This window comes from Cydia strobilella, chromosome Z, assembly GCF_947568885.1.
Source record: "Cydia strobilella chromosome Z, ilCydStro3.1, whole genome shotgun sequence".
Classification (NCBI taxonomy): domain Eukaryota; kingdom Metazoa; phylum Arthropoda; class Insecta; order Lepidoptera; family Tortricidae; genus Cydia; species Cydia strobilella.
The window spans coordinates 60,956,351-61,079,376 of NC_086068.1; the positions used below are offsets into that span (position 1 = coordinate 60,956,351).

At 38.4% G+C, this 123,026-nt stretch overlaps 4 protein-coding genes across 4 annotated transcripts; 3 read left to right on the top strand and 1 right to left on the bottom strand.

The window, feature by feature from the left end:
• Positions 1 to 26,710: 26,710 nt before the first annotated feature.
• Positions 26,711 to 27,328, top strand: LOC134755027 (uncharacterized). Its single transcript, XM_063691506.1, has one exon. The coding sequence runs from the start codon at positions 26,711 to 26,713 to the stop codon at positions 27,326 to 27,328; it is 618 nt and encodes a 205-aa protein (XP_063547576.1).
• A 14,460-nt stretch (positions 27,329 to 41,788) lies between these two features.
• LOC134754741 (homeobox protein MSH-A) lies at positions 41,789 to 76,757 on the bottom strand. Its single transcript, XM_063691086.1, has 5 exons — positions 76,627 to 76,757; positions 46,015 to 46,237; positions 44,143 to 44,300; positions 43,372 to 43,561; positions 41,789 to 41,951 (listed from the first exon to the last, which is right to left on the bottom strand). The coding sequence occupies exons 1-5, from the start codon at positions 76,691 to 76,693 to the stop codon at positions 41,807 to 41,809; spliced, it is 783 nt and encodes a 260-aa protein (XP_063547156.1). The 5' UTR covers positions 76,694 to 76,757; the 3' UTR covers positions 41,789 to 41,806.
• Positions 76,758 to 92,148: 15,391 nt separating this feature from the next.
• Positions 92,149 to 93,454, top strand: LOC134755144 (protein roadkill-like). The gene is made up of 2 exons (XM_063691623.1): positions 92,149 to 92,247; positions 92,628 to 93,454. The coding sequence occupies exons 1-2, from the start codon at positions 92,234 to 92,236 to the stop codon at positions 93,451 to 93,453; spliced, it is 840 nt and encodes a 279-aa protein (XP_063547693.1). The 5' UTR covers positions 92,149 to 92,233; the 3' UTR covers position 93,454.
• A 5,914-nt stretch (positions 93,455 to 99,368) lies between these two features.
• Positions 99,369 to 116,836, top strand: LOC134753806 (zinc finger protein 11-like). Its single transcript, XM_063689748.1, has 17 exons — positions 99,369 to 99,503; positions 100,873 to 101,266; positions 102,571 to 102,736; positions 104,213 to 104,307; positions 107,793 to 108,053; positions 108,216 to 108,419; positions 108,582 to 108,785; positions 108,948 to 109,151; positions 109,314 to 109,517; positions 109,680 to 109,883; positions 110,046 to 110,249; positions 110,412 to 110,615; positions 110,778 to 110,981; positions 111,144 to 111,347; positions 111,510 to 111,713; positions 111,876 to 111,991; positions 114,524 to 116,836. The coding sequence occupies exons 1-17, from the start codon at positions 99,393 to 99,395 to the stop codon at positions 114,692 to 114,694; spliced, it is 3,354 nt and encodes a 1,117-aa protein (XP_063545818.1). The 5' UTR covers positions 99,369 to 99,392; the 3' UTR covers positions 114,695 to 116,836.
• The last annotated feature ends 6,190 nt before the right edge of the window (positions 116,837 to 123,026 follow it).

Here is a 123,026-nt window from a genome sequence, read left to right on the forward strand (position 1 = left end):
AATTTGACACGTAACAGGCGTTATCTGTGTGGAAATCTCTATCTTTATAGGTATAGGCCAAATCATACAGTAACTTATACTAGAGCGGTACTGTCATAGTAAATTTTGTAACCACAGTAAATTCACTGCCATCTATCGACACACTTTAAAATTAAAAACGAAGATTTATAAAAATACGATAAAATGTATTTAAATATGGATAAATGATTTTTTTTATTTGCATTAATTATTTTTATGATTTTGACCCATGTTCTTTCACTGATATGCGTAAAAATGGTTAAATAAACAAACGAAACCGTCAACGCCATCTATACGACAGTAGGCTAAAGCTAGTAGCGCCCTCTGATCGAGAGTCAAATTTTCTTGATTTTCGAGGCACGTTTTTTCCTTAGACTGTATCCATCTATTACGGAGTTATATCTATCTTTGGCCAAATGTATAGCGCCATCTTTTCGAGCGATGGCGCCATACCTTTGGCCATTACTCGTGTAGATGGCGACACCTTTTGATATTTAACAAATTTTACACATATCAGTGAAAGAACAAGGATCAAAGTCAAATTGTGTTCTTATTTTAATCCTGTGACGAAAGATGGCAGTACATATTTACTGTGACTTACAAAATTTACTTATACGCCTCTATTCTGAATTATCTTTGCCATAGCAGTATAATTTATAAAATAGCTGTATTGATATTAACAGAAGGATTTGATGAGCAAAATTTTAGACACATGTATATACCTAATTATTTTCAGAATAATATTATATGAAATAAAATTTAACGCGCTGGTGGCCTAGCGGTAAGAGCGTGGGACTTTCAATCCGGAATTCCGGAATAAGTCACGGGTTCAAAACCCGGCTCGTACCAATGAGTTTTTCGGAACTTACTGTACGAAATATCATTTTATATTTACCGTCGCTTTTCGCTGAAGGAAAAAATCGTGAGGAAACCGGACTAATCCCGATAAGGCCTAGTTTACCCTCTGGGTTGGGTCAGATGGCAGTCGTTTTCATAAAAACGAGTGCCTACGCCAATTCTCAGGATTAGTTGTCAAGCGGACCCCAGGCACCCATGAGCCGTGGCAAAAAAGGGACAACGCAAGAAAGATGATATGATACGCGTCGTGCCATATCTTTTGTTTCCTTCTAATTTGATGGCTTTACACCCCCTCTTAAAGAGTTAGTCAGAGCAAAGATAGATATAACTCCGTAATAGATGGATACAGTCTAAGGAAAAAACGTGCCTCGAAAATCAAGAAAATTTGATTCTCGTTCAGAGGGCGCCACTAGTTTTGGCCTACAGTCGAATAGATGGCGTTGACGGTTTCGTTTGTTATTTAACAATTTTAACGCATATCAGTAAAAGAACATGGGTCAAAATCATAAAAATAATCAATGCAAATAAAAAAAAATCATTTATCTATATTTAAATACATTCTATCGTATTTTTATAAATCTCCATTTTTAGTTTTAAAGTGTGTCGACAGATGGCAGTGAATTTACTGGGGTTACAAAATTTACTATGTCAGTACCGCTCTAGTATAAGTTACTTTATGGTCAGAGGCACTTTAAGTCCTGTCTAAAACCTGTATAAGTCATCATAAGCACACATAAAACGGATCAGTCGGGACTCGAAACTAAACCCCCAAATCTTAGAGCGAATTTTATTTCCATACATTTGCCGGCCATCACCTATTCATGTGGCCTTTATAATCTTTATATACTAGCTCCTGCCCGCGACTTTGTGCGTATAATGACTATGAAAACTTTCCCATGTCCTCCCCGGGACTTTAACTATACGTAATTACGTACCAAATTCCATCTAAGTCGGTAACGGAACGATAGAGCACATAGGAGGCCTATCTTAATTGACTTACACTTACACTTACAATATGGTTACAATTACCTTTTATCAGATGGCGCCACTAGTTTTGGCCTACTCTCGTATAGAGGGCGTTGACTGTTTCGTTTGTTATCTATAATTTTAACGCATACCAGTGAAAGAACATGGGTCAAAATCATATAAAAATAATTAATGCAAATAAAAAAATCATTTAACCATATACACTTTATCGTATTTTTATAAATCTTCATTTTTAGTTTTAAAGTGTGTCGATAGATGGCAGTGAATTTACTGGGGTTACAAAATTTACTATGACAGTACCGCCATAGAGTAACTTATACTAGAGCGGTTTATTTGCATTAATTATTTTTATGATTTTGACCCATGTTCTTTCACTGATATGCGTAAAAATTGTTAAATAACAAACGAAACGGTCAACGCCATCTATACGACAGTAGGCCAAAGCTAGTAGCGCCCTCTGATCGAGAGTCAAATTTTCATGATTTTCGAGGCACGTTTTTTCCTTAGACTGTATCCATCTATTACGGAGTTATATCTATCTTTGGTACCGCTCTATCTTATTATATCCTCATTGCTTTTATTAATAATAGACGCGTGACGTTCATAGTTGACAAAACTAAAATGCAGGCAATGTTTAGTAGATGATTGTGACAATCTTGACACATTGGCGACAGCCGTACGACTTACTCAATATAGGTTCCGGAACCTATATTTGATGGCTCACGATCGAGCGCCGGGGACCGGACAACCCTTTCCGCGATAAAACCCTTTCAATGGGTGACACTTAAACACGGCTAACACATTGAAAGACTTTCCCTTTTGAACTGCAAGCCCATTCATACCCTTACCTTTGACTAACCCTTACCGAAAAGCTAACCAAAAATAAGGCTAGCTCTTAATAAGGGTTACCCTTATCTTTAAGCGCTTTTTATAAAGGTTTCCCTTTGCGTGAAAGAGACAGGATTGGTATATATCTACGGTAGTGTATGAAAAGGAAAGAAAATACGTGCCTAGTCAAAGAACACCGCCGTCACCGCCGACGATCGCTCGGATTCGAAGTAATGTGTGCTTTATGAACAAGGTAGACGACTTAAATTAGCACGCTTATATGCTAAAAGGGAAGCCCTTTATAAGGCTAACCCTTATAAGCAATATGCAAGGTGTTGGTGAGCGGACGATAAGGGTTTTGTAAGGGTATTTGGGCTACCGATTACTCAAATGTGGTAGCTTTATATAAGGGTTTTTAAAAGCAAAACAAAGGGTTTCGTCTGGCAAAGGGTATGGTGAGTTAAGCCTTATGCAATACCATTATAAAACCCCGATAAGGGATAGCGGGCCTCCTCCCTTATCTACCTCCCTTTACTTACATCCATGGTTGCTTATGCTAATCATTAAGGGAATCCCATGCCCCAATGACCTTCGATTTGAATCCCTTAGTTTTCTAATGTTTTTTGTAGCTTATCATATTAACAGCAACGGATTTTAGCAATATAGTATCCCATATTTACTTCAAAGTTCATTGTTTTCGAAATATTTGGCATCAAAGTTGAACAATTTTAGGCCAAAAAACTGGTTTTCTGGCCATAACTTTTGTGTTAATTAGTTTAAAATTAAAACCTTAGACAAATTTTTAGAGACGTCTAAGACGAACCCAAATATATAGATTTCGTATCTTTCACAGCAATCGAGATACGAAAAAAGTGTTTTTTTTTTTGTTTAAAACAATCATAAATAAATAAGTATTCATTTTTTTCACAATCCGGTAGACATAAATGGAGATAAAAGATTGAAGAACCGATAGCCGCTTGTCTTATAATTCTATATGTAGTGCAAAAGTAGGAGCAAAGATAGATATAACTCCGTAATAGATGGATACAGTCTAAGGAAAAAACGTGCCTCGAAAATCAAGAAAATTTTTTGGCCTACAGTCGAATAGATGGCGTTGACGGTTTCGTTTGTTATTTAACAATTTTAACGCATATCAGTAAAAGAACATGGGTCAAAATCATAAAAATAATCAATGCAAATAAAAAAAATCATTTATCTATATTTAAATACATTCTATCGTATTTTTATAAATCTCCATTTTTAGTTTTAAAGTGTGTCGACAGATGGCAGTGAATTTACTGGGGTTACAAAATTTACTATGTCAGTACCGCTCTAGTATAAGTTACTTTATGGTAGGAGATACGATTAAAAACTTGTCAAAAATCGATGAAAACCTCAGGTAGCCCCTTAATTGTTTCTACTTATAGAAAAAAACGCATCCGTCACGGATATTATGTAGTACGCCAAAAATCCCAAATAATTCGTAGCATAACCACCTGCGAGGTTATTACCGTATTTGTTACGGTTTTTGAGATATTTAGATTTAATGTTCCGGCTCCATAATTAAAACAAAAAACTCAAATCGTCTGAAACGTTATAAGTTAGCATTACAACCCGGTCACAATATCTGTGCACCTCGCTGGAATGTGGCGCCTCTCCCGCTTCCCCTGTCACCTCTCCGCGCACTCCCCGGTGCGCCCGGTGCGGTGGGGTGCGGTGCGGTATGACGTCACGAGGTCAGGTGCACAGATATTGTGACCGGGTTGTACATACTGGGCAAAACCCATTTCAATCAAAAAAATACTGGTTTGTGTTTTTTTTTTTCATAGAAACAATTAATGATTTAAAAAAAACGCACCAGTGACCAGTGACGAATGTAGTATGCCAAAAAAATCACAAATAATTCATAGTAGGTATCCATCTGCGAGGATATTACGGTTCGTTTAGCGGTTCTCGAGTAATAATGATTTCTTGTTCCTGCTCCATAGATATAGTCCTCCTCAACGGTTTCGATGACGGCGATGGATTACGCCTATTATGGGCTCGAATGTGGCTGGCCAGGCCGAACTTGGTCTTAAAGACTATTGCAGGTGCTACAATAGAGTTGGCCAGACGCGTTATACGTAAACGCGTACGAGGGCTTGACATTACAATTGACAGTATAATGATAAACCCGTGCCAATAAACTATGGACGATGGATGGATGGATGGTGATATCTCTATGGTTTTAGTGTTCCGTTTGTCAAAACAAAGTTTTGCACGTATGGATGGTATAGCAAGGATGCCAATCTCTTATGGCAGAATTGTTGCAAAAGTGACCGCTTTGATGATTATTTGAGGAGAAATACGAGTAGGTTCTCGGTACTGCACGGACCAGAGCCTAACTAGCGCTGAAATTAAATAATAGTTCCTAATCTCTCCGGTGGCGCTAGTTAGGCTCTGGTCCGTGCAGTACCGAGAACCACTCGAATGCTCCTTTCATCTAGGGATCGCTTGATACGTTATAATAGTAAGATCTATGACGTTAGAGTGAGCTGTATTCACTGAAAAGTGTTGTTTTAGTGTCTTTAAGGAAATAAACATTTTACAAATATTTGTTTTTTTTTTATTCTTAATAGTTACCCTTAAATGATATGGCACTAGGTGACTAAATACATTCAAGTCTCAAAAGTTTTACTGTGGCTAAAAATGTATGTACAATCAGCAGTAGAAGTTGCTAAGAGGGCGAGGTGTTCAAAATTACCTTGACACGCTCTTATTCTCTTAACAATAAAGTCGCGTCAAGATCATTTTGAACACCTGGCCCGCTTAGCAACTTATGCTGCTGAAATGCCGCAAATGTGAAAAAATGGCTTAACAAACTAGTCCTAGGAGTCCTACCTCTATAAGAATACTTGCTTATACCCTTTGTAGGGTGCCATGTGATTCTGTTTTTATTGTAGCATAGGTGACTGGTGACTAAATACCTAGTTTATTAATTCGTGGCCGGCCCGCCGCCATTCTCCGATCCGTAACAGCGCCGACAGCACGCGTCGCTCTGTCGCGCGACCATACATTCAAGTAATGTCATTTAATCGCTACGATAATTAAAACGTTAAAAAATCCATCGAGTGTCGCATCATTTTTACAAGAACCTGCGTCAACACATATTATTTGAAAAATATAATTGATTTTCCTTTGTTTTACATTTTAAGTTAAAGAAAAAAGTTTCAGTGTAACCTCAACCTTTCATTCATAACTTGCTAAAAATGAAGGGGGCGCCACTATATATAGCACAAACTGTAAACAAACCGCCTCGATGCATCAATGTTATATTTATTCGTAACAAATAAGCTGTGAAAACTTGTCAAAAAACTGTTTAAGGAATTTTCTTGATGGAGTTTTCTAATACCACCTGGAGGGAAAGTAGGTACTCTAAATAATGGAGATAGCAAATTTCACTTAAAAGAAACATTCCTTTATTTTTGAAAAGAAACAAAACTGCATTCAAAGATTTTTAAAAATACGCTTCCCTCATCCAGTTCCAGAAATCGAATCGGCTTAAATAAAATAAAAAAACTTGCCAAGTGCGAGTCAGACTCGCGCACGAAGGGTTCCGTAACATTACACAAAAAACGGCAAAAAATCACGTTTGTTTTATGGCCCCACTTAAATATTGATTTTATCCTGTTTTTAGTATTTGTTGTTATAGCGGCCAGAAATACCTACATCATCTGTTTATCACGGTTCATGAGATACAGCCTGGTGATAGACGGACAGACAGACAGCGGAGTTTTAGTAATAGGATCCCGTTTTTACCCTTTGGTTACGGAACCCTAAAAAACAACATTTTTTAACTTTTATGGCACGAATCTATAAGGACTATGGATCGAATCACTAACTAACATGGTAAATGAAATAACAGGAAAAGCTTGAAAAATAACATAATGCAATTTTACTTATTATGCACAATTGCACACGCAGTTATATCGCATCTAAAATAGTCTGCATTAGAAAAAAACCGTACAAGTGCGAGTGCGAGTCGTACTCGCCCACCGAGGGTTCCGCTCTTTTTAGTGTTTGTTGTTATAGCGGAAACAGAAATACATCATCTGTGAAAATTTCAACTATCTAGCTATCACGGTTCATGAGGTACAGCCTGGTGACAGACAGACAGAACGACGGACAGACAGACGGACAACGGAGTCTTAGCATAGAGTAACTTATACTAGAGCGGTACTGTCATAGTAAATTTTGTAACCCCAGTAAATTCACTGCCATCTGTCGACACATTCTAAAACTAAAAATGAAGATTTATAAAAATACGATAAAATGTATTTAAATATGGATAAATGATTTTTTATATTTGCAATAATTATTTTTATGATTTTGACCCATGTTCTTTCACTGATATGCGTTAAAATTATAAATAACAAACGAAACCGTCAACGCCCTCTATACGAGTGTAGGCCAAAACTAGTGGCGCCCTCTGATCGAGAATCAAATTTTCGAGATTTTCGAGGCACGTTTTTTCCTTAGACTGTATCCATCTATTACGGAGTTATATCTATCTTTGATATAACGCTAGGTGACTCAAATACTACAACGATTTGTATTGAAGCCAAGCGTGCCGAATTTTTCATACAAAATTTACGCATTCAATAATTTTGAAATTACTTACCGGGACGGGAAAGAAATTGTCGAAAATCAACTCCCCGGCGCCCTTTGCAAGCAATTGTAATAACTCCGCGCTTAGCAATACCGCAATATTTTCCATTTGAAAACACATTCAAAACTATACCTTATTAGTGTACTATAAAGAGCATATTCTAACTAATTTCCCAAATGTACATACGGCGGATAAGTCAAAGCTTACGGTCAAGCTAATTTTGCAGGTATTCTTGCGGTAGTACCTATTTCGATACGGCACGATTGTATAGTGCGAGCTGTAATGTATTCGATTATAGATCGTATTTCGGGGGAGTAATTGCGAAATTGCTTTGGACAATCATAAGGTACAGACATCTCCAATATTATATTATTGCATAATGAAGCGCGCGAGATATCTTAGAATTCTTAGATATCTGAGATGATTACCCAATCAGCCAACACAATTAAAAAACATTCAACTTAAAAATAAATATCTACACACAACGTAAATTGATAGCCTATATCATAGAGTTACTTATACTAGAGCGGTACTGTCATAGTAAATTTTGTAACCCCAGTAAATTCACTGCCATCTGTCGACACACTTTAAAACTAAAAATTAAGATTTATAAAAATACGATAGAATGTATTTAAATATAGATAAATGATTTTTTTTTTATTTGCATTAATTCTTTTTATGATTTTGACCCATGTTCTTTCACTGATATGCGTTAAAATTGTTAAATAACAAACGAAACCGTCAACGCCATCTATACGACTGTAGGCCAAAACTAGTAGCGCCTTCTGAACGAGAATCAAGTTTTCTTGATTTTCGAGGCACGTTTTTTCCTTAGACTGTATCCATCTATTACGGAGTTATATCTATCTTTGCCTATATTAATCAATTAATTATTATTTTGTTAGGAATCGAATGGAAATCAATCGAAATCATACTTATGGGTTAATAATAATGGGTTATAAAGGGTGTTTATTGCTGTTACGTGCCTCGAGAAGTCACATGAGCTATAAAGTTACTTACTGCCCTATATTCTGATAAATAAGCCAGGTCGTCGGTCCATCTAGTTGGGGGCGTAAAAGCTACCATATACTACCATTAGCCACCATAATATATAGATGGTGTATTTAATATAGATACAAGCATACATATAATCACGCCTATTTCCCGGAGCGGTAGGCAGAGACCACGGATTTCCACTACCGTAGCACGTAGCAGATCGTAACGATTCTGACATACCTCTTTCGCTTCCTTCACTTTCATAACGTTCCTTATACACGCGCGCGCCGGTTTATGGTGCTCTTGACAGTTTGACTACCGACAACCCGCCTGGTAGGCACTCGTGAACTTTGCTCAGATGCCGGACAACCCGCCCAGCGGGTTGTTTTATACGCAGCGCAGCTATAGACGACCGGTTTCTGGCGTATTGTTCAAAATTTTGCCCGGTTGGCCTTTCTTCAGGATTTCCCCGATCTGATCAGAGAAAGTCCGCCGAGATCTGCCCCTTCCAACTCCCGTTTCTATCTCTCCCTTATACACTCTCTGTTAGCCTTCTTTCACTCATTCTTTCCACGTGCCCAAACCATCTCAACATACGTACCTTTCTCAATTTACTATATATAACAGTGTCGGAAAAAAGTATGGGCTTTTCAAAGTGCCTTAAGTTAAGTTAGCTCATTTTACTTACAGGTAACATTATTTTATTTTTAAAAAGAAACAAAACTGCATTCAAAGATTTTTTTAGATTATCGTGTCTCGCCCGGTAATGAAATGACAAAAAATTCCAAAAAAGATACATTTGCTATTTTATTCTACTAGTCGATAACTCGATACATTAATGATAACATTCTCCAGGAAAAAATTATGGTTGCCATTCGATTCATTACATTTTATAAAAAAAAAATAGTTATTTGTGCAACAAGAGAGGAAAGTTGGTTTTTCTTGCGAGTGTTTATTTTGAGTCCCGAGAAAGCGAAAGATTCTAAGGTAGAATCTTGAGCGTAGCGAGGGACTCAAAAACACGAGATGTAAAATAACTTTGCTCTCGTGTTGCATACATAATTTTTCACCTCAGTAGTGACTGACCGAACCGGACCGGACCGGACCGGACCGTACCGTACCGTACCATAAAAAAAATGTAATAAAAGTATGAAGTTCATGGCCTTCACTAAATTAAAAAGCTACATTGTTTCACTCCCTGGAGTGAGGAAAGTCGCACTTTCCTCACTCCAGGGAGTGACGAAAGTAGGCTTGTTCGAGCTGCTCAGGTGAAAAAATAATGGTACCATTCGATTCATTACATTTTATAAAAACACCGATACTATCGTAATATATGTCAGCATCATGTTTGATGTTAAAGAATTCGTTAAAAAGTGTCAGAGCTCTAGCAGTGGGAATACCCTAGTATGTGCAACTTGTGCAAGTGCGAACCCGGGACCGCTCACTGCCCAGGTAGCAAAATGACGTCAGCGACGTCGTAATGACGTCATTATTACGTCATAATGACGTCGCTGACGTCATAATGGATAAATGCTACTGGGGTGGCCAGGCGCCGCTAACCGGAACCACCGGAACCGTATATACGGATTAAAATGCTGACGGTATCTATCGGGGCGGTGATACATTAATGATAACATTCTCCAGGAAAAAATTATGGTTGCCATTCGATTCATTACATTTTATAAAAAAAAAATAGTTATTTGTGCAACAAGAGAGGAAAGTTGGTTTTTCTTGCGAGTGTTTATTTTGAGTCCCGAGAAAGCGAAAGATTCTAAGGTAGAATCTTGAGCGTAGCGAGGGACTCAAAAACACGAGATGTAAAATAACTTTGCTCTCGTGTTGCATACATAATTTTTCACCTCAGTAGTGACTGACCGAACCGGACCGGACCGGACCGGACCGTACCGTACCGTACCATAAAAAAAATGTAATAAAAGTATGAAGTTCATGGCCTTCACTAAATTAAAAAGCTACATTGTTTCACTCCCTGGAGTGAGGAAAGTCGCACTTTCCTCACTCCAGGGAGTGACGAAAGTAGGCTTGTTCGAGCTGCTCAGGTGAAAAAATAATGGTACCATTCGATTCATTACATTTTATAAAAAAATATAATATATTGTATGGCAACAATATACATACAATACAATACAAATCCTCTTTATTGCACAACCTCAGAATAAATGTATATGGAAACACAAATAATACATACTACACATACACTACATACATATACTTACATAAACGCAATATTTCACCGACAAAATCGCAATTACCTTGTTTTCCACGGTTTCTAAGCAATAGCGACGTTACATGCTGACGTCACCATGTAATGCCAATTTGTTAGAAGCGTTTCGTCAGTAAAGTGCGGGTGCCAGACTTTGACCATCATTTGTGACTTTTGTATTTCTTTAAGACAATGGGTCCCATACAGACATTTGATCCTCAAAGCAAACCTGATCGACTGACCATTAATAAAAAATTGTGGAATTTCCTTCTTTATTTATTTAGTCACATGCACAAACTTACAGCTAAGATGCCAAAACGCTTATGCGGTAGAGATATTAGATACAAAACAATCAGAATTAAACATATTCTATAAAATTAAAACATTAAAACAAAACAAAAACGATCAAATAAGTTCAGGTCAAATCAACAGACATCACACATAAATTAAATTAAATGAAACGGAGGAGAGAATGTCAAACTTAAACTTAAACACATACAAAAATGTCATTATTCATTCGTCAAATACACATTAACCCTTAAATGCATGATTTTTTGTATAACTTTTTAATAAATTGAAATAGATGTGTCATGTTGTATAGATTGAGGGAAAAATAAAGAAAAAAATCATAGTATTTTAAAAAACATATATAATATACGATGCATATATACATCATTATGCATTTAAGGGTTAATAAAATTTAAAAATTTCCTAGTAAAGACACCGATACTATCGTAATATATGTCAGCATCATGTTTGATGTTAAAGAATTCGTTAAAAAGTGTCAGAGCTCTAGCAGTGGGAATACCCTAGTATGTGCAACTTGTGCAAGTGCGAACCCGGGACCGCTCACTGCCCAGGTAGCAAAATGACGTCAGCGACGTCGTAATGACGTCATTATTACGTCATAATGACGTCGCTGACGTCATAATGGATAAATGCTACTGGGGTGGCCAGGCGCCGCTAACCGGAACCACCGGAACCGTATATACGGATTAAAATGCTGACGGTATCTATCGGGGCGGTGACCGCGAAATCGGGATCAGTACTGTACAGTTGGCAGCGAAACGGCGGATTAGCGATCAAATTGTTTTATTTGAATTATAAAATATCGGGTAAATTGAGAGAAAAGCTTGATAGGATTACTATATATACCATAGAGTAACTTATACTAGAGCGGTACTGTCATAGTAAATTTTGTAACCCCAGTAAATTCACTGCCATCTGTCGACACACTTTAAAACTAAAAATGAAGATTTATAAAAATACGATAGAATGTATTTAAATATAGATAAATGATTTTTTTTATTTGCATTAATTATTTTTATGATTTTGACCCATGTTCTTTCACTGATATGGGTTAAAATTGTTAAATAACAAACGAAACCGTCAACGCCATCTATACGACTGTAGGCCAAAACTAGTAGCGCCCTCTGAACGAGAATCAAATTTTCTTGATTTTCGAGGCACGTTTTTTCCTTAGACTGTATCCATCTATTACGGAGTTATATCTATCTTTGTATATACGTATCGATTTAACCCTTGGCCTTTTGGCATAAGTATACTTTAGTATTGTCACAGAATAAGTAATAGTATTATTATACAGAACGACCACGCACCGCCCCGCCCCGATTTGAATTACCTCGCCCCGCGACAGCAGATTGACGGCCGTTTGCCGACCGCTCAGTACTATTTTTAAGCAACTTACACTATGACGCACGAGTCGCACGACGCGTGTACAGATGTGCTGTTCACACATAGAAACGCAAGTGATTTTTGATGTATAGCGTGTCCGCCCTGTGGTATTGTCAAAGTATGTATAGTACCTAAGGCCGTTCCATCGGTTTGCCGCTGTCTCTGTCACATTTCGCAAGAAAGAACGGGAAAGAGCATGCGCGCCAAGTGTCCATTTTGATCGAATTTTGTCGATTTTTATTTATTTTAAAAACGTTACCCTACAATATCGAAATTCGAAAGCTATGAAATTACTATTTAAGTTAAGAACGTTTTTTCTTCTTTTTTTGTTTATAGTATCACATAATAAATAACCGAGTAAAGTTGGATTAAAAGTCCGAGTTAGAGGTTACTTTGGAAATTAATTGTATCGAGCAAAGTGTCCTAATTCGTGTATCGGAAGCTATGAAATTAAAGATAATATAGTCAAAAACTACATATATTTTTTCCACGTCTACGAATATCAACGCCTCTTAGAAAAACATGATCATATAATGAGATTTTTCGCCTTCTGGCTCAGGGAACCGCCTTTTTCTTTGTCTTGATCTATGCGTAGGGCTGAAGGCCCTTCATCCGACAGGGCCATCAGGTCCATGCTTTTTGCAACTTCCACAAACAAGTGCATATAACTTGTTTGCAGGGGCAGTTATCTCTGCAGCTTGTGAAGTGCTCACGGGGCTCGGATTTCTACAATTAGACACTTTATTGTTCTGTGTTTGAGCACTTTTGTGAGCTGGTTCGATTATAATACGGATTTTTATTACAAGCTTTTATTATGTAACTTATTTTTTTCAAATCTTGCAAACCATTTTTCAAACACTTTCTGCTGAAAGCTGAAATCTTGCATACATATGTAAATCGGATGACAATGCAATATTATGATGACATCGAGCTGATCTGATGATGGAGACAGGAGGTGGTCATGGGAACTCTGTGATAGATAAAACAACGCAACCAGGATCCCACTGACTATCAGTCCGCCGGACGATATCGGCCGGCGGACTAATAGTCAGTGGGCCCCTTAATTGTGTTTGGGGTTTTTAGAGTTGTCTTGATAAGTAGGTATTAGTTGCATGTAGAAAGAAAAATACAGTTAGCGATAATAGCTTGTACCAATAATGAAAGTTTTGCAAAAACTTATTTGTCAATTCAGTTAGTTTAGTAGTTTAGTAGCTTAGTTTATTTGGAGGGAAACAACGAGAGAGGAAAACCGAGGAAAAGGTGGATGGACTGTGTGAGAGATGATATGAAACGAATGCGAGTGAATGATGAGATGACGGGCGAGAGCACAGACCTGTCATTTTTATGCTTAGCGAGAGGTATGCACAGAAATAAATATATCATCATCATCATCATCACTTAAGAGCTTTGCTCTTGTCGGTGGAGTAATTGCCAGTCCTTTCTTTCCTGAGCCAGTCTTTTGATTTGCTCGAAAAAGAACTACTTAAGGCACGCATTTCCAAAAAAGCCAAGAAACTATTGATAAAAGTGTTTATCTGGAGCATTGCGTTGTATGCGAGTGAGACGTGGACACTGAGACAAAAAGACAGAAAAAGGTTGGAAGCTTTCGAAATGTGGTGTTGGCGGAGGTTGGAAAGGATTAGCTGGACTGAAAGAAAGACGAATGAAGAGGTTTTGAATATGGTAGGAGAAAGGTGAAGCTTATTAAATACCATAAGGAATAAGCGGGCATCCCGCTCGTTTCTTCCCAGAACGTGCAGAATGTGGAATGAGTTGCCTCCTGAGGTATTTCCTTTGTGCTACGACATGGGATTCTTCAAGAAGCGGGTATTTAGGGTTCTCAAGGGTCGGCAATGCTTAAGTGGCTCCTGTAATGTTGCTTACGTCCATGGGCGACGATGACTGCTTCCCATCAGGCGGCTCGTCTGCTCGTTTTCTGAATATCACATAAAAAATAAATAAAAAAAGGAGACGCAAGATGTTAGGACACCTAATACGAAACGGAAGGAAAAATTGAAAAGACGAAAGGCAGTGGAAAGCCTAGAATCACATACCTGAGCCAAGTAAAAGAGAAATATATCATAGAAGACGCAAATGCATCTACTTCGCGTGTCCGAACCCCGACCAAGCGTCGAGGTTGACCGTCGCTCTTTACAGTCCACGCGCGTTAGTTGTTGCAGCCGGATGTCCGTGAAAACTTAAAAAATACTTGCATGATAATTAACTGCAACAGCCCAAAAATTGCGAGCATCCAAAGGCAAGAACATATTTCCTATCACAGATAAGTAATTTTAAAATTATATTATGCGTAAATTTAGTATGGATAAGTCGGCACGATTGGTTTCAATACAAATCGTGGTATTTGCGTCATCAAGCGTATATATTAAATCTGTGGATGTATGAAATAAAATAAAACCGGCCAAGTGCGAGTCGGACTCGCGCACGAAGGGTTCTGTGCCATTACGGAAAAAAACAAGCAAAAAAATCACGTTTGTTGTATGGGAGCCCCATTTAAATATTTATATTATTCTGTTTTTAGTATTTGTTGTTATAGCGGCAACAGAAATACATCATCTGTGAAAATTTCAACTGTCTAGCTATCACGGTTCATGAGATACAGCCTGGTGACAGAAAGACGGACGGACAGACGGAAGGCGGAGTCTTAGTAATAGAGTCCCGTTTTTACCCTTTGGGTACGAAACCCTAAAAACATGCTGCGCCGACCCCAAATTAATGGGACAAGGGCAAACGAATGATGATCAGTTAGTTTATTTAAAGCTGAAGTACCCAAATCTAGCCGAACCTCTGTATAGTGGGGTACCTATAAATAATAGCAATAGAATTATAATAACGCTTGGCACACCGACGGCCGTTTGTGGCTCCTAAATAGAACACATCCGCACGCGGCGATGGTTAAAGATTTGATTGAGTTTATTTATATGTAACTAGCGACCCGCCCCGGCTTCGCACGGGTGCAATATGCTGATTATATATACGTTTAAACCTTCCTCTTTAATCACTCTATCTATTTAAACAAAACGCATCAAAATCCGTTGCGTAGTTTTAAAGATCTAAGCATACATAGGGGCAGACAGACAGCAGGAAGCGACTTTATTTTATCAAAGAGGATATAATATTATAGAGCGGTACTGTCATAGTAAATTTTGTAACCACAGTAAATTCAATGCCATCTATCGACACACTTTAAAACTAAAAATGAAGATTTTTAAAAATACGATAAAATGTATTTAAATATGGATAAATGATTTTTTTTATTTGCATTAATTATTTTTATTATTTTGACCCATGTTCTTTCACTGATATACATTAAAATTGTTAAATAACAAACGAAACCTTCAACGCCCTCTATACGAGAGTTGGCCAAAGGTAGTAGTGACATCTGATCGAGAATCAAATTTTCTTGATTTTCGAGGCTCGTTTTTTCCTTAGACTGTATCCATCGATTACGGAGTTATATCTGTCTTTGGTTTTATATTATATAGTGATAAACCCTCTTGAATCACTCTATTTATTAAAAAATATATTGAGCCTTAAATTGTTGCCAAAGACATCCTTTAAAATTTCGAGTTTACTTTATGCAACGATTTAAGAAACACTTATGTACTAGTTCATACAAAATAAAACGATTTTGTACTGGAAAACGATTTATGGATTTTTCTACGCTTGCCATTTGGTAAATAGGCAATGTACACGAATATTCTGCACATCATTTTGAAGCTCGATATGTCTGTTAAATTAAAAAAAGTAAACTGCACAATAAACTGTTACCCGACTGCGACTTAGCGGTAAAATTCTGTATTCCCTGATCAATATGACCTCGGTCTCTTTAAAACAAAAGTGAATAGGCTGTTACCATAGAGTAACTTATACTAGAGCGGTACTGTCATGGTAAATTTTGTAACCCCAGTAAATTCACTGCCATCTGTCGACAGTTCGACACACTTTAAAACTAAAAATAAATATTTATAAAAATACGATAAAATGTATTTAAATATGGATAAATAATTTTTTTTATTTGCATTAATTATTTTTATGATTTTGACCCATGTTCTTTCACTGATATGCGTTAAAATTATAAATAACAAACGAAACCGTCAACGCCCTCTATACGAGTGTAGCCCAAAACTAGTGGCGCCCTCTGATCGAGAATCAAATTTTCGTGATTTTCGAGGCACGTTTTTTTCCTTAGACTGTATCCATCTATTACGGAGTTATATCTATCTTTGCTGTTACTGAACCGGTGAGCTCCATCTTAGGCCCTGTCTTCACTTTCCATCAGGTGTGACTAGGGCCAATCGCCGATCAGTTTATATATATAAAAAAAAGACGATTTCGTATACAATTGTATGGGAAAAATTACGAGTGCCTAAATAGTTATGAGCGGTAGTGCGCATTTTTGTCATTGTTCCTGCAACCAGCTGCGATGCAGTGTTTACTTGCTTTAGACATATTTGTACACCAGATCTGGCGAATCATTCCACTGTTGAACTGATGTTGATGCCGAAACTGACAGTTGTGCATCACGAGTCGCGCAACGCGGAGTGACACACGCCTGACCAGTGTCGGCCCGAGTCCTTGATCAGGGTGGAGCGAAATTGGGTTTTGTGGCGCCCTTCGTTTTTTACCCAAAAGCAAAACCATAGAGTAACTTATACTAGAGCGGTACTGTCATAGTAAATTTTGTAACCCCAGTAAATTCACTGCCATCTGTCGACACACTTTCAAACTAAAAATGAAGATTTATAAAAATACGATAAAATGTATTTAAATATGGATAAATGATTTTTTTTATTTGCATTAATTATTTTTATGATTTTGACCCATGTTTTTTCACTGATATGCGTTAAAATTGTTAAATAACAAACGAAACCGTCAACGCCATCTATACGACAGTAGGCCAAAGCTAGTAGCGCCCTCTGATCGAGAGTTAAATTTTCCTGATTTTCGAGGCACGTTTTTTCCTTAGACTGTATCCATCTATTACGGAGTTATATCTGTCTTTGGCAAAACGAACCGTATTTTGGGCCCGCGTCACACTCGCGGCTTTTAAAACTTTTTTTTTCTCATTTGCCATTTTGGCGCCCCCCTTGTCATCCGGCGCCTAGAGCGGCCGCTCCACTCGCTCTAACCCTAGATCTGGCCCTGCCTGACCCGGTAAAAAACCAGCATCACCAGCGGATGTACGTAACCGAGTCCAGATTTACGTTACATTAAAACGTTCTTACGATCAACTACGCACACGTTACATTCATAACTACTTAACTACTATAGGTATCATAAACTGTGCCTACTGGAATACAATACAATACAATACAATACAATACAAGAGAGGTATGTCAGGATCGTAACAAGTGGAAATCCGTGGTCTCTGCCTACCCCTCCGGCATAGAGTAACTTATACTAGAGCGGTACTGTCATAGTAAATTTTGTAACCCCAGTAAATTCACTGCCATCTGTCGACACACTTTAAAACTAAAAATAAATATTTTTTAAAATACGATAAAATGTATTTAGATATGGATAAATGATTTTTTTTATTTTCATTAATTATGTTTATGATTTTGACCCATGTTCTTACACTGATATGCGTTAAAATTATTAAATAACAAACGAAACCGTCAACGCCATCTATACGACAGTTGGCCAAAGCTAGTAGCGCCCTCTGAACGAGAATCAAATTTTCTTGATTTTCGAGGCACGTTTTTTCCTAAGACTGTATCCATCTATTGCGGAGTTATATCTTTGCCCTCCGGGAAATAGGCGTGATTATATGTATCATATGTATGTATGTATGTACAATACAAATGTTATTTTTTGCTTACCAATATAAAAGATAGATATAACTCCGTAATAGATGGATACAGTCTGAGGAAAAAACGTGCCTCGAAAATGACGAAAATTTGATTCTCGATTAGATGTCGCTACTACCTATGGCCTACTTTCGTATAGAGGGCGTTGACGGTTTCGTTTGGTGAAAGAACATGGGTCAAAATAATAAAATAATTAATGCAAATAAAAAAAATCATTTATCCATATTTAAATACATTTTATCGTATTTTTATATATTCATTTTTAGTTTTAAAGTGTGTCGATAGATGGCAGTGAATTTACTGTGGTTACAAAATTTACTATGACAGTACCGCTCTAGTATAAGTTACTCTATGATAATATTATATCCACTTTGCCAATATGAAAAAGAACATGACATACAAATTAAGCACTTAGACTATGGTTGACAACAGGCGGTCTCTTATCGGTAAAAAAAGTGATGCCTCCAGATGATGTAATGAGTGATAGAAATTGAGAAATAATAATACACATATAAATAGCCGTGGGCCCGCCGCGGCGCTTCGCGTTCGCGTTTTATTCGCTTACCTACGTAAAGTGGCCCGCTGATTACCAGTCCACCGGACGATGTTCTGACAGGCTAATATCGTCCGGCGGACTGATAATCAGTGGGCCACTTAAGACGCTGCGCTACATTACGACTACAATTTTTTGCACTAAAGCTCGGGTTTCCTAGGATATACACCGGCCGTCTCCATACAAAATACTATAGGTACTACATCCATATGGCCGCTGACGGCCGCTATAATGACGGCACCACTATCCTAGGAAAACAGGAGCTTAGGGTACTATTTCTTTGTCTAAGCCTCTTTCATCTTTATCCTCATTTTACGTTACAAATGGCATTTGCCATTTTTCTGCAGCATTGCAGTAACCACTTGTTGCTATTATTGCCAGCAGCAGGGCCTGAGCAAATCGAGGAGTACCGTGAGAGCTTACCAGATGCACCAATCTTCGTAAACGCCCCATGCGAGTTTCAATCTTAAGGGGTATACTTAAAGTTGAGAATTGTGATTATTGCCGTTTGGAGTTACGTCTTTATGGTTATAAGCGGTTTTTACTCGTTATAGCTATAAAAGCGTAATCGTCAATGGTAGCTCATTGGAAATTGAACTCTAAGGCCTAGTTATTAGGTTTAAATTTGTAATAATTTTAGATTGTAGTTACAACGTTGTGGTAGTGAATGAAGTTTGAACTGAACTGATTATAGCCCGTGGCTGTCAGATTTATTTCTCGAAATTGCTTCGCCTTTGTAAGGTCTTATTTGGGTTGAATTTATGAAATGCTTTCAATTTGGTAAAAAAACGAATGAAAGTGTTAATAAATAAGTCCAAAAAAAAGTTATGCCTCTGCAAGTTGTGTACGGTTTACAAATAAAATTTAAGTGGGCAGGACTTCTTAGATTAGGTTATGTTTGCAAACCTTACGACATAATACGAATTTGTACAGAATATTACTCATTTTCTCAAGTAAATTGACCATAGACATAGACACAACCGAGCGACCAGGGGTAAGAGAAAGACATATTCATGTATTGACAGTTTCAAGTATGGCAGCATAATCCTTTTTCTTTTTAACTCTTATAAATTTCGGTATTTCGCCATCGCCTCCTTGCTATGATGCCATAACCCGACCATAAAAAAATGCCCGGTCGGTGATAAAGACAAAGCATGGCACTATTTTCTCTTTCCTCTTATAGGAATCGCAATCCATACTAATATTATAAATGCGAAAGTCTGTCTGTCTGTCTGTCTGTCTGTGTGTTCCCTCTTCACGCTTAAACCGCTGAATCGATTTAGATGAAATTTGGCATAGAAATAGGTTGAGTCCCTGAGAAGGACATAGGATAGTTTTTATCCCGAAAATCATCCCTTAAGAAAGTAAAAAGCGGGGTGAAATTGAGATAATTAATGAAGTGTCTGCTAATTTGTGTGCATAATATGCTCAAATTGAATAATTGCTATAAGACTTTCTCCAGGCGCTATTCTTACTCTAGCTGGGGTTACTAAATACTAAGTCCACACAGACGAAGTCGCGGGCAAAAGCTAGTAAGACTATCTTTCTCTATCAAAGAGTGTCAGGCCCTTGAAATTGACAGACACAAAGGCGGCAACAACGACGCCGTCTCCGTTTGAACGTTTTCATATTGTCCGATACGATATCGGATGTAGGATCCTAAATCCCCGTAGTCACGCCACGGTGGCGCGCCCGGGTGCCGTCTTTAGGCATTTGTTCGATCGATTGAATTTGTTGTTCCTACTTAACCGCAAAGATAGATATAACTCCGTAATAGATGGATACAGTCTAAGGAAAAAACGTGCCTCGAAAATCAAGAAAATTTGATTCTCGTTCAGAGGGCGCTACTAGTTTTGGCCTACAGTCGTATAGATGTCGTTGACGGTTTCGTTTGTTATTTAACAATTTTAACGCATATCAGTGAAAGAACATGGGTCAAAATCATAAAAATAATTATTGCAAATAAAAAAATCATTTATCTAAATTTAAATACATTCTATCGTATTTTTATAAATCTTCATTTTTAGTTTTTAAGTGTGTCGACAGATGGCAGTGAATTTACTGGGGTTACAAAATTTACTATGACAGTACCGCTCTAGTATAAGTTACTCTATGTTAACAGGCAGGGTTGGAGGGCCAGACGGCAAAAGAAGACACGGCAGACCAAACGCCAGATGGTCAGATGAACTCCGTGACATGGATAATGATATTAATGATTGGCCCAATACTGCGCAAGACAGGAAAAGATGGCAAGAGCTGGAGGAGGCCTTTACCCGTGAGGGGTCCTAACCAAATTATATAGGTATATATACATATATATAGTTATAGATATAGATACAAATAGTAGTTTAAGAGTACAAAATTAAACTCTAAAATAGTTATTTACGATACAAGTGCGGAAAAGAGGAAATTCGAAACGAGTGGCGATAAATTAAAACACGACCGCAGGGAGTATTATACAAATAAGCATAGAAGAATTTTGAGATCTGTTTTTCTGGACCTACAATCTACAGTGGCGCCAACTAGTGAGCACGAAAACGGTAGCCCTCATTATACAAAATCGCATGCCATTCGTTGCAACGTCTGGTAGAAGCAAGGGCCTGACACTCTTTGATAGAGAAAGATTATTATTGCGATTCCTATAAGAGGAAAGAGAAAATAGTGCCATGCTTTGTCCTTATCACCGACCGGGTGGCATCATAGGTAGGAGGCGATGGCGAAATACCGAAATGTATAAGAATGAAAGAGAAAAAATCCTATGCTGCCCAAATTTTATATGAATATTCTTTCTCTTACCCCCGGTCGCTCGGTGGCTCTATAACTACTTGTCTATACTATGTCTATGTGTAGAAGCCTCTTAGCTTAGTTAGACGGACTTTATCAACCCACCCTTTTGTTCGCAATCGGTTAAAAATGCATGCCACATGTTATGCAACAGTCGTCAGCTACCAGGGGCTTAGGACTACTGAGGAGATTACACGCAATCTTGTAAGGACGGCTTAGAAGCCTTACTAAGGTGGGAACATAGATGTTACATCCATGGGTGGGAATTGGAGTCTGTAGTTCAAACTGCGTTTTTAGTGCGTCATAGACATAGTAAATACAAGTACCTAGTTATAGACATGAAACCGAGCGACCAGGGGTAAGAGAAAGACATATTCATGTATTGACAGTTTCATGTATGCCAGCATAATCCTTTCACTCTTATAAATTTCGGTATTTCGCCATTTTCGCCATCGCCTCCTACCTATGCTGCCATAACCCGACCATAAAAAAATGCCCGGTCGGTGATAAAGACCACATAAAGACAAAGCATGGCACTATTTTCGGCGTTCGCGTTCGCAACGAGATCGCCCTCGTAGGACATAACACTTTTATAGGTATCAAAGGATTGATTGACCCCGCGCCGCGTCGCGCCGCTTCGCGTGGCGTGTTGTTCTCCTACGTAGTACGCTGCGTTATAGGTATACCAAAGGTTTTCCTATGTAATTATGTGGAAAAATAAAAGACACTTACCTAATATTTACCAAATAAACTTGGACCCGGGTATGTCCTTAAACTACGTCCAAAAGGACCCGGGTATGTCCTTAAACTACGTCTAAAAGGACCCGGGTATGTCCTTAAACTACGTCCAAAAGAGAGGTATGGGCACTGTGAATGACATCTCGCTTTGTGTGGTAGGGAACAGGACAGCGGATGTCATTCCAGATCTAGAGCAGAGCCCAACTGGGGAGGTACTCTCCACCTTACAGAAAACCGCAGCCAAATAACACTAGACCCTACTAATAGTGTTGTGTTCCTGCCGGTGAGTAAGGTTGCCAGAGCTCGAGGGAGAGGAGTGTTAGGGTCGGCAACGCGCATGTAACTCCTCTGGAGTTGCAGGCGTACATAGGCTATGGAGACTGCTTAACATCAGGCGGGCCGTATGCTTGTTTGCCACCGACGTAGTATAAGAAAAAAACATCTTGAGGAATCCGAACCAATCCCAATAAGGCCTATTTCTCATGTGGGTTGGAAGGTCAGATGGCAATGGCAGTCGCTTTCGTAAAAACAAGTGCCTACAACAACGGCCCGGCCACCACATCGTGCGGCGGCCCGATGTCGTGGCCGTTAGGTTGGAGCGAGACATAGCGATCGGACCTTTCGTTCCCACCTAATGGCCGCCGCGATGTCGTGGCCGGGCCGCAAAGGTGTTGAAGACGATACGATGAGTTAAGGATTTATCGTCTGAACACGTATATCGAGAATTTATCGAGATTTTTAAACGGAGAACTGGAGATGTGAGGGCTCCAAATAGGTACTGCAGTAGTCGGCAAAAATAGTAACCATAATGTAACTTATAAGTACTAGAGCGGTACTGTCATAGTAAATTTTGTAACCCCAGTAAATTCACTGCCATCTATCGACACACTTTAAAACTAAAAGTGAAGATTTATAAAAATACGATAAAATGTATTTAAATATGGATAAATGATTTTTTTTATTTGCATTAATTATTTTTATGATTTTGACCCATGTTCTTTCACTGATATGCGTTAAAATTGTTAAATAACAAACGAAACCGTCAACGCCCTCTATACGAGTGTAGGCCAAAACTAGTGGCGCCATCTGATCGAGAGTCAAATTTTCGTGATTTTCGAGGCACGTTTTTTCCTTAGACTGTATCCATCTATTACGGAGTTATATCTATCTTTGATAGTAACAAAGCCAACGATGTGTTCAAGAAGGCCTGGGGCTTTCGTTATTTGCCTAGAGAGGCAGATAATGCAATTTTGTTATTATGTTACTAGTAAACTTACGAACGTACGTAATATGTTTCGGTTTGGGCACCTTGCTTTCATGTCCGTCTATAGGGCCTTCCAAGGAAATCAAAATACGCTAAAATTCCTCGTTTGCTGCATGAAACTGTAAATCCGCTGAAAACAAAGAAAAATTAACGCGAACACGAGAATTAATAACAATAGCTGTCTTCTTTGAATGGCTAATTACCATATGCAAAGTTCAACTGTTTACTAAATGCATTTTCATACCATATAACAAAATGTATTTAACAACTGATCTACTTTAAACGAAAGCCAACTGAAATTTCTATTAATTTAGGGTATAACTTGCCTTAGCTTTGTCAATGTCATGATTAAAACAATTCGAAAATCGAAAATCAAACGCTGCAATCCAAATACCACTTTAAGTCCTTATTATAAAGTCGCAATTCAAACGCGTAACATTAACACAGCTTCATAGATCAACTCCAACTCGCACATCCCTTAAACAAACTGTACCTTCATACTTGTGAATAAGGTTGATTTTAGATTGTTTCGATAAACCGCAGTGATGGTTTAGTTTCCTGAAGCCCTGGTACGATGTGCCCTTTCGCGTGACGTCACCTAATGGCGTTATCTGACCGAAGAGTAGTGTAGTTTATGTTCATGACATCCTGGTGGCCGGACGGGAATGTTTCTTGCAAGTAAATAGGGTATTTGGATGTTTGTGGGAATCATAATAAAACCGGCCAAGTGCGAGTCGGACTCGCGCACGAAGGGTTCCGTACCATTACGAAAAAAACGGCAAAAAAATCACGTTTGTTGTATGGGAGCCCCCCTTAAGTATTCACTTTATTCTGTTTATAGTATTTGTTGTTATAGCGACAACAGAAATACACCATCTGGGAAAATTTCAACTGTCTAGATATCACGGTTCATGAGATACAGCCTGGTGACAGACGGACAGACGGACAGACAGACGGACAGCGGAGTCTTAGTAATAGGGTCCCGTTTTTACCCTTTAGGTACGGAACCCTAAAAATGGCGCTTCGGATGTGGAATGCGGACTAAAAATTGTATCAATAGAAGAAAAGGAAAAAACGGAACCCTTATAGGATCACGTGCGTCTGTCTGTCTGTCCGTCTGTCATAGCCTATTTTCTCCGAAACTACTGGACTAATTAAGTTGAAATTTTGTACACATATGTAAGTTTGTGACCCAAAGACGGACATGTCACTTAAACAAATGAATTTTAAATATGGATAAATGATTTTTTTTTATTTGCATTAATTATTTTTATTATTTTGATCCATGTTCTTTCACTGATATGCGTTAAAATTGTTAAATAACAAACGAAACCGTCAACGCCCTCTATACGAGAGTTGGCCAAAGCTAGTAGCGACATCTGATCGAGAATCAAATTTTCTTGATTTTCGAGGCACGTTTTTTCCTTAGACTGTATCCATCTATTAGGGAGTTATATCTATCTTTGGTATAAGTAAAAAGGCTACTGCTGCACTGGTGGCGAAACATTGCAGTAATATCCCCCATAAACAGGCAGCTCTCGTGCTGCCCCCTACAGTTTAAGCACGCTTCCTATTGCTCGGCTCTATTCGCGTGTCCTGAATACACTTGCTAGTCTTGCGACGCCATCTGTGTAAACCAAAAATTTCGCCCGTTGGTACGCTGCGCGGCTGCTCTGAGACTTCATTTCTTATACAACGCCATCTGTAAAAAGTTTTCCAATCTATTTAGGTTTTCACTCGCCCAATGCAATGTTCTCGCCGCAGCTTCTTTTGTTTCTCGTTGACAAAAAATTAAGAGATGGCGCTAATAGCGAGACGCTCTTCAATAAAATAAAATAAATATTATCAAAGATAGATAATAACTCCGTAATAGATGGATACAGTCTAAGGAAAACACGTGCCTCGAAAATCAAGAAAATTTGATTCTCGATCAGATGGCGCCACTAGTTTTGGCCTACTCTCGTATAGAGGGCGTTGACGGTTTCGTTTGTTATTTTTTTTTTTTTTTTTATGTGATGTTCAGCAAACGAGCAGACGAGCTGCCTGATGGGAAGCAGTCATCGTCGCCCATGGACGTAAGCAACATCACAGGAGCCACTTAAGCATTATTTATAATTTTAACGCATATCAGTGAAAGAACATGGGTCAAAATCATATAAAAATAATTAATGTAAATAAAAAAATCATTTATCCATATTTAAATACATTTTAACGTATTTTTATAAATCTTCATTTTTAGTTTTAAAGTATGTCGATAGATGGCAGTGAATTTATAGCGGTTACAAAATTTACTATGACAGTACCACTCTATCCTTTTATATCCTCTTTGATATTATACACCCCAGGCCAAAAGTATGCAAAACAAGCTTGTATTTCAATAGAAAAGTGTAATCTTTTAAGCGATGGATTTTATACTACTCATTGACAATTTGGTAAAAATAATAATAGAACATTTAAAAAGTAAATTACTCTGGCTGTGATAGTTGCCAATTCAACATTTTGTCATGTAATTAAAGGGTAGGTATAATTATGTAACTTTTTCCTACTTTATTTTTTTAGCTTTGTGACAATAATTTAGAATGTCTTGATATTAAGCGTGTATTTTTAATATTTTGGGTTCGCCTAATGTAAGTCTTAGTTTACAAATATATACAACAAAGATAGAAACATGAGATGTTAAAGAGATTTTTTTTCGAACAGCTGTTTGATATACAACAAACTGTGTCAAAATAGTTTCAATATATAATGTTAATATCCAGAGAGGAAAATGAGGACTACGTTAAACGTTATTGAAATGTAATTTTATATTATCAATAAATAAATAATAATAAAGATCTTCTTTTTTAAACTTGTATGGCGCTGTATATAGATTTTTACAATAAACATTTCTATTCTATTCTATAAATAGTATAATGATCGTGATCCTCCTCTTTTCGTTAGGCGGGTATAAATCATATTTCAGTTAAAAAACAATACCTAATTGCTTTTATAAACATGTTTAAAGCATGGCCAAGCGAAACAATAACATTCACAGATTTAATTAAACTTCAATCAAATCTTTTTCTTACTTTAACGAAATACACATGTACTAGTGTCACACTTTAACATGAATTTAATACTCAACTGTTTATATTTAGTGATATACGTATTTATACATGTAACCAATGAAGAAATTACAACCGAGACGGACACTTTAAACAAAGCTAAAATAACGGATACGAATAACAAAATAAATGATCCAAATTTAAAAGAAAATAATGAACATCAAACGGAATCGACACAATTTGATATGAAAAATGATCCAAATTTAAAAGAAAATAAAGAACATCAAACGGTATCAACACAATTTGATATGAAACACTTCAAAATCAATAAATTGAAAAGTCATCATTTTGAGGATGAAGATACTGCAGCTTGCTTAGCTAACGTAGATCCGGCGAAGATAGAAGCAGTTAAAAAGAGTATTAGGAACAACGACGGTAAAGATGAATACGTACCTGCTGATCCTCGACGCGTTAATGATGAAGATATTAAAATAGCCAATTGTCTTAAGAGTGAAGCTAAAGATAATGAAGAATCTAACGAAAATTCAGATAAAACCAAGTCAGTAATCGAAGCAAAAGAAGAAAAGATCAATAAAGAAGCTACAAATGCTACAGACAATAATATAAATTTAAATACAGTAGAAGAAGATACACTAAATCAAAAACCTGCTAGAAGAGATACAGAATACCAATTTGAACCGCTGGACTATTATGACGATGAAACGGTATTTGACAACACGACTTGCCCTGATAAGGTGGAGGTTATAGAACTACAACTGAGCGAAGTGAAGAGATATGACCTGGAGTGTAGTATGATCACGCATTGGACAGGTCTGTCTGATGCTGATCATATGTATCGATAGGTTTCGATCGACGTCAGCTCAACTGGCTTTCCATCCGTCGGCGTAGTTCCCTTAGAATCCTGAGTATATTATTTTCCATCTTGTTCGAGCCTTAAACACCAGGATATCTTAAATGTAAATTCATTTTTGTCGCCCCCCGTCCAGGCTGTGAACTGCGTTCCTCCCGCTCACTCAAACTCTCCATCCCTTCTCACCGTACTGGTTTTATGTCCAACTCTTTCGCCGTTGAGGCAACCCGTCTCTGGAATTCCCTCCCTCTCTCGATTCGACAAGCCCCAAGCAAACCTGTTTTTAAGCGTCTACTCCGCAAGCATCTTCTGTCAGAAGAATTTAAATAATGTTCTCCATCTTGTATGTACTAATATGTATTAGTTTATTTTTTGTATATCATATAAGTATTAGTATTTAATCATAATTTTGTTAGTTTACTTTATTATGTTTATCTATATATATATATATATATATATATATATATATACATAATATTTGACTTTTTTTTGGTTCTATTTCTCGTCATAATTCATGAATCTCACTGCACCAACATTTATGTCTCTGTTTGACCTAATGGTTGACTGGTAGAGAATGCCTTTTGGCATTAAGTCCGCCATTTGTACATTTTTCTTTGCTTGTGCAATAAAGTTTAAATAAATAAATAAAAATAGGTTAGAATTCCTGGCGTTATCTCGACTTTTAGTGATATATTTATGCTATTTTAAGTTTTTTAACCGACTTCAAGATTTCAAAAGAAGGAGCTTTTCAATTCGGTTGTGTTTTTTTTTATGTTTGTTACTCCATAACTCCGTCATTTCTTAACCAATTTTTAACTGCGATCAGAAAATTGGGTTAGGTTAGAACTGCGATCCTCACAGAAACGAAATACTATTAGAAAAGTGGGTGGTTTTACCTCCTTTTCTACATAATTAGGCAAAATATGCTGTCTTTTTCATTTCATTGAATGAAATCTAAGTGTATCATCAACGTAATCTTTCACCGGCATCCCCGATTGAAGTCGGTTTTTTTTTCCTTAAAAATTGTTGTTTATCCCATTGTATGTTGTCTGTGCTTTCTCCTCAATAATCCATACTAATATTATAAATGCGAAAGTCTGTCTGTCTGTCTGTCTGTGTGTTCCTTCTTCACGCTTAAACCGCTGAATTGATTTAGATGAAATTTGGCATAGAAATAGGTTGAGTCCCTGAGAAGGACATAGGATAGTTTTTATCCCGAAAATCATCCCTTAAGAAAGTAAAAAGCGGGGTGGAATTGAGATAATTAATGAAGTGTCTGCTAATTTGTGTGCATAATATGCTCAAATTGAATAATTGCTATAAGATTTTCTCCAGGCGAGGCGCTATTCTTACTCTAGCTGGGGTTACTAAGTCCACGCAGACGAAGTCGCGGGCAAAAGCTAGTAAATAAATAAAATACTGGTTTTCTGTGTCGGTTCCATACGTTAGTAATTATTGATCGATGCCTAACAACAGTAGATTGTGTTACAAGGGAGCAAAATGACATATTTACGGCGAGGGCGTACATTGAATCCTAAACGAAGCGAAGGATTCTATAATAGAATCCCGAGAGTAACGAGGGAGGGACTCAAGTGTGCTACGTCCAAGATGGAAATAATTTTAGCTACCATGTGACACATACTGCTTTTCACATCACCTATGAGGTAATTATGATGTTTAAGAATATTATTTAAGCTAAAAAAATAATGTGCAAAAAAATAAAAAAATAGTGTCCTAGAACAGAAGTGTTATTTTGATCCCTTCTAGCAGGGAAGAAAAGTGCCACTTTGATCCCTTCTAGCAGGGAAGAAAAACTCCTTTTTCGAATTGGTGATGTGAAAAATACATATCTGCTTCACGCATCCAAACCTTTCCATGTGTTTGCGTCTGTTGTACTACAAGTTTAGTTGCGTTTATAAAACATCAATACTTATATTAAAATTTAATAATTAAATAAGCCATCATTGTAATTCGATCAAATTATCCCCACGATGAATCCCTCCTTCAACTTTAAGAGGCCGTAGTCGATTTTGGAGCAAAAATGTAAAATTGATAGATTTAGTCGTTGAAATTATACACGTTTTGTTACGTAATATCTAAATAACAAGTATTGATTTCTATTAGCACGTCTTCTCATCTTGCCTTTTAATAATGAGGTCGCGAGCGTGCGTCACCGGTAATGCATGAAGAGAAGGGGCAGTTTTTAAAAATTCATCAAAAAATCATGGTGGTAAATTATACAAATTGATGTATAAGAATAGTTTCAGCAAATGTTGTAGATTGTTTACGTATCAAAATTACGTTGAAATTAAGTCGATTTTCAGAGAAATTGTCACTTGTTTTGAAGTAATTTCTGGAGAAAATTGATTTCGTCTAACTTTCATTTACACTACTTCCAAGTCATAATAATAAAAATGTAGTCTGATAAACGTCAAGTACAGGATATGTGTAATACAATATTACCATGTTTAGCAGTCCAAACTTTACGAAATTTACAAATAAGAGCGACAAATTCAGTGCTTTACGCGCGTTTACCTAAACGTCCATCAGAAAAGCAAACATTACTAATTTAGTGAGTCTGTTTTCAAAAAACTGATCTGATAAAAGGTAAGATAAGAAGACGTGCTAATAGATACCAGTACTCGTTATTTCAATTACGTAACAAAGTGTGTAAAATTTCACGGACTAAATCTACCAATTTTACATTCTTGCGACTAAAATCGACACTGGCCTCTTAAGGCGAGATACGCCGGGTGTATTTTGTATTTATGAAATTTCAATATTGTATAGGTATGTAATAAAGCCAATTCAAACTTACATTGTAACAACAATATGATGTCAGTCGCACGTGCATGTCGCTCGAGCCAATACATGTACGGACATGTAGGGTAAACTAGTATTATTTGGTGACACGCTGAATTCGGTGATACAAGTTTTGAAGCATGACACCCAGGAAAGCTTGTGAATTAGGGCTTTTAAATGGGCCTCACGGCAAAGCCGCCAAAGCCGTGAAGCCGTGAAGTCCCATTTAAAAGACCCTAATTCACTAGCTATGGATGGTATAAAAAGGATGCCAATCTCTTATGGCAGAATTGTTGCAAAAGTGACCGCTTTCAGCTTTAAATAATAGTTCCTAATCTCTCCGGTGGCGCTAGTTAGGCTCTGGGACATGAGTATAACATGAACCATATAAGGCAACAAATAACCCGACCAAATTACGTAGGTTGTTTTTGGTAGTATTTCGGTGTATGGTGGTGCCGCCTAATTACTGTTTTTTGGTGGACGCTTTTCATACATAGAGATTTGGCTCCTTTTTATAGTCTCCATGTCACTAGCTTTCCTGGGTGTCATGCTTCAAAACTTGTATCACCGAATGGCGTGTCATTAAATAATTCAAGTTTACCCTACAAGCGAAATGCACGCGCATGTGACAATTTGGGGCATTTTCTATGAAAAGGGACCTTATTGTCGATGGCGCTTACGCCGCACAGCACCGCGCGGCATGTTAATATCGGAGCATCGTTAATAATGGCGTAAGCGCCATCGACAATAAGGTCCCTTTTTATAGAAAATACCACATTTAAGTCCCAGTTCTAACATACTAATGCCCAAGAGTTAATGTACAAAAAAATAGTTTTAAATATATTATCAAAGATAGATATAACTCCGTAATAGATGGATACAGTCTAAGGAAAAAACGTACCTCGAAAATCAAGAAAATTTGATTCTCGTTCAGAGAGCGCTACTAGTTTTGGCCTACAGTCGTATAGATGGCGTTGACGGTTTCGTTTGTTATTTAACAATTTTAACGCATAACAGTGAAAGAACATGGGTCAAAATCATAAAAATAATTAATGCAAATAAAAAAAATCATTTATCTATATTTAAATACATTCTATCATATTTTTATAAATCTTCATTTTTAGTTTTAAAGTGTGTCGACAGACGGCAGTGAATTTACTGGGGTTACAAAATTTACTATGACAGTACCGCTCTAGTATAAGTTACTCTATGATATTATGTAGTACTAGCGATCCGTCCCGGCTTTGCACGGATTACACAAAATCTTTACAAATTATACACTAAAACCTTCCTCAAGAATTACTCTATTGACCGGTGAAAACCGCATCAAAATCCGTTGCGTAGTTTAAAAGATCTAAGCATACATAGGGACAGACAGACAGCGGAAAGTTTGTTTTATACTATGTAGTGATTCATAATACTAGAAACTTAACTCCCTAGGGAAAACGCTTTTTCTATAGTTCCCGCTAAGCCTGCGTGCAATTCCACATTTACTGTGATGATAAATAAAGAAAAACACACAAACACACCCTACACATACACACACATATTGGTATATATACATTGCGAGACTTTTATGAACGTATGTCGCCTTAAGTGCGGTTTTACAAAGGCATCTAATGGCTTTGATCAAGCTGGATGTCACAGATAATTATAATTATCTTATCACTTAACTAATCCATTCAAAACGTGTCTCTTGAGCTCCCCTCATAGTCTAATTCACAGACATTTTGTGGAATAGACGACGCATGTGCCGGAAGAAATAAAACCAGTCTGAGTGCTAAAGCAGAGACACTTTCCACATAGATTTTCGTACAGTGAATATATATATCAAAGATAGATATAACTCCGTAATAGATGGATACAGTCTAAGGAAAAAACGTGCCTCGAAAATCAAGAAAATTTAATTCTCGTTCAGAAGGCGCTACTAGTTTTGGCCTACAGTCGTATAGATGGCGTTGACGGTTTCATTTATTATTTAACAATTTTAACGCATATAAGTGAAAGAACATGGGTCAAAATCATAAAAATAATTAATGCAAATAAAAAAAGATCATTTATCTATATCTAAATACATTTTATCGTATTTTTATAAATCTTCATTTTTAGTTTTAAAGTGTGTCGACAGATGGCAGTGAAATTACTGGGGTTACAAAATTTACTATGACACTACGGCTCTAGTATAAGTTACTCTATGAATATATATACATTCCCAAAGTTTCAAATATATTTGTACGCTCTTATATACCTTAGAGTCCTTAGACAATAAAGACGTGTAAACATATTTTTGAGCCATTTGTCTGGATTGATATTTTTGCCTTCGACTGTACAATGACCCGCCTGTTGCTATCTCTATTGCACGCGCATAATTATATAGATGTCCCGCTCATGATGCCGGATGTCAATGTCACTGTCAACTTGGCAGCAATATAATTATGCGCGTGCAATAGAGATAGCAACTGCCGGGTCAATGTACGAAAATCTATGTGAAAAGCGTCTCCTTTACTGTGTCATGTCACGAATATTTTTAAAAAGTACCCTCCCATAGAAAATGGACCAGCTAAAATGTATGACAGCGAAATTTTTATTCGCGATTTCGGGGTTAGTCCCATAGTAAAAGATGCTCAGTATAATCACAAAACCTCCCTGGCAATGGGAATGCACTAATTTTTGAGCCACCGTGTATAGTGTTAATTACCACATAGAGTAACTTATACTAGAGCGGTACTGTCATAGTAAATTTTATAAACCCAGTAAATTCACTGCCATCTGTCGACACACTTTCAAACTAAAAATGAAGATTTATAAAAATACGATAGAATGTATTTAAATATGGATAAATGATTTTTTTATTTGCATTAATTATTTTTATGATTTTGACCCATGTTCTTTCACTGATATGCGTTAAAATTGTTAAATAACAAACGAAACCGTCAACGCCATCTATACGACAGTAGGCCAAAGCTAGTAGCGCCCTCTGAACAAGAATCAAATTTTCTTGATTTTCGAGGCACGTTTTTTCCTTAGACTGTATCCATCTATTACGGAGTTATATCTATCTTTGTTTACCATTAGGCGCGCTGGGTGATCTAATCAGAAATAAATGTCTGTATAATAACCTATCCAAATTACAACTTTATTTGTAGACGCAGCAATAAGTGATGAAAAGCAATTTTAAGTGATTCCGAATTAGTAATAATTAGGTATTGATTTCAGCTTAAATGACAAATCATACTTTTTCATTAACACAGCGCTTTTTGAGCAGTTCTGGCGACCTTAAAACTCATAGACCTAGTATAGTAGTTATAGACATGAAACCAAGCGACCAGGGGTAAGAGAAATACATATTCATGTATTGACAGGTCAATGTATGGCAGCATAATCCTTTTTCTCTTTCACTTATAAATTTCGGTATTTCGCCATCGCCTCCTATATGCTGCCATAACCCGACCATGAAAAACCCGGTCGGTGATAAGGATTAGCATGTGGCACTATATTCTCTTTCCTCTTATAGGAATCGCAATAAGACTATCTTTCTCTAAGAGTGTCAGGCCCTTTTTAAAACCTGAAACTAAATATACGCACAGAATAAGTAATAGTATACAGAACGGCCACGCACCGCCCCGCCCCGACTCGAATTACCTCGCCCCGCGACACCAGATTGACGGCCGTTTGCCGGCCGCTCAGTACTACTTTTAAGCAACTTACACAATGACGCATGCCGCGTGTACAGACGTGCCGTTCACACATAGAAACGCGTGATTTTTGACGTATAGCGTGTCCGCACTGTGATATAGGCATAGGCACCATTGGGTTATTATTGCTATAGAGACACCATACCAAACAATGACTTTGTCTCAATCACAACCTGTACCACGAGACCATAACGTCGTAAGCGCCGTAAAATTCATGGCGGTTACGCGTTTAGGTCGCGAGATTCACGCTCCGCTTCTATGGTTTGATGCCAAAACGGTAGCAACTCATGGCGCAAAATACTAGTTCTCTGTGCCGGTTCTATACGTTACTAATAAGTTCAATGATAGGCCCAGAACAAGTCATATTTTAAAATACAAAATGGCTACGAACCACCCTGCCCTAAATGGGGCACGTAGCACGCGCTCAGACACAATGGCACACATTGGCCGACCTCTCGAGAAACAATGACGTTTGTTTAACTGATTAAGGTCTTAGACGTAAAAATCATTTAAGAAGATTCATACTATACACGTTCTTCGGTTTTACACCAGGGATGTTGCGAATATTCGCATCCGCATCCGCAACCGCGGAACTTCAGCATTATTTTCAACATCCGCATCCGCATAAAATCGATGCGGAGCCTCATGCGGATGCGGATGTGGAACAGGTAGGTACAGGAACGTCTTAACGGCGCCGTAAGCGCTAGGTAATTTCGTCATTAGCCAATAGGAATCTCGTTTCGTTTTTGTGATTCGTCGATCGAGCACTTTATCCTATGACGGACAGCGACAAGAAGTAATTTTTTTCGTTTTATTTGGACTTTAGTACAGTAATTCGATTGTGGGGTACCTATCTATATTGTTGTTCAAATACTAATTTCGTATTTTTTTTTAATAAAAATTACTAAAGTGTAATATTTGACGTTGTTTTAAGTGCCTAATCTCGACATCCGCATCCGCGGATGTGAGCCTTTAAAAATCCGCATCCGCATGCGCGGATGTCAAAAAATCGGCATCCGCAACATCCCTGTTTTACACCAATAACTAGACATTCGCGATTCAAATTACTCCATTTTCAATGTGGAATTGATACCTTTTGTTTGCAAAAGGGAAACATTGAAATTTAAACAAGAGCTAAGGACCGCAATTTGCGTTCCATTCCAATCAGCGCGGGCATTAAGATTCGGAGGGCATTATGTAGATTCGTGGCATTTCGCCTCTCGCCCGCCGCTGGCGTTTGGATGTCAGACAAATAAGCGCTTTAAGCGCTGTATTACTCGTATTGTTATCAATTATCGTACCAAATGATAGGTGTAAGTATTCCCGTTTGTCCCCGCCGGGCACAGATGCAAAATAGGTGTTTTCATAAATCATTCCCATTCCTCCCGGATCATCGGTATGGCGGCGGTCACGTGCGGCGGCGACATGTGGAAATAAGTACCCTACACCCAAATGATATAGAGTTAGACCAAGAGAAGTCTGCAACGATTTTGATAGCACACGCAGTGCAAGTGTTATTTATACGTCATAATTTCATAGAAGTTTGACGTTTAAAATAACACTTGCACTGCGTGTACTATCAAAATCGTTGCAGACTTCTCTTGGTCTAACTCTAGTAATTAATTTTGTCATTCAATCAATATTTGCCCATTCCGAAATTAAATAATCAATATTGTTCAAATGTTTATTGTTCAAATCATAGAGTAACTTATACTAGAGCGGTACTGTCATAGTAAATTTTGTAACCCCAGTAAATTCACTGCCATCTGTCGACACACTTTCAAACTAAAAATGAAGATTTATAAAAATACGATAAAATGTATTTAAATATGGATAAATGATTTTTTTTATTTGCATTAATTATTTTTATGATTTTGACCCATGTTCTTTCACTGATATGCGTTAAAATTGTTAAATAACAAACGAAACCGCCAACGCCATCTATACGACAGTAGGCCAAAGCTAGTAGCGCCCTCTGAACGAGAATCAAATTTTCTTGATTTTCGAGGCACGTTTTTTCCTTAGACTGTATCCATCTATTACGGAGTTATATCTATCTTTGTTCAAATGATAACCGATATAACAAGTGCGAATCGGACTCGCCCACCGAGGGTTCCGTACTTTTTTAGTATTTATTATAGCGGCAACAGAAACACATAATTTGTGAAAATTTCAACTGTCTAGCTATCACGGTTCATGAGATATAGGTGTGACAGACAGACGGACAGTGGAGTCTTAGTAATATGGTCCCGTTTTTACTCCCTTATGGTCGTATCCGACATCCGATATCGGATTGGACAATGTGAACAGACTAAAGCGCTGTGCGCTGTAAGGGGTGACGGGGGCAACATTACCCACCAATCTGGCCCTAACCACCTTGTTTATTAAAGGCCTATAATTGCGCTGTTTTGAGCGGCTCCCCAATTGTCCCTGATTAGACATCAATGCGACAATACAAACGTTCGTGTTGTCGTCCTTTAAGTACATTTTGAAAAGGAAAATTATCCTTACGACGTAACGGCGACAACACTATTAGCTGGGAACATAGAGTAACTTATACTAAAGATAGATATAACTCCGCAATAGATGGATACAGTCTAAGGAAAAAACGTGCCTCGAAAATCAAGAAAATTTGATTCTCGTTCAGAGGGCGCTACTAGCTTTGGCCAACTGTCGTATAGATGGCGTTGACGGTTTCGTTTGTTATTTAACAATTTTAACGTATATCAGTGAAAGAACATGGGTCAAAATCATAAACATAATTAATGCAAATAAAATAAAAACATTTATCCATATTTAAATACATTTTATAGTATTTTTATAAATATTTATTTTTAGTTTTAAAGTGTGTCGACAGATGGCAGTGAATTTACTGGGATTACAAAATTTACTATGACAGTACCGCTCTAGTATAAGTTACTCTATGGTTCGTGTTATCGTCCTTTACGTACATTTTGAAAAGGAAAATAAAATAAAAATAAAATTTTGCTTACGACGTAACGGCGGCAACACTATTAGCTAGGGATATACAGGGTGGCTAAAAAATAAATGCATTCCCGTTGCCAGGGAGGTTTTGGGATTATACTGAGCAACTTTTACTATAACAGAACAGACACACAGACAGACAGATAGAGTTTTGGACAGAAACGGCTTTGGACAGAGTAGCATGGCGGTCTTTGGTGTCGGAGGCCAAGATCCACTTCGGGTCGTCGCGCCACAGCAGTAAAGGGGCCCACTGACTATCAGTCCGCCGGACGATATCGGCCTGTCAGTTGTTCGGAACTGTCAAATTTTTGTTCTAACTGACAGGCCGATATCGTCCGGCGGACTGATAGTCAGTGGGCCCCTTAAGTATGTAAGTAAGTAACTTTTACTATGGGACCAACACCGAAATCGCGAAAAAAAATTTGGCTGCTTCATCATACATTTTGGCTGGTCCTTTTTCTATGGGAGGGTAAATTTTTTTCCGCGATTTCGTCGGTCCCATGTCCCATAGTAAAAGTTGCTCAGTATAATCCCAAAACCTCCCTGGCAGCGGGAATGCACAAATTTTTTAGCCACCCTGTATATAATTATGTACAGACATCCGTCAGATACGTCTGGCAGAAGATGGCAAACCAATTTGTCAGCATAGAAATGCGCGTTATTCAAAACCAGCTTTTGCCCGCGACTTCGTCTGCGTAGAATTAGTATTTTGGGTAGCTTATTTTTTTATCTAATCTGCTTTTTATTGATTCCCTATAACTTCCTTATATTCTTATTTGAGAGACAATTCTAACCTCTAACGCCTTGATAAAATGTAAAGGCAATGATTCAATTTGAGCATAATACTTACATAATTGTCAGGCGATGCATCAACGCACTTTCGGAGTAGAAGTGAGAAAATTTTCACCCTCGGGATGATTTCCGGAAAAAAACTATCCTATGTCCTTCCCCGGGACTCAAACTATCTATGTCTAATTTCAACTGAATCAGTTCAGCGGTTTAAACGTGAAGAGGTAACACACAGACAGACCTTCGCATAATATTACTACTAGCTTGTGCCCGCGACTTCGTCTGCGTGGACTTAGTAACCCCAGCTAGAGTAAGAATAGCGCCTGGAGAAAATCTTATAGCAATTATTCAATTTGAGCATATTATGCACACAAATTAGCAGACACTTCATTAATTATCTCAATTCCACCCCGCTTTTTACTTTCTTAAAGGATGATTTTCGGGATAAAAACTATCCTATGTCCTTCTCAGGGACTCAACCTATCTCTAGGGTTATCCTAAGGTTTAAGCGTGAAGAGGGAACACACAGACAGACAGACTTTCGCATTTATAATATTAGTATGGATTCCTTAATGATGGTTCCTAAGACAGAATAGATCCTGCAAGACTCAGTGGTGGGCTTCATTAAAAAAATATTTTCTTATTTTCACTGTGGGTATATGTAAGGAAAACAACAATTATTAAAAACCATTTTTAATTATTTCTATTCCTATTTCTACAACTTTACAATGAGATACTACTTACAGTTTTCAAAAACGCTACTTACAACTAAGATAATAAATATTCTACAAATAAATACATAGTACAAAATCGACATAGGGCTTTATTCTGATTCTTATTTACACTTAATACTAATGAATCTCTTTTCATCCGTCACCTTTAGGGCCCAACACTCTGATCCATACACTCAGGATCAGAGTGTTGGGCCCTAAAGGTGACGGATGAAAAGAGATTGCATGTAGCGGAGATGAGAATGTTAAGGTGGATGTGTGGCGTGACGAGAATGGATAGGATAAGGAATGAGTATATAAGAGGAAGCCTGAAAGTTGCACCCATAACAGAAAAAGTAAGGGCAAATCGCCTAGCATGGTACGGGCATGTGATGCGGAGGGATGAAAGTCATGTGACGAGAAAGGTATTAAGAATGAATGTGGAGGGAAGTACGAGGAGAGGAAAACCGAGGAAAAGGTGGATGGACTGTGTGAAAGATGATATGAAACTCACGCAAGTGAATTATGAGATGACGGGTGACAGAGAGGTATGGAAGAAAAAGACATGCTGCGCCGACCCCAAGTGAATGGGACAAGGGCAAGCGAATGATAACTAATGAAAGTGGGTCACATTAAGACGTAATAATTTAATGTAATAATACGTAAACGTAATAATAAGGCATTACAAACAATATTTTGAATGGAGTTTCTTAATTATTACTGAAATAAAATAGTAAAACGAGGTGGCTTTGAAATGCCGGGGCGAATAAAATTTCAGCTTTTAAGTCATAATATATTTTTATGTGGAATTTTTTACACTAGGTGAATATCAATATGTACTCTAACTAATTCCATGAACAGTTTCAGTAAATAATGAATAATGGTCATTTTGTAGCCATTTTTAAACTATCAAAGTATCAAACTTTCCTAAGCCACCCCGTTTTACCGTATTTTAAAACAAATCTGTGCTATTTCTTTTGAACTCTCCTGTAAAACTATGTTACAAAGTTATAAAAACATAGTATAAAAAATAATAAAATTATAAACACTAATAAAAACAAGCGATTGTGGTTAAAATTATTATGGTCCATTTTAATAAGAATAGTAAAGTAAAATACTGAACTATTTTACTATCGATACTTTCAATGTTACTCGCAGCAATGAGGATATAATAAGATAGAGCGGTACTGTCATAGTAAATTTTGTAACCGCTGTAAATTCACTGCCATCTATCGACACACTTTAAAACTAAAAATGAAGATTTATAAAAATACGTTAAATGGTTAAAATGTATTTAAATATGGATAAATGATTTTTTATTTGCATTAATTATTTTTATATGATTTTGACCCATGTTCTTCAATTGATATGCGTTAAAATTATATATAACAAACAAAACCGTCAACGCCCTCTATACGAGACTAGGCCAAAACTAGTGGCGCCCTCTGATCGAGAATCAAATTTTCGTGATTTTAGAGGCACGTTTTTTCCTTAGACTGTATCCATCTATTACGGAGTTATATCTATCTTTGCTCGCAGCAACTCGAAGGTACAACTTTGTGAGATTACAAAGTAAGTGTAAGTATTATAATGTAATTATAATATATTTTAATAACAAAACTTCCGTGAGACAGACATATTAAATATATTAATAACGGGTCACTCACGTGTTTTAAGTCAAAAACGCTCGACATGTTTCCCAACAACGTCGCTCGACATGTTTCAATAGTCTGCGCCGGTCCGTCACCGTCGACCAAAGATGATATAATAAGATAGAACGGTACTGTCATAGTAAATTTTGTAACCACTGTAAATTCACTGCCATCTATCGACATACTTTAAAACTAAAAATGAAGATTTATAAAAATACGTTAAAATGTATTTAAATATGGATATATGATTTTTTTATTTGCATTAATTATTTTTATATGATTCTGACCCATGTTCTTTCACTGATATGCGTTAAAATTATAAATAACAAACGAAACCGTCAACGCCCTCTATACGAGAGTAGGCCAAAACTAGTGGCGCCATCTGATCGAGAATCAAATTTTCGTGATTTTCGGGGCACGTTTTTTCCTTAGACTGTATCCATCTATTACGGAGTTATATCTATCTTTGCCGTCGACGCAAGCTCCTGATGATCCTCGGTACGGAGTGAAACATGTCGAGCGTTTTCGACTTAAAACACGTGAGTGACCCTTTATTAATATATTTAATATAATTATAATATACATAATGTCAGGTACCTACAAGACTAGACTAGATATTAAATTAATACAAATAAGTATTGCACAGTAACCTACAAACTGAAATTACTCTATTTTAGGTAAAAACAAATACGTTATTACATAACTATAACAAAAGTGATTGCAATATTGTATTGTATGTGGACAACTTCGTAAGCGCAATAATTTTAACAGAAACTTGTTAATTTTTTTTAATAACCCCGACGTCATAGCTACCCCAATGAATGTTTTTCTGACGGTGAATTTTATGTTACAAATATTGTGGTTAAAATGTACAATAGTATCAACAATTTTCTTAATAACTATGAAACATAAATTCTTAATTATTGTAAACACTTTTTTTTTAAATCATGATGCCTGAAATCTGAATCTTAGAGGATATAACCAAACGGTAGTAGTAGCCTAAACAGGCGTTCCTCTGTCGAAAATAGTCGACCAATCTCTTCTTCTTCTTCTTTTAAAATTATGGCTTCTGTCCAGTGGGACTATTTTGCCAGTATCAAGGTATTAAGAGGTTTAAATACGACAAAAATTGTACGGTTGTACAAGACAGTGTACGGTGATTTGTTAGCGCTTGTAAATCGATAGCTAGACTTTACAAGAAGCACGTGGACTACCGACCGTTGACTCCAAAATGGTGGTTAAACGCGCTTCAAGATTAATTCTCCATTCACTGCACACTACCACATTAGGTTACTGTATAATAAGCTATCGATATTATTACACTTTAAACAATATTAATGAGCAAAAAACAAAGTAATTAATCACGAGACTATCAAGATGGCGCTCGAACCGGAAGTCTCAGTCGGCCAATGGTCATACACAATGTATGGACTGACGTTTATCTGACATGGCTATTTTTACGTTACGTAATACATTTGACGTTCCCCTCCACCAAAAATCTAGACTTTTTTGTACAGAAAATTACAGACATGGCGTCTCCGTTTGGTTATATCCTTAAGCTCTGAATAGATAAATCAGATTTAGTGTGTATATGGTTTATGGTGTAATATGGACCATGCTAATAATATTTCATAGCAGGTAGCATCGAAATTACTTAGACACACATATCAGCAGTATTTTCACCAGATATTTGATGAGTTTTGAAAAAATATTAATACCTATTTTAATAACCATTTTGAATAAAAAACATGCGTCGGTTGGTAAACTTTCTTTATGTAGTTGTTAAAATTTCACGGACCCATATTGCTATGGTACCAGGCTAACAGAAGTCCACAGCTCACATATGGCAGTGCATGTAGGCGGGGTAGGACGGGAGCAGCGCGCAAGAGAGAGGCAACGAGCGGACGTCTCGCTCGCCCCCGCCGGCCGCCTGCGCACGCAGTTGCTCTAATCGGAGCTGGTTCTGGCGCTTCCATTTTGTTCTAAAAGAGAAATACTGATTTTGGTCGATTGTAGCATTTTGTATGGAAAATCAGTGAATTATAGCAATTTTTCTACTCGTCGAGTATAATCTGTGTATTACAACTTCACATGCAACACTACAACCTTACTCTTTTCAACGTTGGATAGTCTATGGCACTTCCGAGCGTAAGCATAAATTTTAGGTCTGTGGTTTAGTCATAAAAAATTTGAAAATAGAACTTCATACATTTCGATAAAATATTTCTTAGTATACAATACTAATCAAGCTTTTCAATCTCGTACCTTACTTAAGCAACTCAGCAAGCTTCGTTGCTTAAACACGGTACTCAACTGAAAAGCTCTCTATTATATCACGATTGTATAAAATACTATTTTATGGCGCCTATGGACGCCTGCAACTGTCCAGTTTTATTCATAAAGGGACTGGTTCTGACGCTTATATTTGGTTCTAAAATGTGAAAATACTTGTTTTATATAAACTATGCCCGGCAGACAAGGACAGGCTCACCACTTTGGTGCCACGTTTTGACCTGCATTGCGTCTCGCTCATACTGACCGTAGCCGAGAAAAGAGAATAGACAACAGATAATAAAGAATTTATCAGTCAAGCCATTTCCGTCAGTAAAAAAATGGCGGCAAATATAAAAGAAAGTAGACGCGAAGGGTAATCGGCCCATAGAAAATTTGAACTTCGGGAGTTGTCTACTGACAAAGTTGATTGACCGGCTATATATACTTACCGTCTGTTCTGGTACCAGATTTTGACCCGCGATCGCGATCGCTCAGGTACTTTTGGCAACAGAATTTACGCTGGAGGTAAGCGAGCTGGGCGCCATAGAGAGGACCGATAAAGATATGTACCAGGCAGAGAAGGCCACTCACCGCCGGTTCTGGTACCAGGTTTTGACCTGCGTCTCGCTCAAGCTCAGGGCGTCAGCAACGTCCCCGCGGTCAGCGACGCTCAGGTACTTTTGACAGCGGAATTTACGCTCGAGGTAAGCGAGCTGGGCGCCAAAGAGAGGACCGATAAAGATATGTACCAGGCAGAGAAGACCACTCACCGCCGGTTCTGGTACCAGGATTTGACCTGCGTCTTGCTCAAGCTGAGAGCTTTAGCAAAGTACCCGCGGTCGGCGACGCTCAGGTACTTTTGGCAGCATAATTTACGCTCGAGGTAAGCGAGCTGGGCGCCATAGAGAGGATCGATAAAGATATATACCAGGCAGAGAAGGCCACTCACCGCCAGTTCTGGTACCAGGTTTTGACCTGCATCTCGCTCAAGCTCAGGGCGTCAGCAACGTCCCCGAAGTCGGTGACGCTCAGGTACTTTTGGCAGCATAATTTACGCTCGAGGTAAGCGAGCTGGGCGCCAAAGAGAGGACTGATAAAGATATGTACCAGGCAGAGAAGGCCACTTACCGCCGGTTCTGGTACCAGGTTTTGACCTGCGTCTCGCTCAAGCTCAGGGCGTCAGCAACGTCCCCGCGGTCGGCGACGCTCAGGTACTTTTGACAGCGGAACTTGCGCTCAAGGTAAGCGAGCTGGGCGTGGGTGAAGGCTGTGCGGCGGCGGCGGGGCTTGCGGGACGAGCTGGCTCGGGGTTGACGATCTAGGGAATAAGAGGAATTTTAGTATTTTCGTGGGTCGATTTCAAACCAATAAGCAATATCAAGAAACTACAGTTAAACCGATCTTTGAGGAAGCTTCTTGAAGAATCTGTCATAGAGGAAATGCGAGAGCTCTTCTTCTTCTTCGTCAGGCCTTATCCCATTTTTATTTGGGGTCGGCTTTCCTAATCAATTTTCTCCAGATCCATGTAAGTCGGGGTCGTCCACTCTTTTTCGGCTTTTTACATACTCTAGCACCTTCCTAGTCATGTGGTCCTCCGACCTTCTCATGACATGACCATACCATCGGAGTCGTGTTTCCGTTAGCTTGTCCTGTATTTGTCTTATTTTGAACGAGCCTCTTGAATGCGAGAGCTCATTCCACATAATGTTATTATAGGGAAAGACGCCCCAAATTGCGTGTATGTGGCAACGAGCAGGCAAGGAGATTTCTTCATCCTCGCTTACTAAGTACTAACTCATGGGTTTTTTCTTTCGAAATGGCAAATGAAAAGTAGGAAATGGAACCCTGTAAAGCTTAAGAGGAAAATTAGCGTTGTATTGTGAGTATTATGATACTCACCTGCTGACTCCTGAGTTTCCCTCTGAGAGCCGCCAGCCATGACGGACGCAAATCCAGCCAAGAGTTGACTTTGGAAGGAGCTCTTCGTCAAGTCCATGGACCTGCCGTAGATGCTGTCGGAGATCACGAAGTTTTCGTCCTCCTTGCCTGGCTCGGGCCTGCCGAAAACAATTTGTTTCGTGTCTTGCAGGTAACCACGTAGGTTTTAGGTGACTTTCAATACCTAAAATTTTGATAGCGTTTCGTGCAAAAATTTAAATATTTAAAATGTTGAAATTTTTTTTGCGGTTGAGACGCTCATAATTTTTGGTGCGAATTCGACAGAGCGTGATGACGTCACACGTTGGACGGTCCAACTGACGTTTGCTACTAATGACACTTATGTGAACTAAACTGACATCACGTGACGCTTCGCGCGTTTCGCTTTTCGCGGGCAAATTTTTGTAATTTTTAGGGTTCCGTACCCAAACGGGACCCTATTACTAAGACTCCGCTGTCCGTCTGTCACCAGGCTGTATCTCATGAACTGTGATTGACAGTTGAAATTTTCACAGATGGTGTATTTCTGTTGCCGCTATAACAACAAATACTAAAAACAGAATAAAATAAATATGTAAGGGGGGCTCCCATACAACAAACGTGATTTTTTTGCCGTTTTTTGCGTAATGGTACGGAACCCTTCGTGCGCGAGTCCGACTCGCACTTGGCCGGTTTTTATTTATTATTTTAAGCAATTAAATGATAATTTAATAACGGAAATGCATTTGTAACATGATATAACGGTGACAGACATCCGAATAAAATATATTTCGTTCAAATATAAACTTCATGCAATGAGGCTAATTGTGTTGCCCATAACATGTACAAACAGGACAGTTAACAGTATGAGCGATGGTACTGAGTGACTTCTTTCAACTTTAAAATTACATTTTCAGTCAAAAAATACCTATATGAAGGCCACCTAAATTTTTCCTAGTTTTTAGGGTTCCGTACCTCAAAAGGAAAAAACGAAACTCTTATAGGATCACTCGTGCGTCTGTCTGTCTGTTCGTCTGTCACAGCCTATTTTCTCCGAAACTAATGGGCCAATTTAGTTGAAATTAAGTTTGTGAACTTTGTGACCCAAACACAGACATGTAACGTAAACAAATTAATTTTAAACATGGGGGCCACTTTTGGGGGGTAAATGAGAAATTTAAAAAATAAAGTTTTTCAAACTACTTATATCGTGTTACATATCAAATGAAAGAGCTCATTGTGAGAATCTCAAATAATTTTTTTTTATAATTTCAGGATAAACAATTTAGAAGTTATTTAAGAAAATAGGCAAAAATGACCATTCCCCCCCTTTATCTCCGAAACTACTGTGTCTAAAATTTTGAAAAAAATACTCAAAATAGATCTTTACCTATAGATTACAAGAAGAGCTATTAGAAATTGCAGTCAAGCGTGAGTCGGACTTAATTACTTAGTTTTTGATCCGACCCCTACGGGTTTTTTAAACACATTTTTAGATTAGATTAGATTAGATGATTTATTTCATGAAAGACAATTTACATAATAAGTTTGCATTAATGTCAAAAATATAAGAATTTCTATCATGATCGTCAAAATAAAAATAAAAATGAAAATAATAACAATACTAATGAAAATAAAATTATAGCTCCAATAAGGATTGTCAACACAATTACAATAAGAGTAAGTAGATAAATACTTACAAATCCAAAATATAAGTAAATTTACAATGTCAAAACTTACACTAAAACTTTTACTCACGTTTCACATAAAAAATACATTGTATAAATTGTGTAATGTACGGAACCCTTGGAACGCGAGTCCGACTCGCGCTTGTGTTTTTTTTACCATTCTTACCTGTACATATGAAACAGGTCACCATTATACAACTTCAAACTCTCGTTCCTCTCAAACTCATTTTTGAAATACTCGGGCCGATTAAAGTCGTCGGGCGTGGACCTCGCCGTTTCGGCCTTGTCCTTGTCGTATTTAGACGACGCGTCGCTGCGGTTGTCGCCAACGGAGATGTCATCGTCGTTGTCGGAAGCTTGGCTGGTGTCCTGGTCTTCTGTGACGCCATCTAGGGGAGATATATTGAGTGAAATGACAAATAAATATTCGGGGACAATCTTACATAGATTCACCTAGCTCCAAACTACTGCCCGCGCGAATTCCGTGCACGGCCAGAACGGCCACGCACCGCCCCGCCCCGACTCGAGTTACCTCGCCCCGTGACACAAATCTGGCGGACTTCTGGCGTACTCTCAGTACTATTTTTAAGCAACTTACACTATGACCATAGAGTAACTTATAATAGAGCGGTACTGTCATAGTAAATTTTGTAACCCCAGTAAATTCACTGCTATCTGTCGACACACTTTAAAACTAAAAATGAAGATTTATAAAAATACGATAGAATGTATTTAAATATAGATAAATGATTATTTTTATTTGCATTAATTATTTTTATGATTATGACCCATGTTCTTTCACTGATATGCGTTAAAATTGTTAAATAACAAACGAAACCGTCAACGCCATCTATACGACTGTAGGCCAAAACTAGTAGCGCCCTCTGAACGAGAATAAAATTTTCTTGATTTTCGAGGCACGTTTTTTCCTTAGACTGTATCTATCTATTACGGAGTTATATCTATCTTTGCCTAGCTCCAAACTACTGCCCGCGCGCGAATTCCGTGCACGGCCAGAACGGCCACGCACCGCCCCGCCCCGACTCGAATTACCTCGCCCCGTGACACAAATCTGGCGGACTTCTGGCGTACTCTCAGTACTATTTTTAAGCAACTTACACTATGACGCATGACGCGTGCACAGACGTGCCGTTCACACATAGAAACGCAAGTGATTTTTGATGTATAGCGTGTCCGCCCTGTGACTATGGTACTGATAGGTACTAAAGCGACGATATACGTACATAATTACATTTACGATGGTCCGTGGGGCCCTGGCGCTCTGAATCCCTTTAAAGACCCGTTGAAGAGACTTAGAGACGCCGCAGACCGAAGAGCTGGCAGCTTCCTCGCTCAGCGTATTAGTTTAACAATCCAGCGAGGAAATGCTGCCAGCGTTTACGGTACTATGCTGCAGGGGCCCTTTTTAGATTTAATATAGTTTTATTTAGTCTTATTTTAATTTTAGTTTAGTTTTTAATAAATATATAAATACATATTTAAATAGATAACATTCATAACTGAGGAACAAATATTCATGATAAACTGGGACCTCCTGCTTTAGAGGGTAGGGTCCCTTCCGACTATTCTAGGCGGCCCTTATCAATTTATCATTATCGTATTACCTCAAAGACCACTTTTGGACACATTCCCCTAAAGTTCGTCCCTAAGACTGGACTAAAAATCGTACGCATTTTGAATAGATCATCATCATTCGCTTGCCCTTGTCCCATTCACTTGGGGTCGGCGCAGCGTGTCTTTTTCTTCCATACCTCTCTGTCACCCGTCATCTCATCATTCACTTGCGTTAGTTTCATATCATCTTTCACACAGTCCATCCACCTTTTCCTCGGTTTTCCTCTCCTCGTACTTCCCTCCACATTCATTCTTAATACCTTTCTCGTCACATGACTCATCCCTCCGCATCACATGCCCGTACCTTGCTAGGCGATTTGCCCTTACTTTTTCTGTATCATGCATGCATGTCTGCATTTTGAATAGATATATTATTGAATACGATTAGGTCATCTATTGACGAGACACTGAAGCAGATGTAAACATACTAATTTTCTTTTAATACTTTCATTACTTTCATATCATAAGTTTAATACTTTTCATCGTACCAACTAACTTATGCCTATGAACTTTACCACAAATACAAAAAAAAACCGGACAAGTGCGAGTCGGACTCGCCCACCGCGGGTTCCGTACATTTAGTGTTTGTTGTTATAGCGGCAACAGAAATACATCATCTGTGAAAATTTCACTCAGCTATCGCGGTTCATGAGATACAGCCTGGCGACAGACAGACGGACAGACGGACAGCGGAGTCTTAGTAATAGGGTCCCGTTTTTACCCTTTGGGTACGGAACCCTAAAAAGGGTTAACAAATTAAGAGAGCATAAAAAACAAAGTCACCGACGAAATGGGAATTTCTTTTTCGAAGTTAGTTAAAAGGAGAAAATAATATTAAAGCACATCAAACCACAGAAAACCTTTCCAAAAATCTAACCTCAAAACTGTTGTTAACCCTCATTACTTACCTAAACTCAAACGTACCCGCCCTCATTCACCATATTTACCACAGCGCCATCTCTCACAAAAGCGCGTAACAACAAAGAGCTGACACTCGAGCACAAAGGCGGGAATTTAAAAAAGGAACGACCATAGACACGGTCTCTCTTCTCTAATTAAGCCCGCGGGCTGCCTGAATGGTGTTTTGCGAGAATCTTCTGTATGGCGTCTTTTAATTTGTGTAAATGTGTAGCACGGCCTGTGTACCGAGTAATGGTCTTTATAATTTCTTTTACGAATGCTCCCTGTTTTTCCTTTAGAAAGGGATGCCGTACAGCACTCAACGATGTGTAAGTTAAAACGCGATGCAAAATCTCACTCTTCGTGTAATAGAATGAGACGACTGATTAGTGAAACGTATTTATGTGTGCTTTTCCTCCTACGAGTGAGTGCTAAGAAACGAGATGAAGATAGCCTTGCTATGGGGAACCATAAAGGAGTCAGGAATAAAACTCAGTCAACCAAAAGAAAGGTGAAATTCCTACTTGAGTAAGTTTTATGTGACATCGTTTCGAACGTGACGTTAAAACATCACGCTCAAAACGTTGGGACCTAAATCCACCTAAAGTCGCGTTTTGTTAAAATAAAGAACCAAATTTTGTGAAATTTTAATTCACAATAAAAGGAGTGATCACGAAAAAAGGTCACTGATGAATAATTCAAACATTCAAAAAGAACTGACGCTTTTTCGGGTTCCGTATCCGTATAAATAATTCCGATCCGATCGTGACCATATCAGGGTTCCGTACCCAAAGGGTAAAAACGGGACCCTATTACTAAGACTCCGCTGTCCGTCTGTCTGTCACCAGGCTGTATCTCATGAACCGTGATAACTAGGCAGTTGAAATTTTCACAGATGTATTTCTGTTGTTGTCTGTTGTTACAAATACTAAAAAGTACGGAACCCTCGGTGCGCGAGTCCGACTCGCACTTGGCCGGTTTTTTGTATTATTAAAAACATAAGTTTATGTAGAAATCTGAAGTTTTGATTCTTCATTTTGCTGATTGCACTTTACTCCTTCAAAGTATTGGATTGGAATCGTCAAAAAGAAATATAAATGAGCCCAAATACTAGGAAATTTCATGTGGCTACCGAAGATGCCTACTATCCTCCTGGTTCCTTCAATAGATCAGTTCGATAGCAGTAGCACCAAATTAGTATACTTTCTTGAAGAGAGCACTTTTCCGCACTAGTCCTTTTTGTTTTCAATTTTTTAATAATTAAACTTATTTGCCATGATATGTTTTTTTATTTACTCGCACAATGCATAGTAAAACATTGTATGATACACGTGCGTAAAGATGATTTCCGCACTTGTTGCATAAATAGCTATTGTGCAACAAGAGAGGAAAGTTGGTTTTTCTTGCGAGTGTTTATTTTGAGTCCCGAGAAAGCGAAAGATTATATGTTAGTATCTTGAGCGTAGCGAGGAACTCAAAAACACGAGATGTAAAATAACTGCTCTCGTGTTGCACACATAATTTTTCATCTCAGTAGTGAAAACATATTAAAGGTTAACATGTATTTCGAATTACACAGAATAATACAGAGAAAAAAATGTACTTAATAAAAGTATGATGTAGCAGTTCATGGCCTTAACTAAATCAAAATGCTACTTTTTTTCACGCCCTGGAGTGAGGAAAGCCGCACTTTCTTCACTCCCTGGAGTGAGGAAAGTCGCACTTTCCTCACTCCAGGGAGTGACGAAAGTAGGCTTGATCGAGCTGCTGAGGTGAAAATTATTACTTCTAATCGATCCAGCCGTCAATCAAAAAAGAAAGCAAAAAAAACAAAGTCACCGACGAAATGGGAACTTCCTTCTTTTCGAAGTCAGTTAAAAAGAGAGAAGAATATTAAGCTATATCAACTTTTCTTCATGTTTTCGGTGAACAATTTCCTCGGTTTGAAGTCGGTTAAAAACCTACATTTTCAAGTCTCCGCTAAGGGTGTATCGTTATACGTGTTTAGACAGGCGGATTAAACATAAGACGTCATTATCGTGGAGGGCCGAGGATTGCGAGTGTGGCCTCTTGAGGCCTCGGAATAAATACTTGGCGGCGGAGAGGCCCGTTTAGACCTGAGCCGGCTTTTCCGGGCCCGATCGCTGGCGGGAATAATGTGAGAGGAAATTATTTTGAGGCAAATATTCATTTATTTTACTGTACTTTTTTGAAATTGGAAAGAGGGTAGAATTTAACTTGCAATACTAGACACTAACAAACATACATACAAACATAATATACAGAAATTGCGAACGTTTTGCCAAATGGAATTCTCTACGAGGCCAAACAGAGATTGGTATTGAGGTCGGGAAAGTTTGGAGGCTAGACCCGCCAATATTCGTTCTTTATCTTCTGTGGATTCGGATTTACCCTCAAGGTCCAAAACACTGTATGTATGTCAGATATAAAAGCGACCATGTCACAGATTATATAATAGTTCTTACGAACAGATACTTCTCTCATAGAAAACGCAAATACGTTTTGATACCTACACATAAATACAATGGAGTGACCTTCAACGCGCCGCTCCCCGCACCGCGAGCACCGGCACAACGCTAAGGTTGCCGACGCTTCTTTCAAATACTTAGGTGTCTTAGGTAGATATCTAGCTATAAATGTGTTGTAAAAACATTACCTACATCTTTAAAACAATTTAACAGTACATACGTAGCCTGTAACTATCGTAAAAATAATAACAGTAGGTATATTGAGACGAAGTGACGAAGACATTTCTATGTCATAGCGCGCGGTGACGTGCGTGCGTGAGCGCGTGTGGCAATCAACTACTGGCTAGTGAGTCCCGCCGGGGGGAAGCGAGTCGTAGGTATAAATCCGAGCTAGTGCGGAGAGTTCCATAGGCCTACCGTGTGTCGTATAGCTAATCTGGTTGCTGGTATACATCTTGTGCAGGTATATTATACTGTTAAATCGTACTATACCAACAAACAGCAAAACACTCCAACTGTCTATCGGTGGACCATATTACAAAAGGCGGTCCACTGATGTACAGTTAACAGTGTGGGCGATGGTACTAAAAAAGTGACGTACTCAGAAAGTGACGTACTTAGAAAGTTTACTCAGATAGTGACGTACACAGAAAATGACGTACTTAGAAAGTGTACACAGATAGTGACGTACACAGAAAGTGACGTACTCAGAAAGTGACGTACTTAGAAAGTGTACTCAGATAGTGACGTACACAGAAAATGACGTACTCAGGAAGTGGCGTACTCAGAAAGTGACGTACTCAGAAAGTGACGTACTCAGAAAGTGACGTACATTGCAAGTTAATAAAAAGCTTGTAAAAATGAAACGTTGTAGCCGTTGTAGGTATAATTTAAAAAGATAGATAGATATACACGGTGTTACTTGAGCCACTGAAAACCTAAGACACCCCAACAGATTTTTTTATTTTAAACATCTTGAGTATTTATTCTTTAATCCGATAAATATTTAAAAAAATATTCGTTGTTTAGTTTTCTTAACAATTCTATTCGACTGGTAATTCTACACAAGATATTTCGTCGTTCTAGTGACATCAAACAATTGCTAGTTACCATCGTGAACACTGTTAACTGACCATTTGCATATCTTACTGCTACGAGATAAGGTTTACCAATGGCCAGTTAAGGGTATTGCTCATTGACAATTAACGTGTCAAATTTATTGATATTGTTGCATTACAAACTTGTAGACTGGGCATGTAAAAATAATAAAAAAATACCCCCATTAAAATATAGCGCAATCGATTCTCCTATCGATTCTGAACAAACTGTTTTTAGGTTTTCAGTGGGTCATGAAACACCGTGTATAGATAGATAAACCATTTATTCGCTTGCCACAAAACACACTTATAGATAAAAAATAGAAACAATAAGCCGTTGGCCTGAGTAGACGCTCGAAGCGGAGAGTTTGGCGGGGCGTGCAGCGTGGCGTCGGGCTCACAAGTGATTTGAGCAGCGTGCACTAAGGCCGCTCCTGTACGTTTGCATTTGTTTAACATGCACGCCGCACGCCCCGCCCTTCTGCACGCTCAACCTGAGCGTCCACTCAGGCCTTACACTAACAATACCAAAATAAAAATAAAGTAAAGAACAAGAAGCATCAATAAAAGCTAAGTACTCAACTACTCAACCCTAACTGGGTTGCTGTGTGCGTTGCAGCAAAACAAAAGGGTTCTGGCTCAGTAATACGCTCAAAACTCACAAAACAGTCAAAACTCAAGTCTCAGTTCAAAACTCTCTAAATTCCTACGAGCACGAATTATTTGTCGCGAAAGAGGACGCAAAATATAAAATTGCTTTATAATTTTTCTTTCCTTCGAGCGAAATGAGACATTCAATTTACTGTGAATAAACTGAAATGAAACAAAACCAGGTCAAGTTTGTTGGTGAATAGTTTTGTGTGTTGGCTTGTAATTAATTAACATCAGGATTTTATTGAAACTTAGTACCATAGTGTTGCTGTTTGTACTTAATTGGGTTTGGTTGTTTTTTGATGTCACGCTTTACAATTTAGCACAACCTACATACTATGGATGGTATAGAAAGGATGCTAATCTCTTATGGCAGAATTGTTGCAAAAGTGACCGCTTTTAGCTTTAAATAATAGTTCCTAATCTCTCCGGTGGCGCTAGTTAGGCTCTGGGACATGAGTATAACATGAACCATATAAGCAACAAATAACCCGACCAAATTACGTAGGTTGTTTTCGGTAGTATTTCGGTGTATGGTGGCGCCGCCTAATTACTGTTTTTTGATGGACACTTTTCATACATAGAGATTTGGCTCCTTTATATAGTCTCCATGCTATAACCCACAGAACATAGTAAAGAGGTTAGAATGGCGATCGCGCGCAGTAAGGGCCCTTACGCACTAGCCGCGCGGCCAGCCGCTTGTACAGTTTAATATGCAACCGCTTGTGATCGTACGCACTTGACCGCCACAAAATTTCAACCGCGGCGGATGAAAGAGCTGCGGCCTGCTTCGCGGCTGGCCGCCAACTTGTTTATACGCACTGGCGATTCAGTGTGTGGCGAGCCGCCGGTATTTTTTATGTAAAGCAAAAAATAACAGTTATTGTTTCGTAAGTCGGACCCGACTGTCACCATAAAGTTGCACTATGGTTATTGCACAAGCTGCGACAGCTATGGTCGACTGTTGTTTTACGTTTACCAAAGTTTGTACTTTAAATCTTTTTTTTTTCTTTCGTTGTTTTAGGTAATACAAATATATAACAAAAGCTACCTCGACGGCGACCATTTTGTTAATGGAAATGGACCAAAGACGCCGAGCGGTCCAACCGCTTTACGTGGTTTCATCGCGGTTTCGACGCGGTTGGCCGCCATAGCGGCCAGCCGCTGTAACAACGCGTCAGGCGGCTGGCCGCTCAAACGCTCAAACGAACCGCCTTAGCGGCCAACCGCTAGTGCGTAAGGGGCCTTAATATCGGAACCGGTGTCGCCGCTCGGTCCCGTCCCTATATATATGCCTCCTTAAGACAGATTTGATGTTTTAGGGTAAAGAGAAATAGGACCGGGGAATTGTCCGGCCGACTCTAATTCCTATGTTAAAAAAAAAAAAAAAAAAAAGAATTCGAGATTTGATGGGATTTGATGTCTGACTTCGTTATGACGGCACAAGAAGGCATGTTTACTTCGTTTTGATATAATTTACCGCGGCGAGCGCTGTTGCTTGTATGGGCTTGCGAGCGTTTGCTCAAAACCGCGCGGCGACACGTACCCTGCCACAGAAGAACTAATAGTACTAATAGTACTACCTACCCTGCTCTCATCGCCATTCTAACCTTATTATACTGCGTAGTTTTTATCGCGTATATATATATATATATATATATATCTTTACTTGAAAATAATTGTAGTGTATAACTAGCCTTATGAACCGATTTTGCATGTACAACCAGCCTTAAAGTTTGTAGTCTATGATTGTTCATTATTTTAGTATGTGGGTATTTTTGCACTTTGTAATTTTTCCTCAGTCACCCGTTGACCACGAACGCTGTAAAGAGTTCGAAACGTCGGGATGTATTATAAATTCAATATACGCGATATAATCCGTTTTCATAGTTTTTATTTCTTATTATACTGTTCTGTGCAATTGAAATGACGTACTTTGACTTGACGACCCTAGTACTTCAATGGATTTCGCTCGCAGTTTACGATGCCTGGCTATAACCCACACAACTTTTTTTGTATACTTTGCAGTCACATAATATAAGCAGACAATGCGGATGCCCTAAGCTTACTAGCTTCAAGCTAGCTATCGAGCAAGGAGGGCTTCCGCGTTTAATTTCGCCGCTAGGGACGCTAGTGTAGATGGAGGTCTTTCAAAATGTCAAATGCATTCCTTGGGTTTCGTACTTTTTAGGGTTCCGTACCCAAAGGGTAAAAACGGGACCCTATTACTAAGACATCGCTGTCCGTCTGTCTGTCCGTCTGTCACCAGGCTATATCTCATGAACCGTGATAGCTAGACAGTTGAAATTTTCACAGATGTATTTCTGTTGCCGCTATAACAACAAATACTAAAAAGTACGGAACCCTCGGTGCGCGAGTCCGACTCGCACTTGACCGGTTTTTTTTCTTTCGCAGCGATTATTTCCGAAACTATTCACTACACCAAAAAGTTTCCAACTGGTAACTTTGTGCTCGTAAACAATCATTAAGGTTATGTACCTATTACCTATGTAGTTTGAGTGATATCCTTCCAACAAAACATAACTTTATTTTCCCAATCACTTAAAAACAAAGAGAGATATCCTTCAAACCTTCACACACATTAATAGTACATTAATTGCTACTGACTTATGCCTGCACACCTCCACCACTTTACACAAACAACCTCCCAACCCCTTCCCCCTTTAACACAAGGGTTATTTTCTTTTAAATCAGCTGTATAATATAATTGGTGAACATAACAAGACACAGCAGGCCACCCTCGAATGCGCACGCGTCAGACACGCGTCCGCCATTTTGATGTTTAAACGTCTGAATTTAATATAAAAAGTATGGCGGTTAAGACATTTTTTAAGTATTAGTTAGATTTTGAATTGACATTGGAATCAATGGGATGCAACGGTGAATGGTTTATAAGTTGTTTTATTTGTTGGTGATTAGTTTGTGATGTTGATGAATAAAACTTGATTGTTAAGACAAAAAATATTAGCTTTGACGAGCCGGATGTTGTTTGTATGTCTGACACGCATGCAAAAAATAAATAAAATCCATTAAAGCCAAGATTTAAAAAAATACTGGAATAAACAAGACAATATTTTCGATTCAGAGAAAATGAACCATTCGGTACTCGGTAGTGCATCATTCAGGGCAGTGGACAATTTGAAAAACTAAAGAATATAGGAAACCACTCCACTTGGGAAAATTCTGTTTAGGAAAGCGTTCAATAGGTACCTATACGAACAAGTTTTGGGAACAAATCAAATTATTTTATTAAATATTTTTGATATGTTTTTTTTTTCCTTACTTCACCACTGGAGGGCTTCGTCACTTTTTCTTTAATATATGACATCTATTACAGTTTTTAAGGTACCTATACGGTTTAAAAATAAAACATGATTTCTACGCATAGACATAGACATACATATTACTTCGTAAAGACCGGCCTTACGAGCACTACGAATGGGGCCGATACATTGGAGTCAAAATCGCATTCAGTTACACCAGCGCGCTATCAGTCGTAATAATGAGGGCTATCGCGCTCAATTTCGCCGCTATCGGCGCTAGTGTAGATGGAGGTCTAAAAGTGCCAACTAAACTATATGCAAAATTAAACAGGTTGAAAAAACGGCAATTCTAGACGTTAATATACCTTTGTGTATATTACAACTTACAACGTATAGATTTTATAAAAATAAACATAGAAGAATTTTGAGATCTGTTTTTCTGGATCTGGACCACCATCAAAAGTGGCGCCAACTGGTGAGCAGAAAATCGCTAGCCCTCATTGCGCAGTGGAAAGGCGTCGGTGTTCGGTCGGAATTGTATGCATACGCTTATGCTTTGTTTACACCAATGGTGTCGCTTTTCCACTGCGCAATTCGCCACACGACTGAGCGCGCTGTTGTAACTAAATGCGATTTTGACTCCAATGTATCGGCCCCATTCGTAGTGCTTGTAAGGCCGATCTTTAGGAAGTAATATATATGTCTATGTTTCTACGTCTCTGTTTAGCCCTAAGGTAGAGAATGCCATTAGGCATTAAATCCGCCATTTTCGCATTTTTTTGTATTTAAATAAGAAAAACATGATCAATCGACACTAAAAACAATAATTATTGACATCATACACCGTCACGGTGTGGGGTCACAAATATTATCCTTCCAAATTTGTTGTAATCACCCAGTAATGGCATGACCCTCGGCGTTATTGTGCCGAGACCCCCGCGGTCTGGCGCAACACGACCCGAATAATCTTGATCTTTTGTACACTATGCTTTCAATTTATTTATTTCTGTAATTCTGTAATTGGTGTTTGAAGTTTGTATTGTCACTCGTTTAGTTTTAGTTTAGTTTGAGTTTAGTTTTAGTTTAGTTTTAGTTTAGTTTTAGTTTAGTTTTAGCTTAGTTTTAGTTTAGTCTTAGTTTAATTTTAGTTTTAGTTTAGTTTTAGTTTAGTTTTAGTTTAGTTTTAGTTTTAGTTTAGTTTTAGTTTAGTTTTAGTTTAGTTTTAGTTTAGTTTAGTTTAGTTTAGTTTAGGTTTAGTTTAGTTTTAGTTTAGTTGTAGCTTAGTTTTTAAGTCAGATACCCGCTGAAAATCAGCGTCATGGCTTGCCGTGGCATTATGCTGAATGGGGATCCTGTTTTAGCATCTAATTTGTGTTTTATGTGTTCTTCATAGTTTTGTCCAATGTTTATGATGTTAAAATAAATGTATTTTCTTTCTTTCTTTCTTTCTTTCTTTCAAACGTTTAACAAGCCTAAATACACTACCGCTCATAACTATTTAGGCACTCGTAATTTTTAGGGTTCCATACCCAAAGGCTAAAAACGGGACCCTATTACTAAGACTTCGCTGTCCGTCACCAGGCTATATCTCATGAACCGTGATAGCTAGACAGTTGAAATTTTCACAGATGATGTATTTCTGTTGCCGCTATAACAACAAATACTAAAAAAGTACGGAACCCTCGGTGCGCAAGTCCGACTCGCACTTGGCCGGTTTTTTTCCATACAATTGTATACAAATCGACTTTCAGAATTATACCGCTAAGTCGCAGTCGGGTAACAGTTTATTGTGCAGTTTACTTTTTTAATTTAACAGACATATCGAGCTTCATTCCTATTTTATTGAATTGAATCTGTTTTGGAGTAAGCGTTTGGGTCGTTTTAAAGAATTTATTAATTCAATAAATGGGTTTTCATGGGTGGACAAAGTAACCTTGTAAGGGATAAAGTACTGACGACTGACTTGATGTTGTTTAGACAACAAACTATAGAAGCGGAGCGTGTATCTCGCGACCTAAACGCGTAAGCGCCATGAATTTTACGCGCTTACGAATTAGTCGCGTAGTACAGGTTGCGATTGCGACAATTTCATTGTTTGGAATAGTTATAATAACTTCAATGACTATGATACGCACGTTTACGTTTCATTTACTTGGCATAACAACGAAAACAACAGCAACTTGTCAACTAGTCACACAAATATCTGTTTTGACATTTTGCTGGGATGTCAAGCCGCGACTACGACCAGTGAAACCTGTCGAAACGTCGGTAAATAAAGGTAACAAAATAAATTAGCGATAGACCCGATTGTAAATGTGATTTAACAACAACTACAGTCTGGCAAAAGAGTAGAAATTAAAAAGTGGCAACACTGTAGCGTCGTCCCTTTCAAATCTAAGAAAAACGGGAGGACACTACAGTGTTGCCATATTTTAATTTCTACTCTTTTTTGCCAGACTGTAGACTGTATAAGCGAGTATCAAGATGGCTCAGTTGGACTCGTTAAGGCGCGCCACAGGGACAATCATCCCTCTTACAACTAAACACTCATGTAACGAGCCCTTTGTGAATTCGTTTGCTGAGGTTTCATGCCTTTATTTGTCAATTAGCATATTAAAAAAATCTTACTCAAACAGTAGAAGTATTCAGCTACCAAAGCTAATAGTATCTACCCAGCTAAAACAACATTTGTAATGGAAATAAGATCTTTTTCGAGCAAATGTGATGAAAAATTAAACAAATCATCGTAAAATATTCCTTGCTTAATAAAATCGGCCTCAATAGTTTTTTGTTTGTTGAAGTAAAACTTCTTTAGAGGGCAACTCAGATTTTTTTCTTACGGAAGTAACGCTCATTAGTGCCAAAGATAGATATAACTCCGTAATAGATGGATACAGTCTAAGGAAAAAACGTGCCTCGAAAATCAAGAAAATTTGATTCTCGTTCAGAGGGCGTTACTAGCTTTGGCCTACTGTCGTATAGATGGCGTTGACGGGTTGTTATTTAACAATTTTTACGCATATCAGTGTAAGAACATGGGTCAAAATCATAACAATTATTAATGCAAATAAAAAAAACCATTTATCTATATTTAAATACAATCTTCATTTTTAGTTTTAAAGTGTGTCGACAGATGGCAGTGAATTTACTGTGGTTACAAAATTTACTATGACAGTACCGCTCTAGTATAAGTTACTCTATGTTAGTGCTGACACACTCAACAGGACACAGGTCAAACTACCAACATAGGGATATACGTCATCGTCAATTCGTCACAGAAGTTTTACTTCAATCGCGCCTAAAGATTACACGCACACACTTTTTTAGGGTTCCGTACCCAACAAAGGGTAAAAACGGGACCCTATTACTAAGACTCCGCTGTCCGTCTGTCCGTCTGTCTGTCTGTCAGGCTGTATCTCATGAACCGTGATAGCTAGACAGTTGAAATTTTTCACAGATGATGTATTTCTGTTGCCGCTATAACAACAAATACTAAAAAGTACGGAAACCTCGGTGCGCGAGTCCGACTCGCACTTGGCCCTTGGCCGGTTTTTTAAAACTTAAAGAACAAATAGGACATTCAACAACGCATAGAGGGGTAGAAATTTTGCAGGTGTCGGTGAAAAATAAAAAATAAATGTGTGCGTGTAATCCTTACGCGGGATTAAAGTAAAACATCTTTGACGATGACGTTTATCGCTATATTGGCACTTTGACTCCTATTGTTCGTGTCAATAGACTAGCCATACACGCACGGATTTGCCCGTCAGATCTGCCTGAAAGATGCCTCTGGCGAGTGGCGGGCACATCCGTCAATATGTGGCGAGAAATAGACACAGATTTGTCCGCCGGATGCCCGTCCGCTGCCCATCTGTGTCTATTTCTCCACACATTGACGGATGTGTCCGCCAGACACATCTTTCAGGCAGATCCGACGGGCAAACCCGTGTGTGTATGGCTAGCTATACATACTGAGCCACAGGGCGGACACGCTATACATCCAAAATCAATTGCGTCTATGTGTGAACGACACGTCTGTACACGCGGCATGCGTCATAGTGTGAGTAAGTTGTTTAAAAATAGTACTGAGCGGCCGGCAAACGGCCGTCAATCTGCTGTCGCGGGGCGGTGCGTGGCCTTTCTGTATGATAATACTATTACTTATTCTGAGCGTTACTTCCGTCAGAAAAAAAATCTGAGTTACCCTCTAGTCGCCCCTAAAGAAGTTTTACCTCAAAAATACTCCAAATTTTCTCTTAATTGTTCCATGATTGGTGCCGTTACTATGTGTTACCATCTATAATAAAGTGCTTCGTCCATGGAGACTGTATAAAGGAGCCAAATCTCTATGTATGAAAAGTGTCCATCAAAAAACAGTAATTAGGCGGCGCCACCATTCACCGAAATACTACCAAAAACAACCTACTTAATTTGGTCGGTTTATTTGTTGCCTTATATGGTTCATGTTATACTCATGTCCCAGAGCCTAACTAGCGCCACCGGAGAGATTAGGAACTATTATTTAAAGCTTAACGCGGTCACTTTTACAACAATTCTGCCATAAGAGATTGCGATCCTTTCTATACCATCCATAGCTTCGTCAATAGTTTCATCGTTTCATCTTCATTTACGGGTAAAAGGACAACCATGACCTTATCAGCAGTCTATATACTTAAATATTTTATTTATATAAATTTTTATTTAAATTAAATGTTAATTATTAATATTTTAGCGAAAATAACCTTCGTAAAAATGTTAGGTTATGTGTCAAACGATAACAAAATCTGTCATATCTGTGTACATTGTTTGCAAGTTCTATTGACGACGACTTTAATTATGTCAAAGATAGATATAACTCCGTAATAGATGGATACAGTCTAAGGAAAAAACGTGCCTCGAAAATCAAGAAAATTTGACTCTCGATCAGAGGGCACTACTAGCTTTGGCCTACTGTCGTATAGATGGCGTTGACGGTTTCGTTTGTTATTTAACAATTTTTACGCATATCAGTGAAAGAACATGGGTCAAAATCATAAAAATAATTTATGCAAATAAAAAAACCCATTTATCTATATTTAAATACATTTTATCGTATTTTTATTAATCTTTATTTTTAGTTTTAAAGTGTGTCGACAGATGGCAGTGAATTTACTGTGGTTACAAAATTTACTATGACAGTACCGCTCTAGTATAAGTTACTCTATGAATGATTATGTATTATATTATCCCTTAACATAATTGGAACAATATACAGCTAGACGCGTTTTTACAAAACGTCTACTTCAAATATCTCTAAAAGTCAAGTTTTTCGAAGTCACCAAGGCCTAACTTACCCGTCGGCCATTTTTCTACTCCACTGTAACGAGGCCAGTACCGGAGGGGCGTAAGCACCGTGTATTCTGTATGAACACTCGACGTTTTTCGTCGTCGACGGTGGACACTGGAGTGGGTTGTTAGTTTGTAGTTTTCTAAGTTTTCGCACGTACAGCCACCTTCAGATATATCGGTTCGTCCAAGGTGTACACAAATCCATCCATACTTAATATTATAAATGCGAAAGTCCACTCCCTCTTCACGGTTAAACCGCTGAATCGATTTAGATGAAATTTGGCATAGAGATAGGTTGAGTCCCTGAGAAGCACATAGGATAGTTTTTATCCCGAAAATCATTGCTTAGGAAAGTAAAAAGCGGGGTGGAATTGAGATAATTAATGAAGTGCCTGCTATATAATTTGTGTGCATAATAAATTGGAAAATTAGTAAAACAAGAAAACTTTCTTATTTAATCAATATATTATATTGAACACCGGTAAGTAAACGCATACGACAGAACCTCTACCATCGTACAACAAGTGACAGATGGCTCGTTTAGGAACTAAACATTAAAACTAAAGCGCTGTCTATGACAGCTATTGTATTCAGCCAATAGCAAATTTCTATACTCAATACTCCCACTAAATTTGAAATGACTAATACAATATAGTTCATTACTCACAGTACATAGTTAACTAAAACAAAACTATAAATCAACAGAACAACTTCTTCACTGTAAAACAAAGAAAATTACAATACTGAAAGTATCTGATCTCTAATGTTCATAAACTGAACAGCCGGTAAAGCCTTGGTAAAAATGTCCGCAAGTTGTTCTGAACTAGGCACATATTTAATATCAATCAACTTTTGTTGGACCTTCTCACGAATGAAATTAAATTTTACATCTATGTGCTTACTTTTCTTATGAAAAACTGGGTTATTTATCAGTTTTATAGCACTTTGATTGTCCATACACAAAGTTGTACAATTCATGTCAAAATCTATGTCTTTAAAAAATTGCTTAAGCCATAAAAGATTCTTGGCGGCTTCACAACCAGCCAAAAATTCAGCTTCGCATGTCGATAAGGCCACACAGGGCTGCTTCTGACTAGCCCAAGAAATAGGCCCACCATTTAACATGAACAAATAACCCGTAGTTGACTTTCTAGTGTCTAAATCCCCGGCAAAATCTGAGTCAGAATAACCAACCAAGTCTGACTGTTTCTCATATTTAATACAAACATCTTTTGTTTTTATAAGGTATTTGATTATTCTTTTTACTTGAGCTACATGCTGCAAACTAGGATTATTAATATATCTACTTAAAACATTTACACCGAAACATATGTCAGGCCTAGTTGCATTTGCCAAGAACAATAGGGAGCCAATAGCTTCACGGTATGGAAAGTCAATCCTATCATTCTCAGTTTCATTTTTTTGAATAGGCACATTAACATCAACAGGTGTATTGCATGCATTAGCAGTATTCATATTGAACTTACCTATTATCTGCTCAATATATCTTTTCTGATGGACACAGATAGCGCCATTATTGCTCTTGACTATTTCTAATCCTACATATTTGTTCAAATCTATTTCTTTAATTTGAAAACCTGTCTTCAAATGGTCAACAATCAGGTCCAAAACTCTAGTAGACTCAGACAAAACCAGAGCGTCATCAACATACAAGATTAACAGTGCTTTAACTTCCTCAAAATTACCTACAAAAACACAACTATCTGCCTGTGACTGTTTGAAACCAAATTTCACTAAAAAATCTGTAAATTTCTTATTCCAGCATCTGGACGCTTGTTTCAACCCATAGAGGGACTTTTCCAATTTGCATATATTATTAGGTGCTGGTGCTGTAACACCTTCAGGCACTTCCATGAATATGTCCTCTTCTAGGACTCCATATAAGAATGCTGTTTTAACGTCCAATTGTCTTATATTCCAATTCAATTGAGCAGCAATGCTTAGCAATATTCTAATTGACTCATATCTAGTGGTTGGTGAAAAAGTTTCATAGTAATCAAGTCCTTGAATTTGTGTAAAGCCACGAGCACAAAGGCGGGCTTTATATCTCTCTACTTCACCATCTTTATTTCTCTTAATGTTGAAAACCCATTTAGATGTTATGGTTCTATGATCTTCTCGGTCAACAAAAATCCAGGTGTTGTTCTCACGATGGGATTCCAGCTCTTCAGATATGGCCTTCAGCCATTCTTTACACTCTGGGCTGTTGATAGCATCATTGTAAGTCACTGGTACATCTAAACTACCTGCTAAATTAACTTCAAACATACAGTTTCTCCTGGGTCTCAAGTTGTATGGCATATCATTGCTTAAATTTTCTTGTTCGATTTCATGGGGTGGTACATAAGTCTCATCCTGTTCATTTGCATCATCATAAGAGGTATCCACAGGTTCATCAGCCTCTTCTTGTGTCACCCTTTCTATCTCTACTTGTTCCGAATTATTTTCACTATCATCATTATCATCACCAAATTGAAGTGACTTTTCAGCTTCACTTTTCTGAAAATTTGGTGTGTTTTTCTCATCAAATATAACATTTCTTGACACTGTCACTCTTTTCGTTTCTGAGTCATACATCCTGTAATTTGTGTGTTCATATCCCACTAACATCAATTTCCGACTTTTGCTTTCTAGCTTCGTTCTTAGTTGATCTGGTACATGAACATAACCCACACATCCAAACACTCTTACATGATCTAAACTAGGTTTCATATCAGTCCATAGTTCATAAGGTGTAACATTTGGGGTTTGACTTGAAGATGTACGATTCAATATATATACAGCACAACTAACTGCTTCTGCCCAAAGATCAAGGGATATGTCACGAGCATATAGCATAGACCGAGCATTCTGCATAATCGTCCTCATCTCGCGTTCCGCCCTTCCATTCATTTCTGGTGTGTATGGTGCAGTTAATTCATGCATGATGCCTTCACTATCAAGATATTCTGTAAAAGCTTTATTCTTGAATTCACCACCATTGTCAGTATGCAACACATGGACACTATGCAAGAATCTATTCTTTATTATGGCATTGTACTTCTTGAAATATTCTAAAGCATCACTCTTATTCTTAAGAAAGTACACATGTCTATAAGCAGTGGCAGCATCTTTGAATAATATGAAATATTTCATACCTTGTACTGAGGGCTCGCTCATGGGCCCACAGAGATCACTATAAACCATGTCACCTGGCTGCAGTGGACCTCTGCTGGATTTCTGAAATGGTCTCCGAGCTTGTTTTCCGTAAGCACAACCCTCACACACAAAACTGTCACAGTTAGTTAGGTCCACACCATTTATCACATTATTCTTGCACATTTTCTGTATTTCTTTAATGTCCATGTGACATAAACGCTCGTGCCACGTACGCAAGTCCGATTTTTGCACAAAATTACACTGATTTAATACAGTCTTCACTTTCACTTCATATAAGTTATTTCCTTTTAAAGAAGCACACATAACTTTTTTTCTGTCCAGATAAATAAATGCATCAGAGTCTTTTTTTACAATTTCATAGCCTTGTCTTGTTATCACACCTTCAGAGATCAAGTTTCGATTCATTTTAGGGGCATATAAAACACCTTTTAAGATACTGGTCTCCCACTGACCATCAACCCATTTATTCAATAAAATGTCTCCTTGTCCGGCAACTTCTACAATTTCCTTATTGCCCAATTTCAATGGGGAACCTATGTACTCATGTATTTCTGTAAAATATTCCTTTTTGAAAGAAATATGACCAGAGCAACCAGAGTCTAATATCCACTTGTCATCTTCCTCAGGTTCTTTCCACTTACAGTGAGTAACATTGAAGGCTAACATGTCACCTTTTCCCTGACTTTTCTTCGAAGCTCGACACTCTTTTGCAAAATGACCACGAACACCACAATTGTAACAAGGGTAACGATGACCTTGTCCCTTATTTGAATCTTTCTTACTTGAACTAGGAGTTGACTTTGTAGAAGTGGTTACTTTTTTTTTCACCTGCTTTGATACAAATAAGGCGGTTTCATTCTCATCTTCCACATTCAAGCTCGCCTCCTCATCCAGTAAACGAGCAGTCAAGTTCACTATAGTTTGACACTTGGGATCTAGAGACATCCATGCTTGACGTAAAGATTTGAACTTCGGAGGAAGAGTACTCAAAATCTTCGTCATAATTGCAGTATCACTGATTGTCTCTCCACTCTCCTTGAGTTGTTTGGCCAAGCTTTCAACTTTAGCGATATGTTGAGCTATGCTTTCCGTAGGACTCATTTTGTATTGATAAAATCTCTCGTGTATCATCATTTTCGTAAGGTCAGACTTTTGCTCATAAATAGATTCGAGTTTGGTTAATACTTGTAGCGCAGTCTCGCAATTTTCAATAAGCGCAATTTGGTTAAGATGCATGGCCGATGTCATGATAAACATCGCCATCCCATCATCTTTGTTCCATTTTGTGGCATTCGATTCCGTTTTAACCTCGTTTATATTTAAACCTTTCGCTCGTAATGCGCACATAATTTGAAACTTCCATTGCTTAAAATTCGTCCCATCGAATTTTTCGACTTTTCCAGTAACCTCCATTTTTGTTCACACACGCCGTGTTTTGTTTTCTCTTCGAGGCACTTTTTCACTGAATTTAAACAATACTTTACCGTTTTTCTTTGTTAAACTATCACTCGCGTGCGCTCTGGGCCCATAACCAATTGGAAAATTAGTAAAACAAGAAAACTTTCTTATTTAATCAATATATTATATTGAACACCGGTAAGTAAACGCATACGACAGAACCTCTACCATCGTACAACAAGTGACAGATGGCTCGTTTAGGAACTAAACATTAAAACTAAAGCGCTGTCTATGACAGCTATTGTATTCAGCCAATAGCAAATTTCTATACTCAATATAATATGCTCAAATTGAATGATTGCTATGAGAAATTTTTCAGGCGCTATTCTTACTCTAGCTGGGGTTACTAAGTCCACGCAGACAAAATCGCGGGCAAAAGCTAGTACTTAATATTATGAATGCGAAAGTGTGTCTGCCTGTCTGTCTGTTACCTCTTCACGCTTAAACCGCTGAACCGATTTAGTTGAAATTTGATATACAGATAGTTTGAATCCCGGGGAAGGACATAGGATAGTTTTTATCCTGAAAATCATCTCTTAAGAGGGTGAAAAGCGGGGTGGAATTGAGATAATTAATGAGTTGCCTTGTGTAATTTGTATTATGCTCAAATTGAATGATTGCTATAAGACTTTCTCCAGGCGCTAAACTTACTCTAGCTGCTGTTACTGATTCCACGCAGACGAAGTCGCGGGCAAAAGTTAGTATTATAAATGCGAAAGTGTGTCCGTCTGTCTGTTACCTCTTTACGCTTAAACTGCTGAACCGATTTGGTTGAAATTTGGTATACAGATAGTTTGAATCCCGGGGAAGGACATATGATACTTTTATCCCAGAACTCACCCCTCAAGGGGGTGGAAATTTGTATGGGGAATCAATAACCGCTGAACTGATTAGATCAAACGTGGTATGGGGATAGTTTGAGCTGTGGGGAAGGATATAGAATATTTTTCATCCCCGAAATTATCAATATGTAAAAAATGGGGTGGAAATTTATAAACTGGACCAATTTGGGGGTGAAAGAGAAGGATGGATTAAAAGCAGATTTGTTTAAAAATTAAGGCACCCAAATTACTAATTCCACGCAGACGAAGTCGCGAGCAAAAGCTAGTATCTGAATAAAGCCTCATCTGTTAGGGTTCATGTTCAGATATTTGTGAGCACCTCGGCCGTATTTCTTGAGGGCACTTTCAAGTAACAATTCAGTATTTTTCATAAATTCCCATTCCATAAATAACAAAAAGTATTGTTATTTATGGAATGGGGAGTTAAATATCAGAATGGAAATTTTATAACAAATTCATTTAAACCCAAATTTCAATTGCTTACTGTAAAAAAAATCGTATTTGGAACGTAAAATTCTCTAGTGCAGACAAGTATCATTTTCTGTACACCTTTTAGAACAACAATGACCTTGAGAAATGAAAAAGCCATTGCCAGCGCGTGGACATTGTGTCTCAGCGCGTGGCACGCGCGTCGTTTGTAACGTCCTTAAAAAAGCTTATCCATACATGTAACTGCACATGGAAAAAACTAATTAAGATTCACCGTAACTAATGAAAAATGCATGGAAACTAAAAATTACCATGCCAGATTAAACAATTAGGTCCTAATGTATGCGACAGTGTAAGGGCGACCGCACACTTGCAAATTGGCGGCTTATTAGGGGCCCTGCATACTTGAACACGTACGTGATATGCTGATGAGGGTTGAGAGCTTTTTGGAGCACATAGTTATGTTAGGTGCCGGCAGCATCGAGCAATGTCTGATATATGTGGTATTTTCTATGAAAAGGGACCTTATTGTCGCTTACGCCATTGTTAACGATGCACGATGCTCTGATATAAATACAATGCCGCGCGACGCTGTGCGGCGTAAGCGCCATCGACAATAAGGTCCCTTCCCTGAACCACAAACTTACCAAAATATTACTGAAAACACCAAGAAGCCAACTACGTAAAATAGTAGGATTAATAACAGGACATAACACACTAAACAAACACCTACATAATATGGGTAAAACTGACAGCCCCATGTGCAGAGCGTGCATGGCAGAAGAAGAAACAACAAAACATATTCTCCTAGACTGTAAACAGGTAGAAGTATATAGGAGCAAATACCTAGGGAATCCATGCACACTAAAGGAGGCAACTAGCAACCTGAAGACCTTGCTAGGCTTCGTGGAGGAGCTGGGGTGGTTAGAGTAGCGCTACCTCGTTTCACGCAAAATAGGCACATTGGATGTCGAGTTGCGGAAAATGCCCAACAATACTAACTAACTAACTAAGGTCCCTTTTCATAGAAAATGCCCCATATATTAAGGCCGCTCCAGACTACGCGGCGCGAAGCCGCGAACGCGTGTGGAATCGATTTCGATGATTAGCAAACTAGACTTCACATGTCCACACTCACGTCCACGCGCACGAGTGTGGAGGACCCTTTATGGTTGTAGACCCCGGGCCAGGAACAGATTTCCATGACCAATCGCCTCCCGGGCGAAAACTCGTATAGTGGTTAACGGCTATGTATGATGAACCCTCGTGAACGTCAGCTGCCGCTCCGTTGGTGGGTTGAGGAATGGTAGTCTATAAAAAAAATTGTCATCGCCTCCCGCTTGATACTTTGTCAGATGATAGTTTAGATGCTATTGTGAATAAACAAAATCGTCAGCCGATTGTATCGCTGTGGAAAGACTGTCAGCTGATCACATGAACATGTAAAAAAGAAAATTCTTTTCAGTCATCGGCGTCATTGCCTCCCGTTTGACATTTTGTCAGATGATAGTTTAGATGCTATTGTTAATAAAACAAATCGTCAGGCAACCTTAGCCATTGGACAAACCCTGAAATCTCACGTAAGGTTACTTGTCAGGAATGCTCTAACGTTAATATTTTTTTAATTAGAACAAAAAAATTAAATAAAAAAAATTCAAATAAAAATTAATTCCAATGATCGACAACAAAAAGAAACATACTGTATTAATCATTGGCAGTGTTTTTGACAACTTGTTCGAAAATGTGCGGCAATGATGACATTTGTCAAAAGTCAGAATCTTACTAATGTCATAGAGTAACTTATACTAGAGCGGTACTGTCATAGTAAATTTTGTAACCACAGTAAATTCACTGCCATCTGTCGACACACTTTAAAACTAAAAATTAATATTTATAAAAATACGATAAAATGTATTTAAATATGGATAAATGATTTTTTTTATTTGCATTAATTATTTTTATGATTTTGACCCATGTTCTTTCACTGATATGCGTTAAAATTATAAATAACAAACGAAACCGTCAACGCCCTCTATACGAGTGTAGGCCAAAACTAGTGGCGCCCTCTGATCGAGAATCAAATTTTCGTGATTTTCGAGGCACGTTTTTTCCTTAGACTGTATCCATCTATTACGGAGTTATATCTATCTTTGCTAATGTCATAAATAAAAAAGAGAATCAATAAGGTCGAAGAACGCGACGAAGAAGGACGCGACAGTATGTCGCCGCGAGATAGACTACCCGTCTTTTACTAACTGTATGAATTAAAGGGGGGATGGTAGTCTATGTCGCGGCGAGATACTCTCGCGTTAATCATGTGCTAGCCCGGCAGGAGCTATTGACACATACAGGCTGCTCCAAAGTAAAAAATCGTAATTTGTTAATTTCTTCGTAACCACTACACCGGTTGTTACGATATCTGGTATACTGATTCTAAACACCCTAATGCATATGTACATTTCGGCTTTGTCTAATAGCTAAGGACAACCTGTATATTGGTTTTGGAAATATTTCAAAATGGCAAAGCCATGGAGCTTCGCTTGCAATGCCACTGGTCTACAGCTTGTGATGCCTCTAGTTCTGTTCTAATCAAAGATAGATATAACTCCGTAATAGATGGATACAGTCTAAGGAAAAAACGTGCCTCGAAAATCAAGAAAATTTGATTCTCGTTCAAAAACATGGGTCAAAATCATAAAAATAATTAATGCAAATAAAAAAAATCATTTATCTATATTTAAATACATTCTATCGTATTTTTATAAATCTTCATTTTTAGTTTTAAAGTGTGTCGACAGATGGCAGTGAATTTACAGTGGTTACAAAATTTACTATGACAGTACCGCTCTAGTATAAGTTACTCTATGATAGGTACTTGGTACTTGTCTTTACGAAAGCAACTTCCAATTTCTTTCTTAACTCAAAGAGAGAGAGAGAGTGAGAGAGAGAATTTTTTTTATTTCAACATTCTCAAAGGAACCACAAGTTATAGGGTACTTACTAGAGAACTATGAAATTTGGCAAGTAATATTTCGCCTTATACTACACGTATATACAGGGTAAATCTGAAAACTACTTGCAAGATTGTTTTCCGTTTTATATAAGAACATCGTTAACAATATTTGACATGTAAAAAATACTTTTTAATACAGTTGCTCAAAAAGTGCTACTTTTCGTGGCTGTTTAGCGTGCGGAAAGTTGGTTTTCGCGAACTAGTGCTATTTACTTTTCCAATGTTTTTAAATTTATACTTGTTCCAATTCATGACTACTTATTGATGAGTGTTAATATTGGTTTCCTTTAAACGTCGTAATCAACATAAAAACCTACTGTTAATGTAAGAATACGAAAAATACATATTTCATATTTTATTACTTACCTCTTCATCATTATAAGTTTTATTATACGTTTATTTTTTAATGTTGAAAAACCGATCTTAATAAGTTGTCTGAATAGAACGGAACGCCTGTCAAAGAAGAGGCGTATTTTCTTACTGCAAGAATGTTTTAAGTTTCCAAAGGCAACATTCGATATTGTTTTTATAAATATACGATACACAAATAATCGTAAATAATGATATTTAGGTAATAATAGTACAATGTTTTATATTTAAAATTGTTTCTGTCTTATAGAACATGCATTTGAAAAAAAAACATTGAAGTGGGTTCAATAATAATAACAAAATCCATTCTAGTCGAATAAAAGCTAAAAAAACACCTCTTCATAATGTCAATGTCAATGATGTCACAGAGTTAATAATATAAAAGTTTCGAATTCCTTACTTGTTGTTTTTATTATTTTTTCGCAACTGTATTAAAAAACGTCGTTCGATACACGTGCGGATATGTCATTCTTCACTCGTCCCGAGATATCTCGGTACTCGTGGAGTAATGACATACTTTCCGCACTAGCATCGAAATGTACTATTGTCTTGTTTTGCCAAAAAAAATATGGTTGATATTTTTTCAGTTCAACTATTTTTTGACATCAAGAACCCCGCGGTATAAAAGTAGGTAGTCCGTTGGCCGGTTTTATTGAAAGGCAGGTCTTATTCGGCATAAAATCGAAAAAAAAACGGGGTAAAATTATGATTGTTTTGACATAAGTGGTAAGGTTGTCTGGAAGAGATCGCTCTTTAGCGATAAGACCGCCTGTTGTCTATAGTTTAAGTGCTTAATTTGTATGTCATGTCCTTTTTATATTGGTGAGCAATAAAGAAGATTTGTATTGTATTGCATTGTATAAAATTATGATTACTTAATCAGACAATTTTAAATTGTAATTTTGAATTTATTTGATAATGTAATGTATATATATTATGTAATTAAATTGTATTTTTGAATTTATCAAATAATGTAAATTGTATGTACTGACGATCGTAATATAAATTTGTGTAGATTAGTCTAAGATTAATAGTTGTAATTTTATATTATGAGAATAAATATCTAAATCTAAAATCTAAATCATATGGTAAGCAATGGTAAACAATACTTATATATATATTATAGGACACTCTTACACAGATTGACTAAGTCCCACGGTAAGCCCAAGGAGGCTTGTGTTATGGGTACTCAGACAACGATATATATAATATATAAATACTTAAACAAATATCTGTGCTCATCACACAAATAAATGCCCTTACCGGGATTCGAACCTAGGACCATCGGCTTCACAGGCAGGGTCACTAATTCACTATCCACTAGGCCAGACCGGTCGTCAATAGTAGTCAATACCAAAGATAGATATAACTCCGTAATAGATGGATACAGTCTAAGGAAAAAACGTGCCTCTAAATTCACGAAAATTTGATTCTCGATCAGAGGGCGCCACTAGTTTTGGCCTACACTCGTATAGAGGGCGTTGACGGTTTCGTTTGTTATTTATAATTTTAACGCATATCAGTGAAAGAACATGGGTCAAAATCATAAAAATAATGAATGCAAATAAAAAAAAACATTTATCCATATTTAAATAAATTTTATCGTATTTTTATAAATATTTATTTTTAGTTTTAAAATGTGTCGACAGATGGCAGTGAATTTACTGGGGTAACAAAATTTACTATGACAGTACCGCTCTAGTATAAGTTACTCTATGTCAATACTTATTTTATGGCAGGAACTTATTATTTATTCATGTATGATTATTGCACTGAATACAATCTAAGCGCACACCAGCCACAATTCCAGGCAGGAATACCAGCTAAAGATCGTCGTCCACGTCACCCGTCGGCGTTATTTGAACACAAAACCGTAAAATCACTTTATTTTGTAACACCGGTTACTATTTCCTACTATTTCCGGTAAGAGGAAATGTGATACCTACGTTTCGTCCAAACAAAATGTTTTTATTCGAGTATCAACAAACTTCTTGACTATTTCCTTCTCCGATATTGAACCACTAGCTTTGCCCACGGCTTCATTCGCGTGTGGATTTATCATTTGCCGATACACTGTCTTTCAACCCCTATTTAACCTTGTTAGGGGATGAAGTTTATAAAGCACTGTAATTATTTTTCCTACTACCTATCTAATACCTACCTCTACCTATATTTCTTCCAACGAATTTCACGTCCCTAACTCAATTATTCCCGTTACAAATTTTCATCTCCCGTTTAACCTCATTAGGGAAAGAATTTTTAAAAACGCTGAAATTACTTTTCTGTAACCCAGTGTCTTCCCACGAAGTTTCAATTTCCTTACTCACAAAAATGTCTGTTCCCGGCCCTCAACCCCTTATCACCACCTCAGGCGATGAATTTTCAGAGTATTTCTTGTATTTAATGAACATATTTTTATACGACCCTAGCTTAAATAAAATTTGATCCCCATACAAACTTTCATCCCCTTTTAACCCCTTTAGGGGATGAATTTTCAAAAACGGTGAAATTACTTTTCTCGTATTTTATCAAAATGTAAAAAGTCCACCGGTGGCCCAGGCGGGAATCGAACCCACGTCTTCAGCTTACGCGGCTAACCGGGCTAGTTCTGACTACTAGACCACCCGGCCACGGCGATACCAGTCACAAAATCTCTGGTGTCTGCTATCTTTGAAACACAATAGTAGCATTTCGAATATTTCAATGCGAGTGTGGAAAGTGTATTATTATTTACGAGTCCCGAGATGTCTTTTATGAGCCATAGGCACAGAAATAATTATACCATAGAAGACGCAAATGCATTTACTACGCGTGTTCGAACCCCGACCAAGCGTCGAGGTTGACCGTCGCTCTTTACAGTCCAAGCGCGTCAGTTGTTGCAGCCGGACGTCCGTGAAAACTTCAAAAATGCTTCGTTGCATGAAATTAACTGCAACAACCAAAAAATTGCAACACCAAAAGGCAAGAACATATTTCCTATCGCAGATACTAATAATATAAAAATTATTTTATGCGTAAATTTTGTATGAAAAAGTCGGCACGCTTGGTTCATAGTGTCACAAAGTAAAAAAACGAGTAAAGTAAGAGTAAAAATTCGAGTTGGAGGTTACTTTGGGAATAAATTGTATCGAGCGAAGTGTTATGAATTGTGTATCGACCGCTATGATATGAAAGATAATATAATCAAGAATTACATATATCCTTCCCACGTCTAAAAATTTCAACGTTTCTTCGAAAAATAGGAAAAACCATGGGGTATTTTTGCACATCTGGCTCAGGGAACGGCTTAATACATTTTCGAGGCAGCAGTTTTTGTAAAAAAATACCCGGATCTTTTTAAAGAGGCCATAGATGTTTACCATAGAAATACAAGATATCCTAACAAACTTGTTCCGAACAGTTCACTTTTTATGAAAAATAGCTATAACTTATGTATGATAATATTTAATGCCCTTCCTGAAAATATCAAAACCTTGCCTCTAAATCCATTCAAAGCCCACTATGTAGTTGGCTCAAAAAACAGGTGTTTTACTCTTTAAATAAGTTCCTCCAAATATAGTAATATTAAATAGAAATTATAGTTTTAAGTAAACAATGTAATAGATTAAGACTTTATAGCTTTAAGATAACATTTGCATGCTTAACCAGCAAAATATGTCACTGTACGGGAAAACCTTTCCAATATCACCTTGTTGTACCATATTTTGTGCAAATAAAAGAATTTTATTTTATTTATTTATTTACAAATCGTGGTATTTGCGTCATCTAGCGTATATATTAAATCTGTGGCCATAGGCGAATAAAAGACACGGGATAAGTAAATAATAACAATTTCACACGTACATTTGAACGACGTGTGTTTTGGAAAAAATCACAACAAAACGAATAGTGTTGGTTACATTAGTATTCACATACACTTATAGTTATATATTATTATATTATTAAGCACTATATAAACTACTGTCAGCATTGAATTACATTGAAAAATTAATCACATTAAGAGGCCGTAGTCGATTTTGGAGCAAAAATGTAAAATTGATAGATTTAGTCGTTGAAATTATACACGTTTTGTTACGTATTATCTAAATAACAAGTATTGATTTCTATTAGCACGTCTTCTCATCTTGCCTTTTAATAATGAGGTCGCGAGCGTGCGTCACCGGTAATGCATGCAGAGAAGGGGCGGTTTTTAAAAATTCATCAAAAAATCATGGTGGTAAATTATACAAATTGATTTATAAGAATAGTTTCAGCAAATGTTGTAGATTGTTTAAGTATCAAAATTACGTTGAAATTAAGTCGATTTTTAGAAAAATTGTCACTTGTTTTGAAGTAATTTCTGGAGAAAATTGATTTCGTCTAACTTTCATTTACACTACTTCAAAGTCATAATAATAAAAATGTAGTCTGATAAACGTCAAGTACAGGATATGTGTAATACAAAATTACCATGTTTAGCAGTCCAAACTTTACGAAATTTACAAATAAGAGCGACAAAATCAGTGCTTTACGCGCGTTTACCTAAACGTCCATCAGAAAAGCAAACATTACTAATTTAGTGAGTCTGTTTTCAAAAAATTGATCTGATAAAAGGTAAGATAAGAAGACGTGCTAATAGAAACCAGTACTTGTTATTTCAATTAGGTAACAAAAGGTGTAAAATTTCTGGGACTAAATCTATCAATTTTACATTTTTGCGACTAAAATCGACACCGGCCTCTTAACTCATTTCATACAAAAACACTCTAAATGGGCCCACTGACTTGATAGTCAGTGGGCCCATTGTGGGCGGTGGGTGGGGGTCAGGACTGATGTCCGCCGGACGATATCGGCATATCAGTTGTTCGGAACTATAAAAATTTTGTTCTAACTGACAGGCCGATATCGTCCGGCGGACTGATAGTCAGTGGGCCCCTTTACTGTTGCAATTTAAGTTAATTATTTTGATAGAACTAAATTTTAAGTGAAAACAGCGGACGCCGGTTTTACTTTTTAATTTTTCATTTTTAGGGTTCCGTACGGGACCCTATTACTCCGCTGTCTGTCTGTCCGTCTGTCACCAGGCTGTATCTCATGAACCATGATAGCTAGACAGTTGAAATTTTCACAGATGATGTATTTCTGTTGCCGCTATAACAACAAATACTAAAAACAGAATAAAATAAATATTTAAGTGCGGCTCCCATACGATAAACTTTTTTTTCGTCTTTCACGTAATGGTAAGGAACCCTTCGTGCGCGAGTCCGACTCGCACTTGGTCGGTTTATTTATTTATTCGTCAATTTGAATTCGCTGCGCTGCAGAATTAGACTATTGCTATAATAATTATAATTAATACAAAGGACGCAAACATATACAATTATTAGCACAACTACCTATAGATATTTATTCAAGGTACATTTAAAAAATACAACTCACTTTATTACAATTGAATCTATAGTTATTTATTTTATGTACAGTCGAAGGCAAAAATATCGATCCAGACAAATGGCTCAAAAATATGTGAACACGACTTTATTGTCTAAGGTGTAAGAGCGTACTTACACATATTTTTGAAACTGGGAATGTATATATATTTATGCCCTTGACTGTACCGGACAAAGAATTTGTTGTTTAACTCCCTTGAGCGTTGCGAGGGTTTCGAGGCACAAGGTTAAACACCAACGCAAGGAAAATGCGAACCGAAAAACATTACAAATCCAATCCAAATTAACGCAATTAAATATTTATTATCCAAAATCAATTTCACCGCGAACACGCGAAAACAACTCAATATTTGTATCAAATTACTTGGCCAATATAGTGGACAAAATGCAACTTTCTTATCTGTTTTAGAAGAATAAAAATTTAATAGCACGAGCTGGTGTGGTGAAAAAATTTTTTTACAACAAATCTTGTCTTTTTTTGGTATGTTTTTAGTTTTTACCACATAAATGTATATATATTTTAACTGTACCTTTTCACTAATTAGAGTTTTGAATGATTCACGGTTAGTTTCACTAGACTTATATTGACCATAAATAATACAAAAGGTAATCACGGTCTATATCCCGGTCAATATAAGCCTTTTCACTAAGTTGTTTAGCATTAAAAATAAACTCACCCGGCACCGGTCGAAGAACATCACCCAACAGATCTTTGATCAGAAACGACTTGTGACTGTCTTGCATTCTGCTCAATTAAAAACTTAACTTTAAAAAACTAAATCACATTGTCAATTACTCATATCTTCAATTATCAAATGTGTACTTGATTAATTTAGTAGTAAATTTTTATAATGTCTGTTCGCAGAATGCAGCGGGCCTCCTGTCCCCCGTCAAACTGTCGGCCATATTCAGAACGCAACCGACGCGAAAATTATTTTCATTTAGCAACGCCCCTAACCGCCGTTACATACATTTTCTTGCGGTTTTGGGCCAAAACACCGCTTAAACGGGGCTTAAAGCGTGTTTAGCATGCGCGGGGCGCACGGGCGGGGCCTCAAACTCCACCCTCCGAGCACCCACCAATAGGGTCCCTACAAAGTTTTGCGCTCTAGTGATTCTTGAGCATGCATTCAGCTATATCGAGTTGGTTTAAAAGCTGTTCGAATATAAATCGAAAAGTTAGGGACCTGTACCAATTAAATTTATAGTGAGGGTCGACTTTTGTGGAATAAAATATGAGTTTTAAATTGTCTATGATTGTGAGTTTTTAAGAGCGTTCAAGTGCTCGGGGCATAATATGAATGTTAGAATAAAGCGATGTTTTGCTTTTTGCTTGGTCTGCGTAGATTAGGGAGGTATGTGTCGTTTTCAAGCAAAAGCTACCACATTGTCGCTTGCCATAAGGACGCTGACAGGTTTTTCGCCCGGGCGCCATCCAAGGGGGGGGGCGCCAAAATGGGCAAAAGGCAGCAGCAGGGAAACTTTTGTCAGTCGTCAGGGGGCGCAAATTTGGTGACTGCCATATCCTTTAGCTACTCCCCTGATCCCTAGAATTGTGTCAAATTTTTGGTTGGGTTTTTCAACCAAGCTCAACCAGAAGAGACTTGAATAAACTGTTATAGGATAGGGATCATCATTCGAAGCGAGAGGTAGGTATTAGGAGCGTGCTCAAAGTCTGAGAAGTGCTGAGTCCAGGGGCGCAGCTAGAGGATATGGCGCCCGGGGCAGTCACCAAATTTGCGCCCCCTGACGACTGACAAAAGTTTCCCATTTGGGCGCCCCCCCTTGGATGGCGCCCGGGGCACTTGCCCCCTCTACCCCCCCCCCCCTCCCCCCTCTAGTTAGCCACTGGCTGAGTCTACAAAAGGAGTTGTTCTTATTATTAAACACTAGCTTTTGCCTGCGACTTCGTCTGCGTGGAGTTAGTAATTTGGGTATATCTCTATACCAAATTTCAACTAAATCGGTTCAGCGGTTCAAGCGTAACAGAGACAGACCGACACACTTTAGATACTAGCTTTTGTCAGCGACTTCGTCTGCGTGGAGTTAGTAATTTGGGTAGCTTATTTTTTATCCAATCTGCTTTTTATCGATCCCCCCCCCCCCTTTTCACTCCCTTAAAGGATGACTTCTGGGACAAAAAGTACCGTCAGCGGTTTAAGCGTGAAGAGGTAACAGACAGACACTTTCGTATTTATAATATTAGTATGGATTAGTATGGATTTATCCGCCAGGAATACGAACAATTAACAGTATTAACACCGTAATATAAAGTCACCTCGCTAATTAAAATAAAAGAACCAGCCAAAAGCATGTCGGGCTATGCTCAGTGTAGGGTTCCGTAGTTACCCTTCCGTCACTATTGTTACAAAGTAATAATCATTCAATGGTTAATCAGGGATGAAATTATGCTTGGTGCCTTTCACCCGAGTAAAACCCTATAGTTATTTGTGCAACAAGAGAGGAAAGTTGGTTTTCCTTGCGAGGGACTCAAAAACACGAGATGTAAAATAACTTTGCTCTCGTGTTGCACACATAATTTTTCACCTCAGTAGTGAGAACATATTAAGAGGCCGTAGTCGATTTTGGAGCAAAAAAGTAAAATTGATAGATTTAGTCGTTGAAATTATACACGTTTTGTTACGTAATATCTAAATAACAAGTATTGGTTTCTATTAGCACGTCTTCTCATCTTGCCTTTTAATAATGAGGTCGCAAGCGTGCGTCACCGGTAAAATATGAAAAGAAGAGGCAGTTTTTAAAAATTCATAAAAAAAATATGGTGGTAAATTATACAAATTGATGTATAAGAATAGTTTCAGCAGATGTTGTAAATTATTTAAGTATCAAAATTACGTTGAAATTAAGTCCATTTTCAGAGATATTGTCACTTGTTTTGAAGTAATTTCTGGAGAAAATTGATTTCGTCTAACTTTCATTTACACTACTTCAAAGTCATAATAATAAAAATGTAGTCTGATAAACGTCAAGCACAGAATATGTGTAATACAAAACTACCATGTTTAGCAGTCCAAACTTTACGAAATTTACAAATAAGAGCGACAAAATCAATGCTTTACGCGCGTTTACCTAAACGTACATCAGAAAAGCAAACATTACTAATTTAGTGAGTCTGTTTTCAAAAAATTGATCTGATAAAAGGTAAGATAAGAAGACGTGCTAATAGAAACCAGTACTTGTTTTTTCAATTAGGTATCAAAAGGTGTACAATTTCACCGACTAAATCTATCAATTTTACATTTTTGCGACTAAAATCGACACCGGCCTCTTAAAGGTTAACATGTATTTCGAATTACACAGAATATTACAGAAAAAAAATTAGTAGTGGCCTTCACTAAACTAAATTAAAAAGCTACTTTGTTTCACTCCCTGGAGTGAGGAAAGTCGCACTTTCCTCACTCCAGGGAGTGACGAAAGAAGGCTTGTTCGAGCTGCTGAGGTGAAAAGTAATTTTCATATCTAATACGAGGAAACCAAAGAGAAGGCAAATTTGCATAATCAGTAGCAAACCTGTGATAACTCGGGGCACATTCTAGGGATTTGATATCAATAAAAAAGATGTCGGTAAATAATAATACATGTGCTCGTTGAAAATTCTCGATTACTATAAAAACCGGCCAAGTGCGAGTCGGACTCGCACACTAAGGGTTCCGTACCATTACGCAAAAAAAGGCAAAAAAAAAATCACGTCTGTTGGAGTTGATTGAATTGCGGTTTACGATTTATGACGTATTAAAAAAAACTACTTACTAGATCTCGTTCAAACCAATTTTCGGTGGAAGTTTGCATGGTAATGTACATCATATATTTTTTTTAGTTTTATCATTCTCTTATTTTAGAACTCACAGGGGGGGACACATTTTACCACTTTGGAAGTGACTCTCGCGCAAACTATTCAGTAAAAAAAAATTATATTAGAAACCTCAATATCATTGAAGGCCTATCCATAGATACCCCATATGGGTTTGATGAAAAAAAAAATGTTTGACTGTCAGTAAGTATGGGGAACCCCCAAATTTTTTTTTCTATTCTTGTGTGAAAATCTTAATGCGGTTCACAGAATACATACTTACCAACTTTCAACAGTATAGTTCTTATAGTTTCGGAAAAAAGTGGCTGTGACATACGGACGGACAGACAGACAGATGACGAATCCATAAGGGTTCCGTTTTTTGCCATTTGGCTACGGAACCCTAAAAAGGTTCGATATCACACCTGATAATTATCAAGCCTATTTTACAAAATAAATAAGGTTTGTCTCGAAATGGTTTGTGTAAGTACCTAATGGCAATGAGGATATAATAAGATAGAGCGGTACTGTCATAGTAAATTTTGTAACCGCTGTAAATTCACTGCCATCTATCGACATACGTTAAAACTAAAAATGAAGATTTATAAAAATACGTTAAAATGTATTTAAATATGGATAAATGATTTTTTTATTTGCATTAATTATTTTTATGATTTTGACCCACATGTTCTTTCACTGATGTGCGTTAAAATTATAAATAACAAACGAAACCGTCAACGCCCTCTATACGAGAGTAGGCCAAAACTAGTGGCGCCCTCTGATCGAGAATCAAATTTTCGTGATTTTCGAGGCACGTTTTTTCCTTAGACTGTATCCATCTATTACGGAGCTATATCTATCTTTGCTAATGGTACAGCAATAAATGTGTCGTTTTCAAGCAAAAGGTACATTGTCGCTTGCCATAACGATGCCCTGGCAGGTTTTTCGTATAAAGATACAAGCAATTTTCGTCCTCATGGTAAGCGACAATTTGGTACCTTTTAATCGAAAACGTCACAAATAAAGATGGAGTAATCAGTAGGTACGTAATTAAAAGGCCCCACTTTTGTTAACTTTGGGAAACGGAAGAGTAATTTCTGTCTCTAAATTAGCAGTTGTTAAAAATTCGAGTGTTAATTACGTAACCGCGCCATCAACTGTTAACTTTCCGTTTTGTTACCGAGAGTTTTCTTAAGTACCTAACCTTGTTACGAGTTGAATAGGTAAAGCAAAGATAGATATAACTCCGTAATAGATGGATACAGTCTAAGGAAAAAACGTGCCTCGAAAATCAAGAAAATTTTATTCTTGATCAGATGGCGCCACTACCTTTGGCCTACTCTCGTATAGAGGGCGTTGACGGTTTCGTTTGTTATTTAACAATTTTAACGCATGTCAGTGAAAGAACATGGGTCAAAATCATATAAAATAATTAATGCAAATAAAATAAAAAAATATCCATATTTAAATATATTTTTTCCCTCACTAGCTTGGAAAGCCGTCTATTATCCTTTAAAACAAGCGGGGAAAACGCATTTTATCTACTAGTGGGGAAAGTAATTTGACCTTGGATGGAGCGTGTTTAAGTAGCTTGACAGATAACAAAACGTAAAACGCTCATAATAATAGTTCGTTCGATATTAATTAACATTAAATAAATGGTTTGAGAATCTAATAAAAAAGACCAAATTTAGCTTTATTTAATAATTTTAAGTCATAAACCTTAAAATTCCATAAGAAACGTTAAATTTTTTATAATGATGTTAAATATAATTCTGAACGCACAAGTTGAGTCGATGCAATTTCAAAACGCATCGTTGACATTTCATACGTCAGAACAGAAATGTCAACATTGTCAACAAAATTTTTACTGTTCTTCTTACCGACTCACGTAAAAATCAGAATTTCTAGTGTTTTCTGTTATAATATCGTAAAAAAATTAGTGATTCCAGTGATGAAGATGATCTAACGCCTGTGGATGTTGCACTTTCCTCGCTATAGTGAGGGGAAAAGTTTTGTGTTACACACGGGTGCAAATGTATTTTACTTCTCGTGTGTTGAAACACTCGCGGGTAAAATACAACTTTGCACCCTTGTATAACAAATAACTATTATGATATTTTTATAATCTTGCAATTTTTATATAGTGCGGCCCGCTGCAATTTGGCTAACCGCTATGTGGCCCTTGGCTGCTAAAAGGTGGCCGACCCCTGCGTGTAGAGCAAAGAGGATATAATAAGATAGAGCGGTACTGTCATAGTAAATTTTGTAACCGCTATAAATTCACTGCCATCTATCGACACACTTTAAAACTAAAAATGAAGATTTATAAAACTGTAGAGGTAATGAAACCGTTTGATCGGTGCTGTGATTGGTTGGCATTACATCGCTTCGTTCGGAAACGCGTCAAACCATAGATAATAAATGTGAAAATTTTGTTTATATAGTTTGTCAAGCCATTTTAAAGGTCCCTCCACACTCATGCGCGAATCGCGACGCAAAGCCGCGAACGCGAGTGTGGAACGGTGGTGTAGTCTGGAGCGACTTAAAAAATGTAGCCACGAAGGGTTATCTTCCCATAGAAAATTTGAATTTCGCGCCTTTTTCTACTGACAAAGTTGTTTGACAGACTATAGTTATTCCAGATAAAAAAAAAATTATAGTTTTTATTTTACCGTTCTGTCGCAATGAGGGCTACCGCGTTTAATTTCGCCGCTAGGGGCGCTAGTGTAGATGGAGGTCTTTCAAAATGTCAAATGCATAGAAGTTTTGGGGGTTTCAAGCTTTTTTTCGGGAATTTTTACTCCTTATTCATAATTTGTGGTAAATATTTGTCCATCTTTGAATATTCATGGTAAACGATAGATATAGCTCAATAAATGATAGTGGTTTAAAAAAAGTGCAAACTAAAATATGGCACATTTAGACGTTAAAATACTTTATTTTGTAAAAATAAGCATAGAAGAATTTTGAGATGTTTTTCTGGACCTACATCTACAGTAGCGCCACCTGGTGAGCACAAAAACAGTAGCCCTCATTAGTTCGCATGGTCGCAAATTCGCAATGCATGATTTAAGTATGTATCCATGACAAATTGCAGCTTTCTAGCACTAGCGATCACGGAGCAAAGCCGAGACAGACAGACAAAAAACGAGAATGAAAAAAAAAATGAAAAAAGTTTATTGCATGGAGACTGTATAAAGGAGCCAAATCTCTATGTATGAAAAGTGTCCATCGAAAAACAGTAATTAGGCGGCGCCACCATACACCGAAATACTACCAAAAACAACCTACGTAATTTGGTCGGGTTATTTGTTGCCTTATATGGTTCATGTTATACTCATGTCCCAGAGCCTAACTAGCGCCACCGGAGAGATTAGGAACTATTATTTAAAGCTTAACGCGGTCACTTTTACAACAATTCTGCCATAAGAGATTGCGATCCTTTCTATACCATCCATAGTTTATTGTGTAAATTTGAGTATACAATAAATCACGGCCCTGTGTCCTGAGCTAGGAAACCCTGTGTTACAGGACCCAGTTTCGTTATACTGGTTCCTTAATCTAGGTATATATATAAGGTATATATAATGTTATTTATTTTATACATTAATGATATAACGGAGTGTTTATCTAACTCGGAAGCCCTTCTCTATGCCGATGACACCAAAATATTCCGAGTCATTAAGACCCCCGCAGACTGTTCTATGTTGCAAGAGGATTTACTTAAATTTGAGGATTACTGCACTAGAAGTAGTTTGTTTTTAAACAATAGCAAATGCTGCGTTATTACATTTGGCCGTAAAAAAAATCCTATATTATACAATTATAAATTATGTGGCAGTACTCTAACGCGTCAGGATAGTATACGTGATTTGGGTGTATTAATTGACACAAAACTAACCTTCATCCCTCATATCGACAACATTTTAAATAAGGCTTATAAACAATTAGGGTTTATACTTCGCATTGCTAAACCTTTTCGTAGACCGTTAACTTACAGGATACTTTATAATAGCTACGTCAGAAGCCGCTTGGAATTCGCTTCGGTGGTATGGAATCCCTGCTATGATGTACATAAAAAGAGAATAGAAAGGGTGCAAAAAATATTTATTAAAGCTCTCGAATTCCGAATAAGGGGTAACTACGAAAATTACGCCTCCTCAATTTCAAGACACAACCTTCAACCTCTGTCATTAAGGCGTTCATGTAATGATCTGATATTTTTATTTAAAATAATAAATAATCTTGTAGATGCCCCTGAACTTCTACATAATATAGGTTTTCGAGTGCCTCGTAGAACAGAACGTGGTTGTCGGAGCAAAATGCTGTTCAGTGTTGGGACATGTCGCACTAAATATGCACAGCAATCATATATTAAACGCGCATGCAGGTTGTATAATGAAAAGTGTATGAACGCGGATATATTTGGCAGTTCGTTAGGGTTATTTAAGAAGAAAGTTTATTCTCTATTAAATTAGTATTAAAGCTAGGTTAAGTTATCTCATTATTTGTTAATTTCACTGTTGTCTCAGATAGCATTTCATAGTATTAAGTTTTATTAATAATTTACATACAGGAAACTATAGGTCTACATTGTAATAAATTCTAGCTGTCAGCTTATTCACCTACATGTTTTATAAGACTGTTTGTTTCTAAATAAATTAAAAAAAAAAAAAAAAAAAAAAAATATTGGTACACATTGTACAGAGAGTTACTTTGAAACTTACAGATAGCTGTGCATACTTTGTGTGTGTGTGTGTGTGTGTGTGTGTGTGTGTGTGTGTGTGTGTGTGTGTGTGTGTGTGCGTGCGTGCGTGCGTGCGTGCGTGCGTGCGTGCGTGCGTGCGTGCGTGCGTGCGTGCGTGCGTGTGTGTGTGTGTGTGTATGAACCGTGATAGCTAGACAGTTGAAATTTTCACAGATGATGTATTTCTGTTGCCGTTGTAACAACATCGGCTTTCTTATTGCGCGCTCGCTTACAGTCGCTTACAGCTCGCGCGCACAATATCGCCTCGTGTGTAATGACCAACTTAGCACACTTGTATCATAATGTACTATTAGCATGCTTCCTATTTCTTCATCCACTTATATAGCATTTTGGTATCATCAATTTGAGTTTTCTGTCTTCTGGCTGCGGCGGTTTTAGTTCGTCCTAGGATCCCAGACCTGGCAAACCTGAGCTGTTTATTTTCTACTACATTTACGAAGATCGCTGCTCTTAGTGGCCAGTTCTTTTATCTTGGACACTTTTTTCTTCTTTGATGTGGGATCTTTTACCCCAGTTTTCTTTTTCGTGATCTTACCCACAAGTATGGTTTCAATTTTCTATCCTTTTGGTGATTTGTTCTTCCCCATTTTAACCAGATTTGGTTGACGTTTTTACTTTATAATCTGGGGAATTAAATTTCAGAATTTTGAATTAAATAGATTTTCTGGTCACGTCGCAGTACTTGTAATAGGGTTTGCAATATCCGTCAATTTTTCAGATCCGGATATTTCGGATATTAAAATTTGACGGATCCGGATATCCGGATATTTCGGATAATGCGGATATGTATAAAAAAAGTTACGTTCTACAAGTTTTCGGTATAAAAAGGCTATTTTCATGGATAATAGGTTTTATTTGAAATTAAAGTACTGAAATCGGTGTAGAAAAGTATGACAAAAATTAAACATTTATTCGCAAATTAACAATTAAATAATAACTATCAGTCTTTATAGAAAAAAAATTACAATGCTATTATATATCACATCAAGCACGTGTTATTTATTTCAACAGAAGATGGGGAACCGACACGATAACACAAAAAAGTCAATGATAACAACACGACACGCACAAGCACTAATGACGTTCCAGGTAGACGACCCACAGGCGACTGGGCGAAAGCCTTATACAATAGGGTCTACTACCTAGTCAAATCAGTTTCTTTTTTAGAACTGTCAAAACGATTTGCTAATATGGAATTTATATGAAAAATTACATCGTGCCATCACGGTCAACTAACCTACTTTTTATACTTCAATCCAATTGATTAAAATTCCCCTTATTCTAGTGAGATGGTATCCAGATAGCTAGTTTTAAGTGTTATTAGTACTACTGTTTGTATTATTTTTTTTTTATAATAGCAATATTTGTATTTATTTTATGACGTTATCGCGTGATGTACCTAGCTTGAGGTGTTTAAATTTAAATAAAATAAATGTACAATACATTTTTTATGGCAAAATGTACGAAATCATTCATTAATTTTATTCGAAAATTGTTTGTGCTATAGGTCCATGAGTTCCATGACCAATATTTAACGGATCCGTGAGATCCGAAATATCCAAATTATCCGAATCCTATGAGACGTTGGATCCGGATTCTAGATTCGACGGATATCCGGATAATTCGGATATCCGGATTGCAAACTCTAGCTACGCACGCACGTGAAAGTGAAATCGTTATGGTGAATTGATTGACAGTTGACACTATTGACATGACAGCGAGTATGTGACAGTGACAGCTTTAAGGATACGTTCAAAATAATAATAAAAAATATGACCGTAGTTGTTTTTTTAGGGTTCCGTAGTCAACTAGGAACCCTAATAGTTTCGCCATGTCAGTCTGTCTGTCCGAGGCTTTGCTCCGTGATCGTTAGTGCTATAAAGCTGCAATTTGGCATGGATATATCAAAGATAGATATAACTCCGTAATAGATGGATACAGTCTAAGGAAAAAACGTGCCTCGAAAATCAAGAAAATTTGATTCTTGTTCAGAGGGCGCTACTAGCTTTGGCCTACTGTCGTATAGATGGCGTTGACGGTTTCGTTTGTTATTTAACAATTTTAACGCATATCAGTCAAAGAACATGGGTCAAAATCATGAAAATAATTAATGCAAATAAGAAAATCATTTATCCATATTTAAATACATTTTATCGTATTTTTATAAATCTTCATTTTTAGTTTTAAAGTGTGTCGACAGATGGCAGTGAATTTACTGGGGTTACAAAATTTACTATGACAGTACCGCTCTAGTATAAGTTACTCTATGGATATATATAGTTTGTCAAAGGACTGTCTCATTTCGAACACAGACAGAGAGAATCATACTATCTTTGTCTTACACTAGTACTAGAGTTAGACCAAGAGAAGTCGGCAACGATTTTGATAGCACACGCAGCGCAAGTGTTATTTATACGTCTTAATTTCATAGAAGGTTGACGTTTAAAATAACACTTGCACTGCGTGTGCTATGAAAGTCGTTGTTGACTTGTCTTGGTCTAACTCTAGCACCCAAAATAAAATCATAGTTCTTTTTGTTCTTATTGACTGACAATTTGGTTTGACCAACTATAAATCAATAAATCCGGTAGTCGTACAACCAAATCTAAAAAAAAGCTTTTTAGGGTACCTCCCCTCCCCTATCCCCTACACGTAAAGTGGGGGTGTAATAATTTTTTTGCTTTAACCCTATAGTATGGGGTATTGTTGGATGGGTCTATCAAAACGAATAGGGGTCTTCAAAAAACATGTTTATTTTGATTAAGTGAATATTTTCGAAAATTATCGCTACGACAGAAAAAAAATTGTGCCCCCCCCCCCAACTTTTGAACCATGGGTCCAAAAATATGAAAAGAAAGACATTAAATGAAAAATTAGTCAGGTTCCACAGCAGTAGGCAGGTTTCTCGGGCACACGCGCACGCTGGGGTCGGCGCGCATGCGCATGAGATGCAGCTTGCGCTTCCAGCTGTCCGCGAACGTGCGCGCGCACGCCGGGCACCGGTACGGCCGCGCGCCGGTGTGGGAGCGCAAGTGGCGAGTCTGTAATCAAACATGTTTTATACAGCATACCTCCCGCCTGATGGTAAGCGGCCACCGTAGCCTATGGACGCAACTCCAGGGGTGCTACGTGTGCATTGACGACCCTAAAAACCTGTACACTCCTTTTTTGAAGGCACGTTCGGTACGTCTCCGGCAAAAAAGCGGCCTGTCTGATTGAGACTTTTTGTATCTGTGTGTTCCTAAATACCATTATTTTATAATAGGGAATATTACTCTGCGTAGGTGGCGCCACTACCACAATCATATAGGGTCCATTGCGAAACAAGAAAATCGAAATTTCGTTATCTAACATCTCTGTCACTCTTGCGTATTCGAGCGATAAAGAGGCTGATAGCGAAAATTCGGATTCGCGTTTCCCGGTAGTCCTCTGTAAACAAATCGCCTTGATCATAGACATAGCAATGAGGATATAATAAGATAGAGCGGTACTGTCATAGTAAATTTTGTAACCACAGTAAATTCACTGCCATCTGTCGACACACTTTAAAACTAAAAATGAAGATTTATACAAATACGATAAAATGTATTTAAATATGGATAAAGGATTTTTTTTATTTGCATTAATTATTTTTATGATTTTGACCCATGTTCTTTCACTGATATGCGTTAAAATTGTTAAATAACAAACGAAACCGTCAACGCCATCTATACGACAGTAGGCCAAAGCTAGTAGCGCCCTCTGAACGAGAATCAAATTTTCGTGATTTTCGAGGCACGTTTTTTCCTTAGACTGTATCCATCTATTACGGAGTTATATCTATCTTTGGACATAGTATAGTAGTTAAGTAATTATAGACATGAAACCGAGCGACCAGGGGTAAGAGAAAGACATATTCATGTATTGACAGGTTAATGTATGGCAGCATAATCCTTTTTCTCTTTCACTGATATCGGTCTAAAGTTAGTGGGGTCGGATGTGCTGCCTGATTTAAATAAAGGAGTGACTTAATATGTTTCATTAGATCAGGAAACTCACCGCAATCAACACTGTTATTAAATATAACTGCCAAGTCAGGCGCTACAACTTCTATTAAGGATTTGACAGCATGGACAGATACTCCCCAGAGGTCACTAGTTTTTTTGACATTAATTGATTTAAACGCCTTTATTATATCTGAGGCACTCATATGTTCAAAATGAAGGTCTCTACTAATATTCTGGGACATTATCTTCTAACAATGTAACGGCAGACGAGGGTGATGAATTTAAGTACTTGGTTGTGGAAACTGGTACCTCGGTGAAGAATTTTTCAAATTCTGTTTTCATTTTCATACAAATTGTATGGGAAAAGTTTTCCTACATTTGTGGCTTTTCTAGCAGGTAATATATTTCGTCCCATACAAGCTTTTGATCCTGGATAGGAATAGGATCGTTTGGCATCGAAAAAAAAGTTTGCCAAAAATGACCTTTTTCTCGCACCCTGTATGTTTTTTTTAAACTGTAAACGCCAATATTCATTAATTTGAAATTGAAGGAAAATCTAAGACGATTTTCGCGTAGCAGCACGGGATCTGGTAGCTCATAGTTGCCGTCACTGACCCACTAACAAAATCCACCCTGTATAATTATCACTATTAAGTACTATTAACAGTAACTTAATAGTAAACCGCCTCATTTGCTTGCCAGCACCGCTTATAAATTATACAAATAAACACAAACATAGAACTGATGAGGAATGTTAAAGTAAGTGATGCACAATTTGGTTTTCGGCCCCAACTCTCGACAGATTCCGCCATATTTTCGCTTAAACACTGTGTAAACTATTACACCCAAAGAGGCACATCGGTGTACGCGTGCTTCCTGGACCTAAGCAGGGCTTTCGACCTGGTTAATTATAACCTACTTTGGAAGAAACTGCTTGGGTCTGGGGTAGCGTCGGATGTCGTGAGTCTGTTGAGATTTTGGTACGAGAACCAAACAAACAATGTAAGATGGAGAGACGTACTTTCTAATGATTATAGGTTAGAATGTGGCGTGCGCCAAGGAGGGCTAACCTCTCCGGACCTGTTCAACATCTATGTCAATGGCCTGATCGAGGAGCTGAGAAGTACCAGAATAGGCTGTCACGTGTCACATAGGTAATGTTTGCTTAAATAACCTTAGCTATGCAGACGATATGGTGCTTCTAAGCCCCTCGATCCATGGTATCAGTGACCTACTAGCGATTTGTGAGCGATATGCAGCTAATCACGGATTGGTATATAACGTGAACAAATCTGACCTGCTGGTTTTTAGGTGTGGAAAGGGTCCGGACAGGGTCCCACGAGTGTTCTTGAATGGACAACCAGTTCGGATTGCAACGTCGGTCAAATATCTTGGTCATATTGTGACGGAGACCTTACACGATGACGCAGATATTGAAAGAGAGAGAAGGGCTCTTTCCGTTCGTTGCAATATGCTGGCACGTAAATTCGGTCGTTGCTCAGACGAGGTCAAAATCACGCTATTTAAAGCATATTGCCAAAGCTTTTACACGTGCCAGTTATGGACTAGGTACACGAGGCGGGCGTATAGTATCATCAGGGTACAGTATAATGATGCATATCGTATCCTGATGCAAAAGCCTAGATACTGTAGTGCATGTGAGTTCGGCAAAGTTACGGACATCGGGTAAGATCGTATGATTCAAATTTCCGCCTATTGTGGGGTATTTTTTTAATGCTGGCAAGGTGATGCGATGCGCAATTTTGTTCCGCACCCCTCTTCAGTCCGCACTTGTTGCTCTGACAGACTAGACGCGTGTTTTGTGCCGTTAAGTAGAAAAGTTCAAAAAATGTGTTTTTATTTTCCATCCGGATATACCCTCCGCCAGTTTTTTTGGAATAACTGGTAAGTTTAAGCGTTATTTGTTTCTTTTACAGATTGCATGTTATTTTTATTAAATTTGTGACAAATCTGTATATTTGGAATTCTGATACGATGCCTGTAGGCCAAGATCCGGTCTTACCCGAAGTGGTAAAAGATCGGATGCAAATCATCCGATCTTAAATTCTCAGGAATGCTCAAACTTTATACGTGTCACCACGATGCTTGATTAAATTTCTCTAACAGACGTATATAGTGGTGTTTTTTTTCATATAACCGCAAATTACAATCTAAGCGTCTAATATTGCACACTTAAGTAGGTAACTGATCTCTTTATGAATAAATAATTATAAATATTTTTATTTACCTATCTGCTGTAATTATGAAGAAGTAGGTTTATTTTTTTGTTGATTATTATTATTATTTTAATAATGTTAAAGAAATATAATGTTTTCTTGAAATATTATTGTTGTGTTGATTAATCAATTCTTACTTGGTTTAAAATGTGTGCTTATCAAAGCGAATTGGCCTGTTTGTAAGATCGAGATATGTTTTCTCACACGAAATCATACTCGTAGTTATGTGAGATGGCGTTGGAAAGTTTATTAAGTACCTATAGACTGATATTACTGCAATTGATTAAGTTTTGGTCGTATTAATTCCTCCACTTTCATATTATTTTACCCTTATGTCCTATTTTATCACCCTCTTTCAACCTACCGCGCTTAAGGTGTCAATGAACCTACGTGGTTCATTGACCCACATGGGTTCATTGACCCCACACCTAAAAGTTTGACAACCACAACTTCTTGAAAATTGAGCGCATGGTGTAAGATCGGACGGAAAAAATGCAAAAAAAAAGAAATGGGTCGGATATGATAGCCCGAATTACTGCTAGGCCAATTCTTCTATATATGAATCGGTGAGTAAAACCGGTTATTTTGCAATGGTAAACTTTATGGTACCGGCAATAGGGCCGAACTTATAGGCCCGTCCGTTCTTACACCACCAGGTAAAAAAAGAATGCTGTCAATTTATTTTGTTTCCTATATTTAAACACTCATTACACGCTCACTATGACGTTTAGAAAGATAATAAAATTCAATTATATAGAGCATTTCATTATTATCAATTCTGTACTTAAATCATGTCCGTACCCTATCCAAAAGCTGAGAAAAAAAAAAAACCAACATCATCTCAACCCACCTAAAATCGTCCGAAACTTAGCCGAACTCACCTTACCTGACTTCTTCGCGATTCTCAGAGCAAGAGTAACCTCCTTTTGGGAAGCTATTAGAAGTTCCAAGAACGAAATTCTGAGGACGATAAGTGAGAACACAAATAGTCATGTTTTTAGGCACTGGCTATCTGTTCATCAGAATGAGAACCGGAAATAACAATATTGAGTATTGAATTATATTTAATACTCAATATTTTTATTTTTATTTTCGTTAGTTTAGCTAGTTTATAGTTAGTTATTAAGAAGTGTATGGGTTTTTTTTTATTGGATTAAAATGTTTTATTGCAGAAACATTTTATTTATTCATTTATTATTATAGAAACAATCACAGCATTGACATTCGAAAAATAAGCAGAAAAATACACTTCCACGATGCACATACAAAACTCTGAAAACGTCAAACGTCAAATGTCAATGTGACAGCGCGGCAGGGTAGGTTATTAAAGCAGGTATTCTAATCAACTAGAAATTTTATATCTACCGCTGCAAAAACTGAAGTGATTTCTTAATGTACCGTTTTAAATATAAAAAAGATTTTGTAAAGAGCATTCGTGCGTTAGTTGCATTCTTTGATTATTTAATTAAGTGGTGCATCATGCCGATAGAAGTGTAAGTATTATTGAGAAATTATCATTTATTTATATAATGGTATAATGTTTTCGTGTTAATACGCTAAAGTCAACGATAAACAGCAGTACGCATGTAGAATCATCCTTCAATAGTAATAATTATTAAAAAACGTACTTCCAGAGTATTTATAATAATATATGTGTACAAAAGGGATATTTCGCGACACCAGTAAGTTATGTCAGTCAGCCGAGGGGTTAAATTTGCCAACCCAAAATTGTTGAGGTTCAATTTGGATTGTCATTGCGGCCGCGGACATTATGTTAACGGCAACCTTTTACTCTAGTAACTCTAGGCTCTAGAGAATAGAAACAACAGTCATTATAATGCGCACTAATCGAAAATAATGTAATTTGTTTCAGAAAAATTAAAGAGAGAAGGCTTGGTTCATTCTTGAAACTGAGATGTATGATTAGCCTTAGTTCTTTGAATGCAAAACCCTTTGAAACCATAATTACACGTCAACATTTTAATGTCACTGACTTAGCCGAAGTGCGGCTTCAATTTAACTTCAAGAACAAAAACTTTCTTGAATGTTATATTTTAGCAAAGAATCATATAAAGGCAAAAAACATTGAGGTAAAAATTAAAGCATCTTGTCAAGAAACCTCTGAACCATTTTACTCAGAATGGATTTGCGACAATCAATGGAAAACAATTGGAATCAGAGAAAATCATGATGTCACTTTACATTGTGTGTGTACAACCTTGCTGGATATTAATATTTCAGCGAGAAAGGTTGGCCCGTCGCTTCTCCTAAATCTTTACAATGACGTTGATTTCACTGACTTCAACTTGAGCACATCTGAGGGCAGTGTGGGCGTACACAAGGCATGTCTAGCGGCCACCAGCGATGTGTTTCGCGCTATGCTTAGTAACGAATGGAAGGAAAAGGAAGCGGGCCACATTCATATGAAGGGGGTCACTCTGCAGACCCTAAAACATTTGAAGGACTACATTTACATTAGAAAGCTGCCCGATGACGATCTAAAGCCTTTACTTACACTCGCCTCCTGCTACTTAATTGACGATCTTATAGAAGATTGCGTGTCTAAGTTGGCTATGAATAGTAGTTCTGAAGACTGGGAGAGTCTTATAGCATACGGCGCAAGGAATCAAATAGTGGAACTAACAAGAGCTATTCTGCTTGTGAATCCAGCTTTTGAGATCAAAAATGAAGTCGACTAGAACGGGCAGAAGAACTTAATTTAAATTTATACTTTAATATAATATCTAATAATTTAATAATATAATTTAATTTTGTTTAATAATATAATTTATAATCTTTTATTCCTTTCAATTAATATAATAAAAATATCAAATAAAAATGACTAATTATTAAACCTTGATAAGATTCTGATTGGACCTGATCCATACCCAAAGGGTAAAAACGGGACCCTATTACTAAGACTCCGCTCTCTGTCTGTCTGTCTATCCGTCTGTCACCAGGCTGTATCTCACGAACCGTGATAGATACAGTTGAAATTTTCACAGATGATGTATTTCTGTTGCCGCTATAACAACAAATACTAAAAAACGGATAACATAAATATTTAAGTAGGGCTTCCATACAACAAACGTGATTTTTTTGCCGTTTTTATAGATAATGGTACAGAACCCTTCGTGTGCGAGTTCGACTCGCACTTGGCCAGTTTTCTTCATGTAAATGTTTTATCGTATTCAATTTTTTTTTTGCATCTTTGACAATCTATTTTGGCATTTTTGTGGTAAAATCGTAGTTATTAATTATTATTAATTAATAATAATAATTAATTACCCTTATTATTAGTTAGTTAACCATTAATCTCTTCTCTTTGAATTACATGTTGTTTTAAGACTCAATTAATGTTTTTTTTAAACTAGTATCATAGAAGAAACGGTGGTGGCCGAGTGTATTTCACGTCCGAATTTCAAATCGACCATATTGCCTTCATGTAAGATATATATTCGTTCTGTATTTAGTTAGTAAGTGCTTCTGGGTATTTTCCGCAACTCGACAACTATTGTGCCTATTTTGCGTGAAAAGTGGTAGCGCTACCACAGATTATATAATAGTTCTTACGAACAGATACTTATCTCTCAAAGAAAACGCTATTTTGTGTATTTTTTTTTTTCAAAAAATTTGACCCACTAGTCTCGGAGATAAAGGGGGGGGGAATGGTCATTTTTTGCCTATTTTCTTGAATAACTTCTAAACTGTATATCTTAAAATTATAAAGAATATATATATTTAAGATTCTCACAATGAACTCTTTCATATTAGGTATTCTGTGCTTTCATTTGATATGTAATACGATATAGTTTGGAAAACTTTATTTTTTAATTTTCTCATTTACCCCCCAAAAGTGGCCCCCGTGTTTAAAATTTATTTGTTTACGTTACATGTCCGTCTTTGGGTCACAAACTTACATATGTATACCAAATCTCAATTTAATTGGCCCATTATTTTCGGAGAAAATAGGGTGTGACAGACAGACAGACGCTCGAGTGATCCTATAAGGGTTCCGTTTTTTCCTTTTGAGGTACGGAACCCTAAAAATTATAGAAAAATTACCCTCATTAAAATATAGCGCAATCGATTCTTCCATCGATTCTGAACAAACTGTTTTTAGGTTTTCAGTGGGTCATGAAACACCGTGTATACTATGTCTAAAGGGCCCTCCACACTCGTGTTCGCGGCTTCGCGCCGTGATTTGCGCATGAGTGTGGAGGGTCCTTATGGTTTTGACGGTTCGGTGCGATAGTGTGAAAGCCCACGCCAGTACTACCTATTCCTAGAGCTCATAGACCTAGAGGGCCCTCCACACTCGCGTTCAAGGCTTCGCGCCGTGATTCGCGCATGAGTGCGGAGGGCCCTTAGCATTACATACATAGATGCGCCCGTGAGGGACGGAACATACGCAATGCGACAATATGATTAGTCGATTCGATTTGTAGCCCACCATAAACCATACAAATTTACGGTGGGGAATTAAAAAAATGTGAGACTGTGACAAGGACAAACAATAACAGCGTTTTCTCTGCTACTCCTACTGAAAGATACATAAGACTATCCCAATCGATCATTTTCCCCCACCCCTCATGCCCGATCCAGTTATACTAGATTCATGCTAGAACTACTCTGTGCTAGGAGGATATAACCAAACGGAGACGCCACGTCTGTAATTTTCTGTACAAAAAAGTCTAACATGTAACGTAAAAATAGCCATGTCAGATAAATGTCAGAGGGGAACGCCTGTTAATGGGTACTACGTTTGGTTATATCCTCCTTGACTCTGTGGAACTACTCGCTGATTAGCGAACTAGGCTCCACGGTGGAGGGCCCTCAACAAAGAGTAGTATAATATATAGGCAGCCCTCAAGGTCGCGGTGCGGTGCAATGGTGTGTTAAGGGCCCTCCACACTCGTGCGCGAATCGCGGCTTCGCGCCGCGTAGTCTGGAGCGAGCTTAACCTTTTTTAACCTACCCTTTTTTGAAAAATAATTAAATACAACTATGGAACAATAACCATGTAAAACTCCGTTACGCAGGGTATATTTTTTATAATTTAAATTAAAACAAATAATATACAAAAATAAAGCATTTAATATATTAAATGATAACATTACAATTTACAATAACAAAACAATAAAATTTACTCATTTATACAAAAAATGTGTCATGATTTAAATTATTTCAATAGAACCGTAAAACTTTTTCTTCCGATCTCAACTTTCATAAGGCCCCTCTACACTTGTGCGCGAATCGCGGCGCGAAGCCGCGAACGCGAGTGTGGAGTCTAGTTCGCTAATCAGCGCCGCGTAGTCTGGAGCGAGCTTAAAGAGTAAAGATCGTCAACACACATTAATTCATTTCTGATAACCTCTTTTTTTTACGAGCCAATTGAGAATCCAGCATTTTACCGAAATCTTCTAGATCGATAAGTTGACCTGGATCATTCGCAATCTGAGCAACTGCAAGTTCTTCTGATTGTGCTGGTTTTGGTTCATTAATGATCGGTACTAGCTCCCTGTATTGAACACTTCCTAAAAATTTCCGGGTCTTTTCTGTGATGAATATGAAGGTTTTATTTACTATAGTGGGATCTTCAAGACACCAGTGCACAAGCATTACTAGAATCGCCACAGAAGCCAAAACAAAAAGAAATTTATACTGAAATTTCATATTTCTGTTTTTCTGTGCAGTTTTGCCGGTGGGCATATGGAATCTACATAGAGTTCGCTTCTAAGTAGGTATATTATTATGGATATTACCCAAAACGATGGCACAGGCACACTATACCTTTGATTGAGATGTTCGATGATACTTTGTATTTCACTTACAAGGGAAAATTTGGTGAATTTTATTTATATTGCGGAACACGATTGGGAATGGTCGTAAAGCAACACGTTTTAACGTTAAAGTAATGAAATAATGACGAACATTATTCCAGCAATTATTATGAGCCGAATGGGAAATGTGACAAATAACGACAGTTTAATTTCAAGATGGACAAGGATATTACGAGCATAGAGTAACTTGTATGTACTGTTACGAGTAGCAATAGGTACAAAGAGGTACAACAAGAAGAAGTTTATCGAAGCAGGTTGATTGACTAGATTACTATCAGTAATGTACTCAACCCCCCGCATATTTTACTATTTTAGCAGTTATGAGTTGACTGTAAAGGCCCAGACTATGTGCGTCAATCGCGGCGCGACTTCGCGAAGAGAACATTTCGCGACGTCGACGTATGACTCCACACTCGCAAACTTCACGGCATTTTCGCAGTTTGGTTCGCGCCAAGATGGCGGAAAAGCATCAGCTGAAAGACTTTAACTGCTAGTTATCTATAGGCCCCTCCACACTCATGCGCGAATCACGGCGCGAAGACGCGAACGCGAGTGTGGAGTCTAGTTCTCTAATATCGCCGCGTAGTCTGGAGCGCCCTTATGGTTTACTCACATCTGTGTTCACTATTCGCCTCCACATCGCCACTCACCTCCCATGAACATGGGGCTGTGGGGTTTATAAGGCAATGAAAGAAAAATACGTACAGATATACAAGTACCTACCTACGGAAAAATTCGCTGGGCCATCGTGTAGCTGTAAAGGAGCCGTTATAAAGCAATGAAAGAAAAATACGTACAGATACTAGTACCTACCTACGGAAAAAATCTGATTTAAATAAAAATTAAAGTTTTAGCCTCATATTTTAAAAATCCTCGATTGTCAGGCCGGATTAATACTAAACCTGATGAAGAGTCATCCAGGTCACTCTCATCTATTTCTTGGTTTTCACGGATTTTCTGAATAGTTGGGCTTTCCTCTCTATCCCCCTCTACACTCGTGCGCGAATCGCGGTGCGAAGCTGCGAACGCGACTGTGGAGTTTAGTTCGCTAATCAGCAAAATCGACTCCACACTCGCGTTCGCGGCTTCGCGCCGCGTAGTCTGGAGCGGGCTTCTGCTCTGAAATATATTTTGGTTTTGTATCTCCTGTAGTTGAGTCTGTAACTTTTGGTTTTGATTCTCTAATTGTTCTACTTTTAAGTTGGTCTCTTTGAGTTCATCTAACAGGTTTTGTTGGTGTTTCAGTAATGTTTTTATATCTATTGTTTCATTTTTATGAGTATCCCTCTTGTCTAGGATTATTCCGAAACCATATTCTAAGTCGTTTTTTTCGTTTTCTACCATATCATTATTCTCCAGTGATTCTTCAGACTTTCTTCGTGCCTCGAGCTGGTCTTGTGACCTACGCACTTGTGCTCTTGTATGTTTATTTACGATTTCCAGCTCTTCCATTTTTGTGTTGTTTTCTCTGACCTCATTTCCAAATGTTTCTTTTTTCTTTAATAGTGTATTTATGTTCTGAGAAATGTCCAGTTTAAGTTTAGGCATGATAGATTCCATTGCCTTCTGTGCTGACTTATGAAATTCAGCTATTAAAGCTTCGTTGCTTCTACCCAAGGTAGAGTTTAGCATATTACTGAGTATATCTAGGGAGAAGGATTCATTGTTTATGATTTTCGGAGGAACAGTAGTTATTTGGACCTTCCAGTTTTCGAGGAATTGGCTCGGAAGTTGTGGTCGTTGTTCATAGTACCACGCAACAGAGACAAATATACACGCAATGAAGAGCAGGCACAACAGAAAGAATAAGCAGCCACAGCAGCAACAGCAGCTAATTATATTTCTCTTTTTCTTTTTTTTAATGCAGTACTTTGTTTTATGGCCAGTTCCAACCACTGGTTCAATCGGGACTAAATTAGCTCCGACGGCCGGACATGTGCAGGGAGCCTTGTGCGTTGTAAAACTAGTTTTTGCACATAGTACGTAACGGCTCCCAACCATAGGATAATAGGGTGCACCGTACAACCATATGAGTTTTAAGGCATGGAATGGAAATATTAAAACGAAAATATGCTACCCTGACTCTTACATTCTATTAACAGTGTCTTTTTTCTTGAAAGAGCTATGCCGGTCTGCTTGATTGAATATACCGTTTCTAAACATGTGAACTGGTTCAACTGATCACGAAAGGTGAAATAAAGTTTTAGGCAGAAAACTCTTAACATTGATTTTGTTAAATTTTATTATTAATAAATATCAGTGACAGTTTGTGTAGGATTGTGATTGTAATTTTTGACAGAAAAGCGTAAAGTTCGCTACGCACTCGTGTGCGAATCGCGGCGCGAAGCCGCACACGCGAGCGTGGAGCGGGCGTCGCAGATCTGCGAATCGACTTCACATCAAACTAGACTTACAGATAGGTGAGTCTCACTCGCACACCGCTGCGCACCGCGCCCGCCGCGCCGCTGCTGGCCCATGTAGCCAGGAGCGCCCGTGCCCATGCGGACACTAATGCTAGGAGGGACTTGTATGCGGCCGCGGTCACCTACGCCGACCCGAAGGCTATTGAGGAGATCCTGAGAGATAGGTGAGTCTACCTAAGTCTACCTCGGTGACAAGGTCTTAAATAAAGAGAAAAAAAAAAAAAAAAAAAAAAACTAGACTTCACACTCGCGTTCGCGGCTGCGCGCCGCGATTCGCGCACCGGTGTGGAGGGCGCTTATAAAACTTGACGTTGGGTTGGCAAAGTGCCCCTGCCCCGGCAGCAAAAGCCATTCTAAAAAAATAATAACAAAATGGATACATCTCGTTTGTGTCGGAGTTGTATGAAGGAAGTGGCGTCGTGGGAGCTTGAGAATTATGACCAACGGGCCGTCTACATGTTCACACTCTGCACGAACATTCAGGTAACTAAAACTTAGATAGTTGGACCAAGAAAAGTGCAACGATTTTGAATTTGATAGCATTCGCATTGCAAGTGTTATTTTGAACGTCAAACTTCTATGAAATTATGACGTAAAATTAACACTTGCACTGCGTATGCTATCAAAATCGTTGCAGACTTTTCTTGTTAAATTTATTTCTCATAAGAAATTACATTTCAGTTACATGTTAAATATGTACCTATATCAGTGAGCTTGGTACATACCAGTTTCAGTAGCATTATCATTAATCGGCATACAAAAGATTTCGCACAATAATAAATACCTTAAGTATGCCGACTGTATCATTTAAATATCTTTTCGGTTTAAAGATTAAATTTATTTCTCATAAGAAATTACATTTCAGTTACATGTTAAATATGTACCTATAGCAGTGAGCTTGGTACATACCAGTTTCAGTAGCATTATCATTAATCGGCGGCATACAAAAGATTTCGCACAATAATAAATACCTTAAGTATGCCGACTGCAAAATTAGGACCAATTGTGACCAGAATTATGTATCATTTAAATATCTCGCCTTAAATTTTTTATAGGTTTATAGGTAGGCAAAATACGTATATATATTTTTTTAAATCATAAGATGTATGAATATAAATAAGATCTAAAAAAACTTAGAAATTTGATTTTTACAGTGTAATGTAAATGCAATACATAGACATAGAGTGGTCATGACCCTCGCTCCGGGTCGTTCCTTTTGCAAAGGTTGTCCATCGCTGTTCAACGTGGCAATGCGGCGAGCGTGATGGGCTCCTTTGCATCGGATCATCCTTTTGTGTTCGTTAGGTTCTAGTTTAGGTTAAGATCTTTGTAATGTTTTATTTTGTATGACATGTGTGTTATAACTTGTAATTACTAATAATATACTTAAATCAACTTTTAATACATAGACAATCTAATGTTATGTACTTTATGCATTTCTATTTAACTCTAAGATTTAACAGTTTGTCAAAATTATTCTTTAAAACATGTATTAATTTGACTCGCCCAAATGTAATTTATGCGGAGTAGTTGAAGACGTGTTTCATGTTACAATGGAATGTCGCCGAGGTGCTGCGCAGCGTCGACTGCTTAATGTCAGGTGCTATGACCTCGGCAGGGTCAATAGTATCCTGGCTTGTCCAGCCTCAGAAGAGGCTGGGCTTCTTTATAATATGGTCAAAGACATCATTCAACTTAGAAATAGTGAAAGTTAGTCTGTTGTAGTTTTTTTAGAGAGCCACTATGAGGGTGGCATTTGTTTAAAACTTAAAACCCTCTATAAATAAATAAAGATTTAATTTTTTTTTATTAATTATATCATTTTTATAATCTATATCATTTTCTTTTACAGATACCAGAAAATGACATGCTACCCAAGCAATTCTGCTACGATTGCACGATAAAAATAGAATCTTCATACACGTTTATAAAAGAGGCTCAACATGTGAATGACACACTCACAAACCTCCTGACTCAACGGACCGTTATAGTGGAGCCTATAAAGCGTTCAGAACAGAACGATGAACCAGATGTTGAAGTTTCCACATTTGAACCTGAAGACACAATCGATGAACCTACAAGTAACACGACAGATAATATAGTAAAAACAAAAGTAAAGAAGGTGTCGCATCAGAAACATGTCTGTACTGTGTGTAAGAAGATGTTTCTGTCTAAAGTTTGGTTTGAGAAGCATATGAGGAATCAGCATAATGGGAAGGTCTACAGCTGTGCACAATGCCCTAAGAGTAAGTAACTAAGTTGTATCAAAGAGAATTGTGTGTATAGAGGCTTATTGTCATAGTAAATTTTGTAGTCACAGTAAATTTAACACATTCACTGCCCCCAACGCACATGTGCGTTCACCGTCAACCAAGTTTGTTCCTAGGCCACGCCCCCTGGCAGTGAATGCGTTAATGCCATCTTTTGACACAGGATTAAAACTAAAAATAAAAATAGAAAATGAATTTTAATATATATATATACACACATATATATATATGAATATGAATTTAGAATGCCAAATGAATTTGACCCATGTTCAAAGTTATGCTCTGCTTCAAGTTAGAGTTAAATCATTAGAAAAAGATTTAGTAGAATAATAGAGTAACTTATACTAGAGCGGTACTGTCATAGTAATTTTTTTAACCCCAGTAAATTCACTGCCATCTGTCGACACACTTTAAAACTAAAAATGAAGATTTATAAAAATACGATAAAATGTATTTAAATATGGATAAATGATTTTTTTTATTTGCATTAATTATTTTTATGATTTTGACCCATGTTCTTTCACTGATATGCGTTTAAATTGTTAAATAACAAACGAAACCGTCAACGCCATCTATACGACTGTAGGCCAAAACTAGTAGCGCCCTCTGAACGAGAATCAAATTTTCTTGATTTTCGAGGCACGTTTTTTCCTTAGACTGTATCCATCTATTACGGAGTTATATCTATCTTTGGTAGAATAATAGCGACAGATGACTCACCATTTTTTAGGGTTCCGTACCCAAAGGGTAAAAACGAGACCCTATTACTAAGACTCCGCTGTCCGTCTGTCTGACACCAGGCTGTATCTCATGAACAGTGATAGATAGTGAGTTGAAATTTTCACAGATACAAATACAAATGAATTTATTTAATTACTTTTTACAGCTGTTCTTAGATGATGTATTTCTGTTGTCACTATAACAACAAATACTAAAAAGTACGGAACCCTCGGTGGGCGACTCGCACTTGTTTATATCATTGTAGTAGGTAATAAACACACTACCAATCAAGTGTTTATGGACCATCCCGATGTCCTTTTAAAAGGACAAAATCAAATCGACTTTGAACTATAGGTTGGATTATTAAATATATTAATAACGGGTCACTCACGTGTTTTAAGTCGAAAACGCTCGACATGTTTCACTCCGTACCGAGGAGCGTCATCAGGAGCTTGCGTCGACGGTGACGGACCGGCGCAGACTGCGGGCCGCAGCCCTCCGACCTATGTCTCACGGAAGTTTTGTTATAGGTTGGATTTTCTAATTTCAAACTATTCCAGCATTCCAGCGTCCATCGCAGCTGTCCGTGCACGCTGTGACGCACTCGTCTGAGCGGCGGTACGCGTGTTCCTGCGGCAAGCGCTACAAGCGACGCAAGGAGCTAGCACAACATGCACGCACTCACGCGGCGGCGCGCCCCTACCAGTGCGACCACTGCAACATGAGGTATCGCTTGTCATGTGTGGACCGTGTCAACAGGATCATTCCAGCGTCCATTGTTTGACATTGTTCAGCGTTGGAGGTAATGGCGACCAAATGAAAGCAGGGAAATACTGATATCTAAATTTAATGCTTACAGAAGGCTGGTTAGAAAAAGTGAGTTTATCTACATACATGTAGAAGCTTATATAGTTAAGTACAGCGCCACACTATGACACTACGGATTGGTTAGGAACATTGACATAGCTAACAGCTTATTGAGCACTTATACTAGTACACAATAGTTTCGGTAGATGTCACCTTTACATATCATAGGACTATGGTGCCACATACAGACGATTGAGAGACTTAGTCTGTCTAGATTAGGTAAGTAGGTATTTAGGTATGCTAATACCTACTTATCTGTTACCTACTTGTTAAGATAGGTCTTAACAGACATAATTATTGAAAGTAATATTTAATGTAACGATTGTCATAATATCATTTGTCATAATTTGGTTTTTCTCAGAAACGCGTAACTTTTCGGGATTGCCATAAAACAAACCTAACCTAACCTATCTATAGGATAACCTGAGGAAAATCCTGAAGAGTTAACGGTTTCAGAATTATGACTAATGGTAATATGAAAATCATTACATTAGTACTTTTAATAATTTTGTCAAACAAAGGGACCCCGTCAACTGGATCTGGGAGGACTACGAGCGTTTTCACAATACCTGATCCGATATCGGATGTCAGATGGAAGTAAAATGCAAGACATATGTGTTTTTCTGTATTTGTTTATTAATTTAATGTGAAAACCTTTTAAGGCCGCTCAACAGGGATCAAGCTGGAAGAGGCATATACCTCCTAAAAGAGTTCTGGCATAATAAATTAAGATAAATCTTAGGTTGCTACAAATATTTTATATACTCAGATATAAAAGGCTTTTTAGGGTTCCGTACCCAAAGGGTAAAAACGGGACCCTATTACTAAGACTCCGCTGTCTGTCCGTCCGTCTGTCTGTCACCAGGCTGTATCTCATGAACCGTGATAGAGTTGAAATTTTCACAGATGATGTATTTCTGTTGCCGCTATAACAACAAATACTAAAAACAGAATAATATAAATATTTAAATGGGGCTCCCATACAACAAACGTGATTTTTTTGCTGTTTTTTTTCGTAATGGTACGTAACCCTTCGTGCGCGAGTCCGACTCGCACTTGGCCGGTTTTTTTTATTGTCATGTGTGCTCGCTCCGGAATCTTTCTTCACTGGCATATTTAGATTAAATATGTGGTATTTTCTATAAAGAGGGACCTTATTGTCGATGGCGCTTACGCCATTATAAACGATGCTCCGATATAAATACAATGCCGCGCGACGCTGTGCGGCGTAAGCGCCATCGACAATAAGGTCCCTTTTCATAGAAAATGCCCCATATTTAGATTAAATATAGTGCCTAATGAAACTGTTGTTTAAAAAAAATGTTTTTCTTACAGTTTCAAGTTGAAGAGTGTCTTGAAGAGCCATCTAGTAGTACATAAACCTGACAAGCCGCATCTCTGCTACATCTGCGGCTGGAGTTTTAAACAGGGTATGTTACTTACTGCCAAATAGGATATAATAAGATTTTTTATTATTATTATTTATTTATTTAATAAAATACAGAGTATTTATATTTATATATAAAATACAGACCATGAATAAGCGGGCATCCCGCTCGTTTCTTCCCAGAACGTGCAGAATGTGGAATGAGTTGCCTCCTGAGGTATTTCCTTTGCGCTACGACATGGGATTCTTCAAGAAGCGGGTATTTAGGGTTCTCAAGGGTCGGCAATGCTTAAGTGGCTCCTGTGATGTTGCTTACGTCCATGGGCGACGATGACTGCTTCCCATCAGGCGGCTCGTCTGCTCGTTTGCTGAATATCACATTAAAAAAAAAAAATACAATAATCATAGCCCCGCAAAACTCAAAAATGAGTTTGACTGTGGGGTCATCAGTCTCTAGTTACATATGTACTTAACTTAATTTTATAGTATATATATATATAGCGGTACTGTCATAGTAAATTTTGTAACCGCTGTAAATTTACTGCCATCTATCGACATACTTGAAAACTAAAAATGAAGATTTATAAAAATACGTTAAAATGTATTTAAATATGGATAAATGATTTTTTTTATTTGCATTAATTATTTTTATGATTGATTTTGAGTTTGACCCATGTTCTTTCACTGATATGCGTTAAAATTATAAATAACAAACGAAACAATCAACGCCCTCTATACGAGAGTAGGCCAAAACTAGTGGCGCCCTCTGATCGAGAATCAAATTTTCGTGATTTTCGAGGTACGTTTTTTCCTTAGACTGTATCCATCTATTACGGAGTTATATCTATCTTTGCTCATAGTAAATTTTGTAGCCACAGTAAATTCACTGCCATCTATCGACACATGATTAAAACTAAACATGAAGATGGTTGAAAATATCATAAAATGTATGGATAAATGACTGCATTTATTATTTTTATATGATTATGACCCATGTTCTTTCACTGATATGCGTTAAAATTGTTAAATAACAAACGAAACCGTCAACGCCATCTAGTCGAGATAGGCCAAAGGTGATAAAACGTGGTGGCGCCATCTGTTCGAGAATCAAATTTTCTTGATGTATTTCAGTTTATAATTTAAATATACTAGTGTGACTAGTAAAAAACGGAAATCAAAATGTTTAATGAAATAATTTGATTTGTTCCCTAGTAACTGTTCATTTTTAGGGTTCCGTACCCAAAGGGTAAAAACGCGACCCTATTACTAAGACTACGCTGTCAGTCTGTCCGTCTGTCTGTCACCATGCTGTATATCATTAACCGTGATAGCTAGACAGTTTAAATTTTCACGTTTTCGTTGCTCGAGTTCGACTCGCACTTGGCCGGTTTTTAAATAATATTGCTACAAGGAGACTAACCACACACATTCTAACCTAAGATACAATTACTTAATTTAGGTATTGTTATCAAATTTCCATGAGCGACAGAAAATACAAAGGCGTTCGGTATTAATTTTTTTAACTTGACCTGTACCTATTTTGAGTTGAATCTATGAATGTAAAGCCTGACGGGAAATATATGATCACGCGCCATGTTGCGGAATTTCACTGGAACTAATTTTTTCATACAATACTGAACTGTCACCCTATACATGAGAATAACAGCGCCCTCTTGACAATGATCATATATTTCTGGTCAGGCTTTACTAGTATTTAAGTATAAATTGTATATTTACCATTGTATAAAACCAATTAGCATAAGTTTTAAATGAATAAATATTATGTTATCTTATCTTACCTGTCTACCATGGAGACTATATAAAGGAGCCAAATCTCTATGTATGAAAAGTGTCCATCAAAAAACAGTAATTACGCGGCGCCACTATACACCGAAATACTACCAAACACAACCTACTTAATTTGGTCGGGTTATTTGTTGCCTTATATGGTTCATGTTATACTCATGTCCCAGAGCCTAACTAGCGCCACCGGAGAGATCAGGAACTATTATTTACCTCAACTTTGCAATAGTTCTACCATAAGAGAATGTCGTCCTTTCTATACCGTCCATACTGTCTACATTGTAATTATGGATGGTATAGAAAGGATCGCAATCTCTTATGGCAGAATTGTTGTAAAAGTGACCGCGTTAAGCTTTAAATAATAGTTCCTAATCTCTCCGGTGGCGCTAGTTAGGCTCTGGGACATGAGTATAACATGAACCATATAAGGCAACAAATAACCCGACCAAATTACGTAGGTTGTTTTTGGTAGTATTTCGGTGTATGGTGGCGCCGCCTAATTACTGTTTTTTGATGGACACTTTTCATACATAGAGATTTGGCTCCTTTATACAGTCCCATGATTGTAATTGTAACCTGTTGACAGCGGGCATAGAGTAACTTATACTAGAGCGGTACTGTCATAGTAAATTTTGTAACCCCAGTAAATTCACTGCCATCTGTCGACACACTTTAAAACTAAAAATGAAGATTTATAGAAATACGATAGAATGTATTTAAATATAGATAAATGATTTTTTTTATTTGCATTAATTATTTTTATGATTTTGACCCATGTTCTTTCACTGATATGCGTTAAAATTGTTAAATAACAAACGAAACCGTCAACGCCATCTATACGACTGTAGGCCAAAGCTAGTAGCGCCCTCTGATCGAGAATCAAATTTTCTTCATTTTCGAGGCACGTTTTTTCCTTAGACTGTATCCATCTATTACGGAGTTATATCTATCTTTGCTCATAGTAAATTTTGTAGCCACAGTAAATTCACTGCCATCTATCGACACATGATTAAAACTAAAAATAAAGATGGTTAAAAATATCATAAAATGTATGGATAAATGACTGCATTTATTATTTTTATGATTTTGACCCATGTTCTTTCACTGATATGCGTTAAAATTGTTAAATAACAAGCGAAACCGTCAACGCCATCTATACGACTGTAGGCCAAAGCTAGTAGCGCCCTCTGATCGAGAATCAAATTTTCTTGATTTTCGAGGCACGTTTTTTCCTTAGACTGTATCCATCTATTACGGAGTTATATCTATCATATCTATTTTTAGTTTTAAAGTGTGTCGACAGATGGCAGTGAATTTACTGGGGTTACAAAATTTACTATGACAGTAATGAAATGAAATGAAATGAAAATTTATTAATAACATTAGGTTACAGGTCAGGGTTGTATAAGATTTGAAATTCGTATAGTATCAATAAATACAGTATACATATACCTATGAGTATATTACACATTCAATTTGTATGTCACAATGTTACAATTATAAGTACATTTTTATTCTTATAGTTAATTTTATTTAGGTACATCAATAATTTCACTGGAAAAATATTCATCTATGTCATAAAATTGTGATTGTAGTAACCAGTGTTTTAATCTACTTTTAAAAAGTAGTACCGCTCTAGTATAAGTTACTCTATCTACCATAAGAGATTGTCGTCCTTTCTATACCGTCCATACTGTCTACATTGTAACCTGTTGACACTGACAGCGGGCAACCTCGCCGTGCACATGCGCACGCACACGGGCGCGAAGCCCCACGCGTGCGCGTGCGGCTTCCGCGCGGCGAGCGCGTCCGGCCTGCGCCGCCACGAGGCGCGCCACCGCGCACGCGCACTGTGCTGCCGCAAGTGTGACAAGCGCTTCTATGACAACACCGCTCTGGTACAGTTAACGCTAGCCGCACGGCGAGCGCGTCCGGCCTGCGCCGCCACGAGGCGCGCCACCGCGCACGCGCACTGTGCTGCCGCAAGTGTGACAAGCGCTTCTATGACAACACCGCTCTGGTACAGTTAACGCTAGCCGCACGGCGAGCGCGTCCGGCCTGCGCCGCCACGAGGCGCGCCACCGCGCACGCGCACTGTGCTGCCGCAAGTGTGACAAGCGCTTCTATGACAACACCGCTCTGGTACAGTTAACGCTAGCCGCACGGCGAGCGCGTCCGGCCTGCGCCGCCACGAGGCGCGCCACCGCGCACGCGCACTGTGCTGCCGCAAGTGTGACAAGCGCTTCTATGACAACACCGCTCTGGTACAGTTAACGCTAGCCGCACGGCGAGCGCGTCCGGCCTGCGCCGCCACGAGGCGCGCCACCGCGCACGCGCACTGTGCTGCCGCAAGTGTGACAAGCGCTTCTATGACAACACCGCTCTGGTACAGTTAACGCTAGCCGCACGGCGAGCGCGTCCGGCCTGCGCCGCCACGAGGCGCGCCACCGCGCACGCGCACTGTGCTGCCGCAAGTGTGACAAGCGCTTCTATGACAACACCGCTCTGGTACAGTTAACGCTAGCCGCACGGCGAGCGCGTCCGGCCTGCGCCGCCACGAGGCGCGCCACCGCGCACGCGCACTGTGCTGCCGCAAGTGTGACAAGCGCTTCTATGACAACACCGCTCTGGTACAGTTAACGCTAGCCGCACGGCGAGCGCGTCCGGCCTGCGCCGCCACGAGGCGCGCCACCGCGCACGCGCACTGTGCTGCCGCAAGTGTGACAAGCGCTTCTATGACAACACCGCTCTGGTACAGTTAACGCTAGCCGCACGGCGAGCGCGTCCGGCCTGCGCCGCCACGAGGCGCGCCACCGCGCACGCGCACTGTGCTGCCGCAAGTGTGACAAGCGCTTCTATGACAACACCGCTCTGGTACAGTTAACGCTAGCCGCACGGCGAGCGCGTCCGGCCTGCGCCGCCACGAGGCGCGCCACCGCGCACGCGCACTGTGCTGCCGCAAGTGTGACAAGCGCTTCTATGACAACACCGCTCTGGTACAGTTAACGCTAGCCGCACGGCGAGCGCGTCCGGCCTGCGCCGCCACGAGGCGCGCCACCGCGCACGCGCACTGTGCTGCCGCAAGTGTGACAAGCGCTTCTATGACAACACCGCTCTGGTACAGTTAACGCTAGCCGCACGGCGAGCGCGTCCGGCCTGCGCCGCCACGAGGCGCGCCACCGCGCACGCGCACTGTGCTGCCGCAAGTGTGACAAGCGCTTCTATGACAACACCGCTCTGGTACAGTTAACGCTAGCCGCACGGCGAGCGCGTCCGGCCTGCGCCGCCACGAGGCGCGCCACCGCGCACGCGCACTGTGCTGCCGCAAGTGTGACAAGCGCTTCTATGACAACACCGCTCTGGTACAGTTAACGCTAGCCGCACGGCGAGCGCGTCCGGCCTGCGCCGCCACGAGGCGCGCCACCGCGCACGCGCACTGTGCTGCCGCAAGTGTGACAAGCGCTTCTATGACAACACCGCTCTGGTACAGTTAACGCTAGCCGCACGGCGAGCGCGTCCGGCCTGCGCCGCCACGAGGCGCGCCACCGCGCACGCGCACTGTGCTGCCGCAAGTGTGACAAGCGCTTCTATGACAACACCGCTCTGGTACAGTTAACGCTAGCCGCACGGCGAGCGCGTCCGGCCTGCGCCGCCACGAGGCGCGCCACCGCGCACGCGCACTGTGCTGCCGCAAGTGTGACAAGCGCTTCTATGACAACACCGCTCTGGTACAGTTAACGCTAGCCGCACGGCGAGCGCGTCCGGCCTGCGCCGCCACGAGGCGCGCCACCGCGCACGCGCACTGTGCTGCCGCAAGTGTGACAAGCGCTTCTATGACAACACCGCTCTGGTACAGTTAACGCTAGCCGCACGGCGAGCGCGTCCGGCCTGCGCCGCCACGAGGCGCGCCACCGCGCACGCGCACTGTGCTGCCGCAAGTGTGACAAGCGCTTCTATGACAACACCGCTCTGGTACAGTTAACGCTAGCCGCACGGCGAGCGCGTCCGGCCTGCGCCGCCACGAGGCGCGCCACCGCGCACGCGCACTGTGCTGCCGCAAGTGTGACAAGCGCTTCTATGACAACACCGCTCTGGTACAGTTAACGCTAGCCGCACGGCGAGCGCGTCCGGCCTGCGCCGCCACGAGGCGCGCCACCGCGCACGCGCACTGTGCTGCCGCAAGTGTGACAAGCGCTTCTATGACAACACCGCTCTGGTACAGTTAACGCTAGCCGCACGGCGAGCGCGTCCGGCCTGCGCCGCCACGAGGCGCGCCACCGCGCACGCGCACTGTGCTGCCGCAAGTGTGACAAGCGCTTCTATGACAACACCGCTCTGGTACAGTTAACGCTAGCCGCACGGCGAGCGCGTCCGGCCTGCGCCGCCACGAGGCGCGCCACCGCGCACGCGCACTGTGCTGCCGCAAGTGTGACAAGCGCTTCTATGACAACACCGCTCTGGTACAGTTAACGCTAGCCGCACGGCGAGCGCGTCCGGCCTGCGCCGCCACGAGGCGCGCCACCGCGCACGCGCACTGTGCTGCCGCAAGTGTGACAAGCGCTTCTATGACAACACCGCTCTGGTACAGTTAACGCTAGCCGCACGGCGAGCGCGTCCGGCCTGCGCCGCCACGAGGCGCGCCACCGCGCACGCGCACTGTGCTGCCGCAAGTGTGACAAGCGCTTCTATGACAACACCGCTCTGGTACAGTTAACGCTAGCCGCACGGCGAGCGCGTCCGGCCTGCGCCGCCACGAGGCGCGCCACCGCGCACGCGCACTGTGCTGCCGCAAGTGTGACAAGCGCTTCTATGACAACACCGCTCTGGTACAGTTAACGCTAGCCGCACGGCGAGCGCGTCCGGCCTGCGCCGCCACGAGGCGCGCCACCGCGCACGCGCACTGTGCTGCCGCAAGTGTGACAAGCGCTTCTATGACAACACCGCTCTGGTACAGTTAACGCTAGCCGCACGGCGAGCGCGTCCGGCCTGCGCCGCCACGAGGCGCGCCACCGCGCACGCGCACTGTGCTGCCGCAAGTGTGACAAGCGCTTCTATGACAACACCGCTCTGGTACAGTTAACGCTAGCCGCACGGCGAGCGCGTCCGGCCTGCGCCGCCACGAGGCGCGCCACCGCGCACGCGCACTGTGCTGCCGCAAGTGTGACAAGCGCTTCTATGACAACACCGCTCTGGTACAGTTAACGCTAGCCGCACGGCGAGCGCGTCCGGCCTGCGCCGCCACGAGGCGCGCCACCGCGCACGCGCACTGTGCTGCCGCAAGTGTGACAAGCGCTTCTATGACAACACCGCTCTGGTACAGTTAACGCTAGCCGCACGGCGAGCGCGTCCGGCCTGCGCCGCCACGAGGCGCGCCACCGCGCACGCGCACTGTGCTGCCGCAAGTGTGACAAGCGCTTCTATGACAACACCGCTCTGGTACAGTTAACGCTAGCCGCACGGCGAGCGCGTCCGGCCTGCGCCGCCACGAGGCGCGCCACCGCGCACGCGCACTGTGCTGCCGCAAGTGTGACAAGCGCTTCTATGACAACACCGCTCTGGTACAGTTAACGCTAGCCGCACGGCGAGCGCGTCCGGCCTGCGCCGCCACGAGGCGCGCCACCGCGCACGCGCACTGTGCTGCCGCAAGTGTGACAAGCGCTTCTATGACAACACCGCTCTGGTACAGTTAACGCTAGCCGCACGGCGAGCGCGTCCGGCCTGCGCCGCCACGAGGCGCGCCACCGCGCACGCGCACTGTGCTGCCGCAAGTGTGACAAGCGCTTCTATGACAACACCGCTCTGGTACAGTTAACGCTAGCCGCACGGCGAGCGCGTCCGGCCTGCGCCGCCACGAGGCGCGCCACCGCGCACGCGCACTGTGCTGCCGCAAGTGTGACAAGCGCTTCTATGACAACACCGCTCTGGTATGGTGTTTAGATTTCAAACAGTCCCCTTTCGGCTTATCCTTTGTCTATTGTTAAATGAAACCGCACGTGCTACACTAGCATAAAAAAATGGTAGGGCCGTTTTAACCGGTTATTGAATTACCACTCTATGAAGATTGCAATAAGGTTTAAAATGAACTAATGGGAAAACATATTCCATAGCTGTGTGGTCTTTGCGGTTACTGAGTGCCGGCAAGTCGAACGCTACAGAACCAGTCTAAAATGTGTCATCGATATGCGTAACAAAGGCGCGTTATCGGAGAGCGCACTTACACTGGTTTTTTTAGCGTTGGACTAGCCTGCGCTTAGGTGCCATTTAAAATTATGCACGAACCAGGTAAGGGACAGGGACGGATTGCGATTAAAACATTTTGATGGATTCATGACAAGTATGTATTTATTTAAGGCTTATTATTTACTGGGCAACTAAAATATTAAACAGGACCTTTCATTGGGCATAATATATAATAATATAATTTGGCCGTGCATTAATATTTTAAAGGCCAATAATTTATTAGCTCCAAATATAAACATCATATTATTAAAAAAACTGGCATCAAATTCAAGCCACAAAAATAATAATTGGAATCTTGAAATGATAGTTTGTGTTGTGTTTTTTTATACAGTTAACGCTATCTCTACTGAGCTCGCTCACTTACCTGCACTAACAATGGCATTCTTGTTAAACAATAGTTATTTTGTAATTGCGTTCGTTTTTTTGTAGGTAAGTATATTTTATAGTTTAAAAAATTGTATTTTTTTATTCTGATAATTAAATATATTATGTATTGTGACAATGATTTATAAATAACAATTTTCATTTTCATTTATTTATTATCTCATATAAGCTTACAGTAATGTACCAAATCGCTTACACGGTAAACATTATGCATAATTAATTGACAAATACAAGATTCTGACACAAATAACACCATAGAATTAACAACTACATAAAAGGACAACAAAACACTAATTACGGTTAAACAACCAAGTCAAACATAAAGAATAAAAATAATAAAACAGCGTAGTCAATAAACATTAAAATTATTAATTAATTACTAAGTTGGGTGCAGTTCAAAGCCGTTATGGCGGCTTTGATAAACTTTCCCGGCCTATCTGCAAATATGTCGGCACCCGGGACCTGTGTAATGATATTATTAATAAGGGAGATGGCCCGGGCGGTGGGTGCACTTACCTGTACTAACAATGGCATTCTTGTTAAACAATACTTATTTGTGCAACAAGAGAGGAAAGTTGGTTTTTCTTGCGAGTGTTTATTTTGAGTCCCGAGAAAGCGGAAGACTCTATAATTGAATCACGAGCGAAGCGAGTGATTCTAAGGTAGAATCTTGAGCGTAGCGAGGGACTCATAAACACGAGATGTAAAATAACTTTGCTCTCGTGTTGCACACATAATTTTTCACCTCAGTAGTGAGAACATATTAAAGGTTAAAATGTATTTCGAATTACACGGAATAAACAGAAAAAAAAAAGTATTATAATATGTAAGATACGATACGATACGATACCTACGAAATTAAAAAGCTACATTATTTCACTCCCTGGAGTGAGGAAAGTCGCACTTTCCTCACTCCAGGGAGTGACGAAAGTAGGCTTGTTCGAGCTGCTGAGGTGAAAAAGCCATTATTTCTTTTGCGTGAGCGCGTGGCCATTGTGTGTGACCCTCTGGCACAAAGGCCACGCGCTCACACAAAATAAATAATTGCTTTTGTTTAACAGAATGCCATTGTTAGTTCACGTAAGTGAACGAGCTGAGTAGAGATAGCGTTAACTATAATTGACTCACTCATTAATCATCATAATTTTTTGTCGTTTTTAATAAAGCTAGGGTGCTGGATTTTGGTATGTTTATAATTCTGAAATAATAGTGTTAAGGAAAATATACAAAAAGCCTGAATTTTATAGAGAATATTACGCGAAACTCAATCAATCTGAGGGTTTGAATTCTGTTTTTATCTGAGGGTCTATCATGATGAGAGATGGTCGCAGTGATACATAGGCTCTGAAGCCTTACATAACCCCTAGAAAAAGAAGAATAAGAAGAAGAGGGTCTATCATGAAACAAGAAAATTTGCACATTCGAGCGATAAAGAGGCAGATAGCAAATTTTCGGATTCGCGTTTCCCGGTAGGTCATCTTTAAGCAAACCGCCTTGATGCATCAATGTCATATCTTTTATCTCTGAAAAATTGTCAAAAAACCGTTAATGGCACATTATGTATAAATTACTCTATGGTTTACTAAACGGGCTACTGCTACACTCTGGTGGAAGAACATTGCAGTAATACCCCCTATAAAGCTAGGGTGTTGGATTAGACAGGCCGCTAGCTTTTTTGCCAGTAACGTATTGAACGTGCCTTCAAAAAAAGTGTACATGTTTTTAAAGGGTCGGCAACGCACACGTAGCACCCCTGGAGTTGCGTCCATAGGCTACGGTGGCCGCTTACCATCAGGCGGGAGGTATGCTGTATAAAACTTGTTTGATTACAGACTCGCCACTTGCGCTCCCACACCGGCGCGCGGCCGTACCGGTGCCCGGCGTGCGCGCGCACGTTCGCGGACAGCTGGAAGCGCAAGCTGCATCTCATGCGCGCGCACCGCGTGCCGCTAGCGCGCATCCCGCGCATGCGCGCCGACCCCAGCGTGCGCGTGTGCCCGTGAATCCTGCCTACCCGGATTAGGTAGCTACGTTAGTTAATACAATTTATATGACCTAGTACCTCTGACCCCTTAGCAATGATAGATATAACTCCGTAATAGATGGATATACAGTCTAAGGAAAAAACGTGCCTCGAAAATCAACAAAATTTGATTCTCGTTCAGAGGGCGCTACTAGTTTTGGCCTACAGTCGTATAGATGGCGTTGATCGTTTCGTTTGTTATTTAACAATTTTAACGCATATCAGTGAAAGAACATGGGTCAAAATCATAAAAATAATTAATGCAAATAAAAAAAAAACATTTATCTATATTTAAATACATTCTATCGTATTTTTATAAATCTTCATTTTTAGTTTTAAAGTGTGTCGACAGATGGCAGTGAATTTACTGTGGTTACAAAATTTACTATGACAGTACCGCTCTAGTATAAGTTACTCTATGTTATTACTAAGGTTGGCTAATTATGCAAACTGGATATTCACTTTGGTAGCCTAAAATTTTTGTTATAATAATGACGGGTGACTATAACGTAAGCCCTCGTTTCCACTGTAACCTTTTGTAGTCAGTCACCACACAGTCACCGTCCGTAATATTATTAGCCAACTTACTTGGTTTATTTCCACAGATTTCGTGGTGACCGAATTTAGGGTATGTAGTTTATCATAACAAAAACTACCGCACGTAATAATAACCGATAAGGATTTCCACCTTTCCTTCGTTTTTCGCGGGAACCATGTGATGTGATGTTAATTTAATTACCTGCCTATGTCAGGGGGGTGTCACTGCGCAGTTTAGGTATATTTGGCCGGCGCACCGCCCGGGCAGGTGTATGGCAGTGGGCTGCTGCTCGGCTCGCACGATAGTCGTGTCACGTGGCGCTCGCGCAAAATTGAAAATACGCAATGGTTTCGAAACCTAAATCGCGATCTAATCTGTATAAAAGATAATGTTCTGTTTACGGATGTCTGAATAAACGGAAGAACAAGGAAGCAGAAAAAACATTTTTTTTTAATTCCTGACTATATTGATCGACATATTTTCAAAGGAATAAGTACTTTTAGGGATCCCTTATAGCAAAGATAGATATAACTCCGTTATAGATGGATACAGTCTAAGGAAAAAACGTGCCTCGAAAATGACGAAAATTTGATTCTCGATTAGATGGCCTACTCTCGTATAGATAGCGTTGACGGTTTCATTTGTTATTTAACAATTTTAACGCATATCAATGATTGAACATGGGTCAAAATAATAAAAATAATTAATGCAAATAAAGAAAATCATTTATCCATATTTAAATACATTTTATCGTATTTTTATAAATCTTCATTTTTAGTTTTAAAGTGTGTCGATAGATGGCAGTGAATTTACTGTGGTTACAAAATTTACTATGACAGTACCGCTCTATAATATTATATCCTCTTTGCTTATAGGTAAGTCCGCCTTTGTACATTGTATATATTTTTGTTCTTTTATTGTGTTTGTAATCTGTCTTATGTACAATAAAGTGTTTACATACATACTTCTGTGGCATACCTACTTCCGTGAGAATCGGACATACTATCTCCGGCTAAAAATTTTATGTTTACAGAATCAACGTTTGTAATTCCTACATATTTATCTTAAAAATAATAAATAAGTAGGTATAGGTACAAAAACTTGTCAAGTGACAACCCCGTGCCGACACTCGCAGCTCGGTCATAAAACTGCGGCGCGCAAAGAAGATTCACGGTTCGTGCGCGGTTATAAGTTTCAATTTTGCTTGCAGGCGGCGAGTGTAGGTATAATTTTATACCTAAATCTGGTTTTTGTGAAGGAGTGAATTTTCTGTACGGTAGTACTATTAGTTATTCTGTGCCTATGTAACATCACAGAATAACTAATACTACTACCGTAATAATATGTAGTTCTATATGCACGAATTTTGTTCCTCCCTTACATTAAATAAATGTATTAAGTTACGAGGTAGAGTTACAATACTGCTCATTAAATTTTACTTGTTTAAACTGTGATATCGAAATAATGTTTTTTGAATGTTTATATGTATATATACTATACAATATAATACACTATTGCACACCTTAGTAAAACAAAACAATACATAAGAACACAACTATCTTTCATCTATCTTCTCTTTTATATATATTTTCCCCTCACTAGCTCGGAAAGCCGTCTTTTATCCTTTAAAACAAGCGGGGAAAAATGCATTTTATCCACTAGTGGGGAAAGTAATTTGACCTTGGATGGAGCGTGTTTAAGTAGCTTGACAGATAACAAAACGTAAAACTCTCATAATAATGGTTCGTTCGATATTAATTATCATTAAATAAATGGTTTGAGAATCTAATAAAAACTACCAGATTTAGCCTTATTTAATGATTTTAAGTCATAAACCTTAAAATTCCATAATAAACGTTTGTTTTTTATTAATTATGTTAAATATAATTCTGAACGCACAAGTTAAGTCGATGCAATTTCAAAACGCATCATTGACATTTCATACGTCAGAAATGTCAACATTGTCAACAAAAATTTTACTTAATAACTTCTCACGTAAAAGTACAGAATTTCCAGAGTTTTTTGTTATAATATCGTAAAAAAATGAGTGATTCCAGTTGATGAAGATGATCTAACGCCTGAGGATGTTGCACTTTCCTCGCTATAGTGAGGGGAAAAGTTTTGTGTTACACACGGGTGCAAATGTATTTTACTTCTCGTGTTTCAATTCCACACTCGCGGGTAAAATACAACTTTACACCCTTGTATAACAAATAACTATTATAGCAAACCTTCACTAGTTGGAAATGCACTAAAAAAGAGAGATATCTGTGATAATTTATTACGATATAGGTATAATAATATGTAGATACGAGTATTGTTGCTCCCTTTTCACTCTAAAAGTAGGTGCAATGACCTACTTAATATATAAACAAATCGGCTACATAGTGAAGTTGTACATAAGTAATACGTTTTTGTAATGAATAATTGGTTCATTGACTAACATTAACACAGTATTTACATACAAGATATATACAGTGGTACTACGTAAACGAAATTAATAACTAGCTTAAATCTAAAATAGGCCCTTGAGGCATTGTACCAAGGATGCTGGCGGCATTTCCCCGCTGTATCGCAATGCATTTCTGCAGAAATCGCGAAGCGTCTGGTTGACGTAACTGGTGACCGAAGAGCTGGCGGCTTTCTCGCACAACGTATCAGCATTGCGATACAGCGGGGAAATGCCGCCAGCATCCTTGGTACAATGCCTCAAGGGCCTATTTTAGATTTAAGCTAGTTATTAATTTTGTAATGAAATAGTGACAATATATTATATACCCTAAATGTGGTATGTGGTCCCACCCACCCACATACCCACATAAATCCATATGAAGATATCGAGGATTCTAAAAGGCTAAGGTCATTTAACAACTGCGGTTAGGTATTACTTGAGGCTATGCACTTTAAAAATACACCAACACAGCCTTTCTCAATTTATAATCTGACGTCGGCTTCAGTTTATTCAAATAGCAACTACGTTCAAAAGAGAGGTATGGGCACTGTGAATGACATCTCGCTTTGTGTGGTAGGCCACAGGACAGCGGATGTCATTCCAGATCTAGAGCAGAGCCCAACTGGGGAGGTACCTCCACCTTACAGAAAACCACAAGAGCGCGAAGTACCGTCGACCCTAGATCACTTCGGGAGATGTTCTTAGCACTGCCAATTTTAAATAATTTATGACAGTTAAATAAGTAATTATAATATCAGGATGTAATAATTATATGTATCTACTTTTATCCCCGCAGTGTACTTACGAGGAATTTTCAAATGTCGCATACTTAAATACAGATAAAATATGTATTAAACAGATTTCAATCAAATATTCTATTTTTTTATTCTTTTCCTTCAAAAAACTTCCCTTTCCGTCAAAGATCCCCCTCCCCTCCAAAGATGAATTTAGGGCTCATTAACGATGATGATGATGATGATTGGATATAATTAGAGGGCTTCATTTTAAGTGGCCCCGTCTTAACACATTCGCGGACATGCTATAGCATTCGCGTAGTTTTTAGGGTTCCGTACCCAAAGGGTAAAAACGGGACCCTATTACTAAGACTCCGCTGTCCATCTGTCCGAACCGTGATAGCTAGAGAGTTGAAATTTTCACAGATGATGTATTTCTCTTGCCGCTATAACAACAAATACTAAAAAGTACGGAACCCTCGGTGCGCGAGTCCGAGTCGCACTTGGCCGTTTTTTTTATGTTATAGGAGGCAAACGATCAGTGATCGCCTAATATAGCTATACATAGAAAAAAAAACATTAACTATGGTACAAATATTTGAGATAAACACACAAACTGTCTCTTTAGCCCAATGGTTGACTGGTTGAGAATGTCTCAAGGCGTTAAGTCCGCCATTTGTATTCTTTTTGTGTTAATTTGTGCAATAAAGTTTAAATAAATGCCCTAGGATTCGAACCCCGGACCTCTGCTTCATAGGCAAGTTATATGCCGACTAATAGGCGAGGAGGCGGTTATATTTGACGTTTTGAATCAAAAGGTACCACATTGTAATGACCGAATTGGATTGTATCTTTATACGAATAACCTGTCAGTTATGGCAAGCGACAATGTGGTACCTTTTGATTCAAAACGGCACATATTATAGGTAGGTAAAGTTTGACCCATATGTCTGTTAGGAAACATTTTTTTATTTTTTCAAGTGAAGTTTTCTCAAACATACGTGGGGATTTTATCATTACATTCGTAAAGCCCGCTCCAGCTCCAGACTACGCGGCGCGAAGCCGCGAACGCGAGTGTGGAGTCGATTTCGCTGATTAGCGAACTAGACTCCACACTCACGTTCGCAGCTTCGCGCCGCGATTCGCGCACGAGTGTGGAGGGCCCTTAATATAGTTATTTGTTATACAAGGGTGCAAAGTTGTATTTTACCCGCGAGTGTGGAATTGAAACACGAGCAAGCGAAAGGATTCTATAGTTGAACCACGAGCGAAGCGAGTGGTTCTAAAATAGAATCCTGAGCGTAGCAAGTGTTTCAACACACGAGAAGTAAAATACATTTGCACCCGTGTGTAACACAAAACTTTTCACCTCACCATAGCGAGGAAAGTGCAACATCCACAGGCGTTAGATCACTGAAATCACTAATTTTTTTTACGATATTATAATAAAAAAAACTGGAAATTCTGTATTTTTACGTGAGAAGTTTTTAAGTAAAAATTTTGTTGACATTTCTGACGTATGAAATGTCAATGATGCGTTTTGAAATTGCATCGACTCAACTTGTGCGTTCAGAATAATATTTAACATCATTATTAAAAAACAAACGTTTCTTATGGAACTTTTAAGGTATATGACATAAAATCATTAAATAAAGCTAAATTTGGTATTTTTTATTAGATTCTCAAACCATTTGTTTAATGATAATTAATATCAAACGAATCATTATTATGAGCGTTTTACGTTTTGTTATCTGTCAAGCTACTTAAACACGCTCCATCCAAGGTCAAATTACTTTCCCCACTAGTGGATAAAATGCGTTTTTCCCCGCTTGTTTTAAAGGATAAAAGACAACTTTCCGAGCTAGTGAGGGGAAAAATTAATAACAGACCGCGAAACACTGCGTTGCGCGCACTATCGCGAATTACAACCAAATCATCGCTCTACAGTAATTTATTCTTTGGCCACAACAACTCCGATATTATAGGGAGCGTGCATGAATTATATATATAATTATATATATATATATATATATATATATATATATATATATATATATATAATTATAGGGGGCAGCATAGGAGGAGCAAAAAGGAGAGGAGTTATGACGCCATCTTTTTTTTGTATGGAAAAATAGTTATTTGTTATACAAGGGTGCAGATATATTTTACCCGGGAGTGTGCAATTGAAACACGAGCAAGGGAAAGGACTCTATAGTTGAACCACGAGCGAAGAGAGTGGTTCTAAAATAGAATCCTGAGCGTAGCGAGCGTATCAACACACGAGAAGTAAAATGTTTATGTTTATTTACACCCGTGTGTAACACAAAACTTTTCACCTCACTATAGCGAAGAAAGTGCAACATGCAAAAAAAACTGCTTATAAGAAATAAGTCTTTATTTGTACACATTATAAATATTATAATCATCATCAAGTTAATATACCTAATCATCATCAATTATAGTATAACATTATGTAAAAATAATTATTGTCAAATGTTCACATTTCTGACGATGCGTTTTGAAATTGCATCGACTCAACCTGTAAGTTCATAATTATATTCAATATCATTAAGTATAAAAAACAAATGTTACTTATGGAATTTTAAGGTTTTGACTTAATAGTAGTTTATGTGACTGCTACATAATGAAAGGCATTAAATCTCGAGTGTGAGTTTATGAAACGAACGTAGTGAGTTTCATAATAAAAGCACACGAGTGTTTTAATGCCTAATTATGTACAGTTACATACACTGCTTTATCTACACACATATTATAAACTTTCTATGATATATTCACTAACCTCATATTACAGCTGACATTGGGGCTCTCTAGCGGAATTCGCGGATATGAGGTGGCGTCTCCGAAATATCTTTATCGCACATTTATACGAAACTTCACTAGAGTTACTTTAAAAACAACAAAACAAATTATTTTTTACTTACAAACTAATTAAAATATAAACTGCACGTCAAATGGCGGCAAAGCAAACTTTTTTCACGCATGTCATGTCACGCATCCGTAGTTTTTTTTTATAATTCAGAGACAAACTAGAGTGGGGGTCGATTGCCACATCGTTCGATACCAACTAACAAGCGAGATTTGTCAAACTTGTATGCAATTGACATTTAATTTCGAATAAAACGTCATCTCGACTGATATTAGAATAGAGGTCAAATCAAATTTCTTTTCCCCTCACTAGCTCGGAAAGTTGTCGTTTATCCTTCAATACAAGCGGGGAAAAACGCGTTTTATCCACTAGTGGGGAAAGTAATTTGACCTTGGATGGAGCGTGTTTAAGTAGCTTGACAGATAACAAAACGTAGAACGCTCATGATAATGGTTCGTTCGATATTAATTATCATTAAATAAATGGTTTGAGAATCTAATAAAAAATACCAAATTTAGCTTTATTTAATGATTTTAAGTCATAAACCTTAAAATTCCATAAGAAACGTTAGATTTTTATAATGATGTTAAATATAATTCTGAACGCACAAGTTGAGTCGATGCAATTTCAAAACGCATCGTTGACATTTCATACATCAGAACAGAAATGTCAACATTGTCAACAAAATTTTTACTGTTCTTCTCACCGACTCACGTAAAAATCAGAATTTCTAGTGTTTTCTGTTATAATATCGTAAAAAAATTAGTGATTCCAGTGATGAAGATGATCTAACGCCTGTGGATGTTGCACTTTCCTCGCTATAGTGAGGGGAAAAGTTTTGTGTTACACACGGGTGCAAATGTATTTTACTTCTCGTGTGTTAAAACACTCGCTACGCTCAGGATTCTATTTAAGAACCACTCGCTTCGCTCGTGGTTCAACTATAGAATCCTTTCGCTTGCTCATGTTTCAATTCCACACTCGCGGGTAAAATACAACTTTGCACCCTTGTATAACAAATAACTATTTCACATCACCTATTCGAAAAGGGAACTTTTCTTCCCTGCTAGGAGGGATCAAAGTGGCACTTTTCTGTTCAAGGACATTTTGTTGCCAGTATGAAATATTGACACAAAGACATATGAAATTAGTATGCAGATAATCGATTACAATTTCTTTATAATCGATTACGTGCATACAATTTTTCTAACTTAAATAATATTTTGTTGTAATTGTAAACAATAAATGTAATTTTAACGTATTTTAAATTAATTAATATCATATTTAAATTAAGTAAATTAATTAATTAGCGTAATATTTACAAAGAAACGTAAAAAAAACTTGTTTAATAATTTAATTTTTATTTTGACATTTTAGGTCTCCTTAAACGCAGCCATACTTGTCTATGCAATTTAAAAAGTTTATATTTAAAAAAAAATGTACAAATATTTCACAAAGCATTATGCGGTTCTGTATTCTGTATAAATTTGTAAATACTTAGTTTAAATCAATAATAATAGGCCTTTTCATCTGTGTCAGATGTTTTAAGCAGCATCCCGGTAACGACACTAATAATAATAAATATAAGTGATATCAGTCTTCATAGTGTTCTTCCGAAGATTTGGTTCAAAGGGGTAAGAGCTAATTTGTTATCAGAAAAATCTACAAAAATAATGTACTTGATTTTCATTGTGTCATTTT

What these genes read in the sequence shown, in the direction of transcription:
- LOC134753806 (XM_063689748.1), top strand. Translation starts at nt 99,393, where the DNA reads ATGGATACATCTCGTTTGTGTCGGAGTTGTATGAAGGAAGTGGCGTCG. An exon ending in CGCGCACTGTGCTGCCGCAA is followed by an intron (nt 109,152 to 109,313) that starts GTGTGACAAGCG and finishes GCTCTGGTACAG; the next exon opens with TTAACGCTAGCCGCACGGCG. An exon ending in CGCGCACTGTGCTGCCGCAA is followed by an intron (nt 109,518 to 109,679) that starts GTGTGACAAGCG and finishes GCTCTGGTACAG; the next exon opens with TTAACGCTAGCCGCACGGCG.
- LOC134754741 (XM_063691086.1), bottom strand. Translation starts at nt 76,693, where the DNA reads ATGCAAGACAGTCACAAGTCGTTTCTGATCAAAGATCTGTTGGGTGAT. An exon ending in TGTTCTTCGACCGGTGCCGG is followed by an intron (nt 46,238 to 76,626) that starts GTGAGTTTATTT and finishes TATCTCCCCTAG; the next exon opens with ATGGCGTCACAGAAGACCAG. An exon ending in GACCTGTTTCATATGTACAG is followed by an intron (nt 44,301 to 46,014) that starts GTAAGAATGGTA and finishes TGTTTTCGGCAG; the next exon opens with GCCCGAGCCAGGCAAGGAGG.
- LOC134755027 (XM_063691506.1), top strand. Translation starts at nt 26,711, where the DNA reads ATGAAAAATGATCCAAATTTAAAAGAAAATAAAGAACATCAAACGGTA.